Raw genomic sequence first — 125,745 nt, forward strand, 5'->3', positions numbered from 1 at the left:
ATCAGGATCAGAGGTATCAATGGTGTGAGCCCAAAGGTTCAAAAGGTGTTGCAGCTTCTTCGCCTTGGTCAAATCTTCAATGGCACCTTTGTTAAGCTCAACAAGGCTTCAGTTAACATGTTAAGGATTGTGGAACCATATATAGCATGGGGGTACCCTAATCTGAAGTCAGTGAATGAATTGATCTACAAGCGTGGTTATGGCAAAATCAACAAGAAGCGAATTGCCCTGACAGATAACACGCTGATTGCCCGATCTCTTGGTAAATATGGCATCATCTGCATGGAGAATCTGATTCATGAGATCTATACTGTTGGAAAACGTTTCAAAGAGGCAAACAACTTTTTATGGCCCTTCAAATTATCTTCTCCACGAAGGGGAATGAAGAAAAAGACCACCCATTTTGTGGAAGGTGGAGATGCTGGCAACCGGGAAGACCAGATCAATAAGCTTATTCGAAGAATGAACTAAGGTATCTACCATGATTATTTTTGTAATCGGGCCAGTTAATAAAGGACTACTCTCAAATGAAAAAAAAAAAAGAATATGTGGTGTGTGTATATACACAATGGCATATTATTCAACCATAAAAAAGAATGAAATCTTGCCATTTGTAATGACATGGATGGAACTAGAGTGTATAATGCTAAGTGAAATAAGTCAGTCAGAGAAAGACAAATACCATATGATTTCACTCATATCTAGAATTTAAGAAATAAAACAAATGAATATGGAGGCAGGAGAGACAGAGAGAGGCAAACAAAGAAAGAGACTCTTAAGTATAGAGAACACACTGATGGTTACCTTTGGTAACCTTTGGGACTGGGGGTGGAGGGCGATGGGTGAAATAGGTGATGGAGATTAAGGAGGGCACTTGTAATAAGCAGCAGGTGATGTGTGAAATAGTTGGATCACTATATTGTACACTTGAAACTAATATAACACTGTATGTTAACTGACTGGTATTAAAATAAAAAGCTAAAAAAAAAAAAAAAACTTAAAGAGCCAAAACAAAATTGAGGGGTTCTCAATAACACAACTGACAGATATCCTAGAGAAATTCTCCTGGATTGAAACTACCAACAAACCCCACTTCTGCTTGACAACTAAAGGCCTGATTTACTCACCCTAGAATAGGGGTTTTTATTTAATGTGTGGTTCCTGGACCTTCAGCATCAACATCACCAGGGAACCTGTTAGAATGCAAATTCCCACTGAAGCAGAAACTCTGGGGTGGAGCTCAGTGCTCTGTGTTTTAATAAACCCTCCAAGTAATTCCAATCCAAGCTCAAATTTGAGAACCAAACCCTCAAAGCTGGCTTTGCCCAGAGTGCCAGTATCTCCTGGAAGTGAACTGCTGCTGCTCATAGCGCATATCAGGGGTAATCTTACCCAGATGCAGATTCTCCAGTTGTCAGATTTGCTGACCAAGTAATGCACTTTTGTGCAACAATGTATGCCTACTGATATCAATATATAATTCACCACACCCAAGCAGCTGCAGGATGCAATATATACTCTGAATAAACAACCATAGGTAGGCCCAGGAATTGAAGATTTGAAGATTATGAACAGTGGGTCTGATAAACAACATTTAACGTGATCTTTTCTCATTACTTCTAGATAAAATTGGGTTGTCTTTCTCCTGCAAGTGGGGAAGCAGGTGTTTGTGGTTGAGGCATAACTGGTAGACTGTTTAGGCAGAGACAAATTTGGTACAGCGTACAGGAGGAAGGTTAATATACCAATGGGCAAGAACCAGACTATAAGGGGATACCAATCACAGCCAGCCTGCAACCTCTGTTGTTCATGCTGCCAAGTTTAATATCACGTGACCTTGCTCTTAGCCACAGGGTATACCCCTGGCCCAAGTGCAGCCAAGTCAGTTAAACCACTTACCTACAATGCAACCTGATGCAGAAGATGATCTATACCAATACGATTCTCCCACTTAAAAATCTGAAGACTGTAGTTAGAAATGACACTCATCACTTATCAAAAATGCCCTGAAGAAGAGAAGGATCTATGGAGGATCATGGCAAGGCAAAGCAACAACAAAAGCAGAAATACACTGAACAGCATGGAGTTTCAAGAAATAAAATCAGTAGGCCATCCAATGAGGCTAAGACACATAGAGAAGCAGAGATACTGAGAGGGAATGACAAGGACAATGAGAGACTTCAGGTAGTCCTGAAGAAAGATGGAAAGTGTAACTGCCTGGATTCCTGCTGGCTGGTATCCTTACAATGCCTGAGGAGAGTGCTATTTAAATTAGTTTGAGCTAATTTAAATTAGTTTGAGCTAATAAAAGCAGGTGAGGACTTTAACAAGATGAAAGAAAGACAGTCAATGAGAGAAACAAAGATAATGACAGAGAAATATAGATCAAAAGAGACAGAGAGGGAGGAGTCAAGATGGCAGAGAAGTAGCAGGCTGAGACTATATCAGGGAGCAGGAGATCAGCTACAAAGCTTATCTAAACATTGCAAACACCTACAAATCCAACGGAAGATTGAAGAGAAGAACAGCAATTCTAGAAACAGAAAATCAACCACATTCTGAAAGGTAGGACTGGCAGAGAAGTGAATCCAAAGCGACAGGAAGATAGACTGTGGGGGGGGGGGGGAGGGGGAGGGGCCGGCTCCCGGCAAGCGGCGGAGCAATGGAGCTCTAAATCAGGACATTTAAAAGTCTGCTCCACTGAGGGAAATCCCTCCAGAGGCTAAACCAGGGTAAAGCCCACGCAGGGTCAGCATGGCCCCAGGTCCCGCAGGGTCACAGAAGGATTGGGGGTGTCTGAGTGTCGCAGAGTTTGCAGGTATTAGAACGGGGAAGCCAAATACAAGACAGAGCTGAGGAGTGAGCTCTCAGCTCGGGGTTACCTTGAACCGGTCACAGGCTGGGTGAGCTCTGAGCGCGGCTGGAGGCCAGGAGACAGGAGTAATTGGGTGCTATTCTCTGAGGGCGCACTGTGGAGTGGGGCCACGAGCTCTCGGCTCCTCCAGGTCGGAGACTGGGAGGCTGCCATTTTCATTCCCATCCTCCAGAACTCTACGGAAAGAATTCAGGGAACAAAAGCTCCCGAAAGCGAACCCGAGCGGATTACTTAGCTCGGCCCCTGGTAAGGGCGGTGCAATTCCGCCTCGGGCAAAGACACTTGAGAGTCACTACAACAGGCCCCTCCCCCAGAAGATCAACAAGAAATCCAGCCAGAACCAACTTCACCTACCAAGGAGAGCAGGTTCAATACCAAGGAGAGCAGCAGAATTCCAGAGGAGGAGGAAGCAAAGCAAGGAACTCATGGCTTTCTCCCCATGATTCTTTAGTCTTGCAGTTAATTTAATTTTTTTCAATTTTTTTCTCTTGTTCTGCTAAAAATTTTTTTAACTTTTACCCTTTTCTTTCTCAACGTTTTTTAACTAGTTTATCTAATTTAATTTTTTTTCAATTTTTTTCTCTTGTTCTGCTAAAAAATTTTTTTAACTTTTACCCTTTTCTCTTCAACGTTTTTTAACTAGTTTATCTAAAGTTTTTAACTAATTTATCTAATATATAAATCATTTTTTTCTTCTTTATATTTTTTCTTTATTTGGTTTCTTTTTTTAATTTCTTCTTTTTTTTCTGAACCTCTTTTTATCCTCTTTCTCCAACCCACGATTTGGGGTCTTTTCTGATGTGGTTAAAGCGCATTTTCCTGGGGTCTGTGCCACCTTTTAGTATTTTACTTGCTCCTTCATATACCCTTATCTGGACAAAATGACAAGGTGGAAAAATTCACCACAAAAAAAAAAAAAGGAACAAGAGGCAGTACCGTAGGCTAGGGACCTCATCAATACAGACATTGGTAATATGTCAGATCTAGAGTTCAGAATGACGATTGTCAAGGTTCTAGCCAGGCTCGAAAAAGGCATGGAAGATATTAGAGAAACCCTCTCTGGAGAGATAAAAGCCCCTTCTGGAGAAATAAAAGAACTAAAATCTAAAGTTGAAATCAAAAAAGCTATTAATGAGGTACAATCAAAAATAGAGGCTCTCACAGCTAGGATAAATGAGGCAGAAGAAAGAATTAGTGATATAGAAGACCAAATGACAGAGAATACAGAAGCTGACCAAAAGAGAAACAAACAACTACTGGAAAATGGGGGGAGAATTTGGGAGATACGTGACACCATAAGACGAAACAACATTAGAATAATTGGGATTCCAGAAGAAGAAGAGAGAGAGAGAGGAGCAGAAGGTATATCAGAGAGAATTATTGGAGAGAATTTCCCTAATATGGCAAAGGGAAAAAGCATCAAAATCCAGGAGGCACAGAGAACCCCCCACAAAATCAACAAAAATAGGTGAAAACCCCGTTACCTAATAGTAAAATTTACAAGTCTTAGTGACAAAGAGAAAATCCTGAAAGCAGCCCGGGAAAAGAAGTCTGTAACATACAATGGTAAAAAATATGAGACTGGCAACAGACTTATCCACAGAGACCTGGCAGGCCAGAAAGAGCTGGCATGGATGCTGGCGAGGATGCGGAGAAAGGGGAACCCTCCTCCACTGTTGGTGGGAATGCAAGCTGGTGCAACCACTCTGGAAAACAGCATGGAGGTTCCTCAAAATGTTGAAAATAGAACTACCCTATGACCCAGCAATTGCACTACTGGGTATTTACCCTAAAGATACAGACGTAGTGATCCGAAGGGGCACATGCACCCAAATCTTTATAGCAGCAATGTCTACAATAGCCAAACTATGGAAAGAACCTAGATGTCCATCAACAGATGAATGGATAAAGAAGATGTGGTATATATACACAATGGAATACTATGCAGCCATCAAAAGAAATGAAATCTTGCCATTTGCGACGACATGGATGGGAACTAGAGCGTATCATGCTTAGTGAAATAAGTCAATCGGAGAAAGACAACTATCATATAATCTCCCTGATATGAGGACATGGAGAAGCAACATGGGGAGTTAGGGGGATAGGAGAAGAATAAATGAAACAAGATGGGATTGGGAGGGAGACAAACCATAAATGACTCTTAATCTCACAAAACAAACTGGGGGTTGCTGGGGGGAGGTGGGATTGGGAGAGGGGGAGGGGGCTATGGACATTGGGGAGGTGAGGCGAACCATAAGAGACTATGAACTCTGAAAAACAACCTGAGGGTTTTGAAGGGTCAGGGGTGGGAGGTTGGGGGAACTGGTGGTGGGTAGTAGGGAGGGCACGTTTTGCATGGAGCACTGGGTGTTGTGCAAAAACAATGAATACTGTTATGCTGAAAAAAATAAATAAAATGGGGAAAAAAAAAGAGCTGGCATGATATATTCAGAGCACTAAATGAGAAAACATGCAGCCAAGAGTACTATATCCAGCTAGGCAATCATTGAAAATAGAAGGAGAGATAAAAAGCTTCCAGGACAAACAAAAACTGAAAGAATTTGCAAACACCAAACCAGCTCTACAGGAAATATAGAAAGGGGTCCTCTAAGCAAAGAAAGACCCTAAAAGTAGGAGATCAGAGAGGAACTGAGACAATATACAGTAACAGTCACCTTACAGGCAATACAATAGCACTAAATTCATATCTCTCAATAGTTACCCTGAATGTTAATGGGCTAAATGCCACAATCAAAAGACACAGGGTATCAGAATGGATTTTAAAAAAACCCATCTATATCTTGCCTACAAGAAACTCAATTTCGCCTGAAGGCACCTCCAGATTTAAAGTGAGGGAGTGGAAAACAAGTTACCATGCTAATGGACATTAGAAGAAAGCTGGGGGCAATCCTTATATCAGATCAATTAGATTTGAAGCCAAAGACTAATAAGATAAGAGGAAGGACACTATATCATAATCAAAGGATCTGTCCAACAAGAAGATCTAACAATTTTAAATATCTATGCCCCTAACGTGGGAGCAGCCAACTATATAAACCAATTAATAACAAAATCAAAGAAACACATCAATAATAATACAATAATAGTAGGGGACTTTAACACTCCCCTTACTGAAATGGACAGATCATGCAAGCAAAAGTTCAACAAGGAAATGAAGGCCTTAAATGACACACTGGACCAGATGGACATCACAGATATATTCAGAACATTCCATCTCAAAACAACATAATACACATTCTTCTCTAGAATGTGGACACATTCTAGCACATGGAACATTCTCCAGAATAGATCACATCCTGGGTCTTAAATCAGGTCTCAACCAGTTATCAAAAGATTGGCATCATTCCCTGCATATTTTCAGACCACAATTCTCTGAAGCTAGAACTCAATCACAAGAGGAAATTTGGAAAAAAACCAAATACATGGAGACTAAAGAGCATCCTTCTAAAGAATGAATGGGTCCACCAGGAAATTAAAGAAGAATTGAAAAAATTCATGGAAACAAATGATAATGAAAACACAACGGTTCAAAATCTGTGAGACACAGCAAAGGCAGTCCTGACAGGAAAATATATAGTGGTACAAGCCTTTCTCAAGAAACAAGAAAGGTCTCAAGTACACAACCTAACCCTACACCTAAAGGAGCTGGAGAAAGAACAAGAAAGAAACACTAAACCCACAGGAGAAGAGAAATCATAAAGATCAGAGCAGAAATCAATGAAATAGAAACCAAAAAAAAAAAAAAAATAGAAAAAAATCAATGAAACTAGGAGCTGGTTCTTGAAAGAATTAATAAGATTAATAACCCCCTGGCCAGACTTATCCAAAAGAAAAGAAAAAGGACACAAATAAATAAAATCATGAATGAAAGAGGAGAGATCACAACTAACACCAAAGAAATACAGACAATTATAAGAACATACTATGAGCAACTCTACGCCAACAAATTTGACAATCTGGAAGAAATGGATGCATTCCTAGAGACATACAATCTACCACAACTGAACCAGGAAGAAATAAAAAACCTGAACAGATCCATAACCAGTAAGGAGATTGAAACAGTCATCAAAAATCTCCAAACAAACAAAAGCCCAGGGCCAGATGACTTCCCAGGGGAATTCTACAAAACATTTACAGAAGAACTAATTCCTATTCTCCTGAAGCTGTTCCAAAAAATAGAAATGGAAGGAAAACTTCCAAACTCATTTTATGAGGCCAGCATCACCTTGATCCCAAACCAGACAAGGATCCCATCTAAAAAGAGAACTACAGACCAATAACCTTGATGAACACAGATGCAAAAATTCTCACCAAAATACTAGCCAATAGGATTCAATAGTACGTTAAAAGGATTATTCACCACGACCAAATGGGATTTATTCCAGGGCTGCAATATTGGTTCAACATCTGCAAATCAATCAATGTGATACAATACATCAATAAAAGAAAGAACAAGAACCATATGATACTCTCAATAGATGCTGAAAAAGCATTTGACAAAGAACAGCATCCCTTCCTGATTAAAACTCTTCAAAGTGTAGGGATAGAGGGCACATACCTCAATATTATCAAAGCCATCTATGAAAAACCCACTGCAAATATCATTCTCAATGGAGAAAAACCGAAATCTTTTCCCCTAAGGTCAGGAACACAGCAGGGATGTCCATTATCACCACTGCTATTGAACATAGTACTAGAAGTTCTAGTCTCAGCAATCAGACAACAAAAGGAAATTAAAGGCATCCAAATCGGCAAAGAAGAAGTCAAACTATTACTCTTCACAGATGATAAGAAACTATATGTGGAAAACCCAAAAGACTCCACTCCAAATCTGCTAGAACTTGTACAGGAATTCAGTAAAGTGTCAGGATATAAAATCAATGCACAGAAATCAGTTGCATTTCTGTACACCAACAACAAGACAGAAGAAAGAGAAATTAAGGAGTCAATCCCATTTACAATTGCACCCAAAACTATAAGATACCTAGGAATAAACTTAACCAAAGAGGCAAAGAATCTATACTCAGAAAACTATAAAGTACTCATGAAAGAAATTGAGGAAGACACAAAGAAATGGAAAAATGTTCCATGCTCCTGGATTGAAAGAACAAATATTGTGAAAATGTCTATGCTACCTAAAGCTATCTACACATTTAATGCAATCCCTATCAAAATCCCATCCTTTTTTCTCAAAGAAATGGAACAAATAATCCTAAAATTTATATGGAACCAGAAAAGACCTCGAATAGCCAAAGGAATATTGAAAAAGAAAGCCAAAGTTGGTGGCATCACAATTCTGGACTTCATCTCTATTACAAAGCTGTCATCATCAAAACAGCATGGTAATGGCACAAAAACAGACACATAGATCAATGGAATAGAATAGAGAGCCCAGAAATAGATTGTCAACTCCATGGTCAACTAATCTTCGACAAAGCAGGAAAGAATGTCCAATGGAAAAACGACAGCCTCTTCAATAAATTGTGTTGGGAAAATTGGACAGCCACATGCAGAAAAATGAAATTGGACCATTTCCTTACACAAAACACAAAAATAGACTCAAAATGGATGAAGGACCTCAATGTGAGAAAGGAATCCATCAAAATCCTTGAGGAGAACAGAGAACCTCTTCGACCTCTGCCGCAGCAATGTCTTCCTAGGAACATTGCCAAAGGCAAGGGAAGCAAGGACAAAATTGAACTATTGGGATTTCATCAAGATCAAAAGCTTTTGCACAGCAAAGGAAACAGTAAACAAAACCAAAAGACAACTGACAGAATGGGAGAAGAAATTTGCAAACAACATATCAGGCAAAGGGCTAGTGTCCAAAATCTATAAACAACTTAGCAAACTCAACACCCAAAGAACAAATAATCCAGTCAAGAAATGGGCAGAGGACATGAACAAGTATTTCTGCAAAGAAGACATCCAGATGGCCAACAGACACATGAAAAAGTGCTCCACATCACTCGGCATCAGGGAAACACAAATCAAAACCACAATGAGGGGCACCTGGATGGCTCAGCGGGTTAAAGCCTCTGCCTTCGGCTCAGGTCATGATCCTAGGGTCCTGGGATCGAGCCCTGCATCAGGCTCTCTGCTTAGCTGGAGCCTGGTTCCTTCTTTCTCTCCCTGCCTGCCTCTCTGCCTACTTGTGATCTCTATCTGTCAAATAAATAAATCTTATAAAAAAACACAATGAGATATCACCTCACACCAGTCAGAATGGCTAAAATTAACAAGTCAGGAAATGACAGATGCTGGTGAGGATGTGGAGGAAAGGGAACCCTCCTACACTGTTGGTGGGAATACAAGCTGGTGCAACCACTCTGGAAAACAGCATGGAGGTTCCTCAAAATGTTGAAAATAGAACTACCCTATGACCCAGCTTTTGCACTACTGGGTATTTACCCTAAAGATACAAACATAGTGATCCGAAGGGGCACGTGCACCCGAATGTTTATAGCAGCAATGTCCACAATAGCCAAACTATGGAAAAAACCTAGATGTCCATCAACAGATGAATGGATAAAGAAGATGTGGTATATATACACAATGGAATACTATGCAGCCATCAAAAGAAATGAAATCTTGCCATTTGCGATGACGTGGATGGAACTAGAGGGTATCATGCTTAGTGAAATAAGTCAATCAGAGAAAGACAACTATCATGATCTTCCTGATATGAGGAAGTGAAGATGCAACATGGGGGGTTAGGGGGAGTAGGAGAATAAAGGAAACAAGATGGGATTGGGAGGGAGACAAACCATAAGTGACTCTTAATCTCACAAAACAAGCTGGGTGTTGCTGGGGAGAGGGGGTTGGAGAGGGGGGTGGGGTTATGGACATTGGGGAGGGTATGTGGTATGATGAGTGCTATGAAGTGTGTAAACCTGGTGATTCACAGACCTGTACCCCTGGGGATAAAAATACATTATATGTTTATAAAAAAATAAAAAATAAATAAGGAAAAGGAAAAAAAAGATATAATCTTGACAAAAAAAAAGAGACAGAGAATGAAAGTCCTAGTGATGTTCAGCTTAAAGGGCATTCTATGAGAAAAGTGGTCAAGGCTACAATTCATTCCCCCAGGAGTTTATTCTAACGTCCAAACAAGTGAAGAAAAAGTGAATAAAGGCATACATGAATAAATAATAAATATATTTTGGATAAATACCTTAAGTTAATGACATTTGTCAGAATAGACAGAGGTGACTTTGGTCAAAGTTCAGTAGCAGAAAGAGCAACAAAATTTCAGAGATCAAATCACTATGAGAGTAGAAAGAGATGGCACTGGTGAGCCAGCCCTTGCCCCAAGACAGGTAGTCAGAAAGGAACAGGATTGGATCTGTGCATTGGCAAACCCAGCAACCAATCACATGTCAGCTCTTCTGGTGTCCTGAAGAAAAGTTCATGTTTCTAAAGAGCTCAGGTGTTTTCATTCCAGACCAGTTTTTGCTAGAGCACTTTTATTCAGTGGTGGTCTGGGTTGGACCACAGTAAGAGGCCAGAGAAGTGATGTGAGTGGCAGTGTTCTGCCCTAGACCAATCAATTCCATTATAACAAGTGACAATGCCCAGTCCAGTAAGGCAATGGCAACAGGAGCAACATGGGATCAAAAACCTTGCCAACTTCAATGACAGTAAAAGTGGCATGAAAGCCTGTCCTGAAACAAACAGCTTCAGGTGGAAGTCTGCAGCCTTCATAAGGCTTGCCTGGGTTCAGAGCCAGTGCCAAGAGAGGAGTAGCAGAACCAAGCCCTGAACCTGCATAAACATATAGGACTTGGGGGCATTCCCAGAGACACTGAACATTTTGCTCTCTCTATCTATTTTGACCCTGATAACATTTTTCCTCTGTATTTTGCTCTTTCCTCTACCCAGAGTGGAGCCATTCACATTAGAACTCAACTTTGCTAGGAGTTTAATACCTCTACTTCAACTTATAAGAAATTCCTTTGAATGTATAAATAGGGATTTGACACGTTGAAAGTAGCTGAGCCCATGAGGGGAAAAACACTGCATGCTAATCTTCCCACTTATAGGGTTGGCACACATTGCATTAAGGCCTCTTCTCAGAATACTCCTGTTTTGCTAGTTTATAGCAATGTCGACCTGAAGTGTGGTGCCTGAGAAAGAAAAAAGCCATCTCCTGAAATCCAAAAGCTGGTTTGATGGTCACAGCTAAGTCATGTTATTCTCCTATTGGACATTAACAATTTCTCATATCAACTCCGAAAAATGTTACTTTGAGAACATGAGAATGTGAGATTAAATAAAGCCACTTCATAATTTTGTCTTAAGCACAAAGTCAAGGTCACTGTGCCCCCAGCAAACTACCAACCACCACTCTCCTTGGCTAAAATTAATAATCGCTACTTCTTTACCAAATATAGTTTTATCCTCTGTCCACCCTCTCTGTAGATAAGATTTCACTGAGGAACCTAGTTATAGAATCATCCCTGATTTCTGACAGCATCCAATCTAGAAGGAAACCTCATTTCCTTAGGCCCTCCCTAATCACCTAACCAAAGCTCAAATCCCAAAATAGATTCTTTCTACTATCCTCTCAGTGAGAGACCCATGGTTCCCCATGGTTTGTATTTTCTCTCCCTACAACAAATAATAATGAGTCCAACTTATTAATCTACATTTGTGATCATGGTAGACTTCAGTTGAAGGTCACTGACACACCCCTAAAATGTATTCTTTCAACTGATTTATTTTATTTCCATAGTTGTAGCTGTGTGTGCTGCATTAAAGGTTGAAGGACATAAACTTTCAGTATCATACTGATGTTTGGGGGGGGTGGTAACAGAGTTTTACACATTGAAAATATAATAACTGCAAAGAGTTTAAGGAGAACAGGTAAATAGCTATAATTATATTAGAAGAAATTGCTCAATTAGGTTGCATTATGAGTAACATGAATTATTAAACTTCTTGAGTCCATTTTAATGGAAACTTGTGGTGTTTTAACAAACTTGGTGTCAATTTAGGGGCTTGGGGTTTTATGGCATTTCCTCCTATTTAAAGTAATGGTAGAGAAGAGTTAAGATGGCAGAGGAGTAGCAGACTGAGATGACATTAGGTCGCAGGACTTCAGCTAGATAGCTATCAAACCATTCTGAACACCTACAAACCCAAAAGGAGATCGAAGAGAAGAAGAGCAGCAATTCTAGAAACAGAAAATTGACCACTATCTGAAAGGTAGAACGTGCAGAGAAATGAAGCCAAAGTGCCAGGAAGATAGACTGCGGGAGAAGGGGCTGGCTCCCAGCAAGTGGTGGAGCAACAGAGCACAAAATTCGAAATTTCAGACGTCTGCTCCACTGAGGGACATCACTCCAGAGGCTAAGCGTGGGTGGAGCCCTTGCGGGGACAGTGTGGTCTCAGGTCCCGCAGGGTCACAGGAGGATCGGGGGTGTCTGAGTGTAGCAGAGCTCGCAGGTATCAGAGCAGGGAAGCAAACTACAGAACGGAGCCAAGGCGTAATCTCTCAGCTCGGGGTTACCTTAAACTGTGATCCATGGCACAGTCAGGCTACTGCTCTTTGAGCAGAGAACCCACAAGTGCCAGATCCAGGAAGACTCACCTTCATCCGCAGGAAAAGCAGAGTGGCAGGAATCTGCTGATTTTGGAGACTCCAAATGGGGCTGTGTGCCAGAAACAGAAACATTCAGTCACAGGCCGGGTGAGCTTGGAGCACGGCCAGAGAACAGGGAGATGGGAGTGATTGAGCACTTTTCTCCAAGTGTTCACTGAGGAGTGGAGCCCTGAGCTCTCAGCTCCTCTGGGCCGGAGATTGGGAGGCCGCCATTTTTATTCCCATCCTCCAGAGCTCAACGGAAAGCATCCAGGGAACAAAAGCTCCCGAGAAGGAACCCAAGCAGATTTCTTATCCTGGCCCCTGGCAAGGGTGGGGCAATTTCACCTTGGGCAAAGACATTTGAGAATCACTACAACAGGCCCTCCCCGAGAAGATCAGCAAAAATATACAGCCAAGACCAAGCTCACTGATCAAGGAGAACAGAGGAATTCCAGAAGAGGAGAAAGCAAAGCATGGAAGTCATGGCTTTCGCCCCATGATTCTTTAGTCTTGCAAAGTTAAATAAATTTTTTTAATTTTTTATTCTAATTTTTTAAATTTTTCCTCTTTCCTCTTTTAAGTTTTTTTAACTAGTTTATGTTAACAATACCTTTCTTAAAAAATCATTTTAAACCTTCATTATTATAGACATATTTTATTCTTCATTGTATCTACCTTTATTTTTCATATACATATAGGGTTTTTTCTTCTAAAAAATTTCAGGATACAATTTCTTCAAATAGAACAAAATATACCCTAAATCTAGCACAGGGCTTTATTCTATTCTCCAGCCTGAGTAAATTTTCTCCACTTTCTTTTTCTTTTTCCAACCAAATTATCAATTCGTTTTTCAGAATTTTTTTTCTTAAATTTTCATCTTCACATTCAAATTCCATCCCTTCATGGTGTTTACCCTTATTTTTGTATATATTTTTTTTTCTTTCTTTAAAATTTTGGGAGGTAGTTTCTACTAAGACACTGAAATACACCCAAAATCAAGTGGGTGGCTCTGTTCTATTCACAAGTCTAATATATTTTTTAATTTTTCTAAATTTGTTTAAACTTCTTTTTCCTCCCTCACTTCTCCCCCCGATTTGGAGTCTCTTCTAATTAGGTTAGCATACATTTTTCTGGGCTCTTTGCCACCCTTTTAGTATTTTATTCTCCCGTTCATATATTCCTATCTGGATAAAATGACAAGGCAGAAAAACTCAACACAAAAAAAGAACAAGAGGCAGTACCAAAGGCTAGGGAACTAATCAACAAGGACATTGGTAATATGTCATCTAGAATTCAAAATCATGATTCTCAAGGTGCTAGCTGGGCCCAAAAAGGCATGGAAGAGATAGAGAAACCTGTCTGGAGAAATAAAAGCCCTTTCTGGAAAAATAAAGGAACTAAAATCTAACCAAACTGAAATCAAAAAAGCTATTAATGGCAAAGGCAAGGGAAGCAAGGGCAAAAATGAACTATTGGGATTTCATCAAGATCAAAAGCTTTTGCAAGCAAAGGAAACAGTTAACAAAACCAAAAGACAACTGACAGAATGGGAGAAGATATTTGCAAACGACATATCAGATAAAGGGCTAGTATCCAAAATCTATAAGGAACTTAGTAAACTCAACACCCAAAGAACAAACAATCCAATCAAGAAATGGGCAGAGGATATGAACAAGTATTTCTGCAAAGAAGACATCCAGATGGCCAACAGACACATTAAAAAGTGCTCCAGGGGCGCCTGGGTAGCTCAGTGGATTAAACCGCTGCCTTCGGCTCAGGTCATGATCTCAGGGTCCTGGGATCGAGCCCCGCATCGGGCTCTCTGCTCTGCAGGGAGACTGCTTCCTCCTCTCTCTCTGCCTGCCTCTCTGCCTACTTGTGATCTCTCTCTCTGTCAAATAAATAAATAAAATCTTAAAAAAAAATAAATAAAATAAAAAAAAATAAAAAGTGCTCCACATCACTCGGCATCAGGGAAATACAAATCAAAACCACAATGAGATATCACCTCACACCAGTCAGAATGGCTAAAATTAACAAGTCAGGAAATGACAGATGCTGGCGAGGATGCAGAGAAAGGGGAACCCTCCTACACTGTTGGTGGGAATGCAAGCTGGTGCAATCACTCTGGAAAACAGCATGGAGGTTCCTCAAAATGTTGAAAATAGAACTACCCTATGACCCAGCAATTGCACTACTGGGTATTTACCCTAAAGATACAAACATAGTGATCCGAAGGGGCACGTGCACCCGAATGTTTATAGCAGCAATGTCCACAATAGCCAAACTATGGAAAGAACCTCAATGTCCATCAACAGATGAATGGATAAAGAAGATGTGGTATATATACACAATGGAATACTATGCAGCCATCAAAAGAAATGAAATCTTGCCATTTGCAATGACATGGATGGAACTAGAGGGTATCATGCTTAGTGAAATAAGTCAATCGGAGAAAGACAACTATCATATAATCTCCCTGATATGAGGATATGGAGATGCAACATGGGGGGGGTAGGGGGATAGGAGAAGAATAAATGAAACAAGATGAGATTGGGAGGGAGACAAACCATAAGTGACTCTTAATCGCACAAAACAAACTGGGGGTTGCTGGGGAGAGGTGGGGTTGAGAGGGGGAGGGAGGTTATGGACATTGGGGAGGGTATGTGCTATGGTGAGTGCTGTGAAGTGTATAAACCTGGTGATTCACAGACCTGTACCCCTGGGGATAAAAATACATTATATGTTTATAAAAAATAAGAAATTTTTAAAAATCTCCCCAATTAAAAAAGCTATTAATGTGGTACAATCAAAAATGGAGGCTCTCATCAGGGAGATTCAAATTAAAACCACATTGAGATACCACCTTACACCAGTTAGAATGGCCAAAATTAGCAAGACAGGAAACAACATGAGTTGGAGAGGATGTGGAGAAAGGGGAACCCTCTTACACTGTTGGTGGGAATGCAAGTTGGTGCAGCCACTTTGGAGAACAGTGTGGAGATTCCTCAAGAAATTAAAAATAGAGCTTCCTTATAACCCTGCAATTGCACTACTGGGTATTTACCCCAGAGATACAGATGTAGTGAAAAGAAGGGCCACCTGTACCCCAACGTTTATAGCAGCAATGGCCACGGTTGCCAAACTGTGGAAAGAACCAAGATGCCCTTCAACGGATGAATGGATAAGGAAGATGTGGTCCATATACACGATGGAGTATTATGCTTCCATCAGAAAGGATGAATACTCAATTTTGTAGCAACATGGACGGGACTGGAAGAGATTATGCTGAGTGAAATAAGTCAAGCAGAGAGAATCAAGTATCATATGGTTTCATTTATTTGTGGAGCATAACAAATGACATGGAGGACATGGGGAGATGGAGAGGAGAAGGAAGTTGTGGAAATTGGAAGGGGAGGTGAACCATAAGAGACTATGGACTCTGAAAAAGAACCTGAGGGTTTTGAAGGGGCAGGGAGTGGGATGTTGGGGGAACCAGGTGGTGGGTAATAGGGAGGGCACGTATTGCATGGAGCACTGGGTGTTGTGCAAAAACAATGAATACTGTTACGCTGAAAAAAATAAAAATATAAAAAATAAATTTAAAAAATGAAGGCTTTCACTGTTAGGATAAATGAGGCAGAAAGGAGAATTAGTGAAATAGAAGACCAAATGATGGATAATAAAGAAGCTCAGCAAAAGAGAAACAAACAACTACTAGACCATGAGGGGAGAATTCGAGAGATAAGTGATACCATAATATGAAACAATATTAGAATAACTGGGATTCCATAAGAAGAAGAAAGAGAGAGGGCGGCAGAAGGTATATTGGAGAGAATTATTGTAGAGAAGTTCCCTAATATGGCAAAGGGAACAACCATCAAAATCCAGGAGGCACAGCGAACCCCTTCAAAATCAATAAAAATGGGTCCACACCCCGTCACAAATAGTAAAACTTACAAGTCTCAGTGACAGAGAGAAAAATCCTGAAAGCAGCCTGGGACAAGAAGTCTGTAACATACAATACTAGATATATTAGATTGGCAGCAGACTTATCCACAGAGACCTGGCCAGCCAGAAAGAACTGGCATGATATATTCAGAACACAAAATGAGAACAACATGCTGCCAAGAATACTACATCCAGCTAGGCTACCACTGAAAATAGAAAAGAAATTGTTCCAGGACAAAAAAAAAAATGAAGGAATTTGTAAGCATCAAACCAGCCCTACAGGAAATATTGAAAGGGGTCCTCTAAGCAAAGAGAAAGCCTAAAAGTAGTAGAAAAGAATGGAAGAGAGACAATATACAGAAAACAGACCGCTTACAGGCAATACGCTGGCACTAAATTCATATCTCTCAATAGTTACCCTGAATATAAATTGGCTAAATACCCCAATCAAAAGACACAGGATATCAGAATGGATCAAAAAACAAAACCCATCAATATGCGGTCTACAAGAAATTCATTTTAGACCAGAGACACCTCCAGATTGAAAGTGAGGGGGTGGAAAAAAATTTACCATGCTAATGGACATCAAAAGAAAGCTGGGGTGGTAATCCATATATCAGATCAATTAGATTTTAAGCCAAAGACTGTAATAAGAGATGAGGAAGGACAGAATATCATACTCAAAGTTTGTCTCCAACAAGAAGATCTAACAATTTTAAATATCTATGACCCTAACATGAGATCAGCCAACCATATAAACCAATTTATAATGAAATCAAAGAAACACATTAACAATAATACAATATTAGTAGGGGACTTTAACACTCCCCTCACTGAAATGGACAGGCCATCCAAGCAAAAGATCAACAAGGAAATAAAGGCCATAAATGACACACTAGACCAGATGGACATCACAGATATATTCAGAACATTCCATCCCAAAACAACATAATACACATTCTTCTCTAGTGCACATGGAACATTATCCAGAATAGATCACATCCTGGGTCACAAATCAGGTCTCAACCAGTATCAAAAGATTGGGATCATTCCCGCATATTTTCAGACCACAATGCTCTGAAGCTAGAACTCAATCACAAGACGAAATTTGGACAGAACCCAAATACATGGAGGCTAAAGAGCATCCTTCTAAAGAATGAATGGGTCCACCAGGAAATTAAAGAAGAATTGAAAAAGTTCATGGAAACAAATGGTAATGAAAACACGATGGTTCAAAATCTGTGGGACACAGCAAAGGCAGTCCTGACAGGAAAATATGTAGCGATACAAGCCTTTCTCAAGAAACAAGAAAGGTCTCAAATACACAATCTATCCCTACACCTAAAGGAGCTGGAGAAAGAAAAGCAAAGAAAGCCTAAACCAAGCAGGAGAAGAGAAATCATAAAGATCAGAGCAGAAATCAATGAAATAGAAACCAAAAAGACAGTAGAACAAATCAACGAAACTAGGAGCTGGTTCTTTGAAAGAATTAATAAGATTAATAAACCCCTGGCCAGACTTATCCAAAAGGAAAGAGAAAGGACACAAATAAATAAAATCATGAATGAAAGAGGAGAGATCACAACCAACACCATAGAAATACAAACAATTATAAGAACATATTATGAGCAAATATATGCCAGCAAATTTGACAATCTGGAAGAAATAGATGCATTCCTAGAGACATATAAACTACCACAACTGAACCAGAAATGAATAGAAAACCTGAGCAGACCCATAACCAGTAAGGAGATTGAAACAGTCATCAAAAATCTCCCAACAGGGGCGCCTGGGTGGCTCAGTGGGTTAAAGCCTCTGCCTTTCGCTCGGGTCATGATCCCAGGGTCCTGGGATCGAGCCCCGCGTCGAGCTCTCTGTTTGGCAGGGAGCCTGCTTCCTCCTCTCTCTCTCTCTGCCTGCCTCTCTCCCTACTTGTGATCTCTATCTGTCAAATAAATAAATAAAATCTTTACAAAAAAAAAACTCTCCCAACAAACAAGAGCCCGGGACCAGAGGGCTTCCCAGGGGAATTCTACCAAACACTTAAAGAAGAATTAACACTTATTCTCCTGAACCTCTTCCAGAAAACAGAAATGGAAGGAAAACTTCCAAACTCTATTATGAGGCCAGCATTACCTTGATCCCAAAACCAAAGACCCCACCAAAAAGGAGAATTACAGACCAATATCCTTAATGAACAGAGACGTGAAAATTCTCACCAAAATACTAGCCAATAGGATCCAACAGTACATTAAAAGGATTATTCACCATGACTAAGTGGGATTTATTCCAGGGCTACAAGGTGGGTTCAACATCCGAAAATCAATGGGATACAATACATCAATAAAAGAAAGAACAAGAACCAATATGATACTCTCAATAGATGCTGAAAAAGCATTTGACAGAGTACAGCATCCTTTCCTGATCAAAACTCTTCAAAGTGTAGGGATGGAGGGTACATACCTCAATATCATCAAAGCCATCTATGAAAAACCCACTGCAAATATCATTCTCAATAGGGAAAAACTGAGAGCTTTTCCCCTAAGGTCAGGAACATGGCGGGGATGTGAATTATCAGCACTGCTATTCAACATAGTATTAGAAGTCCTAGTCTCAGCAATCAGAGAAAAAAAGAAAGTAAAGGGGGGCGCCTAGGTGGCTCAGTGGACTAAAGCCTCTGCGTTCGGCTCACGTCATGATCTCAGGGTCCGGGGATCGAGCCCCGCATTGGGTTTTCTGCTCAGCAGGGAGACCGCTTCCTCCACTCTCTCTCTGCCTGCTTCTCTGCCTACTTGTGAAATCTGTCTGTCAAATAAATAAATAAAATCTTAAAAAAAAAATTAAAGGCATCCAAATCAGCAAGGAAGAAGTCAAACTCTCATTCTTTCCAGATGATATGATACTATATGTGGAAAACCCAAAAGATTCCACTCCAAATCTGCTAGAACTTGTACAGGAATTCAGTAAAGTTCAGGATATAAAATCAATGCAGGGAAATCAGTCGCATTTCTTTACACCAACAACAAGACAGAAGAAAGAGAAATTAAGGAGTCTATCCCATTTACAATTGCACCCAAAACCATAAGATACCTAGTAATAAACCTAACCAAAGAGGCAAAGAATCTATACTCAGAAAACTATAAAGTACTCATGAAGGAAACTGAGGAAGACACAAAGAAATGGAAAAATATTCCATGCTCATGAATTGGCAGAAGAAATATTGTGAAAATGTCTATGCTACCTAAAGCAATCTATATGTTTAATGCAATCGCTATCAACCATCCATTTTTTTTCAAAGAAATGGAAAAAATTATCTTAAAATTTATGAAACCAGAAAACCCCCAGAATAGCCCAAGGAATGTTGAAAAAGAAAACCAAAGTTGACAGCATCACAATTCCAGGCTTAAGCTCTATTGCAAAGCTGTAATCATCAGGACAGTATGGTACTGGCACAAAAAACAGACACACAAATCAATGGAACAGAATAGAGAGCCCAAAAATAGACCCTCGACTCTATGGTCAACTAATCTTCGAAGAAGCAGGAAAGAATGTCCAATGGAAAAGAGATCGTCTCTTCAAAAATTGGTGGTGGGATAATTGGACAGCCACATGCAGAAGAATGAAACGACCATTTCCTTACACCACACAAAATAATAGACTCCAAATGGATGAAAGATCTCAATGTGAAACAGGAATCCTTCAAAATCCTTGAGAAGAACACAGACAGCAACCTTTTCGACCTCAGCTGCAGCAACTTCTTCCTGGAAATAGCGCCAAAAACAAGGGAAGTAAAGGCAAAAATGAACTGTTATGACTTCATCAAGATTAAAAGCTTTTGCACAGCAAAGGAAACAGTTAACAAAACCTAGAGACAACTGACAGAATCGGAGAAGGTATTTGCAAATGACATATCAGATAAAGGGCTAGTATTCAAAATCTATAAAGAACTTATCAAACTGAACACCCAAAGAACAAACAATCCAATCAAGAAATGGGCAGAGGACCTGAACAGGTATTTCTGCAAAGAAGACATCAGATGGCCAACAGACACATGAAAAAGTGCTCCACATCACTCGGCATCAGGGAAATACAAATCAAAACCACAATGAGATATCACCTCGCACCAGTCAGAATGGCTAAAATGAACAAGTCAAGAAATGACAGATGCTGGCGAGGATGCGGAGAAAGGGGAACCCTCCTACACTGTTGGTCAGCCACTCTGCAAAACAGCATGGATGTTCCTCAAAAAGTTAAAACTAGAGCTACCCAACGACCCAGCAATTGCAGTACTGGGTATTTACATTAAAGATACATATGTGGTGTTCCGAAGGGGCACATGTACCTGAATATTTATAGCAGCAATGTCCACAATAGCCAAACTATGGAAAGAACCTAGATGTCCATCAATAGATTAATGGATAAAGAAGAAGGGGAGGCGAACCATAAGAGACTATGGACTCTGAAAAACAACCTGAGGGTTTTGAAGGGTCAGGGGTGGGAGGTTGGGGGAACAGGTGGTAGGTAATAGGGAGGGCACGTTTTGCATGGAGCACTGGGTGTTGTGCAAAAACAATGAATACTGTTACAATGAAAAAAATAAATAAAATGGAGAAACACCTAGTGAATCATAAAAAAAAAAAAAAAGAAGAAGAAGTGGTATATATCTACAATGGAATACTATGCAACCATCAAAAGAAATGAAATCTTGCCGTTTACAACGACGTGGATGGAACTTGAGGGTATTATGCTGAGCTAAATAAGTCAGAGAAAGACAGTTATCACATGATCTCTCTGATATGAGGAATTTGAGAGGCAAAATGGGGAGTTTGAGGGTAGGGAAGAAAAAATGAAATAAGATGGAATCGGGAGGGAGACAAACCATAAGAGACTCTTAATCTCACAAAACAAACAAGGCTGCCAGGGAGAGGGGGTAAGGAAAAGGCGGTGGGTTATGGACATTGGGGAGGGTATGTGATATGGTGAGTGCTGTGAAGTGTGTAAGCCTGATGATTCACAATCCTGTACCCCTGGGGCTAATAATACATTATATGTTAATAAAAATAAATAAATAACATAATGGTAATTACAACTTTGACTTAGGAGGATTTGCACTAAAGGAGAGTGCCAGAAACAGATCACTTATATTTATAGGTATGGATGTGCAATAGCATAGATCCAGTCTGAAGAATGGGAAAATTCTGGAACATCTGAGGGGAGTTGCTCACAAATTCCTCATGGAATCACCAAGAAATTAGTATCAATTTCCAAGTCATAAAAATATATCAAGTAGAGGGGTGGGTGCCTGGGTGATGCAGTTGGTTAAGCGTCCATATCTTTTTTTTTTTTTTAAGATTTTATTTATTTGACAGAGAGAGACAGGGCGAGAGAGGCAACACAAGCAGGGGGAGTGGGAAAGTGAGAAGCAGGCTTCCCGCTGGGCAGGGAGCCCGATGTGGGTCTCGATCCCTGGACCCTGGGATCATGAACTCACTGAAGACAGATGCTTAATGACTGAGCCACCCAGGAACCCCCAAACGTCCAACTCTTGATTTTGGCTCAGGTCATAGGATAGAGCTGCACATCAGGCTCTGAACTCAGTGTAGAATCCGCTTGTCCCTTTCCCTCTGCTCCTCCCCCCACATGCTTTCTTTCTATCTACCTCTTAAATAAATAAGATCTTTTAAAAATATATAGCAGGTAGAACTAACCAACACAAATAAAATGGTCAATGTCTAAATATGCACATAGTAAAATTTATTAGAAACATAAAACTAAAAACTACATGTCATTTTTAACATTGGCCACTCTGAAAACTGACCTGAGAAAATGTAGACTTGGTGGAAATAACCACCAAAGAAAAACATGAAAAGTGGTGAAACTGCACATGATAAATTTTGTTATTGGCTGTAATTTTACAGAAAAATCACACGTTCTTGAAAAAATAAGATCTGTAAATTTTGACTCAGGGAAACCAGACCTTGATGAAAATCATAGCCACAAATCAAAAATTTACAATGCCAAGTAAATTTCACTATGAAAAAGAATTTATTGATAAGGAAAATCCTTACTATAAAGTTAAGATGAAACTAACCAATCCCAGTGAAAATATGTTCAGTAGAATAAAATTACAAATGGAAAAAAATGGAAATAGTTTACCTTACAATTTAGAAAATTCATCAAGGACTTCAGTTGGCTTAAGGGAATTTGCTTCAACAAAGGCTTGCTCAATAAAATATCATCAATACTGGGGTATTAGGGTAGAGTTCCATATACTAATAACAACAAAATATAAGACAGTGCCTTAAACAGATGGAAAACTATTTCTCAATATAAAGGAGTCTGGAGGTGGGGGCACACCAGTACTGGAAGATTGTTCCATGGTCATCAGGGACCCGGGCTCCTTCTATACAGTGGCTACACCATCCTTGATGTGCATCCATATAATTCAAGATGGTGGCTTGAACTCCAGCCATCAAGTCCACATCCCAACCAGGAGGAAAGAAGAAAGGATGAAGAAAACTTCTTTTCAGGACACTTTCCAAAAGTTGCAATGTTACTTGTCTTTACATCTCATTGGTCAAAACTTGTATGTCTTACCTCACTACAAAGGAAGCTGGGTAATGCAGGCTTTTAGCCAAGTGGCAGTGTGGAAAAACTGAAAATAGATGTTCTTATTACTAAGCAAGAAGATAATATTAGGAAGCAACTAGCAGTCTCTATCTCTGTTAGCATGATTGTGATAAAACTGCTTATACTCAGAAACAGGGAGTCCAACTATTCTTGGGACCAAAATAAATGGGGTGGGGGGGGGGGGGTCCAAACTGCTCGATCAAAAAGACTACTAGTTTAAAATGGCAGTCAAAAATAAAATATATCTGTACCCTTCAAAAACATATCAGGAAAGAAGGCTCTAAGTAATAGACTCTGGACTTTTCCACTGAGCTATGCACACAGGGACTCAAATGTTATAATTTGGGATACTACTAGAGGACTGTAAGTCACACACTAACTATAAATCAGGACACCTCAACAGAAAGAGCCTGTGATAGATTCCCTTCCACACTCATCTTATATCCAGATCTTCTGCAATGTAATTTTGCAGCATCTCCCATCTAGAAATAGAATCAATTTCTATATCCCTTGAATCTGAAAATCTTTATGATTTTCTTTGACCAATAGAATGTAGTAGAAGGTGTGTGAAATCTAAGCCTGGGTCTCAAGAGACTTGCAAGTTTTGCTCTTTCTGTTAGAACCCTGCCAAGCTACCATGTGAACAAGGCCAAGCTAACCCACTGGACAATAAGAAATATATGACTGAGTTACCCCCACTGACCAAGCCAACATTCAGTCAACCACCACAACCAGTGTCACCTAACTGATCAAAATTTGACCAAAGACACATGAGTGAGCCCAGTCAAGACAAAAGAACTACCTACATGAGCCCAACCCAAACTGCCAACCCACAGAATTGCAAGTTAAATGGTTGTCTTGGGGCATGTGGCTGGCTCAGTTGGTAGAGCATATAACTCTTGATCTTGGGGTTGTTTGGAGTTTGAGCCCCATGTTGGGCATGGAGATTACTTAAAATAATAAAAATAAAAATAAATAGTTGTTTCAGGCCACCAAGTTTTAGAGTGATTTGCTATGCAAGAAAAGTTAATTGATACAGAACCTAAATAAAACCAAGATTAGTTGTCTTCAAAGGCTGAAGCTGACAATTCTGAATATACTTCCAAATGTTTCCTTCAGTATATTCATTCTAAAATCTGCATCCTGGGAGAGACAATCACTAGTTACAGTTCTACAAGGCTTGGGCAGTGCAGCTTGCTATGCTCCAGCACCTACATAACATTGTGGAAGATTTCCACGTGAGGAAAATTATGGCAGGCAAATTATTCACACAGTTTACAATGTTTTTTTTAAATTACAAAATAAAAACAAATTTTTAAAAACATAATCCATGCATATTCAAATTTTAGCAGTAAATGTGCATTTATAATAGTATATGAAAAGCATCACTTTTTCTCCTACTATCATGACTGGCAAACATGACCTTTCTCCCAGAAGAGAAGACTCAAAATACTGTGACACTGTGGTATTGTAAACAGTTATTCACTGATAAATTTTGTCTCACCAATAACCACAAAATATGATAGGTGATAAGAAATCCCACATAGGTGATACGATTCTTGTTAGAAGTTTCCAAGTTTGCATTCTGTAACAGTACCTCTTGTAATACTTTTTGTATTAGTCCATGTTCCAGCATGTATGAACATGTATCAACCACAAGCTGTAGGACTTGACCTGCTATAGAAGTTAAGCACTGAAACAGTATAAGCAGAGTGTTCATACTGGTCTCCAGGGGAAGGGGTTCAAAGCTACTTTGTGATCCTCTCCCTATCCTCCTACACAAGTAGGAGGAGTGCTGAACTGATGGGTAAGATTCCCAAACACTTTTTGAACCGGAGTTTCTAAATGGGTAGAGCCTTGAGAATCTAAACAATCCCATAGAGAAAGAAAGCCTCTTTCTGGCTTCATTCCCTCTGGAGTTGGTAGTTGTGAGGTTTTTTCCTCATTGGAATGGCAAATTTTGAGATTTGATTTTGGCTTAAAGGAAATGCTAAACAATTCACCTTACTTTGGTTCCAGGCACCCTCTACCCTAAATCTCCTTGTGCTCAAGCACAACTCAGTAGCCTACTAAACTGGGATTTGGAACCAAAATCCCAGTTAATAGAATGCTTTGTTTCTTTTCTTTTTATGTACATAAATCCCTTGTGGAACACACAGAGGCGGTAAGATCAAGGCAGAATTTAAGTATTCCTGAGTCCCCTTGCCTATGATCATCATAATTTCATCCCTTAATAGTACTTGCCTCTCACCTCCACCCCTAACATGGGCATGATCTCAGCAGACAAAGCAAATATGTGCCCCAGGAACTGACATTTGGAGAGCAAAGTCCCTCTAAAGAGACTGAGGTTCAGTCCTCCAACTTGGAAGTACTGCTTTTGTAGGCCCAGAATATAATTTCCCATGTGTAACAGGCAGGTGCTGGTATTGGCGCAAATACTCACTTTAGGATCTAGGGTAGACTTCGAATTACAGGAAGAGTAAGGTCCTAAAGTCTTCCTAAAATAAGCATCTTTGGCCTATTGGATTTGTAGATATAAATAGTCACATGGACAACTGGATGGCAGGCCCAAACTCTACCTTCTCTCTTTTTTTAAAGATTTTATTTATTTATTTGATAGGCAGAGATCACAAGTAGGCAGAGAGGCAGGCAGAGAGAGAGGAGGAAGCAGGCTCCCTGCTGAGCAGAGAGCCCGATGCGGGGCTCGATTCCAGGACGCTGGGATCATGACCTGAGCCGAAGGCAGAGGCTTTAACCCACTGAGCCACCCAGGCGCCCCTAACTCTAACTCTCTTAATCATGTTTTAACCTGCATCCAGGGATAAAGAGAGAATGACAGCAAGATGAAATTCTGGGGTGACTTCTCTAAAGTTTTCAGAGTCCCTTCTCCACCATATGTTCTCATGTTGACTTTGATTTGAGCAATATCTAAATCCTAATCTACAAATTTGTGGAAAGAAGATAAAGGGATAGAGTAACAAAAATAACCCTTAGTCATTTGCAAGGCTTATTCAGGAGAAAATACATTCCTTGAAATGGCTTTCCTGATCAGGTATCTTCAGCGAGCTCTAGTCAAATGTCCAATTATGGTTTTGGAATTCAGAAGCTTCAGAGTGTGGATACAATCACTGCAGGTAGAATTCACTAATAAGAAAGAAATTGAGGCCTTTGCTTCACAGCAAAAGTAGACTTTCTGAGGTAGAGAGGAAAATGCAGTGAAAGAAAAAAGTCAAAAAGATATTAAGTAATGCCTGTACCCAAAATGTCTTGGCTTTGAGGAATGGGTTGGCCTGGAAACAGTGGAAGGCCCTTAGTCAGCAGGTACAATAATTACAGGGTATTTTGAAATTCTTAACCAGGAGATACTCCGAGTTTTAGTTGTGATGGGGGGGGAGGGCCAACTAGGAAAGAATTAAGAAATGAAAAGAAAGAATAAAGCTTGAGATCTTAGAAACCAGGATAGATACATGAAGGAAAAATGACATACCTACAAAAATATAACCAAATGTAATTGTAATCATCTCTCACAAAGGTATGGGAGTCCATCTACCTAACCATGAACAATATACCCAACACATACTGAGAAACAATAGATTGAATACTTGGTGATCTGAAGAAAATGGGTAAATTATCATATTTTAGCAATGCCCTCATATGGCCAGTACAAAAACTAAATGGCATTTGGAGACTTATAGTTGGGTTATAGCAAAGAACTGAATAAGGTATCAATCCCAAATGATGATGATGATGATCACATACCAAATATTCTAGATAAGACAAGACCTTATGCAAAGATCTTTACTGTCTTAGGTATAGTAAACAGGCTTTGATCTCTATCACTAAAGGAAACATATTAGCTCAAAACTGTATTCATGATGGGAGGCAGATAACTGCACCTACATGACACTCACCATCAATTTTCCATAAATAGAAATCCTCAAGAATGAACCACAAAATTTGGTAGTACTATTTGAACAACTTCTAAAATGTATCTCATGGGAACATGATGAGAAACTAACCAAGCATAACTTGGCAATATGGAAGACAAGGCTGAAAGCCAGTGGAAATACACAGCTTGAATCTGACTACAATGGCCTAGATGAAATTCTCCCCAGTAGGGAAGCGATGTATCAGGAAAATGGACAAATCATCAGGTCACTAGGCCAACAGATGAAAAAGCCTGGTACCACCAGACTGTTGTAATGGCTATATGTCATTGTATAGGGAGAAAGGGCAACACTTGGTTCAATTATCTAAATGGACCACTGCTACAGGAAAGGGGCACCAACTAGCATGGAGAACACTTCCAGAGACCATACACTAGACACTAGCTTTGGCCTTACCAAAACTTGGGAACACTTTAACCTCTGCCTAATAATAATTCCCAATGCCATAACTGTTGGTTATATGAGAAAGTTTCCTTTGTTTACAGAGAGAAATCAGCACTTTGTACCAGGGTAGAATATCCTGATGTGATCCTATCACCTACTAAGTGTCCACAGAGGAGTAGACCTTCTAAGAACAGATAAATGATATACGGTCATTACTCTCCTTAAACACTCTATACCTTTTAATGAAATAACTAAAGGATAAGAACTATGTACATAAGGTTAGTGTCTTAATTTGGATTTCCCCAGCCTATCATACAAAGTGTAGAAAAACCTTCCAAGGCCTGATGGAGTCCTCAGACAAAGCCCTTACACAATGAGATACTGGCAGTTCAAATCAGCTACACAAAAATGATAAGGCTGAGGGATAGGGGACATGACAAACAGCATTAGCTACATGTATTTTAACCACAGGAAAATCTTATCCCTTGTCAATTGGGGAGGATAGCTTAGGCAGACTAAATGAAGGATACATGGAATAGAATACTGATAGAAGTTTGAAATTTGATGACAACTTGAGGAGTTCAGGATTTGGTAAGAACAGCTACAGAGAAAGTGATGTGGACACCAGCACTGCCATGGGCCTTGAAACTGGCACAGGAATCTGAACTAGCTGGCTGCATTGGCTACTGCACCATAGAGGAGGAACACATAGACCACAGTGGAGACCTTTGTCAGTAATTGGGAAAAAACAGCACTTCATTTTGGTGACAACATAGTTTCACCAGATGAGTTCAGGCTCTTCAAACCAAGCACCCAGCACCTAAGATAGCTGCAATACCTTCTCTTAACTTGGAGGTCTCAGACAATGAATCAAGTTTGGGGGCATATTTCAAGGGAGAATTGTATAATGCAACAAGTACCCAGATTTTCCATATAGCACAACCACTCATAGGCCAGGGAGCCAGCAGATAAAGGAGCTGTGCAATAAAGATTGAGATACAAATGGCTATTAGGCAAATGAGAAATTACTGAGCTCACCACCTTCTTTTGATTCTAAGGAAATTAGAGCCTGAGTACCCAGTGGATCAAGACAGATGCTTTCCAAGTGCCTCTGTGGGAGGATTATTGAAAAACCTATTCACCTCTTGTCTTCTACAGAGGTCCTGAGTGAAGAAAACCACTCAGGGTCCCTGTTCTTCTACTCACTTCCATTCTTGCACATTCTGCAAATAAGGAATCAGGTAGGGTCAGATTTTCATACAATTGATTGGACCATTTTTGCTGGTGGGCTGGATCATTATACATTTGCAAGATTATTGTCATGAAAACAGCACACTCTTCTGCTTCCCCTCCCTGGCCTCCAAGCAGCTGGTAAACTACATGTCCTGCTTTTTCTCCCCAACAGGGCAGTTAGGTCTACTACCCCATCAGTCTTAGTCCCTTGTTTGAAATGGGATTTCTTTCCCAGGACTTCTGAATTGTCTATCATACTTTAACTTCTCTGTGAGAACTGACAAGAGGTTTCAAATACAGACTTGGGGCATTTTGTATCCCCAACATTGTATTATTTGGACTGTGCTATCATCTGGTGTTCACTGCATGGGCCTCCTTGGTAGGCTATGTTCAACAACCAATGCTGTATATAATCTAAGATACGGAATAGAGTAGGTGGTGAATTTTTCACTAAATATAGTGCGATCTTTATGTTAATGTCCTGGATAAAACCATTTCACAAGTTTCTGAGGATGACATCAGAAGCATTCATTGAACATCCTGGAGAGCCGAATTTCACTTCTCTTTGGTCCAAGAAAGTCTCCTAAGAGTCATGATACGGATCAGGAAAATGGCCCCATGAAAAGGCTGGAAGAACTTACCTTCAGATTTTCTCCCCTAAAGCAGATAGTGACATACAGCTTAGCTATTAACCCCTCTGGGTTAACAGGGAAAGAACAAGCAGATTGTCAAATTTCCATGAAAGAAGTTTAAAGATCCTAATTGTATCAGCTCCCACCCTACATCTTAATTCCTAAGAAAAGAAATGCTGAGCTGATTGATCAGAGTCCACAACCCTCACTTTCAGTACACAAAACTTGGGGGTTTCAGTAAAAACCTCTCAGGTATCATTTTCTCTAGCCCAGATAACTATAGCATTTAAATCTCATTGAGTAGAAAATTCCAAGGTTTTATTTTGGTCTTAAGAGCTCTGGACTGAAGTTTGGAGTCAAAGCACCAGGTACTGCAGTATTACTTGGCTTACCTTCACCTCTTTGTTGACCTTACAGAAAGGGTAGTTAAGACAGATTTGGGTAAATCTTGGTCCCCTGACCTAGTATCATCCTGACTTCATTGCCTAATAGCACCTCAATTTCACCCCAACTTCCAACAGAGTACAAGACTCTAAGTCCTAAGAGTAGAAACAGTAAAAGGAATCCAATCAGAAGCATGGCAGTAAGAAATATGAAATCTAGACAATGAAGACTTAGAAGAGTCCAGCAGACAGTGGATTGTCATTCTAGATCGATTCCTAGGTGTCAGAACCCCTATGAGAAGACTGAGGGCGTGAATTTCATGGCTACCCAATTTTTGCCGGAGACAGAATCAGATAGGAAATGTAAAGGATTTTGGTAGAGGGAGGGAGCAATGCTTTAGTGATCCAAATGTTGTTTTGATAACTAAAATCACTGCCCTGCATTCCCAACTTTGCTTATTTGCTATGTGTTTCACACTAGATTTCAATCCATTTTTCCTGTTCCCTTATAACCTGACCTTGATTTTGATTAATCACATGCTAACAGTTCCATGTGAGAGACACGGGTTCTTTCCTGAGCCAATAGGCCCTGTGGCAGAGGCAGTAATGTAAAACATTCTGCTTGTTCCCCTACATTTGCCAGCCATCGTTCACACACACGGGACCATGTGACTACTTTAGGACGATGAAATATAAATAGATGGGACATGTGTCACATGTCCCACATCTGGGCCTAGGTAATGAAGAACCTACATGAGATTCTTCAGCCTTTCTCCTACAGCAGCAGCGGAAAAGGCCACATGTTCCAGATGGTACAGCGACAATACAAAACGTTGAAGCCTCAGCCAGCCTGGAACCTTGAGTGACTGTGTGGAACAGGTCTCCTCCCATTCTCATATCCTTTTGACCTGCGTGGAATCTGTAGTGTGAGCAAGAACTAAACTCTTGGTGTACAAAACCTCTGACACTTTGAAATTGTTTGTTATCCAAGCATAATTGTATGCCTATAGAAGCCAGACCCCCTTCTTCTACATGCATAGCACTTATTTTGTACTCTTAAATTAGTTGTTAATAAATCTACATGTTATACCCAGACTCCTCTGAACTGGCTCTATGGGACAGAAGATCATGCACAATTCAGCAAGCAAAGCTTTAACTTTCAACCAAATACACAGTAGTGAGCAATGCAATTCAATAAACACAACTATTTTTCTACTGCACAAAACACAGGAAATAATTAAATTTCTTATAGACATTTCTTTATTATATTTTCCCACTTGAATATTTAGAGAATAATTTAAATGTAATGCATACTGACAGCAAGCACAGTATCAAATATTAGGGTTTTTTTAATATTTTTCTGTTCTCACCCTTTATTCCTTTAGGAAAAAAATATTTAGATGACCTCAAAAGAAACAATTATTATGCTAATCACGGTATGCAGTAACACATACAAGCCCATACTCAATAGAAAAGAAAGCAACAAAGAAGTGAAAAAGTCTTTCTCCTCAAATCATTTTAATTCATTTTTCCACAGCCATATAAATTTAAAGTATGAAACAACAATAATACAGCTATAGAATCTAGGTTCTCTTTCAAAGCAGCGGCATATAAAACATAGAAAAGCTAAAACCTCAGCACAAGCTTCAAAAAGAACAAGGACTGAGAGGATTTTGATGAAGACATGAAATGCACAAAATACAGTACACAAAAATACTAGAATGCATAAAATATAAAGCTACACATTTCAGGTAGAAAGCATTGTAAAATATATAAAATATGCAAGAAATCAAAACCAAAGAGATTTTTTCTTAGAGTACCATGAATACACTGGAACTGGCAATTAGCATTTGAAGATGGGAACAAGAAAATAGCAGTTTCCCATTTAAAACTTTATTTCTAGGCTTTAGGATTTCACCTTCTTGACATCCTTCTTTCCAGAGCTCTCAGTAGCTGACTCTGCTTTTCTTTTCTGTGACTAAAATGGAAACAGATTTAATGTTCTGCTCCAATATGCACATTTTTAAATGGCCCAACAATGTTAAATCTAGGATGTAAATGCATTAAAAAAAAATTTTAACATGAATATTCACTTAAATGTTATACTCACAGTTAATGTTCTATATAGCCCAACAAAATATATAACCCAATGTAAAATAACCTCCAAAGATTTTTTTTTAAGAAAAGACATAAAATACCCATCAAAAATAGTCAGCAAATGTCTACTTACAGATGGTACTATAAATGTACTTTCATCTTAAAGAACTACTTAATACTTAAAGTTTTCTGGACAAAATGCTATTTATGAATGTATTACTTTTTAAAACCATATGATAGATATTAAAATACCATATTTCATATATTCTATGATGTGCATTACTTTTTCATTTTAGCATCTCTGAAATCAGGATGCATCTTACCATTGATGACAAATTAGTTACTTGGCAACATTTTTACTTAGTGATACACAAAATAATGCTGTGTCTTACAAGAGGAAGCCATCTTAGACTTGATGAAATATGGTAGTTTATTTAACCACACTCAAATAAAATGATCTATTAATGAATATTTTAAATTGTAGCTATACAAGGCAACCTGACTAGATTAAAATCAAGTCATCTTATTATTCAACAGTTAATTTATGACCAAGTAAACCAAATAAAGCTTTGCTGTCTGCTCAGAGTTCTCATTTATACTCATAGTTCCACAAAAATCAGAAAACTTATTTGATCAAATCAGAACTCCCAGTTTCAACCTCAGCCCCATCCCATCCCCCCACCCCTCTCCTACTCCCCCACGACAACCAGAGTCTCAATTCAAAGGATTTTACTCGCATTATACTTCTGCTTAAAGTCATGAGGAATTTTTTTTTAAATACTGAGCCCTGTTACTAGGGAGTTCCTAACCATATGTTCTACAAACAAATAAGGAATGCGGTTGTAGCATATTCTTTTTCTGTCAAAAACAAATCAGCACTTCATAAAAACAGTTTTTATAATAGGTATCATGTGGCATTAAACATAATATAGGCATTTTAATTATGTAAAAAAAAATGAGATCTACCTAAAAGTTAGGAAAATGCTGAAAATTTTACCATTGGAGTTTTAGTTGCCCGTTTCTTCTTTTCTGCTCTCTCTCTTTCCTCAATTTCCATATTTTCTTTCTCAATCAATGAAATCAGAGTATTACAGCGTCTCTGGAATTCCTAAACCAGATAATAAAAGAGTTTTAATTTCTGCAACTGAGACATAATCTTTAAAAAGTAGTAATTGTTTAATGGCATCATTTCTGTGGTACAGAATTTCTAAAGTTGGTATACTTCAGAACAATATTCATACAGAATATTAATAGATTCCACCAAAAAGATGAGGAGGGGTAAATGTCCTTCAGTGGGTGAATGGGTAAACAAATAGTGGTCCATCCATACCACGAAATGTTATTCAGCACTAGAAAGGAAAGAAGTATTGGTACACACAACAATCTGGATGAACCTGAAGTGAATTACGCTGAGTGAAAACAGCCAATCTCAAAAGGTTACTTACCTTATTATTCCATTTATAGAACTTTCTTGAAATGACAAAAGTTTAGGAATAGAGCACTTATCAATGGTGGCCAGGAGCTAGCACAGGGGGAAGAGTGCGTGTGACTATAAAGAACCAGCATAGGGGAGTCTTTGTGGTGCTGATTACACAAAACCTACATGTGATAAAACTGCACTGAAACACACACACACACACACACACACACACACACAGAGTGCATGTATAACCAGTGAAATACGAATAAGCTCTATGGATTATACTAATATGGATTTCCTAATTGTGACCCTGTAATATAGTTATGTAAGATGTTACCATTGGTTAAAATTTGGTGAAGGGTAAATAGGACTTTCCCATATATTTCTGTATAATTTCCTGTGAATCATTTCAAAATTAAAAGGTAACAAAAATCACATAAACAGGAAAGAGGGGAAGGTCCTACTGCCAAAGCAAGTTTTGGAAATATTCAGGTTCCAAATGTCAAACAGATTTCTCTACTCCAGGGCTTCTCAGAGACTTAACTTCCTGCTGAGCACCGTCAAGCACTAGGTGGGAGATGTAGGTTGCAAGCAGTTCCCAAAGCTACTGAACCAGCAGAAATCTCTTCTTACAGGATTTCTTGAGGGATTAGAGCTCTGAGGAGCATATCTCAAGAAAAGCTGCCGAATTTGTTAATGCAAAGCAAACAACAGCTGAAAAGATTTTGTATTAACCTTACCACTACCTGTATTTCACTGCCAGCAAATCAATGCATCCAAACTATAAACGGTTTTCATGAATGTATGGTGAGCATTAAACATATGATTCGTTAATATAGGTACTCATACATATTAACCCTGTATACTCAGCTGTGTTTAGAGATAAATCATAGATAAATAACATTTTAAAGTATAATTCCTTTTCTGTATAAGCAAAAATGTCTGATACATACAAAATAGCTAAACACACAAAGAAAATGCACATTTATTCGCAATTAAGAACCCCAACCAAAATATGGGAAAAATATAAGAATAGAAATCAGAGAAAATTAAAACATCCAAATATTTTAAAATTTTCCACTGAAACTAATGATCCAAGAAATGCAAAGTAAAATAACGCCATCTTTATTAAATTGCCAGTGATATGTGCATGCATGTGTATTTGTATAGATCCAGTGTTGGCAATAAGATGGGGATACGGGGGGTGCCTGGGGGGCTCAGTCCATTAAGCATCTGCCTTCGGCTCAGGTCATGATCCCAGGTCCCACACTGGGCTCCCTGCTCAGCGGGAAGCCTGCTTCTCCCTCTGCCTGCTGCTTCCCCTGCTTGTGCATGCCTGCTCACTCGCTCTCTCTTGCGTGCATGCACTCTCTCAAATAAATAATTTTTTTAAAAAGATAAGTTTAAAATCTACATTTAAAAAAAAGAGGGGGATACAGGAACTCTCATTCACTGATGATGGGATGCCAATGTTACTGCCTGTTACAGATTGCATTGTATCCCCCCAAAATTTATATGCTTAAGCTTAACACTCCCACAGTGTGACTATGTTTGAGTATAAAACCTTTAAGGAGGTAATAAAGCTTAAATGAGGTTGTAAGGGTAGGCCTCTAACCCGACAGGACTGGTGTTCTTATAAGCGGAGGAGGAGACAACCAGAGATCCTTCTCTCTACACTCATACAGAGAAAGGACCATGTGAGAACACAGTAAGAAGGCACCATCTACAAGCCAGGGAGAAAGACCTCACCACCAACCAACCCTGCTGGCACTGTGACCTTGGGCTTCCAGTCTCCAAAACTGTGGAAAAACTTCTGTTTAAGCCACCCCATTTGTGGTATTCTGTATGGCATCCCAAACAGACTACTGCACTATACTTTTTGGGGCACCTGGCTGGCTCTGTTGGTGAAGCATGCAACACTTGTTGTTGGGCTGTGGGTTTGAGTCCTACCTTGGGTGTGGAGGTTACTAAAATAAAATCTTTTTTAAAAACTCTGTACCTTTCTAGAAAGCAATTTGGGAAATCAATGAAGCATTTTAAAAACTTCCTCTTTTGAACTAACAATTCCACTCCTAGAAACTTAAAGGAAGGAAGCAAGAGATGTATACAAAAATTTACAAAAGAGGGGCGCCTGGGTGGCTCAGTGGATTAAGCCGCTGCCTTCGGCTCAGGTCATGATCTCAGGGTCCTGGGATCGAGCCCCGCATCAGGCTCTCTGCTCCGTGGGGAGCCTGCTTCCTCCTCTCTCTCTGCCTGCCTCTCTGCCTACTTGTGATCTCTCTCTGTCAAATAAATAAATAAAATCTTTAAAAAAAAAAAATTTACAAAAGAATGTTTGGAGAAGTTTTATTTTTAGCTGGGAAATACTGAGAACTAAATTTCTGATCATGTCAAAGTGGAGGGGCACCAGGGTGCTCATTCGGTTAGCCATCTGTCTTCAGCTTAGGTCTGCATCCCAGAGTCCTGGGATTGAGTCCTGACCATGTTGGGCCCCGCTCAGTGGGGAGTCTACTTCTCCCTCTCCCTCTGCTCCTTCCCCCACTCGTGCTCGCTCTCTTTCTCTCTCTCTCACTCACTTTCTCAAAGAAAATCTTTAAAAAAGAGAACATGGAATACACAGACACATCTTACAGTATATATGTATACAGAAAAACAGCAAGAGAATAGTAACTACAGAATTATGAATAGTCAGCAGCAGCTACCTCTGAACATAAGACAAATTCTAAACTATTATTTTCATTTTCATGCTAGACTATATTTTCCAAATTTTCTGCAATCAACATTTAGGTCCAGGGCAACCTATAATGCTTTGAAGAAATGGCAAATGGTTTTAACTTTCAAATTATAAGAGAGAAAAATTGACATACAACATAGGAAATGATACATATGGAAAGATGATCAACTATCCAAGCATTTCCTACTTTCTAAAATTTCAAGCCCAGAAGGAGGCAGAAAACCAAAGACAGTCTACCCAGAAAAACAAATCCTCCTTAATGTTTTTTAAAAAATTACTATTTATTAAAAATAACCTTACAAAACACTGGCACATTCAAGTATCTCCTGCATCCCCAATTACCCAAGGTTAAATAATTTAGGAAAAACAACATCCTTACTTACCAAAACAATAGTGGTATCTTTAATATGCAGACCAAATACTCTTCATAGCTTCATTCAATAACACACATACAAATTAAACAGCATGTTATCCAATTTATCTATTATAAAAAGGGCTAAGTTGGCCCTGATAAGATTTGATTCTTGGTTTCTAGGGAGACTAGATAGAGTCTTTATGTAAAGCTGATTCTTGAATCATTAAGCTATACCCTCTGGCTGTTATTATTCTCAATAAGTAATAGTTGCCAGTGACTGCAGATATCTTTAGATACATGTTCATGGTTCATATAGGGTGATTCAGAGGAAAAAACTAATACTTTTGAGACTGTCTCATATTCAGGAAAGTAGAACATTTCCAAATGATTATAAATAGACTGTATAATAAGTTCTTATCTTCATTCCTTTTAACATGTCACTAACTACTGCAGATACAGAAAAATACCCTCTCAAGAGGTACCAAGGAAGGGAAGAAAGGTACCAAGGTATGGAAGAGTATGGATGCTACCTTCCTAGCATATGTAATGTCACTTTCTCTACAGATACCAAGCCCATTTTTTATTCACATGCTTAAGCACTAACTAAACAGATGGTATCATAAACAGAACACTAGCTAAAGCCAGAAATTACAAGGTGAAAGGCCAGATTATCAATAAAAATGGTGACTTGCTTTTTGAATAACTCAATAACTGAAAAATTTCATTATGTCAAAAGCACCTTCACCTTATATAATTTCTCCTTTCACACCCATATTCTTCTAAATTCATGTACATCTTTATACTCTTATTTTCCTGGGGTTACAGGGAATGTTTCTTGTGGTCTCTGTTTCCACAATTCTGTGGAATTTCCCAATCAATGTACCATTTCCCAATCAATGCTGGACTTAGGAATGAAGTTGGAGGAAGAAAAACAGCACACAAGAGGAAGAGAGAGGATGCAAAAAACAATAAAAAACTGAAGAGGGTGAGAAAATGACAAATGGAGGGGCGCCCGGTGGCTCTGTCAGTTGAGCGTCTCACTTGGTTTCGGCTCATGATCTCAGGGCCATGAGGTCAAGCCCTGTGCTGGGCTCTGTGCTCAGCATGAAGTCTGCTTGAGATTCTCTACCTCTCCCTCTCCCTTTACTCCTTCTTCGCCCATGCTCTCTCTCTCTCTCTCATTCTCTCTCAAATAAATATATGATATTCAAAACAATAAAAAGAAAATGACAAATGGAAAACTGGTGTTAGTATCTGTGGCAAAAAAAAGTATTGTGTTCATACATATGTGGGAAATACTGGATTTTTAAAAAGTTAAACAAATTTCTTCAGGGCAGTACTTAGGAGATGCTGTACAGAGTAAGAGTGATAAAGCTAAGTTTAGACCAAAGGGCAAAGAACCTAGACACTAACAGTGAAGAACTTAGGAATTTTACTGAATTTAGCTGACAAAAGGATCTCATTAATGGCTTTTTGAGCAGAACTGGTGATGTAATCAAAGATGTATTTTATACTCGGAAATCTTCCCTTGATACAGACTCTCAGTAGCATGAGTTCATAAAGTCACAGACTCTCAAGATTAGGATCTTTAAAAATCATTCAGGTTGATGCTGTATCCATTCTACTAGGTCTCTGCTAGTTAGTTGTCTGGTCTTTCTGAATTCTTCCAATGATGGCACTACCAACAGATTAACTCCCAAGGCTGTGTATTCCACCTTTGGACAAGTTGAAAATGTTCCCTAATGCAGTACTGCCTTATATTTCCCACAATGAGTTCTAGGTCTAATTTTTTTTAAAATATTTTATTTATTTATTTGACAGAGAGAGAGGTCACAAGTAGGCAGAGAGGCAGGCAGAGAGAGAGGGAGAAACAGGCTCCCCACTGAGCAGAGAGCCCGATGCAGGGCTCGATCCCAGGACCCTGAGATCATGACCCGAGCCGAAGGCAGAGGCTTAAACCACTGAGCCACCCAGGCGCCCCTAGGTCTAATTTTTGTAGTCACAGAGAACAAACTGATTCTCTCTTCTGTATGACAATCCTTCAGATATTACAAGGCTGCTCTCAGGCCACCACCACAATCACCACCAGAACTCCAAACACCTCTCTTTTAGGCTAAAGAGCCTCTCCCTTTACCCATCCTTCATTTAACCAGAGCTCACATCTTTTCTGTGAAAAGCCAGATAGTACATATTTTCGGCTTCGCAGACCACACAGTCTCTGTCACAGCTACTCAGCTCTGCCACTGTAGCATGAGAGCAGCTGTAGACAATACAGGAATGAGTGAGTGTGGCTGTGTTCCCATAAAGCCTTATCTACAGATACAGAAATCTGAAATTTGTATCATTTTCGCATATCACAAAATAGCTTTTTAATTTTCTTCCAACCATCTGAAAATGTAAAAATAACTCTTGGCTTATAGGCCATAGAAAAACAGGTCAGGTTAGGGGTCTGTAGTTTGGCAAACCCTATTTTAAACTATAGTCTTTAGATTTACTTTAAACAAATTATGCTGCCTCAGTTTTCCATTCCTTTCTAATTGTTTGTTGTTCTACTCAATGCAAAGTCATCCAAGTTCCAACTTTTGGATACTACGATATGTATCTCTACCTTTACTTAATAAATGATGAAATGTTTGCAATAAGCAGCATTACCCCTTACTGTGCAGTGAATATCAATCATGCCAGGCATCAAGTTCAAATATCCTTTGCCCCAATACTCAGCTTCAAAGCATCAATTCAAAAGGCACAGAAAGCATCAGTAGACTTGGAGTGACTTATTGAAAGAGATTAAAGAGGCTCCACATTACATTTCCTATGTACTAAAATCCTAGACACTAAGCCTATCTAAGTCTGAATGACACAAGGTCTGTGCCTGTTATAGTTCAAAGTCAAAAGCAGGTGAATGAACAAGGGCAATAAATAAATAAATAAATAAATTGCACTCCACATTTGCACCTCTAAATTTGTAGGTAGTTCTATAAAGTCAGAATTTTCTTCTACACTTCTTAGTAAAACAAAATGGGTGTTTTTCTCCTTTGCTCTTTTATTAACTCCCTTAGCTTTACTTTAAGATTCAATACCTTCAACTGAGCATTCTGTGGTATATTTTCCAGGTTCTTTGTCACTTTTGAACCTCTATCATACTTTAAAAAAAAAGCAACAGCATTCTATATTAGAATCTTAGGGCCCAAGCATACTGGCAGTTAAATGGGAGTTAATAGCCCAATAAATATATTCTATATTTCTCAAACAAGTATCAACGTTATGATACTTTTAGTTAACTGATGCCATTTACACATCATTATTTATAAAATGTTATTTTATATTATATTATATTATTTTCTTCACACAAAAACACATAAGTAAAAATACATAAAACAGACTCCTGTTAGTGCATTTATCGTATTTCAGACTGTTAGAACAGTTCAGTCTTCAATCCGATACTACAGTTGCTAATAAAAACACATATTTATAACAGGCTATTCAAGCTTATGAAAAAATAAAAGCTTCAGGGATGACAGCCAAACAAAGACAATCATTAGAAAAAGGTAGATGAAAAGAAAAGAACTCAAACTCATTGCTAGATTTCTTTACTTTCTATCTAAATCTGATCCAACCGTAGGAGTTTATGAGATAGAAGCCAACTGAAGCACGAAAGTTCCATGCTCATTTATTCACTAAATGTCTACTTTGTGCAAGGTGTCCTGCTGGTCCCTTTAGATATAACTTAATTGCACTTGAAGGTTAAGAGAGCAGCACTTAAAAAAAAAAAGACTCTGGGGCAGATGGCAAATATATTAGCCAAGGGAAGGGAAAAAAGTGGAGGAACAGAGATACAAATTTGGAAACTATCAGCCTATGTGGTAACTGAGGTAGACATTTGCCAACTTCCACAGAACAGTATTTCTAAAATGTTAGTCTGATCATTGTCACTGCCCTATTAAAGCCTTTCAATGACTCCCTCCATTTCCTATAGACTAATAATGGAAGGCTTTTTTTTAAAGATTTTATTTATTATTTATTTGACAGACAGAGATCACAAGTAGGCAGAGAGGCAGGTAGAGAGGAGAAGCAGGCTTCCTGCGGAGCAGAGATCCCAAAGCAGGACTCGATCCCAGGACCCTGGGATCATGACCTGAGCTGAAAACAGAGGCTTTAACCCACTGAGCCACCCAGGCGCCCCAACAGAAGACTTCTGAACAGCAGCCAAGGCCCTTCATAATTTGGCAGCCCACTATTTCCTCATCTCCCAAGACCTCCCTACTCACACCCTACCATACTAACCTACTTGCAATTTCTGAATATGCTGTGCTTGTTTATACCCTTGCATATGATGCTTCCACAACCTGGAATGTAGTCAGTCCCATGGCCAACTCCTAGTTTTTCAAGGCTCGGATCCAGGAAGGACCTCTTCTGGGAAGCAGTTCCTCTAACCTAACCCTCAAGGCAAAGTTAAGCACTACCTCTCCTATACATGCCTCTATATAGAACCTTTTTTAAACTTAAGGCTCAAAAGGAACATTATATTCTTTTAGATGTATGAGGAACACTACCCCTATGAGCATAAATATATTTTGTTTTTCATATTTTAATAAAACTATAGTCAAGAATAACCCATCAATATATTTTACAGTTTACCAATTTTACCAATAATGTATTAAATCATATTTTCATATTTCATTGTAATGCTCTAAGATATCAACATTGGCTATTATCACACAATTAAGTACTAATATATAAAATAAAAAGTCACAAGAAGCATTCTGTATGAAATTTCCCAGACGATGTTGCATAAGCACAAAAGTGTTATTGTGGCTACAGAACAAGTTGGAAATTTTTGAATTTGATTTTCATTTTTCTAAAGTATCTATTTAAAAATTCCTCTCTATTTGGACAGATGATTTATAAAATACCATGTCCCAAACTAATAACCTAATTAAGATTTGCTATAGATAAATCCATAAAAAGGAAGCAAGCTAATAAAAAGCTATAGCAATATTGTCTAAAAAGTATTTTTTTCGGGGCGCCTGGGTGGCTCAGTGGGTTAAAGCCTCTGCCTTCGGCTCAGGTCCTGATCCCAGGGTCCTGGGACCCAGCCCCGCATCACATCGGGCTCTCTGCTCAGCGGGGAGCCTGCTTCCCCCTCTCTCTCTGTCTGTCTCTCTGCCTACTTGTGATCTCTGTCAAATAAATAAAATCTTTTTTCAAAAAAGTATTTTTTTCTCCTACAGTTCTAATGAGGAATGTCATTGTCTTAATTTTAAATAAAGAACACTGTGATTAATAATAGAGTTGTGATTTGAAAACAAACAGTAATAAGGTGGAATTTTTTTTTTAAAGATTTTATTTATTTATTTGACAGATAGAGATCACAAGTAGGGAGAGAGGCAGGCAGAGAGAGAGAGAGGAGGAAGCAGGCTCCCTGCCAAGCAGAGAGCTCGATGCGGGGCTCGATCCCAGGACCCTGGGATCATGACCTGAGCGAAAGGCAGAGGCTTTAACCCACTGAGCCACCCAGGCGCCCCAATAAGGTGGAATTTTATTACACTGTATGTGACCGTGTGCAATTCTTTCTCTGAGATGCTATCAGAAAAATTCATTTAACTACCTAAGACAGGGTAACTGTAAACAATTTATTACTAATACTTTGATTCAACTCCAAGGTACATGGCTACAGGCAAATGAGCACACAGCTTCTTGAAGTGGCTGAGAGGGGAAAGAAAAAACTCTTCAGAGGCTAAAAGGCAAGAATGTTTTTTGACTAAAATTAAAAGTCAAAGCAACCCTGCAAAGGATGCAATAAATGGTTATATCAAGAAATGTTCTTCATCTCAGAGAGTTAAAATTCTGCCTTTTCTCCTGTAAGTCCTTAAAAGCACCTAAGCAGGTCTAAGGAATTACTGATTAAACTTTGGGTATCTTCCGCATGCCCTTTCCAGTAAACTTGAATAACGTGCTAGATCTTTTGAATCTCTCAGATTCTTTTCAAATCTCCCAGTCACATTAAGTCTGTTACTAAATGAATGGAGATAATACCCTGAAACTCACTCCCTACAAGGAATGGCAAAAAAACTAATGAGCTAATGTTAGTAAAGAGATTGGCAAGTATTACATAAAAGATACAATATAAACACAGAGTATTATCATTTCCTAATAGTCACTTAGTAAAGTCCTTTTAATTCTGATCTTTGAAAGTCCTAAGATTTTATATTATATTTTATTTTATATTATAATGGAGTCCTAAGACCCCATTATAAGATATTTTTTTTTAAAGATTTTATTTATTTATTTGACAGACAGAGATCACAGGTACACAGGCAGGCAGAGAGAGAGAGAGAAGCAGGCTCCCCGCCGAGCAGAGAGCCCGACGCGGGCCTCGATCCCAGGACCCTGAGATCATGACCCGAGCCGAAGGCAGAGGCTTTAACCCACTGAGCCACCCAGGCGCCCATAAGATATTTTTCTTAGCAAGAAAATGGTAAGGCGATTCACATGCTCTGAGCTTAAAAATCTAAATTGATCATATCCTTCCTACTTGTTTATGCAAGCTCAAGAGTGACTGATTACTTACTTAAAGACCACACAAGTCCTCAAAGGAAAAAATCACAATCTTTTTAGCACATAGAAATAGAACTAAAACTCATTTTCTCTTTTGTATAGCCAGCATTTTTAAATGAGAAGAGCCTCAAAGAAATCTTCATACTTTAGTTGAAGGCTTTCAAAGTGAGACATATTTAGAAGTGGAGTTTCATGCCTTTAAGCACTAAAAGACTGTTAGTTAAGTCAGAAGCCATATATTCAGTACTCTGAAATGGCTGAATAAAATATAACTATCAAGGTTCTCACTTTTTTCCAAAGTATTTCACACTATTGGTGTCTCTGGGAAAGAAGAGTCACCTTTAAGAAAACTATGTTTTTTAAAGACACCTCCTTTAGTAAGCTAAGTTTAAAGTTTACTCAGTAAGATTTTAATTTGAACACAGTGACACACTCACATAATGTATCAAATTACATCCTTTGTAGTTCTAAGATAGTATTTTTCAATCAAACAAATTACCTTTGCAAAATACAACTGCCTTTTTCAAGAGGAAGTTCCTCTTCCTAGACTGTGCATGTGATTCGCTATACAAGAACAATTATTTAAAATAAGAGGGCAGGGGTGCCTGGGTGGCTCAGTCCTTAAGCATCTGCCTTGAGCTCAGGTCACAATCCCGGGGTCCTGGGATCGAGCCCCACATTAAGCCCCGCACTGGGCTCCCTACTCGGCAGGAGGCCTGCTTCTTCCTCTCCCACTCCCCCTCCTTGTGTTCCTTCTCTAGCTGTGTATCTCTCTGTCAAATAAATAAGTGAAATCTTTAAAAAATAAAATAAAATAAGAGGGCAAAGGGATCACCTAGAATTATTAATAACCCATTCCTTTAATTCCTTAATGACTGATAATGCCATGAAATATTCCAAAAAGACAATCTAACTATATGCATGTTCTAAAATATATTACCTATACTCTAAACCCAGAAATATAAACAAAAATTATCCACTAACTAGGAGGGAAATAAAAACAATATGACAGAAAAGTTAACAAACAAAAAGCTTTGGATTAAAATATTTAAATATGAAATAAACTATTATATGTTCTTACAGATTCTTTAGAAATCATAAATTCCACCTCCCAGAAGGACAAAGGTATCTTCGTTATTAACAGACAAAATAAAGGTTTCACTTTGCAATCACATAATTAGTTAATATCTGCTCTCTGGAAAATATACATTGGAGATTTAAATCTCTTGGTAAAGAAAGAAGTAAATGCTTTGTAGAAAGAGGAAAATAAGAATCTTTACAAAGGAGTTCAGAGACATCTAGTGGTTGATAATAATATAGCAGGGTTTTTTCTTAGAAAATAAAATAGTTATGTGGTTCTACAGCCATGTTCTTATTACAAATAATGTAAGGTTTTTCTTGCACTTTTGAATCTGTTTCATCCTCTGCTTTAGTTTAATGATTCTAGAAACTGAAAACAGCATTAAACTCTCAACCTTTTAAAAAATTAATAAGATATCATTGAAATAATACTCAAAATTCAGCAAATGTTCTATCACATAAAAGGGCACTTACGAACTAAAACATGATTCATTGACAAATGCAGGTAGGCATTTGTCTTTTACAAGCTGTTGATGCTGCTCTACATTAGATCATTACACGCATAAAACTCCAAATGGCTAAAATTTTTAAATTCATGGCTTTTCAAAGGAGTTCTCTGTTAAACATGGTCATAAATGCACTGTGCTAGAAGATACCTTAAAAGGCCAACTAGCCCACGACCAAAGTCTTCAGTCAAAATAGAATCTCATTTTCAAAGATAATAGAAAAGCTATTTACATTATTCTTCAATAATCTATTTCAATCATCTAAAGTACCTTGTCAAACAACTCTTTCCTATCTCAAACATCAGCTTTTCATACTACAGATTATCTTTTTTATTTTTAATTCAATCTTCCTATTATATCTTATTAACATATATACCTCTTCATATTCTTTTGTGTAAGCATAGCACTTTAAATTTTGTACCATACAGTGGCTAAATGAACTAACTAAATAAATAAATATTCTTCTATACATTCAAAATAAATAAATAAATAAATTTATCCCTATTAAATGTCATGTTGTGAGACTCAACCTGTCCATCATTCCAATTTCTCTAGTTCCTTTTGCATCCTGGCTTAATCTAAAGTATTTGCTAGCTCTCCAGCACTATGTATTCCATAAACATTCTAATAATCCAAGACCACTCTAAATTTATGTTCAAGTTTTAAGAAATATTTGATCTTATAAAGTATCTACCCAAATTAGTGTCTTCAATATAGCAGCTCAGATTTTTCTCTTCCTTTTATTCAGCTTGAACTGAAAATATAAAATGAATCAAATAAAGTATTAAGCACTGTTTCACACACCTGTTCACACTTTAGGCCAAGAAAACACTTGTGATAGATACCAACTACCTAAAAATGTCCATTGTTCAGGGGCACCTGGGTAGCTCAGTCAGTTAAGCAGCCAACTCTTGATTTCAGCTCAGGTCATGATCTCAGGGTTGTGAGATCAAGTCCCACGTTGGGCTCCGCACTGGACATGGAGCCTGCTTAAGATTCTCTCTCCCTCTCCCTCTGCCTTGTTCTCCCCCCCATGTCTCTCTCTACCTCTCTAAAATAAAATGTCCATTGTTTAAATTGTTTGTTTCTGGTGCTTTTAATTTTTAGGCTATATAAATCTATTTTGTCTTAATTACCTCAGCTGACAAAAGACTGCCAATCCTAACATTAAAAATGTGTTGCACTTTAAAAAGTCTTCAGTATCAATTTGAACACTGTCAAGCAGCAGTAGAATTTAACAGGAACACAATTCATGTTAGAAAGTAATGAAGTAAATTGCACAAAGCTAAAATATCTACTTAATTATTCTCTGTTGCATCATATTCTTTTAAAGATTCAACTTAAGCAAAAATTCCTTCTCATTAAAAATAAATCCTTGGGTCATTCACACCATCTCAAGTATCACCTGCCTGATTACAAAGGGGGAAGGTACTTTTAAAGCTCTGGTGGTCATCAGATTAACCAAGTGATCAAACTTAGCATTACCAAGAGTGGGACAACCTATGACAACGTGCCTCCTGATGTGATGTGATAAGTACACATCACTTATGTACATTCTTGTCCCAAATGCTTAACCTAAATTTAACAATGAGCAAATGAGTTGATGTGGGATGTTCTACAGCACAATAAGCCCAGGCAACTTAAAAAAGCCACTGTCATAAAAAACAAAAAGAAAAACAAAAAGTTGTAGGTTGAAAGAGGCTAAAGAGAATCAACAACTAAAGGCAATATGTGAACTTTGCATGGATCATCAATTTAAAAAAAGAGTTGAGAGACACCTTGGGAACACCTGGACAATTTTGTACAGGGACTGTATACTACATGACATTACTGAATCAATGTTAACATTGTCAGGTAGAATAAAGCTATTGTGGTTATGTAAGAAAAGGTCCATATTTTTAGCAGATAAATGCTTAAGTATTTAGAGATGAACACTCATGATGTCTGCAACTTACTTTCAACTGGCTCAGAAATCTAGATTTGTAGATTCATGAATACCAGATACGGGTATGTATTTCTGAATATAGATATATTCCTTTATTTCTGAGAATAAAATACAGATTATATATGTATACATAGATTCTATGCACAAATGTTAAGTGCATATCTGGGCAGAGGACAATATGTTAACAATTAGAGAATCTAAATGAAGAATATATGATATTTGAGATTTTTCAAGATAAAAAGTTGAAGGAAATAAGTAAGAAAAGAATACATACCATGGCAGTTCTAGACTTGATAAACCAGTCAAATCTAAACTGAGGAGCATTCCGTACACACTGTCTTAATTCTTCATATACATTTTCTCTATCAAAGCCCATTTTGTGTAACATACAAATCAAGAATCTATCTTCTTCCTCAGTATAGTTCTTTCCTTTGCTGGTTCCATACTGAATACGCAACTGATGAAATGGAGCCTTGTATCTCGCAATCTGTAAATTTAAACAAAACAGTGATTTTAGCTAAATGTGCAATAACTCAAAGCTAATCATCCTGTCAATTAAAATAGTCTAATAATAATTTGAAAATTATGAAACACAGTACTTTGGCATCCAGGGCTTTCTTAATACTGATCCTTCGTTGAATTCTTGCTTCTCCACGTTCAATCTGAGCCATAATTTTCTCAATGTCCTGTAATTCATTGCAACGTTCCCAAAATACAGCTGAAAAACAGAATTATTACTTTTCAGTAACTATACTACCAACTTAAGCAAATGAATCCAAGGAGCTGTAGAACAAAGAATTAAGATTCCTAATAATTCTTTAATATAACAAAGAATTAATAAAAAATAAAGAATAATTCATGTATTTCTTTTCATGAAATATTATGGAATTTTTAGTCATCAACACCAAATGACTAGAATTTCAAAAGATACTACAGACACTAATTTAAGCTACGTGTTCATCCAAACATGATACAGAAAGGGCCAAACATATAAAAAGAAGAGAGGGTGACCATATAAACTTAGAGAACATAGCTTCCCAGCATGCAAAATCAAAAATGAAACCCATTGGGGCGCCTGGGTGGCTCAATGGGTTAAATCTTCTGCCTTCAGCTCAGCTCATGATCCCAGGGTCCTGGGATCAAGTCCTGTTCTCTGTTCAGCAGGGAGCCTGCTTCCTCCTCTCTCTCTGCCTGCCTCTCTGCCTACTTGTGATCTCTGCCCGTCAAATAAAAAATAAATAAAATCTTTAAAAAAAAATGAAACCCATTAACAACAGATCACTCAAACTTCCTAAGAAACAGCAATTTCTACGAAAACTTTTGCTTTACTTTTAGAACCACTCACTATACTTATAATATTGCCAATGACTTGTATCTTCTAAACTTACTTGAAATAGCATTTTCTCTTAAAAACAAAAAACAACCTTTTTTTTTTTAATAAACATATAATGTATTTTTATCCCTAGGGGTACAGGTCTGTGAATCACCAGGTTTACATACTTCACAGCACTCACCACAGCACATACCCTCCCCAATGTCCATAACCCCCTTCCCCTCTCCCATCCCCACCTCCCCCCAGCAACCCCCAGTTTGTTTTGTGAGATTAAGAGTCATTTATGGTTTGTCTCCCTCCCAATCCCATCTTGTTTCATTTATTCTTCTCCTATCCCCCTAACCCCCCATGTTGCTTCTCCATGTCCTCATATCAGGGAGATCATATGATAGTTGTCTTTCTCCGATTGACTTATTTCACTAAGCATGATACGCTCTAGTTCCATCCACGTCGTCACAAATGGCAAGATTTCATTTCTTTTGATGGCTGCATAGTATTCCATTGTGTATATATACCACATCTTCTTGATCCATTCATCTGTTGATGGACATCTAGGTTCTTTCCATAGTTTGGCTATTGTAGACATTGCTGCTATAAAGATTTGGGTGCATGTGCCTCTTCGGATCACTACGTTTGTATCTTCAGGGTAAATACCCAGTAGTGCAATTGCTGGGTCATAAGGTAGCAACATGAACGGGACTGGAAGTGATTATGCTGAGTGAATTAAGTCAAGCAGAGACAGTCAAGTATCATATGGTTTCACTTATTTGTGGAGCATAACAAATGACATGGAGGACATTGGGAGATGGAGAGGAGAAGGAAGTTGAGGGAAATTGGAAGGGGAGGCGAACCATAAGAGACTATGGACTCTGAAAAACAACCTAAGGGTTTTGAAGGGGCGGGGGTGGGAGGTTGGGGGAACCAGGTGGTGGGTAATAGGGAGGGCACGTATTGCATGGAGCACTGGGTGTTGTGCAAAAACAATGAATACTGTTACGCTGAAAAAAATAATTAATTAATTAAAATTTTTTAAAAAAACCAAAAAACAAAAAATGCAACAAAGTCACCCAAATTTTATGTATGATTTAAATAATTTGGCTGTATTATGTCACATGTTATGACTTCAGTGAAAGACCTTTTTTTTTTTAAAGATTTTATTTATTTATTTGATAGAGATCACAAGTAGGCAGAGAGGCAGGCAGAGAGAGAGGAGGAAGCAGGCTCCCTGCTGAGCAGAGGGCCCGATGCAGGGCTCAATCCCAGGACCCTGAGATCACGACCTGAGCCAAAGGCAGCGGCTTAACCCACTGAGCCACCCAGGCGCCCCAGTGAAAGACCTTTTAATACTATTCTCTACCTTCTTAAACTTTTCATTTTTAGAGCCTATCATAAAAGGAATGTTAGAGCTCTCTGACTTTTATTTATTTTTGTGGAGGTGGGGCTTCAACAACAAACATTTTTTTCTCAGTTATAGAAGCTGGGATGTTCCAAGATCAAGGTGCTGGCACATGCCAAGTCCAGTGAAAGCCCACTCTCTAATTCATAGATGACCATATTCCCAATGTGTCCTCACGTGGTGGAAAAGGCAAGAGGGCTCTTTGGGGTCTCTTTTATAAGGGCACTAATCCCATTCATGAGGGCTCTACTTTTATGACCTAATCACCTCCCCATCTGCTAATACCATCATGCTGGGGGTTACGATCACAACATAGAAATTTGAGGGGGAAACATCCAGCCAAGAGCACAGAATTGGTACATTAGTGGGCCATTTTCTTCTTTGTACTGGACATTAACCACCCATCTCAGCATCACAGGAGGAACTGGCACTCTCTGACTTTCATAAGCACCTCTGTTCATTTTTCATTCTCTCACTTATTCAGTCATCATATAAATGCCTGCTATGTATAATATACCCACAAACAGCCAATTGTATTTTCTTTTATTACAACCAGCTACATAAAGTCATTCTAATCTCCCCACCCTCTGACATGACCCTAATTAAGCTGTCCTGAGGTAGTCATGCCACCAGAACATCTGACATGGTATTTTTTAATCACTTGTTTTCTTACAATTTCATACACATTGATGCTATTTTAAAGAAAATTCTATTTCAGAAAAACCTCTCTGCACAAAATCTCTCTTAGACTCTTTTCATTCTATTCTTGCTACTAGAATTTCTCTCTCTCATCTATTTTTGCCCTAAGACCCCAAATGCCCTAAACTATGTGATAAAGCTTAAGAGTAACAGTAATGTTATGCTGGAATCAAGGAAAAGGTAGTTCTTAAATTTGATATTATATGAAATAAAAACTCAATATAATAAGCCTCAAAATTCCCTGGTAATCACCAGAAACCCTTTCAGATTTCTAAAATAAAAAGCATCTTTTCTCTAAGAACCTGGATTTCTTCAAGCACTAACACTCTAGATAAATTAAAAGCTGTTCCTAACTTGTGTCAATTGTTGGTATAATTATTAGTACTATAACGTTTCCTCCCCGCTATTTTTCACTAAAAAAAAACACAGAATTTCAGTTGTTAAGCTAAATAGGCTTTGAAAGGTTAATACTGAAACCTAAACCAACTTTGTATTATTGCTTCCATAAGAAAAAATGCTCTAGACTCTAAACAGTTCATATTCAGACTAAATGTGAAAGTTCAACCTACTTGGAAGTTAGAAACTTGCTATCCTATATATAGAAAACTTGCTAGAGATAATTACCTATCTTTAATAAGATTTGTTTCAGAAGCCTGAGGTTGGATGTGCTGTGACATGGGAATTAGTATTAACTCCATATGCTTCAAGACCAAAGACACAGCTGAGTAAGAAAGGGAGATGACTCTAGAGCCAATCAAAAGATTTATTCAACCAGGCTTTTTAGATCTATTTCAGCTTGCCCCAAGTTAATGGAATGCACATGACCTGCCTGGAGTTGACTGGAACCCTGAGGGTGTATGAGGATATAAAATGGCCTGAGAGGAATTTTCTACTTCAAGGGTGACCTAGAAAGACACTAAGTCAATCCTTTGAACCTAAAGTCTCAGATTTGAATTGCCCAGAAGACCAAATTCCAGAGATGGGAAAGTGGGAAACTAAATTTTTCAATGCTCATTCAATAGCTATCTTTGTTTCATTAGGGCTTTACTTATCTCTATTAGCTAACTACTGATGACAATAGCAGTCCATTTAGATAATTTTTAGATGATTTCTAAATATCTAATTCTAATCAATAATTAGATAATTTAGATAATTAGATAATTTCCATTTTTGTGGGAATACAATTTTATTTTATATTTTCACTTACACTTTATTTGTAAAAGTTTAGAAGATCTCTGAACAATGATACAATTAAATTGACACTAAAGAAATGAATAAGGTTCAATTAAATACTATCTTTAAGGTCATATACAAACCTGAATATTCCATGACCTCCTCAGGGGATTTGCCCTCCACCTCTCGAGCTATATTATCAATGTCATCTCTTCCGTACTTTTCATTAGCTTTAATAAACTGGTTAAAATCTCGCTTAGTCCAGTTTGTGAATCCCTGTGAACAGAAATTAAGTATTATCAATACAAGTTAAATTAGCAAACCCATTTATTGTTTTACTTTCTATACAATGATACATTAAAAATAGCTTAAAAGACTTAAACTGCTCCTCCTTACAAAATCCCAGGTTTTTTTAGAAAGAGAAGTTGAGTGCTATAAAAATAACTGCTTTTCTATCATGAAGAGAATGTACTTCTCTCCAAGTACTATGAACGGATTTATAGTTCCAAGATATTGTGCAGTTTTTAATTCCATATTTAATAGATGCCTACATTAAAATACAAATGCAATGATACAAAAATGCTAATACAAATAATGAAGCCCTGATATTCTAGTACTTAAACAGTTTTTTTCAAAGATCTGTTCCCCATGTAAATTACGAAAGGAATGTGATTGCATTAGATTAAAAAACACAGAGGAAAAAATAAGAATGCAGAAAAAAATGTGAAGCTCTTCACATCATTCCAAACTACAGGTGACTCTTGAAGAACATGTGTTTGAATCATGTAGGCCCACTTATAGATGGCTTTTTCGATAAATACTGTGCAGTGCTGTAATGTATCTTCTCTTTCTTATGATCTTCTTAATATCATTTTCTCTTCTCTACCTTACTTTAAGAATACAGCATGCAATACATGTAACATACAAAATATGTGTTAATCAACTGTTTATGCGATCAGTAAGGCTTCCAGACAACAGTAGGATGTTAGGTAAGTTTGGGGGGAGTCAGAAGTTACAGGAAATTTTTCAGCTACATAGGGGGTCAACACCCTAACTCCCACGTTGTCTAGGATCAGCTGTACTGTGAATAAATCATTTCTATTCAAAATTGTATTCATAAATAGAATTTCTATAAACAGAATGTTATTGCTCCCACTCAATTTCTTTATTAAAAGACAGAACAGGGGCACCTGGGTGGCTCAGTGGGTTAAGCCTCTGCCTTCAGCTCAGGTCATGATCTCAGGGTCCTGGGATCGAGCCCCTCATCTGCCTCTCTGCTCAGCAGGGAGCCTGCTTCCCCCTCTCTCTCTGCTTGCCTCTCTGCCTACTTGTGATCTCACTCTGTCAAATAAATAAAATCTTTAAAAAAAAAAGACAGAACAGTTTAACCAATCAATGTTCTAAATCTCTTTGGTATTATTAGTATGTCTTTGAAGTCACAAAACCAGAATTTTTTTCCATTCCTTATATCCAAACCCATAACAATGTGATATCCCTGGCTATTCAAGACTGTATCCCAAGCCTCTGGCTGATGAAGATTTCAGATGACCCCACATTTTGTATTTTTGCCATGGTTTTTTTAAAAGATTAATTGTTTAAGTCACCAGAGAAAGCTGTTTAAACGTGAATTTGACTACTAGGAGGGGCAAAAAAATTGATTTTACTTCTAATTACAAAATAGAGCAATTCCTCAGTTGATACTGTATATTCACAATATAGTATACATTCACCATATACTGCAAGCCAAGTAGCATTCTAAGACAATAACTTTATTTCTATGTTCAGGAGATAAATTGTGAAAATAAAACATGAATATTTAAATGCTTTATTTTATTCTGCAGTAAGTCCTAATGGCCAACTGCAATTACCTTTGCAAACTAAACTTTACAACTTCCAGGTATTTGGCTCAAAAACTTATGAATATAATTTGTAAAAATTCATTCGGTAAAATTACACATCATAACAAAGAAAAGACCTATATAATAAATAGGATATAAATACAAAAGCTATCTCTCAACTTTCCTAGCACTGTGCCTTGCATATTGTTCAAAAGAATTTGTTGAATAAATAAATCTTGCTGGAATCTTTCTACACTAAGGTGGTTTCATACAGTATACATGTTTGTTTATTATCTTGCAAAGGTCTTTTAAGCTATAATTTTTTATCTCCTATGGATTATTCATCTTCTATAGATTATTTGTATATTGTTTCTATACTCATAAGCCTTATTAAAGCCACAATGACCAGAAAGCATTTATATTTTGTTCAAATGAAAATGTTCCCTATTTAGTAACTATTAGCTTTTAATTATACAATAATCACCTTACAAAGTTACAGAACTCTCTCACTGTTACATTAAAGTTCTTTCCAAGACAGGATAAAGGGCATTTTGAGAATTATGAAATTAGTCCATAAATAAAAGATTAGGAGAGTATAATTTCAGAGGACAGTTCACAATGAATAAAATAAATGTAAACTTTCAAGAATATGCTAGTACTTATTGCTTATCAGGAGTCATACATGGTTAACATAATTGATAAAATGTATGTCTTCATAGAAATAACTGCACTTATATTTTACATTTATGTATTTCCTAGCATTTCCAAATGTGTGTATTCTATAAACGGGATAAAAAATAGGAATAGCTGATGTAAATGTATGTTTTTTAAAATAGCCCCGTAGGTTGTTGATGTGTCTAATCAGCCCATACAATAAAAGGTAAATGTGTTCTATACTTTTTTTCTACTAGCTAGTTAGAAAAACTTCAGTCACTTAAAATATTTTACTTGCGTAAGAAGTTTTTCTTTTTCTTCAGTCTCTTCTGGTGTAAGAGGTTCAGCTCCATCAATCTTTTTTTGCTCCTCTCTTTGAACCACAGCTGGATTTGGAATATCGGGATTCCTTGGGACCTATAAATCAAGAGATGAATTATAAGTAAACTCTTGAGAAAAATTAATTGAGGGTGTATATTTATATATCAATCTTAGAGTTATTTCAACAATAAACAATATAAAGTCAACCAGAATGACATATAATCTTCTCCACATTCTTAGTACAATGATATTACCAAGATAAAAACCATTCTTAAATGTGCCGCATGGTATTTTAGAGTTAAACCCCTTGCTAAGTGCCACATTATATTCTAGATTTAATTATAACTGTGGGGACGCCTGGGTGGCTCAGTTGGTAAAGCAGCTGCCTTCGGCCCAAGTCATGATCCCAGTGTCCCGGGATGGAGTCCCACAACAGGATCCTTGCTCGGCAGGGAGCCTGCTTCTCCTTCTGCCTCCGCCTGCCACTCTGCCTGCCTGTGCTCTCTCTCGCTGACAAATAAATAAATAAAATCTTTAAAAAAACAATTATAACTGTGGAACAAAATACATTGTTGTAATATTGTAATATAGGGTAGTAACAATAATGTCATTATGCCAACACCAACATTATATAATAAAATCTCAAGCCCAGAACAAACAAAAAGTTTTGCAGTATAAAAAGAGCCCATATTCACCTGGCAATACAGACCAGGAGAGAGCAGTGCAATGCACCTGAAGTATGTATTCAATGCTCTCATCAGGTCAAAATGCAAAAAGAAAGAAGTGCTTTTACTGCCTGCCAGGGTATGGAAAGGGAGAGCATCTTCACATAAAATGTAAAGACTGGAAGAAGTGAGAGGATAATGAAGAACCAAAAAAAAAAAATAGAGAATATATATAAAAGGGAAAGGGTAGCAGAGCACACAAACAGTTATGATGGAACCAACAGTCAAGAGAAAAAGCTACAGTAGCAGTGACCAACAGAAACTCTAGTGTTTTAGATACAGAACTACAAATACACTGCCAACTGAGAAGGAAGCTCAAGTCCAAAAGACTGAGGACAGAAGCTCAGCTCTCCAAAGAGGTAAGCAATAAGCCATTCACCTGCATCTCAAAGCTGTGGCCCCTATGTTCCTTGTGTCACAGTGAACACAGACAACCAGTACAGTTCAGCAATATAGAACAGCATTCATTGTAGGCAGTGACAAACTAAGTCACTCAGGCCAAAGCCTCACACCATTTCTATGTGCACCTGCAGTAACAATGTAGCACCCTTGATTTAAGATAGCAGATACAGGGGCACCTGGGTGGCTCAGTGGGTTAAGCCTCTGCCTTCGGCTTGGGTCATGATCAGGGTCCTGGGATCAAGCCTTGCATCGGGCTCTCTGCTCAGTGGGGAGCCTGCTTCCTCCTCTCTCTCTGCCTGCCTCTCTGCCTACTTGTGATCTCTCTCTGCCAAATAAATAAATAAAATCCTTTAAAAAAAAGATAAGCAGGTACATAACATGTATGATATATTTTATAGGATTCCATTAAACATGAAAAGGATTGACATTAGCCTTCCACTGTTTGATATGCACACCTACCACAAACAACTCATTCCCTAGAGATATCAGATAGTCATGGTTTTACTACAATGTAATTATAATATGTTTCAGAGTACACTTCCCTAATTGATATACATTTTCAGAGAGTTTGAAACTATAGCATGGCGACTTGAAAAAAAAATTTTTAACATTTTATTTATTTATTTGTCAGAGAGAGAGAAAGAGCAGGTGAGCCCAAGCAGGGAGAACAGCAGGCAGAGGGAGAAGCAGGCTCCCCAAGGAGCAGGGAGCCCGATGTGGGACTCGATCCCCAGACCTTGGGACCATGACCTGAGCCGAAAGCAGCCGCTTAACCAAATGAGCCACCCAGACATCCTGAAAAAAATATTTTTTAAAATGACTGCATCCAGTAGTTTTTTTAATATAAACCCCACTAACTGCGTTTAAAAGAATTACTGAAAAAACACGTTCATTTGCAATCATAAGTACCACACAATCAAATTAATAAGTAATGATTAAATGTCTATTGTGTCCATAGCACTATGACAGGTATTCACTGGAATATAAAAGCAGTAGACATGATCCTTCCCTACAGGAAGCTCACAACCTAGTTGTGGAATTTTGAAGTCTAAGGACTTGGGGAAATGGAGAAGAGAGAAACATTCTAGGCTGGAACAGTATGAGCAAAAATGGTGAAAGCAAAGCCAAGAAGGACCATACAGGGTTTATATTGAAAAGGAGCAGAAACAAGACCAGGTTGAGATAGATTTGCAGGATTTGCAGGGGCTTTTGAAATTACACAGCAGTGGGGGCATCTCGGTGGCTCAGTCGGTTAAGCATCTGACTTGATCTCAGCTCAGGTCTTGCTCTCAATGTTGTAAGTTCAAGCCCTACACTGGGCCCCATGCCAGGCATGGAGGCTACTTTTAAAAAAAGCTATACAGTAGACAGCAGCAACCACTAGAGATTTTTCAGTAAGAGAGTAAAGTGTCAAAACATAGTGTTTTCACTTGTAAGCTCTGGGCTGGATGGATTGAAGCAAGGAAGCAACTAGAGGTAAAAGAACCAGCTGAATGGTCATAATCTAGAAATAAGGTATGACCACCTGGCCTAGGATGGTAACAAATGGAAATGGAAAAGAGAGTATAAATTAAAAATGAAATGCAGGCTAGTGATAAGCATAATTTAAAATATCTTTTATCTTTTATATTTATTTTCTTGGGTAACTTTTTCAATAACTAAATTCAATTTTTAAATTAGAGGCACACCATCAATTCCATTCCTATATATCTATAAAAGACCTTTGCACTAATGTTCACAACAGCTTTACTTATAATAGCCAAAAACCATAACAGCCCAGATGTCCATCAACATGAGAATGGATAAGGAAACTGTGGTATAGCCTTACAATGGAATCATACTCAGGAATAAAAAGGACTGAGCCACTGATAATGAGACATGAATGCGTCTCAAAAAACATTATGTTAAAGGAAAGATACCTTGCACATAACGTATGATTCCATGTGAAATTCTAGGGAAGAAACGAATCTATGAAGGAAAATAATATCAGAACAGTGGTTGTATCTGGGGAGTGGGTCTAGATATTGACTGGGAAGAGGCAATTTCTGGGGTGACAGAAATGTTCTAGATCTTTCTAGGGGTTCCAGTTATGACAGCATATACATTTGTCAAAATACATTGAATGAAAACTTAAAAGTGTATACATTTCATTATATGCAAATTTTACCTTAAGAAAAGAATCAAATAAATATTGAACTCTGGCTAATGTTAGGCACATTGAAGTGTTTCTGGGTGAAATATACTTATGTCTGCAACTCTGAAATGCATTTTATTTTATTTTTTTAAAATATTTATTTATTTGACAGAGAGAGAGATCTCAAACAGGCAGAGAGAAGGGAAAGCAGGCTCCCCGCCAAGCAGAGAGCCCGATGTGGGACTTGATCCCAGGACCCCGAGATCATGACCTGAGCCGAAGGCAGCGGCTTAACCCACTGAGCCACCCAGGTGCCCTGAAATGCATTTTAAAAAGTTGAACAGGAGTGTCTAAGTGGCTCATTCAGTTGGGTGTCTGCCTTCAGCTCAGGTCATAATCCTGGAGTCCTGGGATCCAATCCTGCATAGGGTTTCACTGCTCAGCGGGGTCTGTTTCTCCCTCTGACCCTCTCCCACCTCATACTTTCTCTCTCGCTCACTCTCTCTCAAATAAACAAATAAAATCTTTTTTTTAAAAAGCTGGATATCCATTCACTAGAGGCTGGACGAATGGACAAATAGATGAAAAGGCAAATACAGTAAGATGCATATAAATTTCACTATACAACTATTTCAATATTTTTGTATGTTAACAATTTTTTCATAACAAAATGTTATGGAAAAAATTATAGGCATAGCTTTAAATGTTTAACAGACCCTTGCTGGTATGTGAAATAACTTTGGCTTCAAACGTTAACTGAAGGGCGCCTGGGTGGCTCAGTGGGTTAAGCCGCTGCCTTCGGCTCAGGTCATGATCTCAGGGTCCTGGGATCGAGTCCCATATCGGGCTCTCTGCTCGGCAGCGAGCCTGCTTCCCTCTCTCTCTCTCTGCCTGCCTCTCTGTCTACTTGTGATCTCTCTCTGTCAAATAAATAAATAAAATATTTAAAAAAAAAAAAACGTTAACTGAAGAAAAACCTCTTTAATTTTAAGGTATTTCTTTATCAAATAGCTTCAAATACTTCATGTCCAACAAACCATATTTTAATAAAGCATTTCATAAATATTTAACTTTATGCCAGAAAACAGAAATGCACCTAGAAACATACCCACATAAAATAAACTGTTTACTCCTATGTAGATATCCCCAATACTAAAAATCGCCCCTTGAACTTCAATAAAAGCAAAATCATATTATATATTATACCATTAGTTTTTAGGCTCCATGGCAGACTATTTCCTTCACATCCACTGCTCATATTTTTAATAAAACAAAACTTTAGAATGACTTCATCAATGTTATGTTAACTATTTTATTTTCTTAATTTTTTAACATTTTTTAAGTTTTTTGTATGTGTGTTCCAAAATTCATTATTTATGCACCTCACCCAGTGCTCCATGCAATATGTGCCCTCCTTAATACCCACCACCAGGATATGCTAACTATTTTAATTCAAATACATAACTGCTAAATTTCTAGAATTAGAAATGACTCGGGGTGCCTGGTTGGCTCAGTGGGTTAAAGCCTCTGCCTTCGGCTCGGGTCATGATCCCAGGGTCCTGGGATCTCTGCTCAGCGGGGAGCCTGCTTCCCTCACTCTCTCTCTGCCTGCCTCTCTGCCTACTTGTGATCTCTGTCAAATAAATAAATAAAGTCTTTAAAAAAAAAAGAAATGGCTCAAAATTCCTATATTCCTGTACCTCCTCCCACAAGAAAAAAACTTCTTAATTTTTAAAAGCTGTCCATTTTTTACTTCATGAGGTTCTTATCAGCATTAAACTTCCTAGAGTGATTTCAAAGTGCTATGTAAGAATTAAGTAGACAGGGGTGCCTTGGTGGCTCAGTGGGTTAAGCCTCTGCCTTCGGCTCAGGTCAAGATCTCAGGGTCTTGGGATCGAGTCCCGCATCGGGCTCTCTGCTCAGCGGGGAGCCTGCTTCCTCCTCTCTCTCTCTGCTTGCCTCTCTGCCTACTTGTGATCTCCCTCTGTCAAATAAATAAAAAAAAAAATCTTTTATAAAAAAAAGAATTAAGTAGACAAATTATAGACCAACAATACTAATGAGATACCTAGAAGCTATCTCAAGTATTCATACTGTATGTCTTACTGATGGCCCCCAGTAACACTTAATACAGCCACAATTTAATCAGTTACCTTTCAAAAGGAAACAACTCAATGATTACTTGGATTTCTAGTCAGACACTAAGGAATTTGTAATTAAGAGCTTTGTTCCATGGAAAAGTGAGAAGAAAATTCTGGTCTTGGCTAGAACAAGTTTTAGCAAACATTTCATAGAAACATGGAAAAATGAATTAAATGTGGCAGCACAGAAACTGAAATCCACACACTATACTGTTCCACCATGGCAAACAGGTGGCTCACAATGGCACATTACCCAAACTCACAAAGATTATGAAACTTCCTCCATTTGTCAAATGTTTATATCTGTCCCTAAAGAATTTTTTTATGAAGATAAATGTTAGAATGTTTTGGGGCACCTCGGTGGCTCAGTGGGTTAAGGCCTCTGCCTTTGGCTCAGGTTGTGAACTCAGGGTCCTGGGATCGAGCCCCACATCAGGATCTCTGCTCAGCAGGGGGCCTGCTTCCTCCTCTCTCCTCTCTGCCTGCCTCTCTGCCTACTTGTGATCTCTGTCTGTCAAATAAATAAATAAAATCTTTAAAAAATAAAAATAAAAAAATGTTAGAATGTTTTACAGCTTTCTTCAGCTTCAAATATGGCAAAAGTCTCACTCCAGGTCTTAGATTCAAGGGATTTGAATCAAAGGATTCTAGATCCTCTGGATTTTTAAATTCTGCAATTGAAATTTCAGTTAAGTCATCCCCTTCCAATAGAAGATTGCAGGGAACACAAAAGTCTCACTCCAGGTCTTAGATTCAAGGGACTTCTAGATCCTCTGAATTTTTAAATTCTACAATTGAAATTTCAGTTAAGTCATCCCCTTCCAATAGAAGATTTCAGGGAACACAATGATTAAATACTTTAACTCCTTTAAGTTGCAAGAGCAATAAAACTGCTAAATGTGTTTAACTTGCAAAAAGGTCAAAGTTTAGAGTAATTTGCCCTGGGTCAAACAAGTGCTATCCACCAAGTGATTAGGGCAAAACAAACAATACTTCTCAGCCTCAAGTAAAACAAAACACTTTATTTCCAGATATTATCATGAGCAATATAGTTGTGACCTTGCTGATATTATCATGAGCAATATAGTTGTGACCTTACTCTGTTAAATATCAGGGAGGGAAAACAAAATAGAAAATAAAAATGCAAATAAGCTCTGGAGAAAAATGCTCTTTACCAAGTGCTTCAAAAGTACCAAGCCCAGGGTGCTTGGGTAGCTCAGTAGATTAAGCATCTGCCTTTGGCTCAGGTCATGACCTCAATGTCCTAGGACTGAGCCCCTTGTCAGTCTCCCTGCTCAGTTGGGAGTCTACTTCTTCCTCTACCTCTGTCCCTCCCCTCAAACTCATGTGTGTGTGTGTGTGTGTGCACGCGCGCACGTTCTCTCTCTGTCTCAAATAAATGAAAAAAATATATATTTTTTAAAAAAAAAGTACTGAGCCCCTTGCTGTCCCATCCAAAATCACTACAGAGTAAGGCTATGGGGACTCAAAATTGACAGAACATACCATACACCATAATACCCCCAGCTCTAAGACTACACCTCTCTCCCTTGAGCTAGCAATCCTTTAAGCAGAGGGTGGAAAGGAGTCCCTTTCTGAGAACCTAACTATGCATAGAGAATACCAGGTAACTGCACTATAACAATTCTGTTCAACTGAGAATAAACCATTGCTCCACTCATTCTGTGGTTCTGGTGAGTTTTCTGGAGCTATAGTGGGAAAAAAAAAAAACATTAGGTATCTTCGAGAAGATATGTATAACAGTTATCAATATCACATCATCCCTGAAAAAAAAAAGAGCAGATTTTGCAGATGACTAGCATGCCATGCTCATCTGTCCCTACTCTGAATTCAAACACAACACCTACCTAATTAAAGCACCCACCTTAGCTCAGGTCTGCATCTGCTGGTAAAGAATGGAAGAGACAAGGTTCAGAAAGAGCCAACATACAGAATCTAATCTTAATTTGTCTCATAAATCCTCAACTAAATACGCATATATATGAGCACAAGGCAAGTCTTAAGATGATACAAAGACAACCCAAAATGAGGCTAAAGAGAGCACAAGGCTAGTGGAGTGGTAGGGGGTGGATTTTCCTCCCACCATCACCACCACACCACTATACTCCAAGCCACCACCATCTTCTCTCATCTTTTCACACTTTAACAGCCTCCTAACTGGTTTCCCTATATACACTCATCATTCTCTGTACTACAGCCAGAGTGATCTTTTAAAAATGTAAATCTGATCATATTCTACCATTTAAAAGTTGTTTGACCCAGGGCAAATTACTCGACCTCTATGTGCCTCAGTTTCGCCATCTATAAAACAGGGTTGTAGTTTCAGGGCTGTTAGGAAAATAATGACCTAATCTTTTGAAAGAACTCAGAACAGAAAGCAACACAAGTAAGGACAAAATAAGTATCTGCTATTAGTATTTTACCACCCACCCATCCATCTGCCTTAAAAAAACCTTAGTGGTTTTCCTTTGCTCTAAAGCTAAAGTTCAACCTAATTAATGTGACCTACAATTAATGTTCAGCACTTCAGATGGTCTAACTACTCACTCATCAACTTCACCTCACTCCTCTCCCTCCTTACCAGCACTGGGCTGCCTTCGGTTTCCGAAGTGGCCATTGTCCTTCCTACTACAACCTATGGTTTCCCTGCCCGAGCTCTTCTCTCCCACACTTCCCTTGATTAATTCCTGTGTGTCTCTCTGATCTCAATGTAATAATACTTCCTTAGGGACCATCACCCTGATCTCCCAATCCACATTAGATACACATTGTCATGCTCCCTCATAGCACCCTCTGTAGGCACAGAAAACAAATAATGTCATTACTCTGTGGCATCAGCTTAATATCTGTCTCCTCTATTAGAACACAAAATCCATGCACTGAGAGACCTCATCTGTCTTCTTCACTACTTTATCACCAGTGCACGGCCTAGGACCTGACACAGAGGAGTATTCAACGAGTATGGATTAAGTGAAAAACAGCCCTTGTTTCACTCATACACCCTTCTCCTGTCATGTATCTCTGGGAGGTGAGGAAGAGAAAAGAGTCAGGTGCCATCATATAGATTCCATGCCGTCTTCCCTCTCCTCATTCATCCCTGTTCTCCCTTCTTCCACCTGCCTCTTTCTTGTCACCTTTTGCAGTTGTCCCTTCATTCCTCCCCCTTCTAAGGTTTCTCTCTCCTCCATCTCCTTCCAGTTGGCCACCACTCAACTGTGATTATGAGACCTCACACCTAACCACAAACTGCCTGTAATGAAAGGAACTGCTTGTATTAAAACCAGAGCTTTGGCCAGGATGTGGTGGGCGCTGTACTATGGCAGGGAACAGAATCTCAGAATCTCCAAAGAAGGAGCATAAACAGTCATATTGGCAGAGAGGACTTTTTTTATTACTGATATTTGACTACTACTTGGCTCACATCCCAAACAACATGTCACACCACTATAAACACAGACCTTATTTAGGGCTGCAAAAAGCAACAGGGCTATGTCACATGCAGAAATAGCACAGAATGTCTGAGTAGAAAGAGCATAACATTTGAACACTGAGAAACAGGAGTGGAGACCAGCACCCCTGATAGCTATGTGACCTTGAACGAGTACCTCTCTGAACTTCAGTCTCCTCACCTCTTTTTTTTTAAAGATTTTTATTAATTTATTTCACAGAGAAAGAGATCATAAGCAGGCAGAGAGCCAGGCAGAGAGAGAGGGGGAAGCAGGCTCCCTGCTGAGCAGAGAGCCTGATGCGGGACTCGATCCCAGGACCCTGAGATCATGACCTGAGCCAAAGGCAGCGGCTTAATCCACTGAGCCACCCAGGTGCCCCCAGTCTCCTCACCTCTTACATGGAGGTGATAATAACACCTATCTCACAGGGCTGTTAGAAATCAAATGACGTGGGGCGCCTGGGTGGCTCAGTGGGTTAAAGCCTCTGCCTTTGGCTCACGTCATGATCTCAGGGTCCTGGGATCAAGCCCTGCATCGGGCTCTCTGCTCAGCAAGGAGCCTGCTTCCCTTCCTCTCTCTCTGCCTGCCTCTCTGCCTACTTGTGAGCTCTGTCAAATGAATAAATAAAATCTTTTAAAAAAAAGAAATCAAATGACGTATGTGATAAATCATTTCATAAATCATAAAATGCTCTACGTAGATATTTGGTTGATTACTAACTGGGTTTAACATCTCAATTTTTCTAAGTCTCACTAATAGCAATCTACAAAAGTAACAAAATAATGATCTAAACCTAAAATTTGTATAACTTTTAGTGGGATAATACATATTTATTTACCTCGCAAAATATTACTACTTTATTAACTTTTACTATTTTCATTTTTATTTTGGATCTACAATTTCCTGTTTCTTCTGGTATATCACCATTTTCACTTTCTTTGAAAGTGATTTCATTCCTGGTCTGAATGTTCAACCATGGTACTTTTATTCGTTGACAACTTCCAAAGACAGACTTTATCCAGTCATGTTGGTTAAATAGATTCAAACGTAATTGTATCTCCCTAAGAGGTTATAACTAACTTATATTCACTTTCTTGTTCCTGTTATAATTTTGAAATTTGGTACACAAATAGCAAGCAAACCCTTTTTTTGTTCCATTTCAAATGGCAATGCTCTCACTCTGGACAAATAGTACAAACACTCTACAGATCCACTCTAGTTCCAAAATACAAATGAATAAATAAGTACCTGATACACATGAAGCTTTTCTCGGCACATTACAGCTACTAATCAAAACAATTGGGCTTTGTTCCACTTGTGATAAAGGTTCACAAAATAAATTTTAAAAACACAGCTTCCAATTCATAAAATAGAAAACTTCATAAAATTACAATAGTATTAATATTTTTATAATTTTGCTTTTACTACTGAATTTTACACCTTTGGTCATCCCTTTCCATTCACTGGAAAGTCAATTTCAGCATATAGAAATAACCAGGCATGCTTAATCTCTCGGTATGATACCTTTAGGATGCCAAACATTCCCCTCACTAAAAACAGGTTCCTACCTAACTATATAAAAAAGAATCTTCCTTTCCAAAAGATCATTTTAAAATGTTAGAACTCATTATCACATTTATAATGAACACCTAAGTAGCAACAATCAAATAACTACCAAGAGGGCTTTCATCAACCCAAGAACAATAAATACAAAAGTACTGTTCCTTGGTCATTTTAAGGAAAATGATTAAGAACTTCCTGTCATCTATCATATATTCACTTCTAATTAAACATACGCCTATTGTTCTTTCTACACATTCTTTCATTACTCAAATATTTAGCATTATTACAATAATATATGTTATTATCATGATTTTTGAAATACTGGATAATTCTCCATTAATCCCATTTTGTGATGCTCCTACTGGTGATTTAGTAGTTTAATGCTTGACTCCTAATTAAACCTCCTCTTTAATTTTTTTAAGATTTTTTTTATTTATTTATTGGACAGAGAGAGAGAAATCACAAATAGACAGAGCAGCAGGAACAGAGAGCGGGGGAAGCAGGTTCCCCACTGAGCAGGGAGCCCGATGCGGGGCTCAATCCCAGGACCCTGAGATCACAACCCGAGCAGAAGGCTGAGGCTTAACCCGCACCCCTCCTCTTTAGTTTTAGAAACATCACTATTTTGATTTACTTTTATGTTCCCTTACATTAAAATGGAATGCTTTCTAGTCTGGTTTATAGACTATATTAGCTTAAAAGATTATATTATACTAATCTAAAAAAAATTTTAAAAATAAGTTAAATAAATAAAAACTTGAAAAATTACCTTATAGCCTATTGTCTTTCTATAATAAAGAATTTCCTTTTCCAGGAGCTCAAATAAACGTGGTGGGAAAAACTGAAAATCCTGGACATTTGGCTGCTTTGGAGGTCTTGGAGCCTATGGGAGAAAAATGCATTATATACATATTTGTTTTCAATACATAAAGTGAACATACTTCTTTTACTATTTCTTTTATATATAGAAAAGTAAATACAATGACATCCCTTTATGTTGTGGGGCCATATCAAGTAATTTTATACATTACTGTTGTATTTTAAGGACTATAATGTTGCCTTGATATAAGTCAATCTAAATCACAGACCATGTTACTAGAGAATTCTGCTGTAGAACATAAAAACTGGCCTCATAATGTTTTACCTTTGGAACCTTTGGCTCGCTGACACGTAAAGCCTCTCTAAAGTAGGCATCCACTGCATAGTTTGCTTTGCGTTCTCGTTTAGGAGGTTCAATCCATTCCACCATCCCAAGCTATACATAAGAACAAGGAATTTAATTATTCCAAAATGTTTTTAAAAATCAAACACATCAAGGTTGTAGAAGCACAGAAAAACTAAAGCCATTCAGAAAAAGCAAAACTTGCACTTTAGAAGTCACAATTTTACGTCCCAAGTTCCAAACCCTTGTACTGTATATGCCAAGTTTAGGTGCAAGGATGCTTTTGTTTTCCTTTTTTAATAAGTAAGTTTAGTTGTTATTAAAAACTTAGTTCTTCCTTAGTAATTGAGAAGAGTATGCACAATCTGGTTAGTATTTTATGGATAAATAAATAGTATCTAATATAGAAGACTAACATTGACTCTGGTAACCGAGTTAAGTGTATGAATTAGAAAGGATCCAATAGGGGTAAATGATGAATATCAACACAACAGGCATATGTCCCTTCAAATCAAGAGAAATTTTAAACTGAAATAAGATCTTGGTAAGGTAGTTATGGAAAAGTCAGTGGAATCAGAAAAGACCTGAATTTGAAACCAGGTTCTGCCACTGTACCAGTTGTGTAACTTGGGGAAAATTAATTCCTCCCTCTGTGAAGTGGGAAGAGTAACACCTATCTTGAGGATTAAATGTGACCACATAAGTTAAGGCATTAGATAAACTGCCAGGAGTTAAACCTAAATTATTATTAAACACCCAAAATTGAGTGAACAATGATGATTAGGTAGCATTCCCAATATCAGCTAGAAAATACAATTTAAAAGCCAATAGGCTAAACAGACAACACAAAATTCTGGAGTCTATAAGGATGGTTTTCCAGTTCAGTATTTTTCCTGATTTCACAGTGTTTATCCTAGTACCTGCACACAAAAGAGGCCACTAATCTACAATTAATGATCCCACTCTATTTGATCTTATCTAAGGATGGAGTTCCAACCTTAGTATCATAGTTTAAGAGTGGATGATAAACTAAGATGACTAGGATGGTTAGAGATCTACAAACTCTCACAGTGTCCAAAGAAGTAGACTAAAAACAGACATATCGTGGCACTCACGTATGTAAAAGCGTATCAACTAGAAAAGAACACAGTTCTCTGTTGATCCATAAGGTTAAAACCAATGTGGAAAGTAGATTGCTACTCGATATAATTTAACAAATATGTCTTAAGTACCTATTGTATTATTTACAAGTCAATGTCAGGGATAAAAAGCTGAATGAAATAATCTCTTCCATCAAGGAACTTATAAGTCAAAGAAGAAGTTTTCTGAGAACGAAAAATTGTAAAACAGTGAAATGAACTCTCTCAAAAGGAGTAAGATTCCCAGTATGTATGACCATATTCAAATAGAGGCTGGATAAATGCCCTACAGATGGGATTTCTTTTTTTTGTTTGTTTGTTTTTTTTTGTTTTGTTTTTTTTGTTTTGTTTTTCCCATTTTATTTATTTTTTCAGCGTAACAGTATTCATTCTTTTTGCACAACACCCAGTGCTCAGATGGGATTTCTTAATTACAAAACGGTTAGACTAAATGACCTTTAAGTTTCTTTTAACTCTAAGAATCTATGAGAATCTATAATAATGTGAATTTGCATAAAATAAAATGTGCTCAGAGCACTGAAAGTAGTTTTGTTCCCTCCTTCAAACGGATTAATGTGAGAGGATAGAAATATAAAAGATAATTTACCAATGGCCATTATGTCATTTGTCTCAATTGGAATGAAAATAAATCAGTAATAATTAATGTTAACTTAGTCAAATTTAAGTTAAGTTAATGTATTGGCCATTTAACCCATACTTACATGCAGGTCTAGGTATTCAAATTTGGAATAAGTTTTTAGGGCCAATTCCCAAACTTTCAAATACACTAAATCATGCTGAATTAGTTTGTTTTAGATAAGAGTATACTAATACAAACTAATTCAGGTTAATTTCTTCAGGATCAATGTCAGTCATTATGACTTAATTTACCAGGCATGGTTATAAAATAATGCAACTGGTTCAACAAATCCTGTATGAAAATCTACCTCATTGTAATTCCCATGATTTATGTATAAACAATATTTTTGTAGGTTTCAATTCTCTTCAAAGGATAATTTGAATCTATCTTAAGAACCTATCTAGAAAATATGAAAAGCCAGGAATAAAAGATAATGTCAATGGAGAAGCAACATGGGAGGGTAGGGGGATAGGAGAAGAATAAATGAAACAAGATGGGATTGAGAGGGAGACAAACCATAAATGACTCTTAATCTCACAAAACAAACTGGGGGTTCCTGGGGGGAGGTGGGATTGGGAGAGGGGGAGCGGGCTATGGACATTGGGGAGGGGAGGCGAACCATAAGAGACTATGGACTCTGAAAAACAACCTGAGGGTTTTGAAGGGTCAGGGGTGGGAGGTTGGGGCAACCTGAGGGTTTTGAAGGGTCAAGGGTGGGAGGTTGGGGGAACAGGTGGTGGGTAATGGGGAGGGCACGTTTTGCATGGAGCACTGGGTGTTGTACAAAAAGAATGAATACTGTTACGCTGAAAAAATAAATAAAATGGAAAAAAAAAAGATAATGTCAAGTCAGAATATTTTTAAATCTGATTTTGTCATTCAATTATAAAAATATAAGTAATCACAATTATTACTAAAATTTCTCTATATTTGTACATTATTTTACTGGAATAATGGAAGCACAGGAAACCTGCTATATTAGACATAGACATGTATTTTAGTAAGTCTAATTTACTCTAAGAATGTAGATTAGAAGTTCCACCGATATTTAGACTCTTCACTGTTTAATATTTTTCCACTTTATAAAACACTCTTAATACCAATAACCCCATAGAAAGAACTGTAAAATTTTAAAAATTCGTATCACACAATGAAATCTCAAAAACAATTTCTACCTTTTCATGCAAATCATCATGTTCATCTCATCAGAATAAAACATAAGCAGTCTAAATTAAGGTTATAGATAGAACAACTAGAGAGATGTAAGTCAAGACACTAAACTACCAAATACAATGATAGCAACAAAGCATTATCAGCATACTAGTTGCGATGCAAACTAAAATGGCTCACCTCTCGTTCTTCAGTAAAATCAATATCCAAAAAAAGCTTTCTTACTTTAACAAAATTCATTTCTGTGAGTTAAAAATATAACAGCTTTACAGAACAATTTCAGCAAGCAAAACAATGATAAAATTGTATTATAACTCAAAAAAATAAAATAAATATCCATTGGGTCCATGCTGATATAAATGAGTAGAAAATAAATGAGAAGAGACAGGTCTTCCTTACAGAAAAATCCCAGTTAATAAATGTAGATGGAATGAAAGAAATACAAAATTACTATTAGCCAAACACCACAATAATAACTGTTGCAGGCAAATGCCACCAACACATGCTGAAATCAGTGGGTATATGTTTGAGGAATGTATTCCCCAAGATATTTATCAAGTACAAAGGGAAAAATGGTAACTCTACAGTAAAGAAGCCCAGCAGACACCACCTCAACTAAGTGACAAGATTACTATTTCCTGTAATACAACACAACAACATCTTCTATTCCCTGGTAAGATGTACTGAAGACTTCACATTCCTGCCATGGCATTCTTGCCAAAAAATATATAATCTCAGTCCAATCATGAGACAATGTCAGAGAAACCCAAAATGAGAGACAAACTACAAACTAACTGACCAATACTCTTCAAAAGTATAAAGATCATGAAAGACAAAGGAAGACTGAAAACTAACATAAATTTCAAGAGCCTAAGAAGACACATCCAGGGAAAAAAAAACAATGTTGGTCAAGAGAATGAGAGGAAATGTCACAGAATGACAAGAAAATATTTGCAAACTGCATCTTACAAAGGACTGTTACCAAAAAATAAAAAGAACTCTTAAAATTCAACAATAAGAAAACAATTTGATTTAAAAAAAGGGAAAAGACCTGAACAGATAGATGCCTGACCAAAGAAGACACACAGATGGAAATAAGCAAATGAAAAGATGCTCAACATCTTATGTCAGTGAAATGCAAATTAGAACAAGATACCACTACACACCTATTAGAATGGCCAAAATCCAGAACACTGACAACACCAAATGCTAGTGAGAATGTGGAGTAACAGGAATTCTCATTCATTGCTCATGGGTATGCAAAATGGTATGGCCACTTTGGAAGAAGTGCTGGCAGCTTCTTACAAAACTAAACACAAGCTTATCATACACTCCAGCAATCATGCTCCTTGGCACCTACCCAAAGGAGTTAAAATTCTATGTCCACCCAAAAACCTACACATGGATTTTTATAACAGCTTTATTCACAATGGCCAAAATTTGGAGACAACCAAGATGCCCTTCAATAGATGAATAAATAAACTGTGATACATCCAGACAATGGAGTATTACTCAGCACTAAAAAGAAATGAGCTATCAAGCCATGAAAAAAACATGAAAGTATACCTTAAATGCATAATATGCCTAAGTGAAAGAAGTCAATCTGAAAAAGCTACATACTGTATGATTCCAACTACACGATATTCTGGAAAAAGCAAAACTATGGAAAGTAAGAGGCTATAGAGAGAGAGAAATGAATAGGCAGAGCACAGAGGACTTTTTAGGGCAGTAACATTATTCTGTATGATTCTGTAATGGTGGATACATGTCATTACACATCCATCCAAACCCACAGAATGTACAATACCAAGAGTGAACCTTAATGTAAAAGATGGACTTTGGGGATAGACAATGATGTGTCAATGTAGGTTCAATTGTAATGAATGTACCACTCTGATGTGAGATATTGAGAGTGTAGTAGGCTATGTTTATTTGCGGCAGGTGGAACTTTAATTTTTCCACTTTATTTTGTTGTGAGCCTAAAACTGCTCTTAAAAATAAAGCTATTTTTTAAAATTGCAATGTGAGATACTGGATTGTATCCCCTGGAACAGGGAAAGAAAGTTAGGGAGAAAACATGTTAATTTAAATGTACTATGATTATATAAATTGTTAACATTAGGGGAAGCTGGATGAAAGATATATGTGAACTCTGTACTATTTTTTGTAATAAAGTCATTTTCAAAGTTTATTTCTTTTAAAAATTAAAATTTTTAATTATAGCCATAATTTCAAACAAAATAAATAAAACTCCCATTTTTTTCAAAAGACCTTTGCTGTCCATGCCGTATATTACTATACCCTCCATTTGATAATAGAAAAAAAATGAGTACCCAAAGTCACCTAATTAGTGATACAGTTGGGATTTCAGCTTCAAAATCCAGGAATTCCACCATAATCCTATACTGTTTCTCAAAAAACAATAGAAGCAACAGCAACAGCAGCAAAAATGATGAGAAGGATAATGGTAATCATCATCATCATCATCATCCAGCAAAATTTATTAAAGATAGCAACTGCATGAAATCTGACCTACATCAAATTTCACTCCATAGCAGGGCATTGTAGTAGGTAAGTGCCAGTGGGATTTTTTTTTATTTTATTATTGTTTTAATTTTATTTATTTATTTTTTTAAGTAATCCCAACCTCCAACATTGGGTTTGAACTCACAACCCCAAGATCAATAGTCACATGCTCTACTGACTGACACAGCCAGGCGCCCTGTCAGTGTTTTTTAATAATAGTTATGGGAAGAATTGCTAATTTAAGAGTCTAATGGCTAAGGGTAAAAAGTTACCTTCTGTTTTTCTCTATAATCTTCTCCTTCAAACTTGTACAAACTTTGTTCAGTGTCCATTCTAAAATTTCTCAGAGAAGACTCTCCCATTTTCTGCAAGCGTTCATTCATCTCTGCAGTCTACAGTTCAACGCATTGAAATTAGAAAATTATCACTGAATTACTTATAAAAATCTGTGGGCTCTCTATCTTTTTAAAAGTCCGGTTTGACATGAAATACCCATTCTTTTAATTTACAAGGTAAGAATGCAAGGCTAACATTAAATGAATATAAATTTAACTTGCTCCAAGTATTTTAAATATTTAAATGGTTATTCAAGTATTCTCAATTAGGCTTTCTTTATAGCAGCAATGTCTACAATAGCCAAACTATGGAAAGAACCTAGATGTCCATCAACAGATGAATGGATAAAGAAGATGTGGTATATATACACAATGGAATACTATGCAGCCATCAAAAGAAATGAAATCTTGCCATTTGCGACGACGTGGATGGAACTAGAGCGTATCATGCTTAGTGAAATAAGTCAATCGGAGAAAGACAACTATCATATGATCTCCCTGATATGAGGACATGGAGAAGCAACATGGGGGGTTAGGGGGATAGGAGAAGAATAAATGAAACAAGATGGGATTGGGAGGGAGACAAACCATAAATGACTCTTAATCTCACAAAACAAACTGGGGGTTGCTGGGGGGAGGTGGGATTGGGAGAGGGGGAGGGGGCTATGGACATTGGGGAGGGTATGTGCTATCGTGAGTGCTGTGAAGTGTGTAAACCTGGCGATTCACAGACCTGTACCCCTGGGGATAAAAATACATTATATGTTTATTAAAAAAAAAAAAATTTGGAAGCGGAGGCGAACCATAAGAGACTATGGACTCTGAAAAACAACCTGAGGGTTTTGAAGGGTCAGGGGTGGGAGGTTGGGGGAACAGGTGGTGGGTAATGGGGAGGGCACGTTTTGCATGGAGCACTGGGTTTTGTGCAAAAACAATGAATACTGTTATGCTGAAAAAATAAATAAAATGGAAAAAAAAATTCTATAAACCAAAAAAAAAATCTTTTATCCCTGAAGATGTAGCCATATCATAATTTCTACTTTTACTATGTTTGAAATTTTCCAAAATAATTTGTAAAAGAAAAGTTAATTCAACACAAAATTACAATATTCTGAAATAGTTTATTACGCTTTAACAAATAATGCTTTAGTATTCGTGAAATGTTCACAAAAGATTTTCAGTTAATGAAATGTAATCCAGTGTAAGAAAAGGGTTGTGAAAATGTAGTCCTGATATATGTGATTGAACATGAAATTTATTTGGCTTTCAAGTAAATACCAACGTTATTTTCAATGAACATGAGATATAAGGTCATTCAATTTTAAACTCTATTTCTTAGTCTTTCTTACCAAAAATTAAACTAAAAAACCCTAAACTACCTTTGGATAAAAATCTACAAATCCTTAGAGAGAACAGGAGTCATTTGAAACATGCATTTGAAACAACACAAATCCAATTAAGCATGCTGAAGTACTTTGATTTTAAAGCAATTCATCATGAAAACAAATGCCATTTTAAAACTGACCTTCTTTTCCCCTCTTTCCAGAAGAGTTGTAATGTCTTCATCCGTCAGCTCACTTTCTTTAGAAGCAAAAACATGGGTGGCTCCATGACGTATCATCTGCAACATTTCCTCTTTTGCCAGCTTGTTAGACTGTTGGTCAATGAGTCTTCCTAATAATAAAAATAAAAGTTGTGTACATTCAATTATATTTCTGAGAAAGAATAGAGTAATAGTTCTAATCAGACTATCACATTTAACCATAAGTAAAGCTCTATAAGCAGAGAAAATTAGTGAGCTTTAAAGTTTTATTAATTGGGGCACCTGGGTGGCTCAGTGGGTTAAAGCCTCTGCCTTCAGCTCAGGTCATAATCCCAGGGTCCTGGGATCGAGCCCCGCATCAGGCTCTCTGCTTAGTAGGGCGCCTGCTTCCTCCTCTCTCTCTCTCTGCCTGCCACTCTGCCTACTTGTGAACTCTGTCAAATGAAGGGGCAGGGAGTGGGAGGTTGGGGGAACAAGGTGGTGGGTATTAGGGAGGGCACGTGTTGCATGGAGCACTGGGTGTGGTGAAAAACAATGAATACTGTTATGCTGAAAAGAAATAAAAAAAAAAACTCAAACAAAAAAAATAATGAAGTTTTATTAATGAACATACCTACAAGTTTTTCTTCTACCATACCTTCTATTTCAATATGAGTTTCCTTCCATAAACTTCAGTTAAAACTCAGAAGAACAGAAACATTTTTTTCATTTTCAAAATTCATTTTTTAGATCAAATATTTTTTCTATTAACAGGCACTCTCTAGTAAGTGTTTAAAAAAATTTTAGGGGTGCCTGGGTGGCTCAGTCAATTAAGTGTCTGCCTTCAGCTCAGGTCATGATCCCAGAGTCCTGGGATGGAGTCTGGTGTCCATCAGGCTCCACTTCTCCCTCTCCCTCTGCCCTTCCCCAACCTCCACTAGCTCATGCATGTGTGTGTGTGTGTGTGTGTGTGTGTGTGCGCACACGTGTACACGCAAGTGCCTCTCTCATAAATCATCTTAAATCTTTAAAAAAAATTTTTTAAGATTTTATTTATTTGACAGAGAGAGAGAGAGATCACAAGTAGGCAGAGGGGCAGAGAAAGAGGGGAAATCAGGCTCCCTGCTGAGTACAGAGCCCAAAGCAGAGCTCGATCCCAGGACCCTGAGATCATGACCTGAGCCGAAGGCAGAGGCTTAACCCACTGAGCCACCCAGATGCCCCTAAAAAATTTTTTAACAACACATTTTACCTGCTAAATAATATCAGGTACTTCAGGAGACATGCCACTAGCATCCAACTATAAGCTAGTGATGTTCAGTTATCTATTCCATATATTGAATGCAATGCTTTAAATTAAACAGATCTAAATTAGCACTTTTTAAAAAAAACTGACTTTTTTCCTATAAGTTTGCAAATTTTAGTCAACTTTAAAAGTAATCTCCTTGGGGCACCTGGGTGGCTCAGTTGGTTAGGCATCCAACTCTTGATTTCAGATCAGGTCATGATCTCAGGGTCCTGGAATGCAGCCACACATCGGGCTCCCGGCTCAGAAGGGAATCTGCTTGCCTCCTTCTCCCTCTACCCCTTCCCCCGCAACACGCTTGCTTTGTCTCTCTCTCTAAAATAAACAAGTAAATCTTTAAAAAAATAAAAATAATCTCCTTTAAAGAAAATTCCACGTGTTTTTGGGACAAAAACACCTAATTAAGTTTACATGTATAATTACCTTGTTGTATAACAATTGAGTCAAGTCTCAGTTTTATCTCTGCTCTTTCTACAATCCTTTCTTCAACAGTATTATCAGTGATGAGACGGAACACACGTACTGGCTTCTTCTGACCAATACGATGTGCTCGATCCTAGAAGATAGAATCCTAATATAAGATATCGGGTATTTTGGATAAAATATATAGTACAGCCACTATATGCTACAAAATTCTGAATATAAAAGTAGTTTCTGAGCTCTCTAGACATGCCACTTGTTAAAGAAGGATAATGAATATTAAGAATATCTATGGGGTGCCTGGGTGGCTCAGTCAGTTAAGCGTTTGCCTTCGGCTCAGGTCGTGATCTCAGGGTCCTGGGATCAAGTCCCCTTCCAGCTCTCTGCTCGGCAGGGAGTCTGCTTTTCCCTCTCCCTCAGCCTGCCACTCCCCGGCTTGTGCGCTCACTCTCCTCTCTGTCAAATAAGTAGAATCTTTTTTTTTTCTAAAGAAAAAGTTATATCTAGAGGTCCCTGTGACCAAAAACAAAATCTGCCAGCATTATACTATACTAGTAATAGAAAACTTCCAGAAAGGCAACAGCCAAAGCCCCTTTGAGATGAGGACTAGAGAGAGTTTACTAAGCAACTTTAAGCCACTAAATGCAAACCTCTTCCACACTACCAAGTAGTTTTGTGAGGGGCAAAGTAGTTAGCAAGTATTGCTATGGTGGCAAAAGTCTGCATAATCAAGCAGTTCTTTCTGCTTAGGAAGGCAATTCAGGGATATATAATAAAAAGTAATAAAAATTAATGGTATATTAATATCCTTATTACATAGTGGTCTAAAATTAGTCCTATGGTTTATAGTTGGTAAAGGTGACAGATGGCAAGTTCTGATAATACAAAAAATGCTAGGGGGAGTGTTTTTAAAACACAGAAGCTGCTAGAGCAAATAGAAGGGAGGAGGGCAGGTGAGAAAAACAAAGCAAAGAAGCAAGATTCAGAACAGCCTTTGAACTAAATATAAAAAAACTAGAGCTCAGTAACAATTTCAACAAGGCACACTAAATGAGACTGCAATACCTCTACACAAATTTAAAATTTCAAACTCAAATCAGTAAACCATGAAAGATATACTCCAACAATTTTAAAGAAATGAAGTGCTATCAACAAGTTTTCCAGTTTAGTAACCCTATATCTTACTGGGACTTACTTCTACTGAGTCATATTAAACAGGTAGCTCAGTACCATGCTAAAATAATGATAAAAAAATCATTTTGATTTAAAAATGTCCTGGGATGTCTGGGTGGTTCAGTTAGCTAAGCGTCCAACTCCTGGTGTCCGCTCAGGTCATGATCTCATGGGTCATAAAACTGAGCCCCGCATCAGGCTCTGTGCTCAGTAAGGAGTCTGCTTGAAGATTCTCTCCCTCTGCCCCTCACTCCACTCATGCATGTGCACACATGTGGGCATTCTCTCTCTACAAATACAAATAAATCTTAAAAAAAAAATTAAAAAATTAAAATGTCCTGATGGTCAATGTTTTAATTCTGTTACAAAAAAAGGGGGAAGGTGGGGAGTTCCCTCCCAGGTTTCAGCACCAAAAAATATAAATATAAATATATATATATAATTTTTAAAAAGGAAGGACTTCTAAAGCTATGCCTCACTAATATATGACTTTAATTGCTTCCAAAAATAGTAATTTATCCCATTAATTATTGGGATTTTGAGTGCATAGCTATTTTGCATCTTTGTACTTCTGAAATTACTTTTCTTTATCTCAAAATATGAGTCACACTGGCAGAAGGTGTAGCTCTAATTCAATAAATGACAGCATGATGACAGATAAAAGAAATAGCTTCTTCAACTATCTTTAAAAAAAGGGTAGGATATTTTCCAATGGTGTCCTTAGGTATCAAATGTTTTCCTGGAATATATTCCTTTGTTACCTTTTTATTTCCTCATCCAAAATGTTTTATTACAAAAGTTGAAATACCTCTCCCAATTTTTAGTGCTGAGGATTTTAATATATCTAGTTATCCAAAAGAATTAATATCAACAGGTCACTTTTTTTTTAAGATTTTATTTATTTATTTGACAGAGAGAGATCACAAGTAGATAGAGAGGCAGGCAGAGAGAGAGAGAGGGAAGCAGGCTCCCTGCTGAGCAGAGAGCCTGATGCGGGACTCGATCCCAGGACCCTGAGATCATGACCTGAGCCGAAGGCAGTGGCTTAACCCACTGAGCCACCCAGGCGCCCAACAGGTCACTTTTTAACCCTTTTCATTAAGGCATATGAGTATGTCCTCTTCAATATTCAGGAATAGGAAAACACATTTCTGTTTCATGATAAATGCCAAAATAGACATACAAATGCTGTAGCTGGATTTGGGGTGTGTGCATTTGTTTTAGTTTCCTTTTTTGTTTTTTAATAGCATAGCATCTTTGTTTTCCAAGATAATCTATTTTAACATCTAGAAAGTCTCCCAAAAATTGTTGTTGCCCTTTATCATAAGTTACGTCTGTGCTTCATAAATAACAGTAGTATTCCCAGCTAAATTAAATTTCTGACATCATTAAAGATTACTAACCATAGCCTGTAGATCAACCTGTGGATTCCAGTCTGAATCATATAATATAACCACATCAGCACTTGCCAAGTTAATTCCAAGACCTCCAGCTCTGGTACTCAGCATAAAGATGAATTTGCTACTATCAGGAACATTAAAGGCCTCTATTGCTTCCTTTTTTTAATTGACACAGGAGATGGAAGAAAACAAAGAAAAATAAAATTATATTAACAGAGTCCTTAAGAAAGAAGTATTTTTAACATACATATTCAAAAGCCCACTTTATGATATTCTTCCACCTCAAAAATACTTAAGCATATATCTATATACTGTACTGTGTGATTTGCTGTAGAAATTATATTACATAAAGTTCCTAATATTTAGAAGCTTACATCAATAGAGACAAACTCAGAACAATCGCATAGACAAATTTAACTAGGCAAGCAATAAATCATTGAAATTATTTAAAGCAACAACAGTGAAAATATTTTGAGGGAGAGCTGAAAAATATCTAGGAGATAAAATGTCAGCTAACTCAACTTCATTCCCATTAGTTTACATAGGATTAACAAAGAAGGTATAGTTTGGAAGACCAACCGAGAAAGAAAAAATGTTCAGAAATGTGAATGAGAGAATTGGATAAAGGGGAGGTTAAGCAGATTTATTTCCATATGACAAGGGGCAAACAGGAACGTATTGAAGAAATTCAACAAGGTAATCCAGGGATATTTAGTAAAGAGTCTTAAAATTAATGGGATGTTAATATCCCTACTATATAAAGAGCTCATACAAATTAATTAGAAAGAAATACTAAGACCCCAATATAAGAATGAACAAAAAAAAGGAAAAAAAAGAACAGACAATTCACAGAAGAACAAATACGAATGGCTAATAAATACAAAAATAAGGTTCAATCTCACTAGTAATCAAATAAATGTAAATTAAAACATAATACCATTTTTTGAAGATTAAAAAATGATAATACTCAATGTTGACGAGGGGGCGGTGAGACGGGCACTCTCATACATTGCTGCAGGGAATGGAAATTGGTACAACCTTTCTGGAAAGCAATTTGGCAATATGCATCAAGAGTCTTAAAAATGTTCATACCCTTTGACCCAGTAATTCCACTTCTAGGAATTTATCCTAAGGAAATAATCAGAAATGTGCACAAAGATTTATGTATAAGGACTTTCACTTTACCATTATTTATAATAGTGAAAAATTGGAAACAACCTAAATGATCAACAATTGGGAGATAAATTATTTATAGTATGTCCACTGGATGTAATATATTTAAATTATTTTTACAATAAATTTTATTATTGTTATAGGAAAGAACAACATAATGCTGAGTAAAAATGTTACCAAACTTTATATATAGTATATATAATATAATATCAGTTTACTTATATAAATTATATATACAAAAAGAGATTGGCCAGAAATACTTTTATTCTGCAAATTTCCTTCAGTAATCATATATTACTTTTATGATCAGAAAATACAGGAAGTCATATTTTTAATGAATGGAATGGCATGGTCAAAAGTTGCAGCAGAGAAGGTGACACTGCCACAGTCCATATAGCATGTAGAGGGCACAGTACAGAAAGCAGCATGGTGTAGTGAGAGGCAATTTGGTGTAGAGGAAATAGCAAAAACCTGGTGTGAATCATTACCATTTATTATATATGTGTTTCTAAGCAAGCTTTTAACCTCTCTGAGACAGTTTCAAGTAGAAAAAAATGATACTAGTAAATTATACTTTACTGAGCTGCTAGGAGAATTCCATTGGAACGATACACTGCTTAGCTTAGAGTCATTGCTTGACAAATGTTAGATCCTTTCCTTATAAAAGTGAGGAAGCCAATTAAGTAAAGGTTATAGGAACTGAGTCAGAGGATGACAAGAGACTCAGCTAGCTGAATTTAGCTGTAGCAATGAAGAAAGGGCAAATCTGAGAACTACTGAAGAATTGCTGGCAAATAATTAGAGTAAGGAATCAAATGTGGCTTCCCCTTCTTACTAGGAAAATAGATAAAATGATTATGTGGACAACAATATAATGGAAAAGTGGGGCATTAAAAAAAAAAGGAAGAGGGCGCCTGGGTGACTCAGTTGGTTGAGCGACTGCCTTCGGCTCAGGTCATGATCCCGGACTTCCAGATCGAGACCCGCATCGGGCTCCCAGCTCCTTGGGGAGTCTGCTTCTCCCTCTGACCTTCTCCTCTCTCATGCTCTCTCTCACTCATTCTCTCTCAAATAAATAAATAAAATCTTTAAAAAAAAAAAAAGGAAGAACGAACAAAAGAAAGAAAATAAAATAACAGCTCTGACTTTGCTGTACCTTAAGTTAACATATGTAATTTAAAATCTCTGAAGGGAGAAATTATTTGAAATTTTAAGAAACCAGAAAAATGTGGGTATAATTTGTTAAAGTCCACATTGCTCATAAGCAGGGAGATCAGTCAGAAATGTAAATTGGCTATTTGAGGTCAGAAAGCACCCATTTTCTGCCTTAGTAACATCTTCATTCCAGGAGAAAGGGTCATTTTGAATACCACTATATGGCTTGTGCTTAATGTGGATTTGGAGAAACCCATTCTGAAGAATAAATCAGCAAAAGCCTATCAAGCTTCAAGTTACAATTTTAGAAAAAGTTAACTACTATAGAGCAGGAACCGGTGTAAACTTTGAAATACCCCCTATTTGTAAACTTTATCAAAAATATTTCCCTAGGGCACCTGGATGGCTCAGCTGTTAAGCATCTGCCTTGGGCTCAGGTCATGATCCCAGGGTCCTGGGATCGAGCCCCACATCAGGCTCCATGCTCAGCGGGAAGACTGCTTCTCCCTCTCCCACTCCCCCTACTTGTGTTCTCTCTCTCGCTGTGTGTGTCTCTCTCTGTCAAATAAATAAATAAAATCTTAAAAAAAATTTCCCCAAAATGGGTAGCAGGTAAACCCTTAATATGAAAAGTGCCTGTATGCCTGCTATGGACCTTATCCTATGCTACAACCAAGCTTCAGTAAGAAAGCACACAAGGGACAGAGTGCTCACTGAAATTATAGAAGGACAGGGACATGGACCGAGTCTGTGGCCTGAAATGGGGCCCTAAAGCTGAGAGGTAAAAGGCCTGTGTGCAATTTCAAGACATGTAGTATATTCTGCACTACAGTTTAAAAACTGCATTCATATCTATTATTATACCCAACGATTCTCACAATATTGTCAAAAAAGAAGCCTAGGTATTAATATTACCCTGATAATAAAGATACTGAGGCTCAGAGAATTAAATAGCTTGCATACACTACAAAGTGGTGGAGTTGGTACTAAAATTTAGGTCTTCTGAAACCAAGTTCAATGCATTTTCCACTACACCATGAAATCACAATATTTGCCCAGAGCATGAGGATAGACTTAAAAGAGAGACCAAAGACAGAGCCTTGAAGGACCACAGAAAAGTGAAGCTAAATTAGCAAAGCCCTCCCCCCAAAAAAGTATTTAACATTAGACCCGTGACATTCATGAGGGATAATCTAAAAATCTGTAAGCACTCCCAAATTTGAGAAAGACACTGGGTGCTAGGTAGGCTTCCTCACTGGCTAAGTAACTCAGTCCTATACACCAGCCTTTTGGTATTCCAAGATACAAATGCATGATAAGCACCTCTACCTACATTGTCCAATTTCAGTTTTACAAAAATCTAACACTGAGATTATTTCCTTTACAAATTATTGTTTCTTGAGTCTTTAGGGTTGCTCATAAACTGGAAAAATCTCAACTGTTAAACTCCACAAATGGCGAGGGTCTACTGTAGGAAGCAAATCAAGAAAAGAAAATGGCAGGATCAGAGCTTACAAAGTAGAATGAGAAACAGTAACCAGAAGGTCAGAGATAGCAGTGGTTAGAAGAGTTAAGGGTGTAATGGTATAGTATCATTTAGATAAGTAAGGATGTCTTTGAAGACCTTGAAAAGGATGCTTTGTAAAGAGTCAGTATAACGCAAGCCAAACTGAAGATCTGAGAGAGACACAGAGGTGTTAGGGAGAAATTCAACGCACCTAGCTATTTTTTAAAAAGGCCAAAGTTCAAAACTACGTAATGATGAGAAACATGGCTTAACTGAACTCTGATTTTTGAAGTTTTATTTTCTTTTCCTCACCTCTCTTTCTTCATGTGGGGTTTGTCCATCCAGTCGACAATACTCATAACCACGCCACATACAATAATCCTCCAAAATGTCCAGCAAGCGAGTCATCTGGCTAAAAATGAGAACCCTTGAACCTAAAACATTTCCCCCAAAAAAGCAAGTTATTCAACTTGTATAAAAACTAATTTGAAAATTACAAACACATAAGCAAATGTCACAGGTAATATAAATATGTAGTACATGAACACTTCATGAAACACATACACATACACCTTCGAGGAAAGCTATACAGAATTATGCATTGCTGAGTTATGCATGTTTAAGGATTTCAAAACCTTCCACACATACTGAGATGATTTAAAGTCTGCCTTTTCTCTGTCCCGAGGATGTGATCGGTACACACAACCTTTCACTAGGCTACTAAAATAGTCTCCCAACTAGTCTCCTGTCTCTCAACTCTCATCCTCAGTAGAAGCCCTGTACTGCTTCAAAGGTTCTCCTCCAAACATACAAGTCTGATTGTGTCAGCTGACACAGCAAAATCTTCTTTAACACACCTCCCTCCCCACCTTCTAAACAGTCCACACTTAAAGCATGTTGAAAAGGCCTTTCATAATCTGGCCCCATCCAGCTTTCCAAATTTATCAACTGCCACTCTACCCCAAATACTGTAAACTCTGCACTCCCTTTTTTCATGCTTCTGTTTCATTGCCCTGTGAAATGCTTCCCTCTCATTCTTCCCATGATTTACTCCTAGACATTCTCCCAGGCTCACTTCAAATGTCGCTTTTTTGAAGATTTCCCCAACTCTCAGTTTCTCAACATATGGCACTTATCACAACGAACAACAACTGTTCCTCCTCACTACACTGTGAGTTTGTCCAAGGTAAAGATGATTCCTGACAGATAGTAAGTACTCAACAGTATTTGCTGAAGGAGTAAATGAATGAATGAATGATGATATGGAAAATGTTATTCATATACAAGTCACTAATACAAAAAGTCATTTCATGTTAATGTACAGATTTGTAACTCACCCTGTTCTTTGAGTTTGGCCAACAGTTTATCAAGAACTACCATTTTACCACTGTTGCTGACAATGTGCTCATCAGTGGTATAAGGTGGACCAGGTTCAGCACCATCAAACAAATAAGGATGGTTACAACACTTCCGAAGCTGCATCAGAATGTTTAAGAGTCGCATCTTGTCCATCTTGCCAGCAGAGTTTAACACATCAATATCTTTCATCAGGATTTTCGTATACCTAAAATTTTTAACTACAATTAATCGTTTATTATATGTAGTTGATGAATCACTAAATTCTACTCCTGAAACCAATATTACACTATATATTAACCAATAGGAATTTAAATAAAAATTTGAAAAGACAAAGTAAAAAACAGTTTTGGTGAATATGTGGTGAAATGGGAAGATCTTATAAACCGACATGGATATGTTAGTACACTCTGAAGGGCAATTTGGCAAGATAGATAAAAAGTTTTAAAATGTGAGTATTCTACATCTGCAACTTTGTCCTTTGTAGATAGCAATATAAGTGGAATAATGTTCATCACAGCACTGTTTGTAATAATAAAAAGTTATAGCAATCTAAAAAAAAAGTTCAGTGCCATCAAGCAACATGTCTTTGGTGATCAGCATAGAGTCCTATTTAGGATAAACAACAAATTCAATTTTGAGACTAAATCTGATCAACAAAACCAAGAAACTCTTGAACATTTTAACTTGTATGTTGCCTACAAACCTGTTTCTTCCTGCTTTATCCATTGCTACAAATTGCTATCAACTGATTAACTATTCAGATAACCATATCTGATAATTAATTATTCAATAACTAAATATTTGCTGAAAGTTGGGATCCAACTTTTACTTGTTTGAACTAAAAACAATCACAATTTCTTATACCTAATTTTCATAAGGCTTTTTTTTCTGATCCATAAACATTTTTCATTCTCTTTTGTTGACCTTTACCCAGGTAAAAATAGACCTATGTATCCACCTGAACAGTAATTAATATTTAATTATAATAACTGCCAACTTGTATTGAGTGAAAGTGCCAGGTACCATGTGAAAGGCTTTATATAAATCATCTTGTTAAATCTTCACAACTCCTCCCAGGTATGTACTAGAATCACCCCCACTTTACGAATGGAAATTCAGGCAGTTGTAAGAGAAGTAAAACAATCTACTCAGGGCCACAGAAAGGGAAAAAGTCAGAGTTTGATCTTATGTCTGAATCTAGAGAAATATACTCTTCACCACCACCCTATACTGGTTTCAAAAGTAGAGAAGTCATTACATATTATAAGTGATCTAATTTTGTTTGTATTAGCAACATTTTTCTTTTTTTTAAGTAGACTCCATGCCCAACACAGTACTTGAACTCATGACTCTGAAATCAAGACCTGAGCTGAGATCAAGAGTCAGATGCCTAACCAACTGAGTCACCCAGGTGCCCCACAACATTTTGCTTCTTTTAGCAGCATTATTACTAAGCATGTCTAATGTATGATTCCTTGTATCTTCTCTTGTCATTTTCCTGCTTTGCCTGTATTTATCAAACCAATTCAGCATCTATTTTTATATATCTAGAATCACTACTCTCATCCGTCTTGCTAATGTTTATTATTATGGTTATTACTACTTGCACTGATGGAAAAAGCAAGAATACCAAAAAAATGTGCAAGTGACATTAGCCTCTTTAACCCTAACATTGACTCCATAAGCTAAGTATTATTATCCCCATTTTATAGAAGGGAAACTAAAGTTATATCATTTACCCAAGCTAAATAGCTACAAAGGAGTAAAGCATGTGATTCAAATACAGGTCTTATAATTAACAAGGGCATGTGATATAATAAGCACTGGGTATTATATAATAAGACTGATGAATCACTGACCTCTACCTCTGAAACTGACCTCAACCTCTGAAACCAATAACATGTCATTAATTGAATTTAAATTAAAAAATATTTTAAAAAAACAAATTACAGTTCTATAGACTCAAAGCCCATGCTCCTTCCCAAAAGCTAAATAAAACGAATATTTTTGGTGAATACCAATTTTTTATCAAAATATTTGAACTACTTAACTTGTTATTTAAATAGAAAATGTAAATTTTGATCTAAAGGCACAACTAAATTTTTTTTTAATATTTTATTTATCTGACAGAGAGAAATCACAACTAGGCAGGCAGAGAGAGAGGAGGAAGCAGGCTCCCCACGGAGCAGAGAGCCCGATGTGGGGCTCGATCCCAGGACCCTGGGATCATGACCTGAGCCGAAGGCAGAGGCTTTAACCCACTGAGCCACCCAGGCGCCCCAGCACAACTAAATTTTTTTTTAATTTAGCTTTGGAGAAAGCTACAAAGCTAGATTTTAATAAATCCTTACATATAAATGAATTCCAGTAGGAATAAAATAGCTTACCATTCTCGTTGCATTTTACTCAGTCCCAAGTAAATCTTTATTTCCTTTTTAGGAGGCAGGCTCTTCTCTACATCAGTTTTTATACGACGTAACAAAAATGGTTTTAAAACCTAAAAAGTGATAGTTTTTATAAAAGTGTGTAAGATATTTAATATTATAAACCACAGCACCCTAATGTGAAATTTACTTCCCAATGCATAACCTGAAAAACACTACCAATGCCAGTTGCCAATTTTCTCAATAAAAAAGAATGAATGGCCCATTAAAAAATCAGAACAGGGGCCCTAAATTAGATATTCATAATTTGATGGCACAAAATACATTAAAATGTAAGACAACAAGATTATTGACTATTGAATTAGCACAAAAGCATCTTTTTTAAAAAAAAAGGTTACTGTCATACAACATTTGCTTCTTTATTCTGTATAGCAATAATTTTGATGGTAACAGAAATTTTTCCAAAAAAGACATCCAGATGACCCACAGACACCAAAGAAAAGATGCTCAACATCATTCATCGTCAGGGAAAGGCAAATCGAAATTACAATGAGATATCACCTTACATCTATCAGAATGTCTAGTATCAAAAAGACAAGAAATATCAAGAGTTGGCAAGGATGTGGAGAAAAGAAACCCTCATACACTGTTGGTGGAAATATAAATTGGTGCAGCTACTGTGGAAAACAGTGTGGAGGTTCCTCAAAAAAATAAAAATAGAAATACCATATGATCCAATAATTCCACTCCTGGGTATTTACCCATAGAAAATGAAACCACTAATTTGAAAACATATATGCACCCCTATGTTTATTATAGCATTATTTATAATAACCAAGATACAGATGCAACACTTAAGTATCCATTGACAGATGAATAGAATAGATAAAGAAGATATGGTCTATATATATGTATATGCGTGTGTATACATATATTCATACATACACACATGTATGCATGTGTATATGAATATATATTATATATACACACATTACATACACACACACACACACACAAATGGAATGTTACTCAGCCATAAAAAGGATGAGATCTTGCCATTTGTAATGACATGAATGGACCCAGAAGGTATTATACTAAGTGAAACAAAATTTTTGAATCTTAGAGGAAATCTGAAGTCAGAGTATGGATCGGAGAGTCTCTACAAGTGAGATAAAAATGCAGGCCATTTCAAAATAGTTAAATATATGAATTAAGAGAAAATGGTTCAGTATTAAGGAAGATATGGATGACTAGAGAAAAAAGATATAATCAGTGTATACCTGCCAGACAAATTCTATCACAGGAAAATAATAGAGCTACCATCACCTGTAGAGTATGTGCAGTGTGGCAGACGGTGCACCATGAAATTTACAATCCAGAGTACTAAATCCTTACAATAAATTTTTAAGGGAAATGTGATTATTTTAATTTTATTTCTTTTTTTAAAGATTTTATTTATTTCTTTTAGAGGGAGAAAGAGAGAGCACAAGCAAGGGAAGGGGCAGAGGAAGAGGTAGAGAATCTCAAGCAGACTCTGCACTCAGTGAGGAGCCCAAAGTGGGGCTCAGTCTCACAACCCTGAAATCATGACCTGAGCTGAAACCAAGAGCCAAACGCCGAAATGACTGAGCCACCTAGGCACTCTTCAATTTTATTAATTTAACTGTAGTCATTTTGCTAGTAAGTGGTGGAAGTCAAATTCAAATCAGATCAAGCTGATTGTACAAACAGCTCAGTCCCTGGTTAGCTGTTGTGAGCCTGGACAAGTTCCTTAAATTTGCTGAGTCTGGTTCCTAATCATTCATTAAAAAAAATTATGGTATATGTTTATTACAAGCATTTTTAAATGAGGATAATGATACCTATTTCCAAAGCTGCTGTGAAAATTTATGGTAGTACTTGTGTAGAGCTTAACCAGAGTAGACATTAGTAAACAGTAGCCACTACTATTAGAGATCTATAGGAGGTAAGGAAAAGGAAAGAGTGAAAGACAACTTCTGATCCCTGGTTTGAGTCTCTTAAAATTGTCCAAGATAGATTCTTTGAGTTAAACTGCCTGTGAGACATTTAGAGAGAAAGACTTAGAAGGCAGGAGGATATACAGGAACTAGGTGAGAAATAACGGAAAGATAAATTTGGGAGTTGTAAGTAGATAGGTGGTAGCTGTAACCATAGGAGTAGATCCCCAGGGAGAGCACATATGAAAAAGAAAGTCAAAGACAAAGCCCTACAAAACACTAACCTTTCAGGGGCAAACTGAGAAAGAAAAGCCCATAAAGAGGACTAATATGAGTGGCCAAAAAGGTAAGAGAAAATCCAAGAAGAGAATCCAATTCCTACCAGAAACCAGGTAGTAAAGGATTTTGTGCAGGAGTGGTTAGAAGTACTAACAAGTACAAAGAAGCCAAAATACTGAGCAAAAAGTGTACCCTGAATTCAGCAAATGGAAAATGATTAAAGACCTTCCAAGATAAGTTTCAGTTGTGTAGGATGTATAGAAGCCAGTGGTCAATGAGGCAAGAGTAAATAGGAGATTAGGTAGTGGAGATGGAGAAAATAAACCACTTCTTCAAGAAGCTTAGCTATTAAGGGAAGACACCAGAATCACAGCTAGAGACACACAGCGTGAAGAGAGTACTATTTTGTACATGCATGAGGGTGGGTGTGTATGGGTATGGGTTTGGATTATAATACAGCAGATACTTGAGCATGTTTACATGTTAGTACAAAGAGCCAATATAGAGTGAGAGCTAGAAAAATCAGTCAGTACAATGGATAAATTATGGGAAAAGGTCCCATAAGGAAACAGGGAGAAATGAGATCCAGAGTTCATGACGGAAGACTTAGCTACTGACCAAACTAAATACCTCTTCCCTTCGGAAGGAAGGTAACACAGAGGCATATATCCTTGGAAGCTGGATATCCTTGAAGGAGTTACTACCTAATAACTTTCCCTTTTCTTTGAGAAAATAATGATGTAACTTACTGAAAAAGGAGGGGGGCAGAGAGTATCTGGGATAGAAGTCTTGGGGTGATTGGAAATGGTCTGAAGCAGCTGTTACTGGAAATGGAAAAGAATGCTGTAGAAGGCCATGTTTAAGGATTGCTGACATCATCAAACACCAGCTTATGTTATAGAACATGAAACTGGAGTTGTTCCAACATGTACAATTGTATACCTTTCTTTATCAGTGTTGAACAGCCTCAGTACAGAACAAGTCACTTTGCTAGTAAGTGGTAGAAGCAGAATTCAAACCCAGATGACAGAGACGTTACAGTATTCTGGTTTCCAGCTTCCAGGAAGAAATGGCAGATGGACAAGAAAGAAAGAAAGAAAGTTTGGGAGTATTGGCAAAAGTGTGGTTCCAGTGATCAAAAATGGACTCATTGTCTGATAAAGAAAATAACAACAGGGCATCTGACTTGCTCAGTTGATGGAGCCTGCAACTCTTGATCTTGGGGTTGTGAGTTCAAGCCCTAAGTTAGTATAGAGATTACTTAAAAAGTAAAGTCTGAAATAAGGTGATGGATGAGAAAAAGCAGGGATCCAAGGACTGGAGGTCTCTGTAAGGTAACAGAATAAGTACAGAAGGGAGTAACATGAGTGAAAGAGCTAAAAAAAAAAAAAAAAAAAAGGAGACAAGAAGTTGTTATCAAAGAATGGAAAACTGGTATTTAATGAATGTGACAGGTCACCTGGAGAAGAGTGGATGACAGAGAAGAAGGTGGAAGGGGGACCTGCAAGATAACCTCACCTTAAAGGAAGAGTTCTATATATGATGGTGGAGAACTAGTGGCTTACAAGTGGCCCTGGAGAACTAGGAAAATACAGATGCCATCTTAAGGACCTGTAGGGTATGGGAATATGAACAGCCTCTACTGGAGAGGATCACATTATCCATGCAGGAGAGCTAAAGCAAAAAGGCTATTTCCTAGACATGCTAAAAAGACAGCAGAGTTCATTTCCCAAAGAGGCTGTCAGAATGACTGTGAGGGAGACACAGTGAAACTGAGACAGAAGGTAAACCTACAAGTTCAGATTCTATGGCAGTTTGTTTTCTAGCTTGGTATATATATTTAATTACTAAATTTTCTTGTCTATTACTTACTGCGTGAAGTCTTTCCACAAGTTTTTGATCACCAAGACAATTTTTAGTGTCAAACCAAGAGTCAAAGTCCTGTGGAAGAGTGAAAATGCTGCAGTAAGCACACAGGTGGTTGGTTCGTTTTTTGTTTTTGTTTTTGTGTTTTTAATAAATTCGATACTGTATAAATTCCTGTACAATGATACAACAACATTTCATTTTAAAAACACTTGCAAAAATATGTTTACTGTGATGGTCAATATTATTTATTTCTCAAAAATAGCTAAAATACTGAGGGAGTTAAAATTTGAACTCCACCAGCGCTGTTTCCTTAAAAGACTTTTATTAGGCTTCTGCATACCATAGTACCATTATATCCAGTTAAAAATTACTGTATAGTGACTAACATGCCATAATAATTTTAAAAAAAGAGTTTGGAGTAGGAGTAAGAATATAAAATTGAAGGCACATAATGACAACAAAAATTTTAAACAATAAAAATAAAGCAAGATAAGGTATATAAAGCAATGGACAGCTGAACCTGGTACTTTTTATTACCAATTAATATCAGTAATGAGGAAAATAAGGCTCCAAAGTCTTTACATCATTCAATTCAGTTTGCTGCACTAACTTAACCTTATTTTAATGATAAAAACAATGTAAATCACACATTTACAAAATGTTTGTTTTTTTTTTTTTTAAGATTTATTTATCTGACAGATAGAGATTACAAGTAGGCAGAGAGGCAGGCAGAGAGAGAGAGAGGAGGAAGCAGGCTCCCAGCCAAGCAGAGAGCCCGATGTGGGGCTCGATCCCAGGACCCTGGGATCATGACCTGAGCCGAAAGCAGAGGCTTTAACCCGCTGAGCCACCCAGGCGCCCCTACAAAATGTTTTTTGAATCACACATTAGTTATGAGCTCTTTAGTACTCACCAAATGTTAATGACTACAATAATCAAAGACCATTTTAAAGACTCCACCTGCCAAACTAGTATGTAGAAAGCCCTTCCAATCTAATTAAAAGAAAATTTTGAATTTACAATTATGAACTCAATCTATCTCATTTCAGGGGTTGTGACAGTAGTGCAATATAGACAAAGTTTAACAGGCAGAATAATCTCAAAGAAAAGAAATATTAGTTCTCTAAATAACCCCATTTAAAATATTTGTGCTTAAGAGTTCTTTTTTTCTGAGAAAACTGAAACACACAGATAAAGAATTAAAAATGAAAAAGAATTATAAATTTCAATCTATATGCTATGCTTTGAAAACAGATGTCTATGAACATAAAATTATATTTAAAACATATGACTTAAACTTACATCTGCAGAATTAAAGACATCAGGCAATAAAAAGTTGAGTAAAGCCCAGAGTTCATGCAGGTTATTCTGCAAAGGCGTTCCAGTTAGGAGCAAGCGGTTGGTTGACTTGAACTCACGAACAATCTCTGAAAGCTAGAAAAATAATAGTTATGTTAACATTACTTTATTTATTAGAATTCTCAAAATTCAGTTTTTTATCCAACCATGTTTTGAATAAAACAAAACTTGAAAATTATTTTTCTATAGAAAAATATCCTAGGGGCGCCTGGGTGGCTCAGTGGGTTAAAAGCCTCTGCCTCCAGCTCAGGTCGTGATCCCAGGGGCCTGGGATCGAGCCCCACATCAGGCTCTCTGCTCAGCGGGGAGCCTGCTTCCTTCTCTCTCTGCCTGTCTCTCTGCCTACTTGTGATCTCTGTCAAATAAATAAAAAAAAAAAATATCCTAGCTCAGGTGACATTGCCATAATGAATCACAACTAAACAAAATATTCTAGGCATTTCTACACCTACAAGAATGCAAATCATAGTCATACCTAAAACCCCTCCCTCACTTCAAAAAATGTATTTCTCCATTTTGGGTGCACAGAAACAGTCAAAACTCCATGGAATCCAGGCTAGTCACTTTACACAAAAATATCTCCTTCTCCCTGCCAATCATGTTCATCTACATACCTAGCCAAGTTCTAACTGGTTTCTAAACACCAGAGCTGCACCCATTTTTCCTATCTTAGATTAACTTTCTAAATATAAGACTGTGAAAATCAAAGCACAAAAGCATAAAAGAACAACCTTATCAATAAAAATACACATTTTTATAACACTCAAACAATTATTCTCTAACATGCATCTTTCTTTATTGGGTATTAGTTTCAATTTGAAATTAGTATCATCCACCTGGTGGTTTTCCTCCAGTTCTGTCCCTGTTTCTCCCAAAGTAGCCCAGTGATCCAAAGAGAGGTTCATCGTAATAACTGATGCTTTTCCTACTGTTGATGGAGTTGAATGGCAAGAAATATTGATATTTTTCAAAATTAACACCATATTCTAATTCACAGAAATCAGATAACTCCAGGAATGATTTTTTTCTTATCCTTATGAATACACATAAGCTGGTAGGCTCAATAAAAGCCAAATCAATGCAAATAACTTTTGTACACCAAATATTACCAAAATATTAAAGTACTGTAGCACAACAGAGTTAGGTGGAAAACAGATATAGCAAATGAACACTTAATTTTCTTTATATTAAAAACTGTGCTCAATTTTCATTTGCCTCATATTCAATAATTTAAACTTTAAAAAATTTTTAAACTAATTTTCATTCATATTCTGTGAATAAAATCACAATCTTCCAACCCTTTTTAATTCTAAATACACAGAAGTAAACAAACAGACATGGTAGTTAAAAGAAAACTTTAACAATGATATTGGAAACTGGCTTACCTTAGATTTTTCATTCTTTATTCTATGAGCCTCATCAATGACTAGGTATCGCCAATGAAACTTTTTAAATACAGATTTTTCTTTAATTATCATCTCATAAGAAGTAACACAAACATCCCATTCTCCTGGCATCATTTCATCACGAATAAAAGCAGCCTAATACAAAACAAAGTTCCTCATATTAAAACACACTGACAAGATGGTCACAGAATTAAAATATCAAGAGAATATTAATAATTCTAAGAGACTTGGGAATCATTTAGTCTCATCCATTTTAAAGATAGGAAAACCAAGGCCCAAAGGTTAATACATTCATTAACAAAAGAAGCAAATGCTTCCCTAAAATGACTACAGCATATCCAACGAACCAGAGAAATTCTTATCACCAGAAGAAGACTACATTACTAGGCTCTCTTCATAGGACAGACAGTCCAAAGAGAAATGGGCAAAGTAAACTGCCTTCTGAAAACCATGTTCTTACCAAGAGCCAAGCATTACCAACTATTACCAACACAGATTTAACAAACGAAAGGAACTTAATATACATGAGTGATTTCAACCTTTTGAAATCTCTTAATATGTTCCTTCCCTTTCTAGCAGGAATGAGTCACATATTGTTAAGGTTATGAAAGCCCATCAATGCTTTTGTGAACTTCCTGATGTTGTTTTGAGGCTACAGATATGATTTTATAAAGGGGACTTCTCTATCTAGTACAGGAGACTATTTAAAACAGTGAGACTATTTAGAACTATTTTTAAATCTTCACAGGCAGTGGCCAACATAGTAGCCAACCTGACTGAGAGCATTTTCAACTTGTACAAACTGAATTCCAGATGTTGCAGGTCAAAATAAAACCACAGAAGTTAACAGGGAGCAGCCAAATCTATATTGAAAAAGTTCTGATTAGTACTGTAAATCCGAAATTACAGTGCATTAACAAAGTAACTATTCACTGCAAATTCATTATTTCATAAAGTTAGTTACGCACCAAACACACTGTGGACTCATTCAACAAATATTTACTGAATGCCCATATATATAAAAGGATCACCTGTACTAAAGTAAAGAACAAAAAAAGGTCTTTCTAGAGATCTCAGTTGCACTCTGGGAAGTGGTCATATTTAAAAAGTTCATTAAGACATTAGGGAATTGGAAGCAACATAAAGAGAACCAGGGTGCCAGACCACTTTTAGTCTTGCCAACACTTTATCTTTCTTTGATTTTGCGAAGCACTCAGTTTAATGGTTCCTCCTACAGTTTCATGAAACATATGCATATTTTTAATTTAAATTATCCCTACGTTGAATTTGTATGACAGAATATTTAGTATCATATAATCCAAAAGCTCTCACTTTATAAGTGACAAAATTAAGGCCCTTCAAGAATCACTCAAAGTCACACAGTCAATGGCAACTCTAGAACTAAAACCAGATCTCCTGTTTCCATGTCCAAGATCTTTGATGCCTCTGGAGTAGAAAAGGAAGGGGCCAAAAATCAAGTTAGGGGGTGCCTAGCTGTCTCAGTTGGTAGAGCATGCAACTCTTCATCTCAAGGTTATGAAATCAAGTCCCATGCTGGATGTGGAGCCAACTTAAAAAATACGTAAAAACCTTACTTGGGATTCATACCTCTATATACTTCAGGACTACATTAGCATCAAACTGGATCAACAGTATTACTAAGAATTACCCAACTCGGGGCGCCTGGGTGGCTCAGTGGGTTAAGCCTTTGCCTTCGGAGCAGGTCATGATCTCAGGGTCCTGGTATCGAGTCCCGCATCGGGCTCTCTGCTCAGCAGGGAGCCTGCTTCCCTCTCTCTCTCTCTCTCTGCCTGCCTCTCTGCCTACTTGTGATTTCTGTCAAACAAATAAAATCTTTAAAAAAAAAAGAATTACCCAACTCCATCAAATACCTGTTATAATCTACATCAAATTTTAATAAAATATTGACTTCATAAAATGTTTACAAAAGGGGGACCTGAGTGGTTCAGTGGGTTAAAGCCTCTGCCTTCGGCTCAGGTCATGATCCCAGGGTCCTGGGATCGAGCCCCATATCGGGCTCTCTGCTCAGCAGGGAGACTGCTTCCCCCTCTCTCTCTGCCTGCTTCTCTGCCTACTTGTGATATCTGTCAAATAAATGAATAAAATCTTTTAAAAAAATGTTTACAAAAGACCAGGAACTATAAAGACCCAATATATCTATCCCATATGGCACCAAGATTCAAAATCTGTCTATAAGTAATAATCTGGATTTTCTCTATACATACTGACATCAATCTCTAAATGTTGAATATAGTACATTATTTATGTTATTAATAATTACCAGTTTACAAATTCTTTTGCCCATGACCCACAGTAAAATTATAGTTTAAGTTGCAATCCTTAAAAAAAGGAGCAGTACATATCCCCACCATGTATGAAACACTCTGCCATTTTCCATTCTATTGTATCTCAATGTTTTAAAAAATTGTTGTCACAACCAACATGAATTCCCGATATTAATGAGTGGCAATATGAAAAACACTGACTTTGAAGATTGGTTTTCAAGGTTAAAAAATTTTGAAGCTGCCAGTAAAATTCCAATCTCCCCTGGGGTAGAGATAGGACAGTCACAAATTAAATACATCCACTCTTTCTTCAAAACTCACAGAGGTATTTCATGAAATCCTTGGATTCCATATAATATAGTTGAAAACAACTGACAATTTTACTGAGACACATGAAAACACAAGCATAGCATATTTCTTTTTGTTTATGATCTTCAAGAAATAATTTCAGCCAAAAATCAGTACTTTAGAAATGTAAAGTTTTATAAGGAGTGGTATTACATCAGAGAACAGCACTGAGGGGCACCTGAGTGTCTGCCTTTGGCTCAAGTTGAGATCTCCAGGTCCTGGGATAAAGCCCTGTTTCTGGCTCTCTACTCAGCAGGAAGTCTGCTTCTCTTACTCCCTCTCCCTCTGTCCCTCCCCTGCCACTCATGTTCTTTCTCTTTCTCTAATAAATAAAGAAATAAAATCTTTTTTTTTTTTTTCAAAGAAAAGAGGGCTCCTGAGTGGCTCAGTTGGTTAAGCAACTGCCTTCGGCTCAGGTCATGATCCCGGTGTCCTGGGATCGAGTCCCACATCGGGCTCCCAGTTCCAAGAGGAGTCTGCTTCTCCCTCTGACCTCCCCTCTCATGCTCTCTGTCACTGTCTCTCTCTCAAATAAATAAATAAAATCTTAAAAAGGAACAAGAAAAAGAAAAAAAGAAAAGAACAGCAGTGATAAGAAAGAGCTCTGAGTGACTAATTCACCACTGAGAAATATTAGGCATAGGGAAAAATCAAGCCTTTAATTCTAAATTTATGAGCTCAGTATTTCAATATTTAAATTATTTATAAGTTAAATTTAAATAAATTTAAGTAATTTTTCTTCAAACAAAATGATAAGAATAAAATTACATAATTCATTATGTTACCATTCTTTTGAAGATATCTTTTGATAACCTATCTAAATATGTAAAATAGAATAAATCTTTAAACTATGTCCTCTGGAGGCAAAATAAAGGCAAAGTTTAATAAGATGCTTTCTAAGCTGATTATTCATTTTGATATTTTTGCATAATTTATTTCTTTTAGATTAATTCTACAGTCCTAAATAATTGTGGCCTACTAGATTGACAAATGGATAATTTAAACAAGAGCTCAGAATTTCTAATATCTAAGAATGTATGCAGATATGTATTTTTCTATTCAAAGACCAAAACTGAAACTTGTGTCCAGGCATAAACACAAAACACAAGGCTCTCTGTACAAATAGAAAAGATTCCAAGCACACTACAGGTGTACATATATACCAAGTCAAAGTCAAAAGTGAAAAGTTTAAACATAAATTAAGTCATGCAACTTTATAGTTTTGGTGTCAAAACAGCACAAACGATAGAGTCACTGAAAAGATACACTGTAGATAAGGAATTTTTTTATAAAAAGTTATTCAAAATGCAACTCAAAAATGCTCAGGTTAATGACCTAGTTGAAATTAAATGCAGATAAGCATAGTAGGTGGTGATCCCAGGGTCGCCTGCTTCTCCCTCTAATCTATTCTAATGTCACAAATTCGTTTTGTTAGACTCAAGTCAACTCTGTTTCATTCTGGCTTTCAGTTACTGGTCCTAGTTCTGGGGAAACTCAGCTATAAAGACCAAGTTCCTAGGACACCTGGGTGGCTCAGTTGATTAAACAACTGCCTTCAGCTCAGGTCATGATCCTGGAGTCCCCAGATCAAGTACTGCATCGAGCTCCCGGGGAAGCCTGCTTCTCCCTCTGACAATCTCCTTGCTTGTGTTCCCTCTCTCCCTGTGTCTCTCTCTGTCAAATAAATAAATAAAATATTTTTTTTAAAAAAAGTAATGGATTGTCTGTTATCAATAAGCAACACATCTACTTCACAGGAGTGTTGTGAGAATTAATTAATATATAAAAGGCACTTACAACAGAGCCTAACATAGAGTTATTTACTAGTAGCAGTCAACTTCAATGTCTTTTATGGTAATAGTATACAACTTAACCCCATAAACCTATTTCTCACTTACTCTCACATCCTTGTCTCCGACGAAACAAATAACACGGAGGGATGGGACCCATCGTTTAAATTCATTCATCCAGTTGTATAAAGTAGACTTTGGAACTAAAACCATGTGAGGTCCGGGAATGTTTCGGTAATGTTTCAGGTAACCAAGCAAAGCAATCGTTTGTAAAGTCTTACCAAGACCCTGCATTATCATTACAAAGAAAAAAAAATCCGTGTTTAATTAATGAAAACATTTTATTAGTAATAACATTACAAAAGATACTTGTCAACTATGTCACATAGGGAAAAATTTAAAGACTTTTGTTTTTTTACGTGAATAACAATTCCAATTTGTACTTACTGTGTGTACAAAAAGAAACCAGGGGACTTGCAGTTAGAAAGCTCTTTGTTACTCCTCTTAAAGGAGCAAGCAGTCTACTTTAAATTCTTTTTCTAGAGGCAAAATTAGGAATTCTGTGTATATGTGTTTCACACTCATTTCCTTTACCAGCCTGCTTAGATACTAGTTTTTCTTTCCCATCGTTCCCAACATTATTATAGCCCAGGCATGAAATATTCAGACTATGCATTTCAAGGGACTTGTGGCTCTCTGTACTTGTATCTCACACCCTTGAAGACCTATGTAACCATAAAAGAACAGAACATAAAAGAACTCTGCAGCCAGAAAGGGCCTTAGAGATCACCTGGTCTGGTGAACTTTTTAAAAAATAGCATATTGGGGGCGCCTGGGTGGCTCAGTGGGTTAAAGCCTCTGCCTTCGGCTCAGGTCATGATCCCAGGGTCCTGGAATCGAGCCCCGCATCAGGCTCTCTGCTCAGAGGGGAGCCTGCTTCCCTTCCTCTCTCTCTCTGCCTGCTTCTCTGCCTACTTGTGATCCCTGTCTGTCAAATAAATAAATAAAATCTTTAAAAAAAATAGCATATTGGGGTGGGAGGTTGGGGGAACAGGTGGTGGGTAATGGAGAAGGCACGTTTTGCATGGAGCACTGGGTGTTGTGCAAAAAGAATGAATACTGTTACGCTGAAAAAATAAATAAAATGAGAAAAAAAAAAAAAATAGCATATTGAACACCACAAACCCACCACCTAACTGATAAGAAAGGGAATGATGTTCTATGATGTGTGGCCTTTTAAAAGAGTTTCTGGCTTTATCTCTATGCAAGGTATATATTTGCTTTTATAAACCCAGACTTAAACTATTTTTATAGGGTTTATCCCATCTAATGTTTCACTTAATGAGATGCATCAAATCCTTAAAATATTTAAAATTCTTTTATCATGTAATTCCATTTTTAGGAATCCTCTGGAAATAATTTGAAAGGTGCAGGAAAACTAAATTATAAGGGCTCTCAAAACAGTATTATTACATACAATATGTACATATATATTAATCCATATATATTAAATATACACAATATATACAATTATATATTACACATCCATCCAAATGACCTGCAATAAGGGAGAAGATGAATAGAACTATGGTAACTTCCCAAGATTAATTATTATAGAATTAACAATTATTTTTAAAATATTTGAATTATGTAGAAAATATGTATGAATGTGAAATTAGAATATCATATTATATACAAAATATGATCTCAACTATATAAAATAAATACATTTGGACTTAAAATACTAAATGAAATATGCCAAAATGTCAACTGTGATTATTTCTATGTAACATAATTATGATTTACTTTCAATTTTTTTCTTAATTTTTTTCCAAATTTTCTATACCCCCTATTAAAGTCTCTTTCCTTTTTTTAATAATTAAAAAGTATCTGGTATCAGCATAATTTCAGTATGAAGGATCTTTAGATCCTTTAGACAGCCTGCAGCCAAAAGGAGCTTGAGGCAAGTAATCACAGTCTTTCTGTTATCCAGTTAACCAAGCTCCTCCTCCTCTGAGCTAATTGTAGTCTCCAACCCAGAATACTAAACATAAGGACCTATAGACCCTTGATTTAAAGGACCTCCTGCCGCATATCTAACAGTTCCTCAGCATCTATGGGATCAACTACATGTTATAGACCATAAATTGTCATATGGCTATTCTGGATAAGAGTAATTGCAAATATGGCTCCAGAGTCACATAAATATGAGTATCACTGGGTCATAAAGATCTAGAACTCCTCCCCTTTAATCCTGTATCTTATTCATTTGGTCTTAAAATACCAATCTTAGGCCTTGATGTACTCCCCTGATCTGCTGAATTAGCATCTTAAATGCCTTGCTTTTTCTCTTAGGTCATTTTGTTTATATGCCCATCATTCCTTAACTTATTTCCCAGGTCCTACCTGGTAACTGCTATATCAGGACTCAACATTGCTCTTTACTTCTTTTCATTCTATCTATTCACTTTCTGACTGCTCACATATTGAGGTGCTTATATTCATTCATTCACACTTTCATCATTTATTGTTTGATTTATTCATCCACTCATTTAGTGTTTGGTTTATATACCCCACCTCATTACCAAAAGGATTTCAGGTCACCTACAAAGAAAATAGGTTTCAGGTGGCCTACAATGAAAACATGAACATTAATAATAAAATAGAAATAAAGAAGAGCCGGGGCGCCTGGGTGGCTCAGTGGATTAAGCCGCTGCCTTCGGCTCAGGTCATGATCTCAGGGTCCTGGGATCGAGCCCCGCATCAGGCTCTCTGCTCCGCGGGGAGCCTGCTTCCTCCTCTCTCTCTGCCTGCCTCTCTGCCTACTTGTGATCTCTCTCTCTGTCAAATAAATAAATAAAATCTTAAAAAATAAAAAAGAAAAGAAATAAAGAAGAGCCAAGGCAAGATTAGAAGGTATAGAATAGGAAAAGACACAAAGGCACAATGGGCTGGCCATTACATCACACAGGGTCTCCATTTTGGCATTCATTTTGGCTCTGAGTTTCCTGGAAGCCAAAGTGCAAACAAAAACTAAAGTACAAGGAGGTTTTTAAACCATATGGGGAAATTGCACTAAGAATTTTGTAGCCTGTGAAAGTATATGTTCTTGAGGTTACTTAAAGAAACAATTCTAGCCTTTTACATTGTAACTAAATAAAGCAGTTAGCCTTCAGGCCAGGGTGGGGGGGCAGGCAATATAGCTCAGGTATTTCAAATTTACTTAAAAATTGAAAACCAATATTGTGCTTTTAGCTATCCACTCCTTACCATTTCATCTGCCAAGATACCATTGACTCCATTTTCATACAAAGAGATCAACCAGTTCAGCCCTCTAATCTGATAATCTCTCAGTGGTCCTCCTTTCACATCTGAAAAAGAAATCAAGATGTCTCATACTTTGATTAATACAGTCAAGTACAGGGGTGCCTGGGTTGTTCAGCTGGTTAAGCCTCCGCCTTCAGCTCAGGTCATGATCTTGGGGTCCTGGGACTGAGCCCCCTTTGTGGCTCCCTGCTCAGTAAGGAGTCTGCTTCTTCCTCTGCCCCCTTCCTCGTGCTCTCTCATGCGCACTCTTTCTCTCAAATATATAAATAAAATATTTTTTAAAATACAATTAAGTATAATTTTTCTAAAACCAAACTAGAAAAAAAATACCAACATAATGACATACTTACATGACGGTGATACCTCAAATCTAACACACACATTAGATGTTTTCCGACTCTCTGAGAGTAGCTCTTCATCTTCTTCTTGTTCTGTGCGCCTGTGGCGGTAGCTGAAATGAAAAGAAATACCTTTATATCCATCCCCAAATATTTAGCTGTCAATTAAGTTACTACTACACACTGTTAATGTCTATCATGAAAACAAAAGTGAGTTCTAAGGTTTTGCTTAGAAGTTGATAGAACCAGCGTACATTGTTATTGACTTCTAGTGAGGAAAAAAATTGTTGCTTCCAAAACTTATTTATACTGACAATAACCTTATTTTGTAAATACAGAATTATACTGAATAAGAAAAGAGGGAATGAGAATATAAGAGGAGGGACAGGAGGGAACAGGAGGAAGAGAGGGAATAAAGTAGAGAGAGATGCCAACATACTCTCCAGCAGAAATTAAGCTCTGCTTGTCATCTTTCTTTATTCGAGGACGTCCCAATTTCATGTTCAGAGGAGATGTTGGAGATTTCTGTGCTGAAGGTTGAATGAAATGTGCAAAAAGTTCTGTCTGCTTTAATAAAAATTCAAATCTCTTTGCTCGGTCTGCTTTCTAATGTACAAAACAAAAGAAAAAGTAATGATTCTCTTTCTTATTCGAAGTTATTTAACAAACACTTATATTGCCCTGCTACTTTGTACTACATTCTAAGCACTTTAAACATATAGCTCATTGAATTTTCTTAGTAAACTTATGAGGTGGGTACTAATATTATCTCCATTTTACAGATGATAAAAGTAAAGTATGGAGAGGGTAACTAACTTGTCCAAGTTCCCATAGCTAGTAAGCAGAATTTGAAAATGACATTTTCAGATAGTTGGGAGAGAAGCCAAGTGATCTAACAGCAGTCAATGCCCCAATTAAAAGTACCCTGCTTAAAGAATTAGGACCAAAAAGCAAATCTTCTTTCCAAAACATAATGATTTTCTTTTCCTAGTAAACAAAATAAAGCATCATAATATAAACTATATTTTAAATACAGAAATATAAATTATTAGCTATACATCTAGGAATAATTAGTATCTTAGAATACAGCATCACCTTGTCTCAAAATACTGTGAATGCATGACAAAATAATGTAATAAATATTTCTCCCTTCAATTACAGTGATCTGGAAAATTATACTTTCTTAAAGATTTTATTTATTTGAGAGAGAGAAAGAGAGTGCAAGAGTGAGGAGAGGGGCAGAGGGACAAGAAGACTCCCCACATGGAGCCCGATGTGGGGCTTGATCCAGGAACCGGAGATAATGACCTGAGCAAAAGTCAGACATTTAACTGATTGAGCCACCCAGGTGCCCCTGGAAAATTGTACTTTATGCTAATAATATAAAAAGTGAGCAGAATTTGGAGGAAAACTATATAAATATACATTTATAAATATAAATTTTACATGTAAGTAAAAATAGTTAATATATATTAACTATTAAAAATTGGTATGTTTTGGGGCACCTGGGTGGCTCAGTGGGTTGAAGCCTCTGCTTTCGGCTCGGGTCATGATCCCAGGGTCCTGGGATCCAGCCCCATGTCAGTCTCTCTGCTCAGCGGGGAGCCTGCTTCCCTTCCTCTCTCTCTGGTTGCCTCTCTGCCTACCTATGATCTCTGTCTGTCAAATAAATAAATAAAATCTTTAAAAAAAATTGGTATGTTTTATAATTTCTCAATAAATTATAAAAGGACGTATAACTTGTACCACATTAATGAAATAAGACTTCAATAAAAAAATCTTAGAAAACCAAAAGATATATATATCATTCTAAAGAAAAAAGTGAAAATGATTTTTTAATTCCCAATCACTTTCTGACCACAGGAAAGAGAATATCTGATTGCTAATGAAGGCTGCATAATTAATAACACCAGAAAAGTACAAGAGTTCTTTAACATAAACACAAGAATTAGACAAGTACATTCAGACCAGAAGTTGGAAGGAGGCCAAAACTTTTCCATTTTATGTTACCCTCACTGGAATGTTGTTTTTAGAGTTGTTAAAACATTAACTGTCTGCATTAGACATGACCTTAGACATTTAGGCATGGAGTTTGTAAAATCACTATGAACAGCCAAAAAATACTTCATCTCTACCTATTTTTATAATATTATTGCAAAAACAACCCCTCAACCAAAAAGTTCAGTTCCAAATAAAATGAAAAGCTAAAATATGGATTTTATCTTTTAAGATTTTACTTATTTATTTGACAGAGAGAGAACACAAGTAGGCAAGAGGCAGGCACAGAGAGAGGGGGAAGCAGGCTCCCCACTAAGCAGAGAGCGTGACGCAGGGCTCGATCCCAGGACCCTGAGATCATGACCTGAGCCGAAGGCAGAGGCTTAACCCACTGAGCCACCTAGGCACTCCTAAAATATGGATTTTAGTGAATAAAAAATTCTTTAATTAAAAACTAAATTAAATCTATGGCAAAGCAGTAGGTGGGCATAACTGAGATTATACTGCTTAAATATGTAATGTTTCCAGGTATTGGGCTAATCTCCTTTCCTCCAGAAAATGTATTACTATATTTCATGTTTTACAATGTGTAACATTAATATACCCAAAGCAAGAAGAGAAGAAGAAAAAAAATATGAGTCTGGCTTTGTGACCTGCTTTCTTTCAGCCATACCGTTGGTGCCACTGATTATGTTCACTTAGTGGAGACAGTATTTTTGCATAAAACATCTTATAATGGAGGTGGCAGGGTGGCTCAGTTAGTTAAGTGTCTGACTCTTGATTCAGCTCAGGTCATGATCTCAGGGTCCTGGGATGGAGCCTACACCAGGCTCTGGGCTCAGCAGGGACTCGGCTTGAGGATTCTCTCCTTCTCCCTCCCCCACCCCTCAAATAAATAAATAAATCTTTAAAAAAATATCTTGGGGGCAGCTATGTGGCTCAGTTGCTTAAGCATCTGCCTTCGGCTCAGGTCATCATCCCAGAGTCCTGGGATCATCCAGATGGGCTCCCTGCTCAGCAGGGAGTCTGCTTCTCCTTCACCCTCTCTCTCCTCTGTGCCCTCTCACGCTCTCTCTTGCACTCTCTCTCAAATAAATAAAATCTTTTAAAAAATCTTATTAGGGGATAAAGAGCACTTAAAAAAACTGAAGAGATGTGACTTCTGTTCCCAACTAGTCCATATAGTTTCTCTGATCCTTATTCTCTCATGTGAAAACAAAGAGATTCATTTATTCAATAAATCTATTATGATGGGGCTGTCTAGGTGGCTCAGTTCATTGGGTGTCTGACTTTGGCTCAGGTCATGATCTCTGAGTCCTGGGATCAAGCCTTAAGCCCTAAGGCCAGCATTAGGCTCCCCACCCAGCAGGGAGTCTGCTTGTCCCTCTCCATCTTCCTCTGCCCCTTCCCCCACCCCCCGTTTGTGCTCTGTCTCTCTCAAACAAAAAAAATAATTAAAATCCATTATAATTGATTATATATTAAATTACTTTCCAATTCTAAAATCTAGGACCCTATATTCATTATACATACACAGGTACTTTTTCAATCTTTCACATCTCCTCTGTAAAAATCAACTACGGTGAAACTAATTTAAGCCTGAGTTTCTTCAATAAGAAAAAAACCAACTATGGTAATTCACTATCCTACCCAAGAATATATTTACCATTTTCTCTTCATATTCTGGGTCCATTTCCTTTTCAGATTTAGAAGCTTTAGCAGCAAGTTTGAGTTGAAATGAAGAAACATTTTTCTGAAATTTCAAAAAAAAATAAGCCATCAAATTACAAAGCAAGATCTTAAAAGTGGTCAAGATTTGCATCTGAGGAAAGTGAAAGTAATTAAATAATAAATAAATGAAACTGGACAACCCATAGACCAAGGATGAGAGCATGTCATGAAGCAGGGCTTATAATTAATCCAGTTCTGTGCACCTGAGGTCCAGTGAAAAACATCTGCATTGTTAAAGCCAAAGAAATAACATTAATTAAACAACAAAAGGTAAAACACTGACCTTTTTCACCTTTTTTAATTTAAAGCATAAAAAAGCCTATGACCATTGAATAGGAAATTCAAAATCTAGAATATGCTAATATTATCAACCACACACCAAAAAATTCAAGGAAAGTAAATATTAATTCTCAGAAATACTTCTTTATGTAATGGAACAAGACAGACTTTCAGAAGACTATGGTTTCTGCCTTGAAAGGACACGTTTTATTGTTTTCATATTCTAATCAGAACATTTAAATTTTTAATGTAATGCAATGTGTTCATTACTATTTAAATAATAAAACAGTACAGTTTCTAACTTTTGGTTTATGTTAATTTTCTCCAACTGGAAAGAAAACTATTTTCAACCATATTACATAAACATTTCATAGAAGCAGTTTCTCAAGGCTATCAACTATTAACTTTTGATATTTAAAAAGTTGTAATTTAGTGAAAATGGGCATAAATCAGCTTCTTAAAAATACTGAAATTATCTGGAGGGTTATTTCATGCACGCCATCCTTCGTAAAGATAAACTTGTACTTGTAAATACAAATAGGCATATAAAATACACCTCCTTTCCTGTAAGAAATGGAGAAATAAAATAATAAAAACACAAATCTACCCCTTAGTACCAGAACCAAGAGCATTTGTTTTAACACAGACTGCACAAATCAAAACACAAATCTGTTTGTGAAAACTAAAGAAATTCTGTCCATTTTATCGTGACTTTTTGTCGACCAGTTTCCAAAAATTTAGGTTCTAAATCAACAGAATGTGATCTTAAATGTAAGAATGACATGACTCCGATAATTAATGAGTATGTCCTCCAACATTTACTGAAATTTCTATTTTGATCCAAATGAAGATTATGGAATTTGACCCTTGTCAGAGTTCTGCTTTGAAGCACTGATCAGGTACTGTTCAATTATTCTTAACCCAAATAATTGCCATGTTGATTTAAGCACCTCATATGTATCATCTATGTGGGGTGTTTTTAATATAATCCTGGATGGGCAAGAACAGAAAACTGCTAAAATTCCCTCAACCCCACACTTTCAAACTGTCACATATACTCTAAATCTGATTTTATTTTCAAAGCAACAAGTAAAGAAAAACTGGGTAAAAAAACACACACACACACACACCTTTACCATTACTTGAAAAGCTATATAAAGTCCAGTTTTCAACTTTCAAAACAGTCAAAATTACTTCCCCTCATATACACAAGTGTGTATCTAATAATGTGGGACATAGATTTTACTTATAGAAAAATTAAATCTTTAATTAGAAAAAATTTCACTCAATACTCTTGCCTACCTTGTGGTAGAATACTATAAAATTATATGCTGATTAAAATTCCTAATCTTGAGCAGTGCTATTAAAAGCTGTAGGTAATTACTTAATTGGCACTATCTTCCACAACAAATTTTAAAATACCTACCTTCTAAACCTCCTTTGTATATTTTCAAAAGTACACTTCTTACACAAGATAAAAAGTGACTGAAATAATCTAATGAATTTCTTATGGATTTTATCATCTGGTAGTTTAGATGCCATAAGAATATACCACAAGGTCATCAAGATGCCCTGTCTTAAAGACCATGACCATTTTCTTGATGCTTTCATTACCAAAAATACCAACTCCAACTTCAGTGTTAGGTTATCCAACTATCACTTAAACCAAGTAAATTCAAGAACCAGAAGGTAAGCAAAAATAACTTTCCGTAAATGAATGTCACAGGTCAATCTACAAAATCTCATTTATAATACGCATCACAAGATGCACTTCTTCAGAGCCTATTTTCTTTATTTGATACACAATTCTAGCAAGTCTGATAATCTGGTTTGCCATACTACCGAGAATAAAAGCAGCAGCAAATGACATGGGAAAGACCACTAGAAGAAGGCACAATGTAAAAAGCAAGAAGGGATGGCAGAAGCCCAGGACTAAAACATGAGTCCACCACAGTAACATCCCTTTTCCTTACTATCCAGGGGTAATGATTTCCCTCTACCTACTGCATCACTTGTACTTTTGTCTCTTTGTATTTCTACAGTTTTCAATGGTTTTATGGTTTTGTAACATCTATGTCCTTTATTATAAATTCTTTCTGATGAAAGTAGATGAAGTGTTTAAAGAATGATAGCTAACAGCCTGACAATTGGAGGAGGAGAGAGAAAAATCATTAAGAGAATCAGCACAATACTGGAAATGTCTGGGAAGTGGTTATTTAATTGAGGGGAAACAGCCTCCTGCATCTCAAATGCCTTTATATCACTTCCAGAGCACAATAACTAATGAACACGAGGAACAGGTTAATCTGCACTTTCAGTACATCGCTTAAGGAGTCAAGGGAGTGAGCAATCTATTTAGATTTTGGGGGGCGTGTTTGCCAAATTACTTTATTTGAAGGAATGATACAAATGAAAGAACTTAAATAGAAATTTTAGTAGTCTTTAGCTTTTTCAGGAAAAATCAAAAAGATTTGGTGGCTAGAGTAATAAACCTCAGGTACTCAGAAAGTTCCTGCCATGCAACACCTCATTTCCCTAAGCTCAGCAGACAAATGAGGTATTATCAGGGCAATTTCTGATGAGGTTACCGAATTCATGAATAGATATGTATCAGTTCAGTGCTTGTTACACGGGTTTTTTATTGACTCCCAATCTTTTCACAATTCAAAAAATTTACACAATCTGGAAATTCAGCAACCTTCACTGCCATACAAAAGACAGTTTAGCCCCTACATCTGCCCAGTCTAGGGAATAAAAAGCACCTAGACTCATGTCTGAATTCTCCAATATGTGATTTTGTATTGACACTTGGCATTTGACCCATTTTTACAATATTGTCTTATTGATCCAAGTACCACAAAGATCTTAAAATGTGCATGTTTTCTATGGTTTTTCACTTAACACTACAATTGTCTTTCTGTTTAGCCAACCTTGTAACAGTAAAATATGTCACTTAAACAACTGCTGCATTTAAAATCACTCTAATTCATGGCAAAAGGTGTTATTTTCCCTCAAAAGCTTTTCATTTGGTCGTATCCTATCAGATAATGATTCAAACAAAGCCACTCGAGATCTCTAAAGCATAATTTTAATTACCTACCGTATTTTTAATTGTGATATGTCTACTCATAAACGGAAAGAAATCCACCCATAAAGGATCCATTCTACAATTTTATTATACATCAGCAATCCTTATGTCCCATCCTATTTTTTATTTCAAATTCTGAACGTGTTTCATAGTTCCATTTGAACGTCTTGGTCCATATGAGATATGCCTTATGGAAATAATACATATTTTCTGGATTTGGCTTTAACAAGGTGTCTGCGCGGGTCCCTTACGTATATTAGAAGCAGCTCATCCTAGCGACGCTGGGTTAAAGAAAAATAAAAATTAAAAAAAAAAAAAAAAAAGCCTGCGCGTGTCCAGGAGCCAGCAGCGCCCACTAGGAGAGGGAGGCGGAAGCCTGGAAGGCTTGGGGCCGGATTGGGGGACCATTTGGGTGGCCCTGGAGTGAAACACTATACCGTCGGGGGCGGGGCAGGAGAGGGTGAGGGTGCACACGTTGGAAATTTTCCTAAGCCAGTGTCCACGATTCCTCAGTTTGGGGTTTGGATTGCGGGGGGGGGGGGGGCTAGGACGCGGAGAGCTCATTTTCTCGGGGTGACAGCCCCGCTTCAGCAGGCGGGGACCAAACGAACAAGGGATGATATTTTTGCTGCCACCTAAAAGGCCGACATTGCCATTCAAAAAAACAAGCCTCTCCTATCGTCCTCCCCCTCCAACCACCAGCACCTTAAAATTCGAATTTAAAAAAATAAGCCCCAGCAGAACCTCTTTCGCGCGGGTGTGGGATTGAAGGGCCCAGATTTCCCAGGCAGAGGCCGACGGGAAGGGGGGGGAGAGGGAGCGAGCGAGAGGAGAGGGAGAGGCGGAGGCTTTTTCCTGCACAGTCCCATCCCCCACCCTGTTACCCCAGTTCCGGGAATGTGAATGGGGCCGGGGGCTGTCGAGGGGCTCCAAAGCCCCCAGCTCCCGGGATAACGGGCACCCTCCACCCCGCGCCGCGCCCGTGCCCAGCCCCGCCCCCGCCCTCCAGGCGGCAAGGAGGAAAGGGGGAGGGGAACAAATGCTAGACTGTTCCGCCGCCCCCCACCCCCAGCACGCCCTCGGCCCCCATCCCCTCGGAGCTCCGCCGGTACCTGTCGGAGACGAAAGGTCAGGGCTTGGGCCCCTCGGAGGGGCCCGGCTCAGGATTTGTTCACCACACACACACACACATACACACACACACACACACACACACACACACACACACACCCTTCCTATTTACCTCCTTCTTCCTCTCGCCCTTCTCCGTGGCCACGGTGGCTTCGGTGGCCGCGGCGGCCGCTCCCTCCTCCTTAGAGGTGGATGGCCCGGGCTGCTCGTCCTCTATGACCACGATTGTGGCGGTCGCATTAGCGGCTGCCACGGCGGCTGCCACTGCAGCGGAGTCCGGCTCCATGGCGTTGGAGCGGGAATGAGAAGGGGGACGAGGAAGGGGACGAGGGCTCCTGGGCGGCGGCAGTGGCTGCACTGGAAAGAGCTAGATGGAGCAGGGGTGGGGAAATCACTCCGCTTCCAACCCCTTCGCTCAGCCCCCCCTTCTTTAAATAACCCTCAACCCTGCCCCACTTCCGTCCACCCACCCTACGTCATGGCCTCCCCCCGTCACCCTCCCCCCTTCCTCCACCCCCCCTCAACGATCGCGAGACTCCCCCTCCCCACCCAGAGCCCGGGCAGGCCCCGCACGACCAACTGTTGCCTGAGTGTGGGGCGCGGACTGGGGTGGAGGCGGGAACCCACAAGCCCGCGACTCCCTAAAAATCTCCTTTCCCACACGCCCCCAACAGTCAGCCTGAGCTCCCCTCGCAGATGTGTGCAGAAGGAATCCTCTTTCCCTTAAATCTGCTCTTTGTACCTCGAGGCGCTCTCCCCTTCTTGCACAAAGAACTTTTCCTCTGCTGGTAACTGCACTGCAAAAGGTCTTTCTCACCATTTGCAAAGCCCAGAACCCCTCCAGGGACTGCCCTTTCCCAGGTATCCAAAGAGGGATTGGTGGTGCTATTCCCACCTTTGTAAATTCTGCAGGAGAAGAACTCCTGGAATCTCCTAATTGCAGCTGCAAACCTCCTCTTACAAGGCAAAGCGTGACTTTTCAGTTTTATGTATATTGCTCTATTTGCAACTCTGATACTTCTCAGATGGCCAATGTGCAGGAGCCCTTCTTTTGCCTTCACTACTGAATTTTAAAACTCCTGCAGGGAGACAAAGTGAAGGGCCTCACAGAACCTGGGGTAAATCATGGTAGGTACCCAATATTAGTAATTGAATTGAATTACTTTGAGTTTATTGGTGCGTGTTCCTTTTGTACCCCTGTTATTAAGTAGTAATTAAACACCAATAATATGCGTGATCATGGATATGAAAGAATTTTGTAAAGGGTGGAACAGTATGCAATGTCAATTATTAAATATTGTTGTTTCTCTTTCCATTTATTTTGATCAAAAATGGGAAGATTTACATCTTAGTTTTTAAATTTCAGTCATTAGGTAGGAAAGACAGAAAACACACCAAAAATAGCAGACCAAACAAGGATCACAAAATCTGTAATTAACAAAATGAACCAAATGCTTTTCAAAGTATAAAGAGATCATGATTAATTTCCCTCAACACAAATTACCAACTAAAATCAAGTATGATTTCTGTGAATGGGAGGAAAGCACACAGTTGTCCCCCAAATATCTCTTTCCTGGTGATAGTAACCTAAATTCTTTTTTGTTTTAAACCTGCCACTCCTTAGTATGCAAAATCCTTGAGACATTTTAGTTTCTATTGGTCATTTAGACCTTAGCGTGAAGGAGTGTGAGGTCCCATCCAGGGACTGGTTTTACCCAGAGAAATTTTTAGAGGAAAAGAGCAAGACACTGGTGACTGAAAGAGTGTGTCACTGAGAATGGTGGTGCTAGTTTTGCTCTGACTTTACTTTTACTATGTTCTTATCATTTGCCCTTGTTTCCCATCCTGAAGTACACCTGTGTACTATACAATGGGTGTAGAGATTCTCCGTATAACAATGGTTCATATTTCTAGAACATAAACCTTGGTCAAAAAGTGGGATGGAATTAAGTCACTTAACTGATCACTTAAAACACTTTTTTCTATTAAATGTGCAGATGTATTAAGGAATGAGCTACAGAGTTTGAACTGTCTCCACATAAAAGCTTGAGACTTCCAGTTAGACGTCCTACCCCTTCCCCACCACCTGTTCTGTCTCCTCAGTCATTAAAAGTCATTCAGTGGGGAATTTCGTTCAGGAAAGACTAAAAGAGAAGGATGCTGCAATGCCTGCATCTACCTGACTTGAGAAGGATACTTCTAGACAACCAGGATGGAAGATTTCTTTTTCACCAAACTGTAGCTATGGGGGATAGAATTCACCTTTCCTTGCCTGGGGCTTCAAAGGAAAAGGGGGTCAGTAAATACTTGTTATGTACTGGTGTGTTCCTGCTAGTGAAATACTTTGTTACATTGTATTTCTCATTGCCAAGGTAGGGTATTTTGGTTACATCCTGAGCTAAATGTACTTTTATGAGGACATCTGGGAAACTCACATTTCTTTATAATAGCTTTTCTGTGGAAATGTGTTCCAAGTTCCAAAAAAATTTTAGAAATTAATTTGGGGGACAGAACATGTTTGTATTTTGGCTATTTCCCATGTATGTATAATGTGATCCTTCCTTTTTCAGCATGACATCGCTGAAACTGCTACCAAGTAGTGCGTTTGATTGGAAAGGTCAATGCTTGGTCCATAGACCTTGCTTCAGGATTCATGTAAATATTGCCCTTTGGCTTGTGGCAACAGCTGCTATTTACAGAGCATGTGCTATCCTTATTTGCAAATCTGCCTAAAATTCATGATCTGTAGACTCTGTTCAACAAGAGTCACCTCATTTTTGAACTCAACACCTTGCTCTATCTGCTACTACTTCCTCCTATTTTGTCTTTTCATTTGAAATGGTCTTTAATTGCTATACTCCAGTAAGGTAGGAGAACAAAGCAAACTTTTATAGAGGACGTTGGGGCCATATTTGAGAACCTCAAGACCAATCTTAATCTACTGAACAATATATCCATTCTGGCAGGTTGTGAATATTGCAGAAGTTATTCAATAGTCATTTTTGTATAGCCAAACTTGTCAGTAGCTGCCAGAATGCATGTGCAGTGGTGATTTAAGTACTTTTATAAAGTTCATGAAGGCAAGGTCAAAGACTTGGTGTTCATTCTCTTACATTGAAACCACAGTATGACTTAAAACTACATTGTATTTCCACTTATCAATGTTGTTCAGAAGCTGGTACAAGGGATTCTGGTCACAGCCTCTTGCTTACAACTATAGTAACAATTCTGTTCACAAAAGTAAGCTTTCTCACCATTCTTCTTAAAGACATTTATGATAGTGGAATTTCTGAAAATGTGATATTTCCTTGGTGCTCTGTATGTTAAGGAAAAGGTAATCGTAATGGCTAGTATGCATTCACAATTTCTTAAGCACTGTGCTAGGTTCCTCACATAGGATATTGATAATCCTCCTAGGGATTTTATGAAATAAATGTTATGATCCCTGTTTTATAGATCAGAAAATGGAGACTGAGGTTATATAACTTATCTAAGTTCTCACAGCTAGTGAGTGACAAAACCCAGATTCAAATCCCAGACCAGCTGGCTCCAAACTTCATCTTTCTACTTCACCTTTATTTTTTTAAAAAGATTTTATTTATTTGTCAGAGAGAGAGAGCAAGAGAGCGAGCACAAGCAGTGAGAACAGCAAGCAAAAGCAGAAGCAGGCTCCCTGCTGAGCAAGGAGCAGTGCAGGACTCAATCCTAGGACTCTGGGATCATGACATGAGCCAAAGGCAGACACCTAACTGTCTGAGCCACCCAGGTGCCCCTCCACTTTGCCTTTATTAAGTTCTCTGTTCTTCACAGGGCTTCCTCCTTGACAGTAGAAATCATATTGGGAAAATTACTGTAAAATATTTCTGCCATCTGTCTCCATAGTGTTCCCTCTGGATTTATGAGGAGACACTGTCACTCTTAAGGCTCTGGTAGTATTCACAGCCAGATAATTGCTTTAGCTCCACAGAAAAGTTGCTATAAGGTGGAGGTTAGAGAATAACTTGGGATTCTTGCATGGCCTGTACCCAAAGTAAATTCTCAGAAGAGTGAAGGGACTCAGGACACAGTGCAGGGTTGGGGAAAACCTAACTGAAACAATAGAAATGTGCAAGAGGAATTGTTTGCAAAATGTTGTACAAAACATTCATAAATGGAATACTATGCAATCATTATGAAGGATTATGGAAATATGTATCTGTTGGCATGCAAATATGCTGCTAACATCGTTTTTTCCCATTTTTCTAGTTTTTCATTTTATTTGTTTCATTATGTGTATATAAAGTATTTGAAAACAATAAAGTATTTGAGTCTCAACAGTCGAAATTATGTTAAAATATATATTCATAAAATCTCTACTGCAACACTGCCTTATCTTTTTCCTGCTCCTAACAAGTAGCCACCTCAGTATTCTTTTCAGTTGTATTTCCCATTTTTACACCAAAAAGCTGTCTATGTCATATTCTCCACATTTAGTGGAGGTCACTCCATATTATATTAGTAGTCTTTCGGATTTTTATAGCTTCATGTTCTATAATCATGTGTCTCCCCCACTTCCTAGGTTATTTTCATCAAGGTAAGCCAATATGACAAATTCTGCCTAATAAGAGAAGAGTAGAATAGATGTATCACTTCTAGGCCAGTTGTGTAAGAGCCAATTTTTGACCTTCTTGCTCCCTGTTCCTTTGCAGTCGTGATGACAGAGGTCCCTAATATACTGTTAAGTGAAAAAAGGAAAGCAAAAAAATAGAATGATCACATTTTTGAAGAGAAAGAAAGGAAGAAACTGTTTACACAAATAGATTTCCACAAAGGAAAAGGGCTCAAAAGTTCTACTGCAAATGTTAACAGTAGTTGTAGGAAGGTGGTGGGATTATGGGTGAATTTTTTCCTTATTTTTGTCCCTCTATTATTTCTAATTTTCCTTGATGAAGGTGTTTATACTTATACAGTGAATAAATAACATTTTAAAGGTTAATTGAAAAATATTGCTCAAAACTAGACAGGTTGAAATAATCTCTAACAGATGGAGTAGGAACTAGTAGACAGGATGAGTCAAAAAAGGGAAAGAACAGTTTCATACCAAAGAGACAAGGTAGTTATTTAATGTGTAAAATAAGAGAAGGAATATAAATTACTGGGCTATTTACAATGTTACCTGGTTATGGAGCTATTTTTGACATTATCATTTTAAGTTGTATGTAAAAGAATTCCTCTACTTTTAGGGGCGCCTGGGTGGCTCAGTGGGTTAAAGCCTCTGCCTTCGGCTCATGTCATGATCTCAGGGTCCTGGGATCCAGCCCCATATGGGACTCTCTGCTCAGCAGGGAGCCTGCTTCTCCCTCTCTCTCTCTCTGCCTGCCTCTCTGCCTACTGTGATCTCTGTCTGTCAAATAAATAAAATCTTTAAAAAAAATAAAAATTATCACACAAATCCTGGCTCTGAAAAAAAGATATAGTCGATTTTTTAAACACTTACCAACCTGGAATTCTGTACACCAAAGTGTGCCCTAAAATATATAACACATGCTAAGTAATCTGAATTGGGTTTGCTAAAAGCACATGGTGAATATTATTAGAAGCAGGATAACATAATTATTACCAACTTAGGCCTCTAGAGTCAGAAAGACTTACGATATAATACGTAACTCAAAACTAACTGGAATTAAAATAACAATTAAAAAACTAATTCAGAGTGACTTTATGAGGATTTAATGTAAAAAGACATGTAAAACATTTAACATTGTCTTAGCATGTCATTTGCACGCAATGGATGGTAGTTAACAAGAAGAAAAAAGCAAGGTGATGCATTGAGCAACAGACTGAGCCAAGGGAAAAGCCAGGACATAAGAAAGTCAGTCTAGAAGTCAGTTCTGAACTAAAGTGAGAATAAAGCAAAGCTGTCGTTCACCAAGTTAATTTTTTCTGTTCATTATCATCTATTAGGGTCAACAATTTGGTGTAATTACACTTCATCAAAGGTAAGTTTTGAGGAGAAGCAGTAAATGAGGGAGAAGATCAGGACACTTCCCTACATAGAACATGACCTCCTTGAGGGCAGGGACCATACCTGATTCATGTTTGTTAAAAGGCTGCATGAAGGGGCACCTGGGTGGCTCGGTGGATTAAGCCGCTGCCTTCGGCTCGGGTCATGATCTCAGGGTCCTGGGATCGAGCCCTGCATCGGGCTCTCTGCTCTGCAGGGAGCCTGCTTCCTCTTCTCTCTCTGCCTGCCTCTCTGCCTACTTGTGATCTCTCTCTCTCTGTCAAATAAATAAATAAATAAAATCTTTAAAAAAAAAAAAAGGCTGCATGAAATGAGGTGGAAGGAAAGAGGCCCCGGGGCTGGTTCCCTAGCCTTCATTGTGCCCTCCACCCTCCACATATATCCTTCAGGTTTTATGTTGCCCTCTATGGTTTCTCCCACTTTTCCTCCTCTAATTTTGACCTAGGTGTCTATTTTGGCCAGATTTCACATGCACAAAATTATATTTATAGAACACTTTTGAAGGCTCTTCTATAGCTTGCCCACTATGGGTAGAACAAAACATGAAGGACTATGATGGCTTGCAAAGAAAATGGATTAGGTCCTTGTCCAGTGCCTAGACCAATTGTCTCAAACTTGAAAACATCAGCATTACCTGGAGAGCTTGTTAAAACTCAGGTAGCTTGCCCCAATCCCAGAGTTTCTGAATCAATAATTTTGGGTTGTGGCTAGGAATTTGCCTTTCTTTTTTTTTTTAAGATTTTATTTATTTGACAGAGAGACACAACAAGAGAAGGAACACAGGCAGGAGGAGTGGGAGAGGAAGAAGCAGGCTTCCTGCTGAGCAGGGAGCCCAGTGCAGGGCTGGATACCAGGACCCTGGGATCATGACCGGAACCGAAGGCAGACACGCAACTGACTGAGCCACCCAGGTGCTCCGGCTTTCTTTCTTTCTTTCTTTCTTTTAAGATTTTATTTATTTATTTGACAGAGAGCAAGAGAAAGCACAAACTGGGGGAGCAGCAGAGGGAGAGGGAGAAGCAGCTCTCCACTGAGCAGGGAGCCCCAGCATGGGGAGCAACAGAGGGAAAGGGAGAAGCAGGCTCTCCAATGAACAGGGAACCCGAGACAGGGCTCCTTATGGGGCTTAAGGCAGGGCTCAATGTGGGGTTCGACATAGGAATTGACCCCAGGAACTGGGATCATGACCGGAGCCAAAGGCAGACGCTTAACCAACTGAACCACCCAGGCGCCCCAGAATTTTCCTTTCTAACAAGTTCCCAGGTGATAATGATACTACTGGCCCAGGGACCACACCTTAGAACCAGTAACCTAGACTAGAGATCAGCAAACTTTTTCTGTAAAAGGCCAGATAGTAAATATTTCAGACATCGTGGTCCTCGAGGTCTTTGTCACAATAACCTCTGATGCGGTAGCATGAAAACATCCAAAGACAATAGGTAAGCACATGAGAATAGCTGGGTTCCAATACAGCTTTATTTAGGGACACTGAAATTTGAATTTCATATAATGAAGTATTATTCCTCCTTTGATTTTTTTTGGACAATTTAAAAATATGAAAACCATTAGGCTGAGGGGCATACAAATATTGGCATCAGGCTGTGTTCGCTGATTCCTACCTGAAAAAGGCTCATTATCTAGGGAAGACAAAACAAATACACGTGGGAAAAAGAGACATAACAAAACACTAAATGTATGAGAAGGTTTTAACCTCAGTAGTCCTCAGGGAAATGCAAATTGAAGCCACAATGAGATACTGGTACACATCCACTAGAATGGCTAAAATGTTGTGTTTGTTTTTTGTTTTTTTTGTTTTTTTTTATTTGTTTGACAGAGAGAAATCACAACTAGGCAGAGAGGCAGGCAGAGAGAGAGGAGGAAGCAGGCTCCCTGCGGAGCAGAGAGCCCGATGTGATGTGGGGCTCGATCCCAGAACCCTGGGATCATGACCCGAGCCGGCAGAGGGTTTAACCCACTGAGCCACCCAGGTGCCCCAGAATGGCTAAAATGTTTTAAAGATAAACCACACTAAAGGTTGACAAGGATGAGAAGCAACAGGAACTCTCATAGAGTGCAGCTGAGAGTGTAAGTTGTACAACCACTTTGGAAACGAGTTTGGTATTATTACCTAGAACTGAACACGTACGTACCCTATCATGGGTTGTGGTAGAGAAACAGAGAAGTCACTCAGATTCCCTTTCAAGGAAGGACATTCTGCACAGATATGGGGAATGCATCAACAGATAGCCTCCGGCTGCCAGCTCCTTGAGGGTCTGCCTTAGCCACAGAGAGCTGCCTTACTCAAAATCATGCTCTTCCTAAGGTGCATGAGTAAGGCAAGAGAGTAACTGAGTGAGATTTGAAGCAGAACACACAGATGGGCACTACTTGTTCCCAAGTTCCACACCAAGTCAGCTCAAGCTTTGTCAGACTTGTATCACAGTTCATCTTCTTCCTCTGTTCAATCCTACTTCCTTCACCTTTCTTCCACAAGTGTTAGTCCCTAATAAACATCTTGCACTCAATACTCCATCTCAGCTTTGGTTTCTGGAGAGTCCAACTTGCAACACCTTGACCTAGTAATTCCACCAGTATAATATATCCTAGAAAATAATCATATGTGCACCAAAACCCATATACAAGAGTGTCCATAGTAGGTTTTATTTATAATAGCCAAATACTTGAAACCATTTCAATGTCCATCAACAGGAGAATGAATGGTGATGTATTCATACAATGAAATATTATGCATCAATGAAAATGACAGTTATATACAGCTACATGCGTGACATAATATTGAGTGAAATGAGCAAGATACAAAAGAGTGAATACTGTATGAGGTCATTCATAGAAAGTTCAAAAACAGGCAAAGGCATTTATGGCTGCATCTGTAAGTGGCAAAACTATAAAGAAAAGCAACAAAATGGTTAACATAGAAGTTGAGATAGTGGTTATGTACAGGAATGATCTTCAAAAAATTTAACAGCTCTTATGACACGAACCTTGGCTAATCCAAATAGACAGAAGCTTTTATACCTCATCAGAGTATGCGTGTTCAATACCAGCCCTGGTTTAATTCTGGGTGGAAGAAGAAGAGGTGGTCAAGAGAAAGGCATCTGGTTTGGGGGTGTCTTCCAAACTGCTAACAACGTTTGCTTTCTTTTCTTTTTTCTTATTAAAGGTTTTTTTTTTTTAAATCTCTACACCCAACATGGAGCTCAAACTCATGACCCTGAGGTCAAGAGCCACATGCTCTACCGACTGAGCCGATCACACTCCCGAACGGTGTTTGATTTCTTAACCTGGATAGAAGTTACATGGGCACTCACTTTATAATCATTTGTCAAACTGTACATATATATTTTATGTTCATTAAAAGAAGGAAAAATAGGGGCACCTGGGTGACTCAGTCATTAAGTGTCTGCCTTTGGCTCAGGTCATGATCCCGGAGTCCTGGGATTGAACCCCACATCGGGCTCCCTGCTCAGTGGGGGGCCTGATTTTCTCTCTCCTTCTGCCTCTCCCCCACCTTATGCTCTCTGTCTCACCCTCTCTCTCAAATAAATAAAATAAAAATCTTTTTAAAATGTTTTTAAAAGAAGGAAAATAGGCATACTATGGAAAAATGTAAAAAAATGTTTTATAAAGATTTATTTAAAAAAGTATAACTGTAAAGTGCTGCAGAGGTGGCAGGGAAGTGAAGATAAGAATGATCAGAGCTCATCCTGTGATAATTTGTTCTGTAACAATATGATACAAGTTAGACCTTGAGAAGTTCTATAAGAGATACACAGAGAGGCGGTTGTTCGGGAGAGGGAGAATTCTTTTCCAGCTGAGGACTGAGAGAAGAAAAGCTTCAAAGAGGACCATCTGAGGTGAGCATTGAAGAATAGAGAGGATTTCAGCAGGTATAGTTGCAGGGAAAGTTGGAGAAAAGATACCATTAATAAGATGGAAGTAGTAGCATGTGATCAAGAAATTAAATAGTCGGAGCACCTGGGTGGCTCGGTGGGTTAAGGCCTCCGCCTTCAGCTCAGGTCATGATCTCAGGGTCCTGGGATCGAGCCCCGCATCGGGCTCTCTGCTCAGCAGGGAGCCTGCTTCCCTTCCTCTCTCTCTGCCTGCCTCTCTGCCTGCTTGTGATCTCTGTCTGTCAAGTAAATGAATAAAATCTTTTAAAAAAAAAAAGAAAGAAAGAAATTAAATAGTCAAATATTTAAAGCAGTATTTCACAACTTGTTCTGATGCTTAACACCCTTAGGAACATTCCAAATCATGCATTATTTTCTGCAAGGGATGATTATATGTGTCACAGATACCTATCAAATAGCTACGGTGCTAGGTGCATAGCCATAGCAAGACAGACAAGGTTCTGGAGTTTACACTGCCTATATCTGGACTTATGTCTAAGTTACCATTCTTCCTGAGAGTAGAGAATAATCTAGCCTTATCCACATGAGCTCAGTCAATTCAATGGGGGGGGTGTGTATGTGTGTGTGTGTGTGTGAGAGAGAGAGAGAGAGAGAGGGAGAGAGAGAGATTTCATGTTAAACTCAGATTTCAGAGTTATCTCTTCCCTTCTTCATGCCCCTCATGTTGATTTGGAACTGGAGAGTTTATGCAAAACTAAAATAGCAGTGGTGGGGAGGAGGTGTCTACTTCTTGGATTCTTAATATATTCTGCACCAGCCTTCCTTAGGTTATACAGTCACCCTCTCATCTGTCCCTACTGCCATTCATTAAGGCGGGGGGGGGGGGGCCGGAGGCCCCAGCAGGCCTCTAATGGCATAGTCCCTACTGTGTCCCTAATGGCTACCGAATGCTGCTTCCCCTCATCATGACCACAAGATCCCATCTTCTGTTTTTTTTAAGGTTTTATTTATTTATTTGTCAGAGAGAAAGAGAGAACACAAGGTAAGAGAGGAGTAGAGGGAGAAACAGACTCCGCTGAGCAAGGAGCCCAACCAGGGCTCAATCCCAGGACCCTGGGATCATGACCTGAGCTGAAGGCAGATGCTTAACCAACTGAGCCACACAGATGTCCCAAGATCATATCTTCTAAGTTCCCTTTTCTACTTGCCTTCTTCTTCTCAGTTCTGAGGCTCTTATCTACTAGGGTAGAGGGATGGGTTAAGTAACATAACACATCTTGCCCAAAAAGATTTCTTCCTAAATCTCTTATACCCTGGACTGAAAAATAAAACAATAACCTAAAAAGCAAGAGTATGTTCTGCCCTTCTTTCATGACAACTGTGTTGGAGGCGAGACCAGCCTCATGTGCCACTGCTTGCCTTGAGAAGGGTCACAGGATTGAGGATAGACGGGAGCTTAGGTAATCTTCATAGATCATCCCACTAGATCTATCTAATAGACAAAAACTCAGTTGAACTTAGCCATAGCTCTACTTTCTCTTTCAGGGTTTTTGAAGTATGTACTAGAGAAATCTTTACATGCCATGTAAGAATTTTGATCAGATAAATGCAGCTTATGGGTCTGATGAGTATCACCTTGAGAACTTGTAGAATTTTTATCATTTTTATAGTCTGTATTTCAACATCAGCATCTCTTTGATTTTTTATGGATATATGTTAAACAGCTTATGACCATTAAAAAAAAATTGAACACTCTATAAAGGTCAAGACCAAGATAACATGTTAGCAGTATTCAGCTGAATGATCAGTGGAGTACCTGAATCACAAGCATACCTGTCTGATTGCTACTAACTGCTGCATGTGTTCAGTTCTTAAGGAAAATGCTGGGTAGAAAATAAGGTTTGTAAACAGTGATCTTGGGAAATAACTGGAAAGATATGTTCAGGGCAGAATCCTTGGAGCCTTAAATGCCAGGCTAACTCCATATTCTTTTGGTTCAGCATCTCCAGTTTCTGAGGGGAGAAGGAAAGTAGGCCTGGGTGCTCAATGCCAGAGCTGACTATGGGATTCTTGAAGCAGAAAGGAGAGTCTGACCTTAGAGAATGAAATAGGGGTGGAGGTCAAAGGAAATGAAGAAACCACCTAGAATAGGAATTAAGTAGCAAGTACCAAATTCTATAAGGAATGAAAAGTATAAATGGAAATATGTAAAAAAAAAAAAAAGAACTCTTCTTTATGCTGCTTTTTATGGAAAGCATTATCTGTGTTGGATTTGTGTATATGAAAAATGAGGCTTTTCAACTAGTGGTGATTTAAAAATCTGTGAATCATTTATACCTCTGCCCAGCCTGCCTTTCAGCCTCTGGCTGCTGACTCACCGATGCGAAATCTTCCCGGGCCTCATCTGTGTTAGGCAGGCCTGTTTCTGCCTTCACAGGCCCTAAGCTTTCTCACTCGTGAAGGCTTCAGCCAGCATCATATTAAACATATTAAAATGCATCCACGTTCTGCATTAAATATTTATATTTTTGTTATAAATTTTTGAAAGGGCTTTTGTAATTTTGCTCTTGAAATTATTTGTCTGTGCATAACTAATTTAATTTATGATGGCTGTGATTTCTCCATAATCATTATGCATATTTGGACATTCTTGGGAAGTGAGAAGATCCAACCTAAAAATTGTTTTCAAAGACTGAATTTTTTAATAAATAGAAAATTTAATAATTAATGAACTTGATATGTTGTTTTGTAGCCTTGAATTAAATGATTATTTTTGAGTTTTCCCATTTTCTTTTAGTATTTTATACTCTCCTTAAGATCTCACTTTTTAATTTGTCTCTAAAAAGCCTTTAATTTCTAAGCTCTTAGTTACAGTTGTCTAATAAAAAAATAAGCACTGAGCACTGACTGAAGTGTGTGTGTGTGTGTGTTGTGTGTGTTTGTGGTGGTGATGAAGGTGGTGAGACTCGTGTTTTCTTGAAGCTAGAATTTCATTTATTTGAATTTTATTCAACGACCATTCAACTCTTTGCACTGCATGTTTCTTGTATGTAAATACAAGTATAGGGTATAAGACCTTCAGTTAGGCAAATTGTCATCTGATGATGATAGGTGAGAACAATCAGAGGTATACATTAAGGAATTTACTATAGAACTGATAAAACTTGAGTTATTAGGTACTGTAGATGAAGGTGAGCAAGTTCACCAATAAACCTGAAGCTTCAAACTGGGGTGACAAGTTTAACAGTGGTACCATTAACAACTGTAGCTAAGTCAGAAGATGGTTGTGGATAAAATAATGATTTTATCCAACTTATAAAAATTTTTTAACACCTACATAAGCTCTTAAGTAAGCATAGTCCCTGAAGTGAGACTTCAAATATACAATAATTTGCTGTTGGGTCAGACCTAGGCATGATTACACTGGTCAAGCTTGCCTTCCTTCTCTCTGCTGACCCTAGGCTGAGGGAGTACATATTTTTACCTCATTTTGACTCCAGGATCAGCTATTCCAACATATCACAACTACTGCTTCAGACTCCCTCACTCCATGACTTCTGCTTTGCCTGCTATACTAATTCCCAAGCTTAGTACACCTTCTTGGTATATTTTCTCTACTCTTGCTTTTCATCTGCCAAGCATTGACAAAGAAAATTATAGATCTTTGCTGATTTGGACAGCCACAGAAATTCACTTTATTTGCCTCCAACTGGGCTCACTCTGTTGCTCTATAACCCCTTATTTTTTTAAAAAAAAAAGATTTTATTTATTCATTTGAGAGAAAGAGAGCAGCGCATGCGTGCATGACTGGGGAAGGAGCAGGGAGAGAGGAAAAACCAGACTCCCCACTAAGTGGGTAGCTGGACTTTGGGCTTGATCTCAGGACCCCAAGATCATAACCTGAGCCAAAGTCAGACACTTAACCAACTGAGCCACCCAGGAGCTCCTCTAAAACCCCTTAATTCTTCTGGATTCACTGTCATTCTTCAACAATGCCTGTTCCCTTTTTCTCCACCTTGTTCAAGTTCCCAACCCCTCTCTCTCAATTTCAGTTTCATTAACTTAAATGTGATAATTCAGGTAGAGCAGTTACCATAATGCCTGACACACAGAGGGTTCTCAATGAAAACTTATTGTTGGTACTGTTAATACTGAATGAACAACATAATGTGTTTGGTTAAAAAGTTCTGACTTTGGAGTCAGACAAACATTAAGTTTGAAAGTTAAATTTGACATTTACTAGTTAATGGGCAAGTTGCTAAACCTCTCCAAGTCTCAGCTTTCTCACCTTTAAAATGGAAACAATAATATTAGTATTTTACAAGGATTTAGTGAGGATTAAATGAAAGTGTACATGTAAATCCATGCAGAGAGTGTCTGTCACACGAGTATTGAACATCAGCCACCAGGATTATTACTGGTATTAGTATTGTAACACTCACTTACTACTTTTTTTGGAGAAAGACATCTCCCCTGTGAGGGACCACAGTTTTTAGTGTCCTCATCTCAATGTATTTCCGGTTTTTTCACAACCTCTTATTCTTTACAACAAATATTTGAGTACCCCACTATATGTCACTCACTGTTTTAGATGCGGAGGATACTGTAGGTTTGGAGGAAGAAATCTTTCTCTTCTTCCCTAAAGTTGATTCCTCCATCTGTACCTTGGATCCTAGTCTTTCCCAATCACCAGGGAAATTTTATTTTTTTTTAAGATTTTATTTATTTCATTGAGAGAGAGAGATGGAGCATGACATGGGGGCGGAGCTGAGGGAGAGGGAGAAGCAGACTCCGCACTGTGCAGGGAGCCGGAAACAAGACTGGATCCCAGGACGGAGAGATCATGACCTGAGCTGAAGGCAGATGCTTAACTGTCTGAGCCACCCAGGCGCCCCTGGAGGATTTTTCTTAGAACTTTTCTGTTTCCATCTTCTAATATCTTAAATGTTTCCCTCTTTCCTAGCCCCTTCCCCTTTGCTTTAAAATGGCTTCAGATTTTGTCAAGAATTTCTGACTCTGGGGCGCCTGGGTGGCTCAGTGGGTTAAAGCCTCTGCCTTTGGCTCAGGTCATGATCCCAGGGTCATGGGATCGAGCCCCGCATCAGGCTCTCTGCTCAGCGGGGAGCCTGCTTTCACCTCTCTCTCTCTCTGCCTGCATCTCTGCCTACTTGTGATAAATAAATAAAATCTTTAAAAAAATAAAAGAATTTCTGACTCTTCTAATTAATTGGATTAAAATTGTATTTCACTCCCTTTTATTTTCAAGCCTCTTCAGTACATGGAATCTTGTTTCCATTCCTCACAATACAGTCCCTTCTCAATTCCCTATCATCTTGTTCCCATCCTCACTACTTACTGAAGCCACTTATCTGGTGGTCTCCAGTGACTTCCTTGACACATCTAAAAAGTCTCTCCATCCTCATTTTTCCATGCAGCATTTGACACTGCTAACCTTCCCCTACATATTACTTCTTTGTTTTTCATTTTCATTGATTGCTAACAATTTCAAAAACAGGAACATGCATAATATAATATAACCAATTTATGTACCCTCTACCCGGTTCTATTGAGTCTTGCAACATTAACTTTCAGAATGGGTTTAAAGTAATAAGTATTATAAATAGAGTTGATATTCCCTGTATGCCTCTCCCTAGTCTCAATCCACTTGAATTTGGTGATAATTATGCTCTATCATGTTTTATATACTATTACTATTATATCTATGTAACCATAAGCAACAGATAATATTTTCAGACTTTATATAAGTAGACTACTGCACATATTCTGCTCTTTTTACTCAACATTATATTTTGAGATTTAACTCTGTTAATACATAGTTCAGATTATTCATTTGAATTTCAAAATCGTATTTAACTGTATTCATGGTGATTTATTTGTCCATTCACCTGCTGATGGACATTTAATTTGCTTCCCCTTTTTTTGAGAGAACAAATAATGCTATAATGAACATTCTTTTTAAAAACTTCATTTATAGGGGCGCCTGGGTGGCTCAGTGGGTTAAAGCCTCTGCCTTCAGCTCAGGTCATGGTCCCAGGGTCCTGGGATTGAGCCCCACATCAGGCTCTCTGCTCAGCAGGGAACCTGTTTCCTCCTCTCTCTTTGCCTGCCTTTCTGCCTACTTGTGATCTTTGTCTGTCAAATAGATGAATAAAATCTTTTTAAAAAAAACTTCATTTATGTATTTATTTGAGAGAGAGAGTGCATGAGCACACATGCCTGCAAGTGGAGGGGGGGAGGGAGAGGAAGAGAATCCCAAGTAGACTCTGCACTGAGCATGGAGCCTGATGTGGGGCTTGATCCCATAACCCTGAGATCCTGAGCCTGAGATCAGGATATATCTGAAACCAAGAGCCTTTGTCCAACTGACTGAACCACCCAGGCACCCCTTCAATGAGCATTCTTTTTCATGTCTTCTTGTGCATAAAGGTTAGAGCTTTGCCTGGGTCTATACCTGGAAATTGAATTTCTGGGTTGAAGTGTATTACATATTCAACTTTATTAGGCCATGTCAAATTTCTCTTCCTAGCAGTTCTACCAACTTATGCTCCTTTTAGCAATGGATCAGAGAGTTTCATCTGTTCTATATCCTCAACAACACTTGGTGGTACCTGAATTTTTAAAGTTTGCCATACCAATGTTGTGAAATACTACCTCATTGTTTTAGTTTTCAATTTCTCTGAATAGTAATGAAGTGAAACATCCTTTCATGTCTTTTTAAGAAATTTTTATTTAAGTAATCTCTACACCTACCATGGGGCTCATGGGGCTTAAACTCATGGCCCTGAGATCAAGAGTCAACGTGCTCTTCAGACTGAGCCAGCCAGGCACCCCCATCCTTTCATGTCTTTATTGGCCATTTGGGTTTCTTTGAATATGCATTGTTTATTCATGTATTTTATCAATTTTTCTTTCTTTTTCTCACTGATTTATAAGAGGTCTTATACATTCTGAACACTAATTCATTAATTAATTTAATCAAAATTTCTCTAGTATACACTTTGTTCCAAGAATGGTTATATGTTCTGGGACTGTAGCTATGAACTTAACAGACAAAATTTCTGCCTTCATGGAACTTACATTCTTGTGGGGGAAGGAAGGTAAATAATAGACAACATCAATAAGTAAAATAGATAAAATAATGGATAGTGATAAATTTTTTTTAAAGATTTTATTTATTTATTTGACAGACAGAGATCACAGGTAGGCAGAGAGACAGGCAGAGAGAGAGGAAGGGAAGCAGGCTCCCTGCTAAGCAGAGAGCCCGATGCGGGGCTCGATCCCAGGACCCTGGGATCATGACCTGAGCTGAAGGCAGAGGCTTTAACCCACTGAGCCACCCAGGCGCCCCGATAGTGATAAATTTTATGGGAAAAAATGAACATGGAGGATGAATGAAGAGGCATGTTTTTGTGAAAAAACATAAGGAGATTGTTGAATGGCAATTTTAAATAAAGTTGTCTAGGAAGTCCTCGCTGTGAAAGTGACATTTGAGCAAAGAACCGAAGGAGGTGAAAGTGCAGGTAAACAGCAAGTGCAAAGGCCCTGAAGCAGGGTGTGCCTAGAAAGTTCTAGGAATAACAAGGAGCAGTGTGACTAGGCAGAGTGAGTTGCAGAGAGTGGTGGGAGACAATTCTGTAAGGGGATGACAGCTAGAAGTATAGAGCCTCATATTTTGTCCTTTGTCAGTTAAATGTATCAAAAATATCTTCTCCCAGTCTGTGGCTTGTCTTTTAACTTGTTTATGTTGTCTTGAAGTACAGGCATTTTGAAAGTTAATGTAGTTAAACGTATCTATCAATTCCTTTATTGTTTGTGCTGTTTGGTGTCTTAAGTAGTCATTCTTATTTCTTATTCCAAGCTCATAAAGATATTCTCCTATTTTCTTCCGAAAGTTGTGAAGTTTTGCTTTTTCACATTTGGATCTTGAATCCACTTGGAATTGAATTTCTCCTCTATGGTGTGAGGTAGAGATCTAGTTTGATAATTTTCTATATGGATGATCAAGAGTCCCAGAACCATGTAGTGAATAATCCATTTTTTTCCTACTGATTCGAAATGCCACAATATGTTGCATATCAACT

The 125,745-nt window shown here is 37.9% G+C and overlaps 2 protein-coding genes across 8 annotated transcripts in view; one reads left to right on the forward strand and one right to left on the reverse strand.

The window, feature by feature from the left end:
- Positions 1 to 542, forward strand: part of LOC123935139 (60S ribosomal protein L7-like) — an 845-nt gene extending 303 nt beyond the window's left edge. Inside the window, exon 1 of the mRNA XM_045995623.1 lies at positions 1 to 542. This exon is cut by the window's left edge and continues 303 nt beyond it. Within this exon, the coding sequence (XP_045851579.1) occupies positions 1 to 471 (471 nt within the window). The 3' untranslated portion in view covers positions 472 to 542.
- A 30,351-nt stretch (positions 543 to 30,893) lies between these two features.
- Positions 30,894 to 108,186, reverse strand: SMARCA1 (SWI/SNF related, matrix associated, actin dependent regulator of chromatin, subfamily a, member 1). Of its 7 annotated transcripts, none has more exons than XM_045996098.1 (25): positions 107,880 to 108,186; positions 103,205 to 103,291; positions 99,980 to 100,146; positions 99,553 to 99,653; positions 99,146 to 99,246; positions 95,984 to 96,163; positions 91,411 to 91,566; positions 89,969 to 90,100; positions 88,670 to 88,738; positions 84,564 to 84,673; positions 82,155 to 82,381; positions 81,130 to 81,251; positions 78,075 to 78,110; positions 76,986 to 77,138; positions 74,413 to 74,545; positions 72,687 to 72,835; positions 71,099 to 71,218; positions 65,334 to 65,444; positions 64,959 to 65,072; positions 53,728 to 53,850; positions 51,085 to 51,217; positions 46,940 to 47,058; positions 46,615 to 46,827; positions 32,740 to 32,850; positions 30,894 to 31,623 (listed from the first exon to the last, which is right to left on the reverse strand). In XM_045996098.1, exons 1-25 carry the CDS (start codon positions 108,051 to 108,053, stop codon positions 31,552 to 31,554), a joined length of 3,213 nt encoding a protein of 1,070 aa, XP_045852054.1. In that variant the 5' UTR covers positions 108,054 to 108,186; the 3' UTR covers positions 30,894 to 31,551. The 7 variants fall into 7 exon arrangements, with proteins under 7 accessions (XP_045852054.1, XP_045852058.1, XP_045852057.1 ...); XM_045996102.1 differs by having other exon boundaries at positions 30,894 to 31,692; XM_045996101.1 differs by having other exon boundaries at positions 32,709 to 32,850.
- Positions 108,187 to 125,745: the final 17,559 nt, after the last annotated feature.

The sequence above is a fragment of the Meles meles genome, chromosome X (genome assembly GCF_922984935.1).
Source record: "Meles meles chromosome X, mMelMel3.1 paternal haplotype, whole genome shotgun sequence".
Taxonomy (NCBI): domain Eukaryota; kingdom Metazoa; phylum Chordata; class Mammalia; order Carnivora; family Mustelidae; genus Meles; species Meles meles.

What these genes read in the sequence shown, in the direction of transcription:
- SMARCA1 (XM_045996098.1), bottom strand. Translation starts at nt 108,053, where the DNA reads ATGGAGCCGGACTCCGCTGCAGTGGCAGCCGCCGTGGCAGCCGCTAAT. An exon ending in AGGGCGAGAGGAAGAAGGAG is followed by an intron (nt 103,292 to 107,879) that starts GTAAATAGGAAG and finishes TTGAAATTTCAG; the next exon opens with AAAAATGTTTCTTCATTTCA. An exon ending in AGGTTGATCTACAGGCTATG is followed by an intron (nt 74,546 to 76,985) that starts GTTAGTAATCTT and finishes TCTATCTTCTAG; the next exon opens with GATCGAGCACATCGTATTGG.